Below are 137918 nucleotides of genomic sequence, written 5' to 3'. Positions count from 1 at the left end.
GGTGGACATTGGCACCGCTGTCTCCTCCACAGGTAGGTCTGTGCTCTAAATGGGGGAATTATGCTCATGCTGAGCTGGGCAGAAACTTGGGCCATTTGCCTCCAGGAGCCTTATGACCTTCAGGAGTTTTCTGCCTGGGGAGCGAGAGAGTCCAGTGCCTAAAAGACCAGCCCCGTTCACACAGGAGAGGCCGGCTGGGTGGTGTTTGGAATGTGGGAAAGTATTATGGAAACAAAGCTACGAAGCTACTGGGCACCTTAAAACCAAGAGCGATGCAGGGTCAGATCTGGTTAACACACCTCCGGCACGGTCACCAGGAAGGAGCGTTGTCTAAGTCCCATGTTCACGGTGATGTTTGGACCAGGAATTTGCTTTTTTAAGTCCCAGAGAAGTAGGATTCAAGTTGGATGTTCTCTCTCCTTGAAAAAGTTGGTTTATGGCGGAATTCAGAAATAACTGAATTTGGGGAGTGCATTCGAGAAGAAATGAGTCACAGGGCGGAGTTCTCCCCAGAGTGGTCCTTGAACTGCGTCAGGACCATCAGGGCTCAGGGCCCGGGAAGCTGCATTTCATTTTAAATGACTGTGCATCACGTGCGCGGCGAAGGGCACAGGCCTGACGTGTGTACGGTCCAGTGGGTTTTCACACGTGAAGAGAGCTGTGACTACCACTCCGATCAAGACGCAGACCACTTCCCAGCGCCCTGGAGGCCCCACCTACCTCTTCTCAGTAGAGGTAATTAACCCGCTTCTTCTTTCTGGCAGTCACCAACCACTGATGGGGTTTTTATCACTATCAGCGCATTTTCTCTGCTCCTGAACTTCACACAAATAGGACTGTACATTTTATACGTACCCTTTTGTGTCTTGTGAGAAACTGAGTGAAGGAATAAAATGGAGTCCCTCTAGTCAAGCAGCTGAATTACTAAAATCAAGTAGGTCGGGGTGTGAGGAAATGATTCTGTTCTTGTTAAAATTTTTATTAATCTATTCTTGTTCTAACTAGATTGGGAACTTAAATGTTCGAACTTTCCAGTCCAGGGTCGGTGCCCAGGATGGCCTGCCTCTCGTTATCCGGTCCACCGGTCGTCTAGAGGAAACACCGTGGACCATCCCAGAGGCTAAGCTAAGAATGCAGGGCCGGCTCCTCTTGAGAATGTCCTTTTACCTCTAAGGGCCCTCAGCTAGTCTGTCTTCCCTCCAGCGCTCTGGGCACTGCCTAGTTGCATTTCCGGTTGGCAACCCTAAAACCCCAAATCAGCCTTCATCGTTTCCTCCTGTCTAAAGCCTCTCGACATCTTCTGAGTACCTTCGGCACCTGATTTTTCCTGCTCAGCATCACGTCTGTGAAGTTAACTATGTCGTGTGTTCCGTTGGCCTGTCCCTTTTACTGTGGAGCAGTTTCCCACTGTATGAATATAGGACAATTTGTTTATCCATATACTTATCGGTGGCACTTGAGCTCTTGCTAGTTTTTGGCTCTTATGAATAAAGCTGCTGTGCGTGTGTACATCTCTCCTGGCGAACATATGCACTCATTTCTCTCGGAGACAAACCTGGGGCGGGGTTGCCTGATCGTAGGGTAGGTGTGGTTGCAGTCGTGTGCCAACCTGGCCGGGCTGGATTCCCTTTCTCGTGCGTTTCTGCTCAAGGTTGGCCACGTGGGAGAGTCTTGAGGGGATTCGGGGGCAGGAAGGAAGCGAGCAGCTAGTTGGTGGCTGGTGCACGTTGCAGCTGATCCGCTGACCACCGTGCTGGCAGGAAGCAGCAGCTGGTTGCCTCTTTCGCTTCTCCTCCTGCTGAGCCAGGCGTGTATTTGTTTGGCTCCGTGGCAGAAAGCCCTGGCTTCCACAGAACACCCACATTGTCAATGATAGAGGCGAAAAACCAAACGAAACAAAACAAAACAGAAAACCTGACATGAATTTCAGGGCTTTAGCTTATCTTAGCGGGGTTCCAGTGAGGGCTTTTGGGGTCCAGCCTGCTCTTGATGTCCCCCACATTCCGTCTACCTTCTGCTCGAACTGCCTGACCTGTGGGATTCAGTCTTCAACGTGAGATGCGAAGACAACAGCCCCGCGAGGTTGCTTGACCGGCTCCCACACTGAGTAAGGCCCGATCCCCGCGGCAAACCCGTGGGTACAGTGGCTCTGCTTCCCGGGCCGAACCTGGCTGATGCTGTAGGTGTTTGTTGAACTCAATCAGAAACCGTCCAGCACATTCCAAAGTGGCTATTCCTACTTACTGCCTCCAGGTGAACCGCATATTTGCAGAGACCTCCTTACTTTCATTCTTTAAAATTTCACCCATGGGGGTGGGGCAGGGGAGGCTGTATTTTTAAACAAGCTCTCCTTCGGATTTCTAGGAAGGATCCGGGATAAGGAACAGGTTCGGGGAAAGACCTTGGCACTTGACGGAAGCCCGTTTGACTTGGAATTATATCTCCACCACTTCCTGGCTGTGCGATCCCAGTTGACTTTTCATCTTCGTGGGCTTCGGTGTTTTCATCCATAGAATGAATTATTAATGATCGCTAACAAGTATTGAGTGCTTACCAGATGCCAGACACTGTTCTAAGCACTGTATGTGCATTAACGCCTTGAATTCTCTCGACCCATGATGAGGTGGGTGCTATTGTTATCTCCCATTTAGAGATAGGGACACGAGCTTACTGGGATTCACACCCAGACCATCTGGCTTCCCTGGTTTTCTCCATCTGCCACTCCTCCGTCGCGACTCAGCATGAGGACTAAAGGATATCATGGGAGGGACGGCTCTGCACAGGACAGGCAGGGACAGCTAGTACATATCGATTCTTCTTCAGTGGGTCTCAGCGGGAAATTGCCTTTTGGTCTTATCAAATATGCAGAAATTAATCTAAACAAACAAGCGAACAAAAAAGCCAGCCACCATCATGACAGATGCAGCCCGAAAGGTAGGATCTTTATAGGATCCAGAAAATCAAGCATTATCCGGAGAAGAGGGCACCTGTATGGCTCCCCACCTTGGATATTTTGGCCCATTGGCAGGTAGGAGGCTTTAGGCAGACGTGTCAGCCTTCACCTAAGTGTCAATCCATCAACTCCCTTCGCTCTGACTTTGTGATGAACAAAGAACCTTCTGGTATTGATTTCCTTTCCCAAAAGTCTATCCTTCCTGAAAGAGATTGTGCTGACCAGCCAACCTCAGGATTCCTGTCGCTGGGTGGTTTCGTTTCTCGGTGTAAATTAATAAATTGCATTTCAGGTTTAGCAATCAGTCTCTTGTGAGTTTGTTTAGTGTAGGTCATTTCCCTCACACCTAATCACAGCAACTAAGCTCTCACAGGGAGGCTGGGGAGGAAACACCACTGGGGTAGTATACGCGAGATGTCCGAAGAATGGTGTGAAAACGTATACTGTGAGACTGAAGCCAACGATCCTTATGACTTTGATTAAATTTAGCTTTAAGTCCTAGTCATCGAAATCACATTTCTCTATATACCCCATCAGAGACCTAGCCTTTCTTCTGATAATCAGCAAGCTCCGAGGCAGCAGAAGATAGCAGCCAGGACCTAACTAATGGTCCCATGGTCAGGTCCTCTGGCAGGCTAAAGATAACATCTCGACCTAAGATATGTTTCTGCTCCTGAGCTCTAAGGTGTAATGACCCCCCAGGCTACTTTTGTATGAAACCAGACAGAGGGACGCTGGACCAGACCTTAGAACTGTCCTCAAGGCCTAAAGAAAGGATTCATCACCCTCAACTCACCTCTGACCAGTTGCTCCCAGAACGACCCTGAATGCGTAACCCACGGTGTCTTGCGATTTTGCCCGGTAGAGTCTGTAACCTACGTGCCGTCGGGGAGTTCCAGCTTTTCAGCATTAGCTTCCCGTTCTCCCAGATGGCGCCACTCATAACGAAATAGCCAATACTCTCCACTGCAATTCTCGGTGTTGGCTTTGCTAGTGCCAGGTGGACAAACTTTCTGTTTGATAATGAAACCAAAGAGGACAGAGAGAGGACTTCTGTGCAGGGAAGGTGTGTGTGTGGGGAGGGCATCAAGGAAGGCTTCCTGGAGGAGAACGACATTGGCCCAGGAAGAGGAACTTTATAGCATAAAAGTGGTTAAAACACAGACTCTGGAGTCTGCCTACCTGGGTTGGGAGTCTCTCTCTTCCCACTCACCAGCTGTGTGACTTGGCCAAGTTGCTTCCGCTCTCCAGGCCTCCCAGTCCTCACTTTTAACGTGGGGCATAAAGACAGCAGCCACCTTAGGGGGCGGCCGTAAGGATGAAATGCTTCTCTGAGCACAGTGCTTGACCTACAAGCTACACTCCGTACGTGGCGCTTATTACTGCTCCGTTATTGATACCCAAATGATTTTCATTGAGGGGAATTCTAGGAGAAGGGGACACGTTCGGGGCAGTTTTGTCTCGAGGGAGTGAACGCCGAGCCTGTGTTTGCTTTAAGACTCAGAGGGCAGAAAGCTCTTTGCAGTCATAGGCTCGTTCCTCGAGGGTGGTCACAGCCCGTCTGTGGTTTTGCAGGCCCCGCGGAGAGCTGCCGGTACAATCTATGGGAACCCATCAGCCTCGGGAACTTCCGTGGTTTCTGAGTCACCCTCACGCCATTTCAGCTTCCAAGCAGCAGCTGTCGGGGCGGAGTCACCATCCAGTTCTCCTCGGATAGGGGAGGGCGCTGGCCCACAGCAGGCCCCTGCTCCCCAAAGGGAAAGGTGCTCAAGATCACCCAGCCAGGGCCTTCCAGACCCACCTCTGCTTCTCGGGCCAGTGTCCTGTCTGCAGATCCGGATGGGGCCTTCTCTAGTGTCACCATGAAGTCGATCAGGCCAGTGCAGAGAGGAAGGGTAGAGAGGGACAGGGAGGCGTGAGAGGGGTGCTGGGGCTTCAGTCATACGTGTGCTCTCCTGGCAGGTGGAGAGATTCCCTTTCTCCCCCGTTTCTCCCTCCTTCCAGGTAGGCCCTGACACCCTCACCCTTCCGGCTGTGGAAGCTGTTCCAGTTCTGCCCGGCTCCGCTTCGCCTTTCCCTATAGCAAGGAGGCCGTGCTCCATTGGCCCCAGCTTTTCCTCTTCTGTCTTGGGTTTGTTGTGTTCGCTCAGGAAGCCTGTCTCCCCCACCTGGATCCACTTCCTCTTTTCGTGAGCAGGAGTGTGGGTGGGGTGGGTGGTTAGAAAAGTCCGGCCAGAGACACAGCCCCATGGCTGAATGAGAGACAATGTTCCTCTCTTGTTTTAACCAATGACACCTCTGAAAGGGGTACCCACCCCCATTCCTATTCCTGATCATTGCTGCCCATATTAACCCAACTCAGAGGTCATGGCTGTCCAGAGCCTGGGGGGGCGGGGAGCTCAGGGAGGCTGGTGGGGTCCTGGTTAAGAACATGCAGGCTTATATCCCAGCTCTGCCACTGACTACCTCTGTGATCTTGGGGGAGTTGCTTAAGCCGTCTGGGCCTCAATTGGCCCAGATAATGGATGTTAATAACAACACCTGTCCGCACAGGATTGTTGTGAGAGTTAGTGAGAGTCAGCACAAAGCGCTTAGAATGGAGCCTGATAGGTGGTCAGCGCTCAGTGAATGTTAGGTCCTACTGTAGGTGTTATTATAGCTCTCAGGGTGGGGCATGCTGGGTGCTGACAGCATTTTTCAGCCTGGTCCTTAGCTTTGGGGGTTCAGCAGCTGTCAGTGCCCCCAGGGCACTCTGTTCCAGCAAAGTCTATGCGAGAAGTCAAGTTACCAATGAACGGTGTCTTGGTAAACGTGGACCTAGAGCTGGTGGAGGGCAATGAACAGCAGGAGGCTCATGGGGCCTCATTTCTATCACAGGAACTGGCCTGGAAGCTCCCTGTGGCTGGACCGGAGCCCTGCCCTCCCGAAAGCACATGAAAGGGAGGCTGGTCTGGTTGAAAACATCTACTGACTCCAACACCCCCAGGGCTGAGCTGGTTGACTTGACTGGCTGAAGCAGTCCCCTCTCCCCAATACCTTTAGGGTGTCCTTTTGGATTCACCCTTGGTTAGAGAAAAGTCTCCCCAGAGCAAGGAGGCCTCATCTTCATTCAGGGCTATGTAGAGACTCCCCAGCCCTGTCAGAACTGCTGAGTACAGCAGAAGATACCCTGAAGGGCCCAGCTGTCAGACTCCCTTCCTGTCCTGTCTGTCCTCTTAGGCTCTTGAAGAGACTTCCTTCCCACAGCTCACAGTTCAGACAAACAGGCCCCTGCTTTGGACAAACCTACTCATGTGGAGAGGTCACCCTGCTTACACTGCCGTTTGCTTGGGTGCTCCCTAGAGTTCAGTTCCCTGGGGTGTGATTCCTGATCCAGATGGCTGAGCTCATGCGTTATCGGGTGATATTTCCCCTCATTTGTTTCTTTTTTAGGTTAGGAGCATTTTACGACCCTCCTCAAATATGACTTCATGATTTCTGTTGTTTTTCAGTTATTAAATACTTTTTGTTAACAACAAAAACTGCATTTATTAATTACCTAGTGATTTTCTTGCATTATTTTAAATTCACACAGCAACCCAATTCCAATTTTATAGATGAGGAGACTGGAGTTTGGAGGGATCCGTAAAATCAGTAAATTGACCCAAAATCTGTGGGTGGTTTTTTTTGGCATCGCCTCAAGATGATGGGTATTTTTCTTCCCAGTTGAAATGAAAAAATATTTGCATTTCCCTTTTGTCTTCAAAACGAACTCTTGAAACCCCTTTGAAGACCAAAGCTGGAAAAACCAGATATTTTGATTTGCATGAGCCCAGATTTTGCAAGGACAAAAAGTTTGTTTTGTTTCATTTGTCTGTTTGCTTGGCATATCCGAAGTCCAAGTCCTTTATCAAATGGGAACCGTGGAAATCAACAGCAGAAAGCCGATGGTTCGGAAGCAGCTAATATCCCGGTGAGAGGTGCCGCCTGAACAGGGCAGTGGCCAAGGATGGGTAGGAGAGATATTAAGGGGTAGAATCAATAGACGTGATTGATTAACTGATATGGGCTGCCGCCCAAACGCCTTCACTTAGGCGCTCACCCCAGCCTCAGGTGTGGCCCGTCCCCTGGCCGCGTCTGCACCGGGGATTCCTGACGGTTGTCGCGCCCTTCAGTCCCCGTGTCCCAGAACGCGCTGTGCTGGCTTCTGTCCCGACAACCCTTCCGTCACTCCGGAAATCTTGGGTTGCTTTGTCTGTCTCCCCAGCTAGAGAACGAGCTCTTTGAAGGAAGGTGCTGAATCACTTTTCTCTCTCGGAATCCCTGGCACAGAGCCTCAGGCACCACGGGTGTTTGTTGAGCTGATCAATTTACTTAAAGGACCTCAGGGCGGAGAGGCAGAAAGGAAACAGGAGAGAAGGAATGAAGACATCGGGCGCCATCAGGCCCTATCACACTCACTCCTCTCTCTGATGTTACCTATTAAGTGAGGCATGGGGGTGATCCGAACAGCAGGTGCCTCTGCTGGCTGCCGGGACTCGAACCGGACCAAGCGGGGATGGTTCCGAGAATATCCCAACATTCTGTCCGAGTTTCCGTGAGACTGTCCCTTCCCTAAAGGCAGTGCCTTCTGCAGACATTGACGTGGGTGTGAGCTGGGGGGCACTGAGAGCTAAGAGACAGGTAGCAAGATGTGGCGGACAGAGCCCTGACGCCCTGTCCTGGGCCCTGAGCTCCAGTCCTGGATGCCCAGTTAGCCCCTGAGCTGGGCCTGTCTGGCGGCTTCTGCCAATTTACATTCTACAACCTCTCTGCTCGCTTTGACTTTTTCTGTTCCTTCCTGGCTTCTTCCACACTCACTGATCCCCCAGGTCCTCTGGAGACCAAAATGTAAGCCAGAGCAGGAGATAGGGCTTGAATTAATTTCAGTATCTTTGTGTCTTGCAGTAAAATAGAAAATCTTAAGTCCCGTTTGTCCTAGCCTGTTGTATTTTCTTATGGTCCTCCCGCCCCCACCTCCTCACTTGATTCTGAAAGAAAAGACTTGTTTTCTCCAATGTTCAAATATTCTAGGTTAAGTCTGGTGGAGTCAGCACATAGGCTGGGAGTCAGGCAGACACTGCCACTTTGTAGAGCGACCCGGCCAGTTCCTGTGAAGCCCTCTCCCAAAGCTGGCTCCCTCTTCATTCTCGAGAACTAGAAAGCCCAGTCCCATTGTCGGTCTGGCTGCTGCCCATTGTACCTGCAGCAACAAGCTCGCCTCATCTTTCTTTTGTGGCAGGTACTATAATTAGGACACCGCAGTTCTCATCTCACAGGTGGGTTAAGCAAAGAGCTTGCTCAGGGCTGTGTAACTGTGAGTACCTGGGGCACAGGACCAGAGCCACCTGCCCCTACTCCATGTGGTCAGTGGCCTGGGTAGCTGTGCTTCCTTTATCTTTTGTGTTTTGGTAGCGATCTGGAAAGTACTCCACTCCCAGGTTCTGGCCTTCCGCTGTCCTAACCTCTTATTTCTTCCCCATTAAAAAGAAGGGAGGGCTTGGAATAGCTTGAGTCCCTGGGATCCCTGAGGTGGGGGATCCAGGAGGCCGGGCATGGGGGTCTGCCCACAGCACTGAATATGCACGAAGCTCTCCCCCAATTCAGCTTTTGGGGAGGAAATGGCCAAGCTGGCAGTTCACTTGCTCTGGGCCAGAATGCCAGCAATGCAGCTGGTTCGGCTGGTGATCTCATGCTGATCACAGGCTCCGATGGGCAATTATACATGTCTTTGATTAATAAAAAATGGGGCGATAATGAATACTTAATCAACGCAGTCTGGCCGGAAGGCTGTTTCAGAACCTGGGCTGGGAGGTGAAGCGGTAGGGGATCCCCCAGGAGGTGGTCCTGGAAAGCTGTCTGGTCCCGGTCATTGGGTCTCTGATGGGTTCTTTGCTGGCAGATCTGCTGTGCTTTGGATTTGCTGGCCACCCTGGGCCCGTGAGATGAGGAGAGTTGAGCTGGTGGTCAAAAGGGGACAAATGTGTTCTGTGCCCACCCACATGGTAAGGAAAAGCACAAGGAATAGGGTGTGTGTGTCCGCGTGTACGCACGTGGCCGTGTGTCCTCTGTGTGTGTGCTGTGAGTCTGTGATGGGTTTGGTTTTCCGTCGGTCTGCCTGTGCCCACAGTGGTATTAAAATGAACGTGGTTGGGAGGGAGGAGAGGCCGGGGAGCTGGGAGGTCGAAAGAGCAGCTGCTGGGGTTAGAGGGAGAGACAGGAGAGAAGATCCAAGGGCACAATCCAAAAGGATGGGAGAGACTGCCAGCCCGGAGAAGGAAGTGATGGAGAGTGGGAGGCGTTCAACCTCCCGAGACTCGCCCCGCCTGTCCCGGCCCTTCCGGCCTCCAGCAGGGGCAAGGGCCAGGCAGGGAGGGGCTGCGAACGGAGAGGCGTGAATCCCCAACCTCCCACAGACAGACAGACAGACAGCGGGACTGCCAGCCGGCGCCAGGAGGAGGCGGGTAGGGTGCGAGGAGGGGCTGGCCGTGGCCACCGGGACAGGGGGAGAAGGGGATGGGATGGGGGGGCGATGGACGGTGAGGCTGCTGACTCCTGGGGCGCCTCTGCCGGTGGCGCTGCGGGTGGGGGTGAGGGCTGCGCCTCTGGGCGCGCTTTCTTTCGGGGCAGATGGTGATTAGTGGAGGGGCGGGGAGGGGACATGGGGAGTCCCAGCCAAGGGCTAGGGAGGAAGGACTGTTGGAGTTGGGATATTTTGGGCATTAGACCTGCCCATGTTGTGACTAGCTGACCCTTGTGACCTTGGACAGGTTGACAAAATACCCTCGAGACTTTGCTTCCCTATTAGTAAAGGGAAGCTAACAAAACATGAGGTCTGCCAGGCTGCAGCGAGGATTTGTGAGAACATACATAGAGTCCCTTCAGCCCCTGCAACTGGGGCAGAGTTGCTGCTGTCATTTCCATGGACAGTGTCCAGCATTTGGGCTCGGTTCCCACTTTGCCACCTGCTGCCAGCTGTGGTGGGACAGGGAGGCTTTTTGCAGCTGTTTCCAACAGCTGGCCTGGCTCTCCAGCCCACAGGAAAGATTCTGCTCACCTCTGCCTTTCCCTCCGACCCCCCCACCCCCACCAAGCAGCCTCCGCCTTCTTTTACAGCAGCCAGAGATACATCCACCGATGGTTTCCGCCCAAGCCCAAAACAGCCAGGACCTGAGTGCTCCTTGAACAGAAGGGCCTGCCAGAGGAATTTCCCGAGTGCTCCAGCGCCAGGCGTCGCAACTCCTGCGGTCAGCCCGGAGGCCACCAGTGCCAGTGGGCTCTGAGGATCTGCTGTTCCCCAGGCCATGCTGGGTCAGGGACTGCCCCTGCGCGTGGCCACCCTGCTGACTGGGCTGCTGGAATGCCTGGGCTTCGCAGGCGTCCTCTTTGGCTGGACGTCCCTAGTATTCGTCTTCAAAACAGAGCATTACTTTGAGGAGCTGTGTGAACCAGACCCCAGGCTGAAGGGCAATGCCACAGGCCCACATGGTAAGGGAGTGAGGGCGTCTCTAGGAAGCTGAGTCTGGTTTTAAGCGGTGGGAAGGGTTAGGAAGGACACCACCTCCTGCCCACCCTGCCAGCCTCTCTGTGGAGAAAGGAAGGGATTGTCGGCCCGCCTTCCTCCGTGTCCCAGTTTTAGTCTAAGGGGTGCCTAGGGAGGGAGGTACCAGCTTCTGAGGGGTAGTTACTCACCTACGGGAGAACTGTCCACCAGGCAAGCTGTCTGAGATGGCAGGGGCTGCCCTAGAGGGGAGCCAGGTTGGGTGCCCACCTGGCAGGAAAACCAGGGTGGCTGGAAGGTTGGCCCACCCACCCTGGGCTCCTGAGCTCTTCCTGTCTCTCCTCCAGACTGCAAGGCCCAGGACGAGAGGTTCTTACTGATCTTTACCCTGGCGTCCTTCATGAACAACTTCATGACCTTCCCCGCCGGCTACATCTTTGACCGTTTCAAGACCACCGTGGCCCGCCTCCTAGCCATGTGAGTCCTGAAGGCCCGGCCGGCCTGGGTACAAGGTGGGCAAGAGGGGAACCCGAGCCAGGCAACTGGGCAGCCCTGCCAGGCCCTGCCCCAGAGGCTCTGTCAGGAACGGCCCAGGGTGTGGACTCACCTTCTTCCCACACCCCTGCCTCCCTTTCCTCAGGCCCTGCTTCTGCTCCTTGGGAATGTGTTTGGCAGGATGCTCAGCTGAGCAGGAGCCCAGGCCTACTTCCTGTGAGGGCTGGCCTGACCAAATTAGCACTACCTGAAATTGTCACTCTGCTTCATCCCGGGGATCCTGGTCCACATCTCCTCACACCCAGGGGGCTCCGGCTTCATTCCCCTCCTCTTCTCCATCACCCCCCGAAGGCTTAGCTGGTCATGTCTCATGGGGATCCCCAGTGGTGGAACTTCCGCTCCCCTCTGACTCGAAGGGAGACAGTGGAGATTTCTCATGCACGAGAGCCAGGGAAGGTCGGGGGCTTGATCTTGTTCACACGGGGTGTCCCTGCAGCTGGCCAGGCTCAGCGATAGGCAGCGGCCTGCTGGGGAGCTGATAGGCCTGAAGCCAGCGCCTCCTGGCCGGCATGTGGGAGATTAGTTGTCAGGCAGACGGACGGGAGGGCGGGCTGGGCCAGGAGGTAGCCAGAGAGTGAAGTCAGTCCCTTGCTCTTTAGGAGTTTGGGTGCAGAATGACTTTATCTCAGTTTCTTGGTCTTTGTCACCCTATCCCCTTCTCTTCCCTCCCCCCCTCCTTTGCCCCTCCCCCTTCCCCAGCCTTAGCATGTTAAGAAAATCTCGGTTTACCTTTCTGTGTGTCTCCTTTACTTTCATACAGAACCCTTCACTCCTGACACTTTGGTCACCAAGTGTGTGGGTTTCCCACACACAGCAATCCTCCGACGCCAGCTGGGTGTCCTACGTTGTAACTCAATTCTGACACCCTCTGCCTGGAGCTAGCGTCAGAGCTTGCAGGCTAAGGGCTCGGTCCCATGAGACTAACCCCCATTTCAGATGCCTCAGGTGGCAGGTCCCTCGTGAGGGAAATTTCCCCTCTTTCTACTCTTAGTTCTTCTGGCTGGTCTAATAGTCAAATTGACAAGAGGCAGGTTAACAGGAGAAAATAACCGAGTTTAGCTACATCTGCGCATACAGGGGTTCCATAAGAATATGGGGCCCAGAAGCAGGCGGTTGAGGCTTATCTGTCATCTTGAGCTAAGGGGAAAGCAGGGGTGGGTGGGAGGAAGGCAATCCACACGGAGGTGGAAAAGCAGAAGTTTGGTAAACACACGTTTGCTGGACCATCTTGAACAATGGGAACAGAGGGGACTTTGATCAGACAAAGTTTCTCAGTTCCTCCCCCTCACACCCCAGTTCAGTTTAAAGTGTATTTATCTGTAGCTCCCTTCCTGGAGCGAGTCCCCCTCTAAATTGTTTTAGGCAGTTAGGGGAAAGGTCAAAGGGCCTTTGAGTGTTTTGTTTCTTAAAAACAACCAGCTTAAAAATAATCAATGCCCCAAAGAGGCCTGTTTTGTTTGGGGTGGCAAACTCTGCTTCCCTTCACCAGGCTCCCCTCAGCTTCTGGCCAACTTGGCTACGGATCAGAGGTTCCTGTGAGCTTGTTGTTCCCTTTGGGTTTATTTGATGGAGCTGCTTACAGAACTCAGGGAAGCACTTACTTAGCAGCTGATTAAAGGACACGCTACAGGGTACAGATAAACAGGCAGATGAAGGGACACATATTAGCCATTCTCACAAAACATCCAGGTGAAGGAAGTACAGCATCTCTGCATAGAGCCAGGAGGGTCCCGAGCACAGGAGCTTCTGTCCCCGCGGAGTTGGGGTGCTTCGCCCTGCTGGCATGTGGATGTGCTCGCCAAGCCGGAAGCTCTCTGAACCCCGTACTCTTGGGATCCTGTGGAGGCTTCCTCAAGTTGGCACGAGCAATTGTTAAGTCCAATTCTAGCCCCTCTGCCGTCTCCAGACCAGTGAATGGGGAACCAGGCTGAAAATTCCAAGCTCCTACTTCTGGCTGCGTCTTTCTGGTGAGCAGCCCCATCCAGGAGCCAGAAGAGAGAGTCACCAAATCAGAACAAGAGATGCTCCGAGTGCTCTCATCACTTGGGAATTTACGAGGGTTTTAGGAGCCCTGTGTCAGGGCCTGGGGACAAAGACCAAATATGTATTTATTATAAAATCGTAGTATCACGGCTCACCCCCTGGTGTGGGAGCATGGATCCCTGATAGCAAAGCGATCATAAAGTTCAAAAGATATGGCACATTACGAATCCCATCCAGCCATTAATAACTATCCAGTCCCTCTTCGTACCGTATGAAAATGTCTCCCAGGGCCACTCAGGTCTGCAGGCTTCTGTTCAAACCTGCCCAGTTCCAAAGGCAGGGGTGGTGTCAGCAATTTAGGACTTCACCCTTCTAGGCAGCTGGTGTCACTGAGCTAAGAGATCACATCATTTCTTGCTCGGTGCCTCTTTGGAGGTGCTAATGTAATATTGGACTCCCCTCCCTACATAATGCACTTACTCAGTCCCTTACCTTCAGTTCTCTCCATTTATACCCCGACATTTCCACTGTGCTGGTCTGGACTGCGGGCAGCAAGTGCCCTCCCCTGCCTCAGGGCACTTCTGTTCGGATCGGGCCAGGCTACCAGGCGCAGAGCTAGTGGGCTGTCTTGACCACGGGTGGGCAGTCTAGGTGCACTCACTGTTAGCCCCGAGTTTCGCCAGATGGGCTGAAGGCACATCCTGCCCCATCGGGCCCTTAGAAGTTGTAACATAAACGTCAACCACAGTTACCGTTTCTCGCTTAGGAATCCTCTCCGTTCCCATCCCTTGTAGTGGTCCTGTGCCCGCTGCATCGGGAGGAAAACAAAGGGGAGTTGATGTGGGGCCGAAAGAATGCCAGCAATGGTCCTTCCCTACCTCTTCTTCTCCAGATCCACTAGAAAAACAGGGACAGCCATCCAGTGGGGACACTCCTTTAAGCCCCCTGATGCCGAATATGAGCGCACAGTCGTGTAGCGCGTAGGCCAGCCCATGATGCCTTCATCGCCGCGCATTTTCCACAACCCGCGTTCCAACTGCCTGTTCCAATCCTCTGTCAAACCAGTACTCTGAGAGCATCTCTGTCCATTGTTGGACATTATGGGCTGTAAAGGGTGTTCCTTGGTCTGAGGAAATGATGGTCAGCCATCCAAATTGGTACAGTGTTGGCTCTTTTATAGCACACTGAGCATTGGCAGCTACCACCGGTCAACAAAGCCCAGTCCAGACTCAGAGTCTATTCCTGTCGGGACCGTTTGTAGCTGCCCAGGGCTTCCAGCAGCAGTTTCTCTGGCCAGCTCTGTTCAGGGCCTTCCCCCCAGGGGATCTGCCACATGGCCATCTGCGGTCTTTGTCTCTTTTGTTGGCAGGCAGAACAGCTCTTACTGGACTTTCGTGCCTCAGAGATTACAAGAGGACAATGCCTAGGTCCGGCCCATCTGTGCATTGCTGCAGCAGCCCCAGGTCCCCTCATTTTATGGACCCAGGTGACCACCTTGAGCGAGCACATCGGGACATATGCTTGTTGATTTCAGTCATTCTCTGAACCTGGGAAGGTGCTCTTTGGATGGACATCGAAGTGCCCTGCTTTAATGCACCACAGATGCCCTAGTGATTTCCAAGGGCTATCCCCCCCTACAGGCATCCCTTTAATAGGCCAAGTTTCATTTCCATTGCCCTCCGCCTGACCATATGGCCAGGTCATTGCCGCTGCCTGGAGTATCAGGCTCCGGCTGGTGGAGGGCGGCCAAAAATCGCGGCCTTTGTGCTCGATGACGGTTGTTTGAATTTTACTGGATTTGGTTGCAAAGGTCAATGTATTGGTTACATTCCTGGAGTCTGCTTTAAGGTTCTCAAAGGAGCCAGTGTCTCTTTGACCTTATACGAAGGCAGGGAGGAAAAGCCACAACCCTAAGTTTTGACGATGAAAACACGGTGCTTTACTCACCTTACTCCTTAAAAACCGCTTAAAATTTCTACCCTGCTGAGACCAGTCCCCGGATTCTCTCCTCTGCCTTCCCCCATTCTCTTGTTAATTAAGCTAATCTAGTTATTAACATCTGTGAGACCCAGGAGGGGAAGCAGAGACAGCAACCTCAATGAGCCTTCCAAAACGGTTTCTGGTTTGCGGCACTGAGGTTATGTGGGGTGCCCACGTGAAAGGGCCCCTTAACCGCAGCATTCACCACGACCTGGGGAGCGGGCATATTCAGGGGGTGACTATCCCGGTCATCGTTACAGCCACTCCCATGTGGCTTGCATACAAAGCATAGCAGCTGCTTCCTCGGGGGTGCTCCACTTGGCAGAGATGGGGGACGATGACCTTGTGGCAGCTTTTATCAAGAGCACCAGGCTGGCCACTCCCTCAGGAACAGCCTCCTGGGTCTGGATCACACACAGCCATCCGTGATCCACAGTGAGCTGTGGGTCCTATATCCACCCAACGTGCTCTTCTCTGCAGCGTTCAAGACCAAAGACAGCCCCAAATTACTCCCCCCCACTGTCCGTTCCAGTAAAGGTTCCTCGGGAAGCTGATGATAGCCTCACAATGAAACACCTCGGTCACACTGTGCCCCCTGGGTTCATTAGCATCCTGCTTTTCTCTCCTCCCTCACTGCCAGCCTTCGTGGTGCCCAGAGGTCTTGCTTTCTGCTGTCCCCGCATAATTTTTCCCTTGGCGGGGTGGCTTTGAGGCTAGTGGTGGCAGCTCGGGCTGGCACAACCCTGAACTCCGTCTCGCCTCCAGGTCTGACCCAGCACTCTCTTTTAATTCCATTTGAGCTAATACAGCGAACGGAGACCAGGAGATGCGTATTTCACCTTTTCCTTACAGTCTGCATTTTCTTATGCACGCAGCGAACCAAGTCCCCGACAGTGGGGTCCATCTCTAAATTCTTTCGGTAATTTTACCTCTAGTAACTGACTGTAACCCAGCTGCTGGTGCACACCCAGGGGGCCCACGTGGTTGCCCAGGAATCAGAGCTTCTTCATCCCACACCCTCTCATCTTTTCTCTTCCCAAGCCACGCATTTCCACGAGCCAGGGTGGGTCTGGCAAACCCTGCCTCACTGATACCAGCTGGTCAGAGACACCTGTAGCTCTCCGCTCTCCTTTACAAAACACTTCACTTTCCGTCACCAATATGTGGGCAGCTTTCCCACACCAAGCAAGTCTGTGACACTAGCTGGGTGTCCTCCAGTGTAACTCAATTCTGACACGATCTACCTGGAGATAGCATCACATCCCACGAGACTGCCCCGCCAGCGTGGCTCAGCGGTGGACTATCAACCTAGCACCCAGGAGATTGCAGTTAGATCCCGGGTTTTGGGCTCCATCCCCAGTCGGGGGAGTGCAGGAGGCAGCCAATCAATGACTCTCTCATCATTGATGTTTTTCTCTCTCTCTCTCTCCCTTCCTCTGTCTGAAATCAATAAAGATACGTTAAAAAAAAATCCCACGAGACTGCCCCCCAAGTTAGATGCCAACCAAATGGTAGGTCCCCAGGTTACCCACAACTTCTGTCCCACTGGCTACAGATTAGAGGTTCCATGACCCCCCCCCCCCCCGAACTTAATTATTTGCTAAAACATCTCACAGAACTCAAGGAAACACTAGTTTATATTTACCAGTTCATTAAGGACATGATAAAGGATACAGCCAGCCAGAGGAAGAGAAGCATGGGGTAAGGTCTGGGAGGGTCCCGAGCACAGGAGCTTCTGTCCCCGTGGAGTTGGGGTATGTCACCCTCCTGGCATGTGGATGTGCTCGCCAAGCCGGAAGCTCTCCGAACCCCTTACTATTGGGACTCTATGGAGGCTTCCTCACATAGGCATGATCAGTCACTAACTCCATTTCCAACCCCTTCCTCCTCTCTAGAGAAGCTGGGGGAGGAGGGGCAGGGGGTGAAAATTCCAAGCTTCTACTTCTGGCTGAGTCTTTCTGGTGACTGGCCCACCATCCAGGAGCCCACCCAGAGTCACCTCATCAGAACAGAAGATGCTCCCAGTGCTCCTATCACTTAGGAATTTACAAGGGTGTTAGGAGCCCTGTGTCAGGCAGGGGCTGGGGACAAACACCAAATATACATTTCTTATTATAAATCCCAATATCACACTTAGCACTACCTTTATTACCCCACGCTTTCAAGACCGTCCAACTGCTTAGAGATCCCCATAACCTTGGGGTTGTGGAACTGAAATTATAGTGCCCTAGAACTTTAAGCCTGGGGTTTAGTCAGTCCAAACATTTCCTTTTATAGAAAAGGCTACTGAGGCTCAGAGAAGGGCAGTGCCTGGCCCAAGGTCACACTGCCAGAGGAACAGGAGTCAGGTTCTGACTTGGAGACCAGGCACTAACCTGCTCCCCTAAGGGATCGGCCTGTTGGGAGGTCCCCTGCTCTGCCCCTCCCGGTTTCTCTTTTCTTGATAACACTCTCCCTTTCCCATTGTGTATTCCAGATTTCTCTACACTACTGCTACGCTCATCATAGCCTTCACCTCTGCAGGTGAGTGCTGTCAGGCGGGCGGGGGGCGCCTGGTGGACGGGGCAGGTGCAGAAGGTGACGGCGGGACACACCGACCCCCACAGTTATGCAGAGATCCACAGACTTTGAGCTCGAAAGAATCCCTGAAAGAATTACTCCTGGCCTATGGAAACAGTTTGGCCTACTGAGAAGTGTTTGGAGGCATCGCTTCAGGGAGTAGAATGTATTAGAACGATTGCATTCTCCCTCTGGTATGTGTTAAAATGCTCTGTCTCTTTTAGAAATGAAATGAGGATGTGAGTGACAGGTGCTTTTGAAAACAGCCTTACTTAGCAGGGCAAAAGCTGACCACCCTATGGTCGTCAAAAGTTGTCTTTTCAAAATTTTCTGGTCTACAAACATAGAAAATTCCCCCCAAGTCTGGGAATTCCAATCTGGTTCATTACCCCCTTCCCCCATTAGAGGAGAAAACTGAAGCCAGAGAGAGACCCCTGGCAAAGACTTGCCCTGGGCCCTTGACTGGCCAAGAGATTCCTTCCAGCATTACTCTCCGGTGTCAGATCACGCGGCTCCATTTTTGGGTTAGTAACGGCACATAACTCGTGTGTGTGTGTGTGTGTGTGTGTGGCACCTGTGCTGAAGCCAGAAGGCGACGTGGGGTCATCCCCATTTTGCCCAGTTCGGACAGGCTGGGTGTCTTTGTCCAAACAGATCTCATGCGATAGCCCGGCACCTGGAGCCAGTTATTTAAAACCACTTTCCTCATTCAACCGTTGGCTTCTTCTTTCCTAAAAGTCTGTAAAGGATTTTCAAGTGGCCAAATGTGGAGAGCTGGCTGGGGATGCTTGACTTGTTCACGAATCATTTGAGCAACAGTTCCTCCTTCCCCCATAACATAGAGCTTTTTTTTGGGGGGGGAGGGGGGAGGTATTGGGACCATACCCAGCCTATTGTGAAATAAATCACAACCAACCTTTTGTGCCTTAGGAGACCTGTACCTTTTAGAAAGACAGAAATTGAAAGGTAAACAGTTCAAACACTGGGCAATGGGCACTTTACCTGCTTCTCAAGGTGGAGAACAATCATTAATTACTCCAGAGGATATCAGGAAACAGCCAAGAGGAATTAGGACTCAAGGTTCTGACTTGGAGACCAGGCACTAACCTCTTTCTCCAAGGGATTGGCCTTGCTGCATTAACAAACACTGGGTCACCCACCTGGTGGAAAAGTTGTTCCCCTTTTATTTCCCTCTCGGTTCTCTGATTTCATGAACGGAGCTCTTGACGTGGGGCTGGTGTGATTTTAACATTCTGGCAGGAGCTGGTTTCTGGCTGTGAGCATTCCGAGGGCAAGTGCATTCATGCATCCAGTTGTAATTTAATAATATTGTTTTCCTTTCAGTGTATTTATTTTTGCAGTGACTTGCTATTTATGACACGCAGCACAGGTTTCTTTTCACGCACAATAGTGATATGAAGTTTCCTTTAAAAAATAATAGATTTCTTTTGGGTAAAAGTGAATCAACTTAAAAAAAAAAAAAATGTTAACAAATACTAGTGTTACCGGATGGGGACCAGGCCTGCAGCAGGTCTGCCTTGGGCTGGCCTGTAGTGTGTGGGTTCTTGTCTTCCTGCAGGAAAGATATCGCAATACAAGTCCAGGTGATTGTGAGAGTATGTTTATTAATGCTGGGGACAATGAAAAAAAAGGAAGGGCTTAGGATAGAAGCAACAGGAGATAGGCTAGGTGGGGCTGCTTTGGCTCTCTAGAAGCGTTATAGGAAAGAAGTGAGCCAAGGCGAGGATGCTGTTAGCTCACTGGGAAGTCAGAAAAAGGGGCCTTGGGAACAGGGTCAGAGGGTAAGCCCCAGACGAACTGCCCACTGCTCCCCTGGTGGCAAGTCTCTCGGGGACACTTAGAGTTTAGGAGAAAGAAAGTAAAAAGCTCATGCCTGAGAAGAGGCAGGGGCGTGCTCCAGAGAGAGCCCGCCCTGGCATCCTTTGTCTTGAGGGTTTTTTTCTCTCTTCTCCGGGCAAGAATCTTAGGGGAGGGTTTCAGCAGAATATTCATCAGCTTTCCATGTGCATTTTTAATATGCTGACGCATCAAAATGAGCGTATAGGGGAGTTTGGGATTATTCTTTGGTCAGCTTTACTGTTTTACTTTTATCTTGGATCTGTCTGGCTTGAGTCGTGTTTCTGTTATTTGTTCCCCTGACTTCATCCGTCCTTGGGTTTGGCTGGCAAAATTGGCATTAATTGGGTCTCTGTTCTCTCTCTCCCTGACCAGGATGATTTAAGCTGTTAATGCTCCAGTTTGTTCTCAGGTGTCCTTGGTTAGGGAAGATAAGGTCTTACAGTTCACTAGCTGTCTGTAAGTTGTTCAGATTGTTTGGCCTTGTTTAGTTATTTTATCTCAAAATTTTCCCATTCCCAGGAACTTTCCTAGCTTCTTACATCCTGCCTCACTGGGATGGGCATGGGTTATGGCCAAAATCATGAAGGTGGCCAGAAGTTCGTGGTTTGGGAAAGACTAATTATTAAGCCCCCTCCTCACCTTGGCATATTAGTAGTTTTGCTGTTATCCAACACTTTCCAGACCTATTGTAATGATTTTTTTTTTTTTTTTGGCATGTCAGTCTTTTCAAGGGCAAGGAGTGTTCCTTACCCAACCTGCATTTCCAATGCCGAGCACAGTGCTGGCTTGAAGGAAGCGCTCCAAGTTTAATGAACAAGGAAGGACACCCATGGCTATTTTCTCCCTGAGAGCTCACAGGACCCACTGAGGCAGGAGGAGCGGGGGACTGAGCCACAGAGTCAGAGTCCATTCAAGGTCCTGCAGTGAATGTGGGGCTGGCCCTGGGGCTGAGTCCAGGCTCCTCGCCCACAGTGTCAGGGATGAGTAGAGGGCTGGTCAGGGTCAGTGAAGGCAGGGAGCAGTGGCTTCACTTCGAGTCGTCTGTTTGTAGGGATCCAGGCCTGCCACAGGCCAAGGGCCGTCTTTGGTGAGGAAAAGGTGGCTCAGGAGAGGCCCCTCCGTGGGGACCTTTGGGGGAGCCCCCAACCAGTATTCTAAGATCCCAATTTCTAGAAGTCTGGCTAGAATTGGGGCCCTGCCTCCAGGGCTGTCGGGAATTTGGAGCAGGCGGGAGCCAGAGTTTGAGGCTCCATGTTTGGGCCGCACTGTGAAGCCACCCACCCCTGTCTCCGATTGTTCCAGGCTCGGCGCTGCTGCTTTTCCTGGCCATGCCCATGCTCACCGTCGGGGGAATCCTGTTTCTGATCACCAACCTGCAGGTAGAAGCCCACCCCGGTGCTCCCCGCATCCAGGGCACCTGGCGGGAGGCTGAGGCGGGATGAGGGGAGCAAATCGCTTTCCTGTGTCAGCTGCCTCAATGGGGGCTGACCAGCCAGGGTGGTGGCTGCTGGCGGAGGGCAGTCGGGGAGAATGATGACCTGGCACAGGCTTTCACGAAGAAGTGAGTGACTCAGGCTGGTCCTGTGCTCGCCAGGTTGGGAACCTATTTGGCAAACACCGCTCGACCATCATCACCCTCTACAATGGAGCGTTCGACTCTTCGTCAGCCGTGTTTCTTATCATTAAGGTAAAAATTAGCAACAGCTAAGCTTTATTGAACACTTGCATATGCCAGGCACCTATCTATGCACTTGGTGTGATTTATCTCAACAACCCTTCTGCAGCTACTAACGTGACATTTGAACTTGAAACCAGGCCTGTCTGGTTCTAGAGTCTGAGCTCATAACCCTTAAGCCCCTCCTCTAAACTTACATTGGATTTTGGGGAGAGGCTAAGGGAAGGCATGGCCATGATGCGCTTGGGCCAGTACTGGGCATGGGGTGGGGTCCCTTTGGAATGGGGCGTTTGCACTTGTGAGTTTCTTGTTTGGACAGGGAGGTGGCAGGTGGCTGGTGGGGACTGTGGGGACAGACAGAGGCCTCTCCAGCTCTCCTAAAGACCAGTGCTGGCGTTCAGGGGGGTGGGTTGTTGTCGGGCTGTTGGTGGACCATCCAAAAGCCACACTACCTTCTTCATTGCGCTAAGTTTCATCAGGGCAGTGATGTGCCAAGCCCAGGGGATGACTCTTGATTGATTTAAGCCAACTGGTAATCCCTTTCCCCCTTGTTAGTAGTGGGTAGAGGTGGTCATATTATCCAGTCTTTGTTCATGAGATGAAAGGGGTATATACTGGAAGACTTCAGGGGATATTTCCCTCTCTGATCGAAGATGAGAGCAGAACAAAAAGAAAGCCTTTCTCCTTGGTCCCGTTCCCACCCTTCCTCTTTGAATTTATTTGGTGGGATGGTGTGATAGCTAGAATTGTGGCAGCCATACTGTGATTATGAGGCAAGTAGCTGGGACAAAAGTTAGTGCACTAAGGATGGGTGAAAGGAACGAAAGAATGTGGGTCTTTGACACCCCAACCTGCCAAACCTGGGACTTCCTTTTGGGCTTTGTGTCAGGCCAGAGGCAGCTGGCATAGCCTGTGGGCCATGGGGGAGGACAAGAGGGTCCCTGGGGGTCACTGCCCAGACGCAAGGCTAGCTTAGTCCCATGAGCACCTTGGCTTGAAGGGTCACCCAAAGACTGAGCCTCTAGGGTACTTACTCAAGCCTCTCTACTCCTGGTACAAGAGCCGGTTTCTAGGTTGTCCCTCCTTCGCCTGGATGTACCCCCCCACCCCCACCCCCTCTTAGGGTTGGAAGAGTAGAGAGTACTAGAGCAAGAGCTGGCGTTCTCAGTGCAATCTGACCTTGCTGCCGCTTACCCTGACCTTGAGCAATGTGTTGTTCCTCTCTGGATCCCTCTTTTTTTTTTTACCTTCTGTAAAATGAGGAGGTTGGGCTAGATCAATGGTCTTCAAACTGGGTGTTGAGGAGCCCTGAAGGGTGCCCTTGGACGTTACGTCAATCACCAAGGAGAATGAGGGGAGGATGACTGGGACCCTCTCCACTGATGAATTGAATTTTTGTGTGAAATTTGTTTAGACAAAAAGACTTTGCTGCTATTGAAAAAAAAAGCCCTGGGTTAGAAAACCTCTGAGAAGTCACACTAGGAGGCTCTACAAGGCTATGGGAATGGTGGCATGCAGCCCAACCCCACCCCACCCCACCCGCTATCCCCTGAGGCTGACTGAGCCTTGGGGTGAGGGTGAGGCTATGTGTGTACCGGGTCCCCTTGATCAGCTTCCAGGATGGAGGGCGAGAAGGCTCATTCTTGGAAATGGGGGTTCCTGCCCTTGCTTCTTACACCGACATTTTTTTTGTGTATGATCAAATATGCATAACATAAAATTTACCATCTTAGCCATTTTTAAGTATGCAGTTCAGTGGCGTTAAGTTCATTCATACTGTTGGGCAACCATCACCACCATCCATCCCCAGAATCCTTTTCAATCTTGTAAAGCTGAGACTCTGTACCCATTAATCAGTAACTCCCTGCTCTCTCTCCACCAGCTCCTGGCAACTACCGTTCTATTTTCTGTTTCTGTGAATTTGTCTACATCAAGTACCCTATATAAGTGGAATCACATACTATTTGTCTTCTTTTTGACCGGTTTGTTTCACTTAGCATAGTGTCCTCAGGATTCACCCGTGTTGTAGCATGTGACAGAATTTCCTTCCTTTTTAAGGCTGAATAGTATTCCACTGTACACATGACCACACTTTGTTTATCCATCTGTGGATGGATACTTGGGCTGCTTCCACCTTTTGAATGTTGTAAATAATGCTGCTGTGAACACGGGTGTTGCACTGACTTTTCTCTCCTTTTTCTGCAGCTCCTTTATGAGCAAGGTATCAGCCTGAGGGCCTCCTTCATCTTCCTCTCTGTCTGCAGTGCTTGGCATGTTGCTCGTACCTTCCTCCTGATGCCCCGGGGGCACATCCCCTACCCACTGCCCCCCAACTACAGCTATGGGTAAGGACTGTGATCTGGTAATTTCGGGCCAGAGCCCCTCAGGTGACCTGAGGTGGAAGCAGGGGGCAGGACAGACATGGTTGTAGTGGGGCAGAGGAAACCTGTCACAGAAGAGGAGGACTGGAACAAAGTGTATCAATTAGCTATTGCTGCATAACAAACAACTCCAAAACTCAGTGGCCTGAAACATTAAGCATTTATTATTTTTCACAAGTCTGTAGGTAGCTGGCTAGCTCAACTGATCGGGGACAGACTTGGGTGATCTTGACAGGGCTCGCTCATGTCTCTGATCATCTATCTGGTGTCCTAGCTGGGGGCTGGCTGATCTGGATGGTGGTCATTTGAGGTGGCAGGAGGTCTGGGTCATTTGGCTCTCACCCTCCAGAAGGCTAGCTTGGACTTGTTCCCATGGTGGTTTCAGGGTTCGAGAGAGTGCAGAGGTGCCTAAGGTTTCTCAAAGCTGAGGGTTGGAATTGGTACAGCATCATGCCTGCTGCATCTCCTTGGCTGAAAGAGCTGACAAGGCTGCCCAGGTTCAGGGGGTGGGGAATAGTCAGGGCTGCAGAACCATTGCACAGGGTGGGGAACAGAGGCAGTGAAGGAATGTGACCATTTTGCAGTCCGTCGCCACCGGCAGCAGAGGGAGGGCAGGCGTTTGCTGCTCACTTACTATTTGCAGACCCACCTGCTCTCTGGTTTCACCTTGTGATCATCCTCTCAGTTAGAGCCTCATCTCCGTTGTCCAAACGGGAAAACGTAAGCTCAGAAGGGTTAAGTCTGAGCCACGTTGCCAGCTAGGAAGAGGCAGGGCTGGGACTTGAACCCAGGCCTGCCCTCTTCTTCCCACACTTCCCACACTTTGCTGCATAGGAGAATCACTAGGATCGCTTGGAGATCTTTGAAAAATACGGAAGCCTGGCTCCCACGCCCAGGCATCTGATTTCACCGGCCTGGGCTGTGACCTGAGCATCGGGGTTGGTAAAAGGTGACTCCACTGTGTCCTCTAGCCTGAGTGTCACGCTCCTCTCACTGTCCCTGGGCTGGGTTGATGGGGCTTCTGTTTCCACAGCCTGTGCCCTAGAACTAGTACCAGAGAGAAGAGGAAAGAAATGGCTGAGTCTGAAAAGCTGGATCTACAGACCAAGGGGTTCCTGTCACCAAAGAAAGGTGAGCCCCGCTGCGTAAACCGTCCCCCCTCAGAGCCTGGCCTTCCCCTGTGGCTGACCTGGCTCCTCACCTCCTGAGCTCCTCCCTCCCCCAGGGACTGGGACTCAGGAAAGGCCAGGTGGAGACAGGACCTGTAGGATCTTCTCAACTCCCTCATTTTGATCGAGGGTCCAGAGAGGGGCAAGACTTTTGTGCCTTCTCTGTTTTCTGCCCCTCTTTCCTCTCTCATATCATCTCTCCTACCCCCAGAGTCAGTCTTCCATCATTGTCTTCCTTTCCCCCCAACTTCTCAGCTCCAAGTCTGGCTTATTTGTCCCCATTTCTGCAGGCCCCCGGGGTCTGCCCTCTCTCACTGTCCCATCTCCATGGCCGCTTCCTTTCCCTCCTCTATCGGTTTCGGGTCTTTGGTGCAAACGTCACCAACTGGCTAAGGCAGAAACAAGAACAGGATTCTGGGAAGCTCATGAAATCAAGGGGAAATAAGCTTGCCAGGCGCCAGGAAGCCCAGAACCAGGGGTCCCAGTCCGAGGAAGAATGATCAATGGGTCCACGTGGGCTGAGGCACAGAACACTGGACTCACAGTCCCATTGGGACCATGGAGAGACGTCCAGAAGAAACCAGGATCCTGGGACCGAACCTAAGGGAGGGGATGCGGGGCAGCTGAAACAGCAGCTGTCCACCACTAACCCTCTGCTTGCCTCTCCCGTTCTCCTCTCCTTGCCTTTCTTTTCACCTTCCTGGCTGAGAAGGAACGGGATAAAGTGTTAGTGCAAGAAGTGGCGGTGAAGCCAAGCTGTGAAAGACAGATGAGCTTTCAGCAGACGGAGAACACAGGGAGGGTCATGCACCGTGGCAGGGCCTGACGACAGGGCGGAGAGGTGGGGATGTGCAAGTTGTAGGCAGCTCGGAGCGCTCGCCTGCTGAGTTCTGGGAGCCCAGAACAGAAAGTGAACTTGGACCTCAGGCTGTCCCACTAGGGCCTCCACATTCTTGCCCATCCCAGCCCTCCACTAGCCTTGTAATTCATGCCCAGACCCTCCTTTCCCCAACAGAGATCCCAGGACCAGAGCAGCAGGAGGAGCCCCGTTCTTTCAAGAGCTGTGTTCTCTCCTGGCGCTATGCCTGGCACCTGGTGTGGCTGTCGGTGATACAGTTGTGGCACTACCTCTTCATCAGCACCCTCAACTCTCTGCTCACCACCTTGGCCGGTGATGACAGGAAACTGGGTAGGTGGCAGGGCTGGGAGGCAGCCCATCTGCACATCCCACTGGGGACTTGGAACCTCTGTGCTCCAGAGGCAGGTCTGAGCAAGGGTATGGGGAGGAGGGTCAGGCTGGGGAAGGGCAGGGTGAGAAGAGTCCTCTCCTGTAAGGAAATCCTGGAAGTGTCTTAATACCCAACGTCCTCTGTCCCCCGCAGTCAGCAGCTACACAAATGCGTTTGCCATCACTCAGTTCTTTGGAGTGCTGTGTGCCCCCTGGAACGGCCTGCTCATGGACCGGCTTAAACAGAAGTACCAGAGGGAAGCGGCCAAAACAGGTGAGCCCTGGTCTCCAGAGGATCAGGGAATCAAGAGGGGAGAGGTCTTCATTTACCTCCAGGCCCATCTTCTCTTTTGTTCTTAATCCTTTTGTACTTGTATCCATCCATCCATCCATCCATCCATCCATCCATCCATCCATCCATCCATCCATCCACCCACTCTCCCATTGGTCATCGAGTGCCAATCACGTGCCAGCCACAGTTCCAGATTCAACAGTGGGCAAGACAGATATGACCTTGTTCTCAATCTAGAGGTTGGAGAAAGGTAGGGGCCAGCATCGCAGTCCATGAAGTAAACCCACAGGGGGCTCTGGGGACACGAAGAAGGGCACATAACGTGGTCCGAGAGGGGATGGGACTGGTGTCAGGGAAGGCTTCCTGGAGGAAGTGGCATCTGAGCCGAGACCTGAAGGATGGGTAAGAAGTGAGGAGATGAAGAGGAGGGCCGTGGGAGAGTAGTTCAAGAATGCAGTGGGGTCAAGACGGTGAAGGAGGGAGCAAAACATTGAAGAATCCGGGGAATTCCAGAAAGCGATTCAGACTTGCCAGGGCACAGAGCCCTGGGGAGTGGTGGGAAGGGCTGGAGAGAGAGAAGTAAGAAGGGCAGGCCGCGTGCCATGCCAAGGAGCTTGGACGGGATCCTTGGGCGTGTTGGAGGAAGAGAGGAGCGCTGAGGCATTTCAACCTGTGGGGGTGGAGGGTGGGGAGGGGCTAAACTGGGGAGCAGTGTTTCTCCTACAGTTTCACCCACAGCCCTCCCCCACTTCCCAGCACTGCTCCGCCTGCCCCGCCAGATGGAGTCTTTGAAAGCCAATCTCACACATCAAATAATTCCATCCGTAAACACTTCAGTTAGTATCGCTATCAAATAAGGCCTCTTTTTACTTACACATTACTATAAATCATCACCCCTAAAACAACCCCAATAGTTTCTTGCTATCATCTAATACGCGCTTCTGTTCAGATTTCCCTAGTTGTTTCAAATAGGTCTTTTTACAGTTGGTTTGTTCAAATTAGGGTCCACACAGTGTATTTTTGTTTGGTGTACCTTTTTGGTCTTTTAAAATTCGTGTCCCTCTCTCGCTCCCCCCACCCCTTGTTGTTTATTTGTTGGAGAAACTGGGTCATTTGGCCTGTCAGATTTCCCAGTTTGGGATTTGGCATCCTTTCCCTGTCGTTGAAAAAAAATGTCTCTTTGATTGGCTATTTCCTGTAAAGAGGCAGCATGGAGACTTGGTGTAATATTTTTTGGTGAGACTGAGTCAGCGGTGGAGCTGAGGGCTCACTCAGCGGGCCCCTGGTGCCTACCGGTGTCACTGTTTTATGAAGTTAAAATTGATCAGTGGGTTCAGACATCGTCCGTCCGATGGCCCATTATAACGTTTCCCATCAGCTGCCTGCCTAATGATTTTAGCAACCATGGGTGATCAATGCCGGGACCCATTATCGTATTAGGGTTACAAAATGGTGATTTTCTATTTCTATCTTCCCTTCCGCTTTTAATAGCTAGAATTCCTCTAGAAAGAGAAACTTTCCCTTATGATCTACTTGTTATCCTGAAATAAATGCTTGGTTTTTCCTCTGTTTACATTTCAAAATAGTGAAGTTGCCGTAGCAACCTCTTGGGCGACTACCCCTCATTTGTCTTTAAAAGTTTCATTTTAAATATATTTGAATGTGTTTCAATCCATGTCTATCAAAATTCTTCTTGATGCTTAAATTGTCCCATCTTCGGCCATTGAGAATTTTACCCACCCAGTACCAGTAACCTTTAGATTAATCCTATCAGCTTTAGAGGGTGTCCTTACTTTCTGGCATAATCAGGTGTTCAGGTCCATTTCATTGGGTGTGTTTCCTGCACCAGACCTGAAACCAGCCGTTTTCCAAGTAGCTCGGGCCCCTTTAATGGAAAATGATATTTAAAGACTGTAATCTGGATGCTACTGTTTTAGTTATCCTGGGTTGTTATTGCTTTTAGGCCTCGGATAGAGGTAAGATAGATAGAATATTCTGGACAAAAAAAATACATCATGCCTGGCCGGGCGTGGTTCAGCGGTTGAGCGTCGACCTAGGATCCTAGGCGATCGGGGTTCGATTCCTGGTCAGGGCACATGCCCGGGTTGTGGGCTCGATCAATGACTCTCTCATTGATGTTTCTATCTCTCTCTCCCCCTCTCCTTTCCTCTCTCTGAAATCAATAAAGATATATTAAAAAAAAGAAAAAAAAAAGAAAAAAAATACATCATGAATACCTAATTTTTAAATTATTATTGATTTTAGAGAGAGTAAAGGAGGGAAGGAGAGAGAGAGAGAGAAACATCAATGGGTTGCCTCCCTCACACACTCCGACCAGGGATTGAACCTGCAACCTGGGTATGTGCCTTGACCGGGAATTGAACCTACCACCTTTCGGTGTATGGGAAGACACGCCAACCAACTGAGCCACACTGGCCAGGGCATTAATACCTAATGTTGATATTTTAACTCAAATTTTACTTCCTTGATATTACATTTGTATATCTTTTCCCTTCCTCTGGAAATGATGATTTCTAACAATATTATCTATATACATATACTACATATACATACTATATACTATATATATATAGTATTTAAAAATATATTTTATATATAATTACTGGTTTACCAATATCAATAATTTTTTAATTGTGATTTTTCAATTACAGTCAATATTTAATGTTATATTAGTTTCAGGTGTACAGCATAATCAATATTACTAATAATACAATTGCTGCAGGCTGTTGCTCCCCCCTTCCCTCCTTCCTTCCTTCTGTTCTTACCCCTACGCCCTCTCCCATGAGAGATGTACAGACAAATGACTGGGTGTTACAGGCCACCAACCTGATACCAAGTTATGTTCCTCGGTTTCATTTTGCTTCTGATTTTTTGGGGATTGCTTTGCTTGCTTCCTTCCTATTATTTTTATTTAAAAAACCTTTACATATCACACACTGAGACAAGATCTATTCAAAGACATTTGGTTTCCCTCTTTTCCCTGTACTCCATTCCTTCCCTTTTTGGTGATTATTTTTATTGCTTTTTCCTTAAAGAAAGACTGTGGACATATAATTTTGCTCTTTCTTACGTAATAGGCAGCACACTGCACAACCTGTTCTGCAGTTTTCTTTTTTTAAAAAATATATCTTTATTGATTTCAGAGAGAGGAAAGGAGAGGGAGAGAGAGATAGAAACACCAATGATGAGAGAGTCACTGGAGATCGAGCCCTCAACCCGGGCATGTGCCCTGACCGGGAATCGAACCCCGATCTCCTGGATCCTAGGTCCATGATCAACCGCTGAGCCACGCCCGGCCAGGCCGCAGTTTTCTTTTTGTGTAACTGTCTGTCGACCGAGCGTAAGTGAATCAAGAGACTTTTAGAATTAAATGACAAAGTTGTATTCAGGGGTCTTTTTTTTTTTTTTTTAAATCCTCACCTAAGGATATGTTTTTATTGACTTTAGAGAGAGAGGAAGGAAAAGAGAGAGCGAGAGAAAAACATCGATGGGTTGCCTCCCACATGGGCCCCGGGCAGAGACCGAACCCGAAACGTAGGTATGTGCCCTGACCGGGAATAGGACCCGAGACCTTTTGGTGTACCGGACGCCGCTCCAACCGTGCCACTGGCCAGGGCCTCTCCAAGGGTCTTAAGTGAGTGAACTCCAATTCTGGAAGCACCAGGAGGCAATAGCCAAAGTGATCCAAAGAAGAAAAGGCTGAGCGTCTGTATGGCACAGGCCCATTCTTGAGAAGAGTCTGCCCTGCATTCCTCTTGGTCTGAGATGGTCTTCCAGACGTCGGGGGGTGCGGACACGTGAACATGCTTCCCTAAGTCCTGCAGAGGGTCGTCTGTAGGTTTACACGCACCCAGGCACTGATGCGCAAATGGAAAGTCCAGAAGTTTAAGTTCCCAGGCTAGCGTAAAATGAAATCGCTCTCCTCGCCTTTCAGCCGCTCTGCTTCTTGTCAGCTTGACTATAGTGACTCCATCGCGTCCTCCCTCCTGGCTCACCCCTGTCGCGCTCCGCAGGGACCTGCCCTCGCGCCCTGAGCCGCCGCCTGGTTCTCGGTGCGAGGCTGCAGCGGAGCTGAGGCGGCAATCCCCTCCTGGCGGCTGTTTGGATGGTTTCCAGTCTTTGGCTATTACCTGTAGCGCCACAGAGAATAACTGGCTTTGGGTTGGAGGGGCCGGAGCAGATGCCGAGCCCGGTCGGAGGCCATCGTAATAATCTGGAGCGAGTCTGTGGTGGCCTGCAACCAGCATGAGCCAGTGGGGAAGGGCAGGAGTGGGTACACTGGAATGGCATTTAAGAGGTGGGTTACCCACGTTTATTGATGGGCTGGAGATGGGGCACGTGGGAGGAGGTGGCTTCTGCCTAGGTGGCTGGGAGCTTGGTGGCTCCTCTTTTTCCCCCCACGTTCTTGCCCCCTCCCTGCCCGCCCCGGTGCCCCCTCCAGGCAGCCTCTCCTCTTCCCCCTTGGACCAGGTTCTTCGGCCTCAGTGGTGGCCCTTTCCTCAGCGGCGCCTTCCCTGGCCCTGACGTCTTTGCTGTGCCTGGGCTTTGCCCTCTGTGCCTCGGTCCCTGTGCTCCCCCTCCAGTACCTCACCTTCGTCCTGCAAGTGATCAGCCGCTCCTTCCTCTACGGGGGCAACGCTGCCTTCCTTACCATCGCGTAAGTGGGCTTGGGAAGCGTTACATAATGGGGGACACACTGGGGCAAAAAGAAGTGTGCTGGAGGTGAGAAGTCAGGAGGTGAGCACGGGCCTGGAGGTGGTCAGGGGAGGGAGACAGGGTCTGGGAGCAGGTGGAGGGGGTGATGCCTGGAGGTGGGGCTGGTGGGAGAAATAGAGTGTTCATGGACTTGACATCAGCTCTCCCCTCTGCCTCCTCTGTCATCAGTCCAGCAAACTCCTCTTCATCCTGCAGAGCCCACTTCTGTTCCAACTCTGCCAGGAAAGAAAGTGTTTCTTTCTTTGTGCCCTTGGCACTCAGCCTAGTCTTGCCTCCTTGGTGCATGCATCGCCTGGCATAGAGTGATCTGCTGATGTGTCTGTCTTTTCCTTGAGAGCTCCCCAGGGCACAGCTCATATCTGGGTCCCTGCTATTTTCCCAGGGCCCGGCACAATGCCTTCCCTGTGTTCCCTGGTTTGAAAGGCTGAGCCAAGGCAGAAGGGGAAGGACTGCATGGGGTAGGCGGGTGAAGGCAGGCCTAGGACAGGGGAGTTGGGAGCAAGTGGCTGACAAAGGCCTACCAAGGCCAGACCCCTACCTAGGGGAGGGGCCCCCAAGCTCACCACAACCCCCTCGTCTCTCCCCAGTTTCCCGTCGGAGCACTTTGGGAAGCTCTTTGGGCTGGTGATGGCCCTGTCAGCCATCGTGTCCCTGCTGCAGTTCCCCATCTTCACTCTCATCCAAGGCCCCCTCCAGAACGACCCCTTCTACGTGAGTACTTGGAGACATGGGGACAGGGGGTGGGGGTCCTGGCCTTAGACCAGCAAGGACATCCAGGCTGGGGCAACTCTGTGGGGCCCCAGCGGGGGCAACCCCAAACCTGGCAGCGGCCCGATCACTGCACAGCTCTGTGGTCCTCATTCAGAAGGATCAGCAAAGTGCAGGGCAGGAGTTCCAGTCTGTCACTGGGAGAAAAAAGGGCTGAACCCGCGACTGGGGAGAACTGCCAGGTTGACACCGGACACCCCTCACGTGACGGTCAGGGGACGTGTGTTCTAGCCGGGCCTCCACCCACCCTCCGCGTGACCTTGAGCAGATCACCGCAGGCTCTGGAGGCCTCTGTTTCTTCCCCCGTGAAATGGGTGTAAGATGCCCCCCCCCCAGGGCAGAAAGAAAAATAACCACTAGTCCTTCCTCGGGCACCCCGGGTCCGAGTGGAAAGCGGAAGATAAACCAGGCAGAATTCTGGTCCCTTGGCGGGCGATGGGTGCTGGGCGCCGGGGCTGCGCCGCTCCTCACCCCCCCCCCCCCGCAGGTGAACCTGGCGCTGGTGCTCCTCACTCTCCTGACCTTCGTCCACCCCTTCCTGGTGCACCGGGACTGCCGGCGGAGAGCAGCGGCCCCTGCGGCCACTTAGTTCAGAAGCCCCCCGTCCGGCCCTTCCCCTGCTGTCGCTCATCTTGCTTGGAGCACCCCGTGTCCGGGAAGAAGCTACCCGCCCAGGCTACTGGTATAAAGTAGCCATTGTAATCTCTTAAAAAGAAAAAAAAATGTGTGTAAGTGCCAGCCGAGGCTTGATCAGCAGGAAGAGCATCTCAGTTGCCAAGCTGATTGACGTGGAGGAGACCCGGGCGAAGGCGGGGGCAGGTTCCCTCTCCTCGGTCCCAAAGCAGGGAGCCCACGGGGGAGGTGATGTGGGGCCCGGCCCCGGAGCGCGGGCGCTGGGCTCTGCTGGCCCGTGGCTTTCAGGCCAAGAGCAAGGCCGTCGTGACCTCGGCTGTGCCACCTGCACCTAGAGGTGGCGCCCAGCTCGCCCACAGGCACAGCCTTGGTGAGAGGATGGCCGCGAGCCTGGGAGAAACAGCAGCCGACCAGAGAGGTGGGGGCCCTGGGCCTACGTCCCAGCTCGGCCACTCATGCTGGAGAACCTTGTGCAGACCCTTGTCTGGGCTGAGCACAGAGTCTTCCCATCTGGAGGCTCTTCCTGAGGTTCTGGAAGCTTTAAGAACAGTGACGGTCAGGCCACCAAGGAGCCTGGGGAGCCAAGGAGCCTGCTGGACCCAAGGATTTCAGGGCCTGTTTTTGCTTTCGAGAAGGGGGATGATTGTTTACTTTATTAAATAACAATTTTCTCTTGGGGGATAATTTTGAGATAAATAAAGCCATTTTGAGATAAATAAAGCGTCTCTGCCTAAGGCAGCTACTGCTCCAGCTCTCCGGGCTTTAGGGCCATGTGTGTGTGCATGTGTGTGCATGTGCATGCGTGCATGTGTGTTCCTGCCCCTTGCCCAGCCTGGGGCAGTGAGCGCCCACATGGAGGTAGAGGAATCTGACTGAAGCATCCTGGTGTGGCCGCTGGACCCACAGGTGGGACAGAAGCCCTCAGGCTGGGATCCACCTGCCTGGCCCTAGGACCTGGGCTTGAGACCCCCCCTACCCCAAGGAACCTTTTCCTGAACCTCCCCTTCCCCTCCACCCCACCCCCACCTCAACACTGCACACCCCCTGCTGGGAACACTAGGTGGGGTCCAACAGTCCCTTGTGTGTCTCACTTCTGCCACACAGCAGCCGGGCAAGTCCCTGTACCATTCTGAATCACGATTTCCTCACCTGCCAAGTGCAGTTAGTCATTTCTATCTCTGAGGGCGGTGGTGAAAGTTTTAAGTAATTGCTTAGCACGTGGTGGGAGCACATGAGTGTTTGTTCCTTTATTTGCACATGGCTGGAGAGGAGAGGGTAGCAAGCAGGGAGAGGGTGAGGGACCCAGGGCGAGAGATGGCAGGTGGGTGAGACGGGAGAATCTGCAACACATTAGGTGTTACATTCCACTTAGCCAGGAGAGGGGCCTGGAGAGGGCAGCGAAGGGGGGGGGGGCTGGCAGCCATCCATCCATCCATCCATCCATCCATCCATCCATCCATCCATCCATCCAACAACCTCTTATTGAGTCCCTGCTGCCTGGTTCTTGGGAGCCCTGTTCAAAATGCCATCTCCTCTAAAAAAATCTTTCTTTCCTTGGGCTCTCCAGCAGCTCTGAGTTCCCTGCGCTTGGTGACACCCTTTCTGGTGACAGGCATCTGGCTCCTTGAAAGACAGCCTCTCCTAACCCGGGCAGCCAGCTTCAGGTTGTGGCTCTGGGTCTCATTGGCTCAGTGACTAATGCTTGGTGCCAGTTAGGGCTTGTGGAAAACAACCGCCAGGGGAGCGGATTCTTTCTTGTTCTGGCCTCAGAGCCAACTGGAAGGAGAGAGCAGAGCACTGGGTGGTGGGGCAGGGCAGTGCAGAGGGAGAATGTGGAAGGGCCAGGACGACCTTTTTCATCCTAGCTCTGTCACTCGTGTGACCTTGGGTGGGCCACTTCACCTCTACATCTCAGTTTCTTTGTCGGTGGGATAGGAGAAATAGACCCGCCTCCCTGGACTGTTGTAAGGATTAGAAATTAGGTAAAGTGCCCACAGATGGTAGGTACTCAACAGGTCACAGTTTTCATTGCAGTTAATATATTAAATTCAAATAGGATGCCGGATGCCCACCAAGTGGTGAAAGGAGAAATGAAATTCGGTAGATCCGTGCCATGGAACATTCCTCAGCAATGCAAAGGAATGGAGAACTGATACAAGCCGTGACGTGGGCCGACCTTGAGAACCGCATGCCGAGCGGGAGAAGCCAGTCACGCATGACTGTGTGATTCCATTACAATACGATTCCATTTGGCCGTGAAACGTCCAGAATGGGCACATCTCCAGAGGCAGAAAGCAGAGTAGGGATTGCCGGGGCTGGGGGAGCAGGTGATGACAGCTGATGGGGTGGGGCTTCTTTCTAGGGTGGTGAAAACTTTCTAACATTGATAGTGTGTCTACAATTCTGAAATATGCTGGAAACTATTGAACCAAACACTTTAAATGGGTGAATTGCGTGGTATGGGCATTATATCTCAATAGAGACGTTATATATAAAGCAAAAAGATGCCTGGATTCCTCAGGAAGGCCAGAGGACATATATCCAGAGATGCTTTCTGGGCAAGAGGAGTAAGCAGGGAGGCAGCCCACGTGCACGGCGGCCTATTTTTGTCCGGAGAGCCTGCCTCCCGTAACCTCTTCCTCAAATGGGACCAACTGCTCTTTCAAAGGAGGAAGGAAGCGACCCAGGAGTTTCACAAGTTTTGATCTCACTGGGCACAGGCTCCCAGTGCAACCCTCCTCTCCCCTACCAGCCTGGGCAGAGAGAGAGAGGAGCAAATGTGTCCCCTCGCAGGCCGCCTGCCAGGCGGGGCCTTCTCTGGGCGCAGAGGACACTTCAGGAGCTGGAGAGCAACTGCCACTGAAAGGGCAGCAGAGTCCTGGCCGGTGTGGCTCAGCTGGTTGAACGCCATCCCACGCACTGAAAAGTCACTGTGCATCCCGGAGGCAGTTGATCAGTGTTTTTCTCTCACATTCATGTTTCTCTCTCTCTCTTTCCTTTTCCCTTCTTCTCTGTCTAAAATCAATCAAAAAACATATTTTTTTTTTTTAAAAAAAATAAAGGACAGCTGATAGCATGAGTGAGGGACTTTGTGTGACCATCTCTGTCATCAGCCCCAGTTTGCAGCTTGGGCTCTGCAGTTGGACTGGTCAAGACCAACTCCCAGCTCTTCTCTACGAAGGCTCTGGGATTTAGGTGCCTTGGTTTCTTCATCTGCACAATGGGAATAACAATAGGAGTCCATCATGGAGCTGTAAGGACTGAGTGAGTTCGTGGACCTAAGGCACTTCCAGTCTGACACGTGCCCCACCTGGCAGGCGGCAGGTACGTGAGTGTGGGTGTGGCGGCAGGTGTTGTACCAGCTGCCATTGCTGGGGGTGTGGGGGAGCAGAGTGAGGGATGCCCACATTTCCCCCCCGGTGGAATGTCATTGCCTTGGTTCTGCACAAAACCACCCTGTGAGCATTTGCCCCAGCTTGTTTCTGTTTAACAAAGCAATACAGATTCTCTGGTACTGTTTAGAACTGGAAAACATCAAAGGCAAAATTACCCAAAGTAGCCAAAACTGGTGAAACATGCCAACCTTCATACTCGGTTTTTGTGCCACTCTTTGTTTCCCCAGCAGTCCATGCAGACAGCCCGTGAGCACTGACCTGGCGGTCACCAGGGCTGGGACTGTGTGTTCCAGAGCCCGGGGCCAGGTGCAGAGGGGGCTGGGCACCTCTGTTCTCACCTCTCATGCTGTGTGTCCTTCATCGAGTCTGGCCTCTCAGTGCCATGTTCCCTCACCCGAAATGGGGGTTAGAGTACCTACCTCCTGCAGTGGTGAGGATAGATGGGTCCCCACATGAAAGGACTTGCTCCCGGCACACAGTAGGTCCTTAATTGATGGCAGCTATTAATAATTATAAAAAATGCAAATTCACGTTGAAGGCCAAGTGTGCTATTTAAAAGTGAACTGGTCTGCCCTAACCTGTTTTGCCCAGTGGTTAGAGCATCGGCCAGCAGACTGAAGGGTCCTGGGTTCGATTCCGGCCATTGGTTGCAGGCTCGATCCCCGGCCCTGGTTGGGGCTCGTGCAGGAGGTAGCCAATCGATGCATCTCTCACATTGATGTTTTTGTCTCTCTCCCTCCCTCCCTTCCACTCTCTTTGAAAAGCAAAGGAAAAAATATCTCTGAGTGAGAACTAAAAAAAAAAAAGTGAACTGGTTTTACTTTCTTAGCTGGGAATGCATCTCTCCCAACCACTGGTTAACTCCTACAGTTCCTTCTGCTTCCAGCTCAGATCTCCCTTCCTTTCTGGCCTCTTACCTAGTACAGGTTTTCAAAGCACCAGGTACCTCTCCCTCATAGAGCTTGTCACAGGGGCAGTTTACATATGATTTTAAAAGAAATTATTGTCTTCCATTAGGCTGAGAACTCCATGTGCACAGCAACTGTGTCTTTTATTACCCACGGTATCCCCAGAATTTGTCACCCTATCTGGCATAGAATGGAGGCTCAAGAAGTAACGGGCATATAAGAGAGAGGGGAGAGAGAGACAGAGAGAGAGGCAGAAAGGGAGGTAAGAAGGGAAGGAAGGAAGGAAGGAAGGAAGGAAGGAAGGAAGGAAGGAAGGAAGGAAGGAAGGAAGGAAGGAAGGAAGGAAGGAAGGAAGGGGGGAAGGAAAGGAGCTTCCTTAACCCTACCACCCTGAGATTTCTGGTCCCCACTCACAGGGACTTGCTTGCAGAAACTGCAGGGCAACTTGAGCCAGGAGGCCTTGCAGAAGGTTGGGTATTTTGGGGGTGTCACATTGGGGACGAGATGAAAGGATGGACGATTTGAGTGAGAATGCTGTTCCCCTATACCTGGCCAAGAGAGGATGGCCTACTGAGGAGGAAGCCCTGGGCTACCCAGCCCCTCCCCTATGGGTCCCCTCAGTCATCTCGGGAGCCTTCCTGTGGTCTGGCAGAAGCTGCCTAGGGATGCTGTGTGTGGCCAGCCTGGCGCTGAGACCAGCAGGCCTGAGAGTCCAGTCCATCAATAACCAATCCAGCCTGCCTTTCCTATTCATTTCCACCTGCCTCCTCCAAACGGGCCAGTCAGCTGAAATCCACAGGCCCTCACTGAGCAGACACAAACCTCCCTGTTGTGTCTGTGCGATCCCCATGCCTGGGTTCTTCCCACCAATTGAACCTCCAGCCCCATCTCTGAGCTTCCAGCTGGGGGAGCAGACTTGTAATTCCAGGTGCTCATGACTTGGCTCCTCTTGGGGGGGGGGGGCTGTGAATTGTCCCAGGCAGTGATGAGTATGTAGAATGTGCTCAGAAATCTCCCCTCGTGGATGAAGGGTGTTTCCAAACCTCACCACTTGCTAGTATGTGAAATTTGGAGCATCTCTCTCTCTCTCTCTCTTTTTTTTAAAAAACATATCTTTATTGATTTCAGAGAGAGGAAAGGAGGGGGAGAGAGAGATATAGAAACATCAATGATGAGAGAGTCATTGATCGGCTGCCTAGCCTGCAATCCGGGCATGTGCCCTGACCGGGAATCGAACCCTGATCTCCTGGATCCTAGGTCGATGCTCAACTGCTGAGACACGCCCGGCTGAGCACCTCTTAACCTTCCTAAGCCTTCCTCTCTCTGTTCCTAGAACGGGGATAGTACTTAGGAGAGTTCGTTGGGCCTACCACGTGTCAGGTCTTTGCACAACCAGCTTCTCAATTCATCTTCCCCAACCCTGTGTAACTTAACTCACACATGGGCAAAGGGAGCCTGGGCGGTGAGGGGCCTGCCTAGCCAGAGTCCTTCAAACTCCAGGAGGCGCGCTCTTCATGCTTTCCCCTCATCACCTGACCCCCTGACGTCCAGGGGCCCCATGAGTGTGCTGTCACCCATCCCCCACCCTGGGGAGTGGGGTGCGGACGGCAAGAATGCAGCTCTCCCCTCAAATCCTGCCTTTGCCGCTTACCTGGCAAGAACCTTAACCAGTCTGAGCCTTGGGCTTTGTGTCTGTCATTTACGGATGAAAGTCCTACTTGCCTCAGAGTTGTTGAGAAGATTAAATGATGTGGAGAACCAAAAACACTTAGCATATAAAAAGTGCTTCCGAAATATTAGCTGCTGCTGTAATTGTCATTAAAATTCCTGCCTGAGATCTCATTTCAGGGCGCATCTGCTCGGCATAGTCTGTGGCCATCTCGAACAAGAACTGCGCTCTTCCCTCACTCGCTCCCCCCGGGGTTCCAGGGCGTGCTCTTTGAACCGTGGGGATCCCTTGGTGGGAGCGTTGGCTGCCTCCAGGACATGACCGTGTGGGGATGGAGCACAGCGGGGAGCCAGGCAAGCTCCCTCACCCTTGGGTACATCTTGGGGCACAGGACTCCAGCCCAGCTGGAGATGAGGGATTCCCAATCCCAGGGGAGGAAGGAAGGCAGTAACTGTATCTTTTATTACCCACTGAATCCTCTAGGGAGATGGGCAGAAAGTCTGGGGTCAATGCCTAAGCCCTCTTCTTCAGGGACTTCTCAAATTCAGAGAATTGGAGACGGGACCAGGGTGTTAGAGGCAAATGAAGAACTTTAATTTTCTGAGTGTGGCCCATATCGGAGAAACTACTTGCTCAAGGCTGCACAGTAAGTTGGGAAAGAGATAGAAATCAAACAGGCTGCCCATAGCTGCCACAGCAAGCCGCTGGTTTCAGATGGTGGGGTTCTGAAACCAGAGCTGGGGTCCGCCCTGTGCTGGGTGGTGTGCAGGGCGAGGCTGAGTACAGCGGCCCCCTTGCCCTCAGGGACTTCATATCTTGGTGTGGGGAGGCATTGCTTCCCTTTATTCAAATATTCATAATAAAAAGCAATAAAAACTCCCATCTATCAAGCATTTACAGGGTGCCCGGCTCTGTGCTAAGTGGTGGGTGGACTTTGCCTTGTCCCTCATAAACCTACTGCTGCGGGGGGAAGGTGTTGTGACAGAAGTGTGACTTCCAGTCCGTAAGGATCCCCTTTGGGGCATTAATGTCAAAAGGGGGCACGGCCCTGGCCTGTGTGGCTCAGTTGGTTGGGAGTCGTTCCCTGCACCAAAAGGTTGCTGGTTCGATTCCGGGTCAGGGCACACGCCTGGGTGGCAGGCTTGGTTCCTGGTCAGAACACGTGCAGGAGGCAGCAGATAGATGATTTGCTCTCACATCGATGTTTCTCTCTCTCCCTTCTTCTCTCTCTAAAAATCAATTAAAAATCTAAAAGAAAAAGAAAGAAAGAGGCACGAAGGAGGCATCTGGGTAACATTCTGTGTCTCGATCTGGGCACGGTTATGTGGGTGCATTCATTCTGTAAAAATTCCCTGAGCAGCCCATCTACTTTACCGGATGCATATTATATGTCCACAAGAAAAGTTTAAAAAATGTAAAACTAATGAAATAAGGGGACCGGCCTTACATCCCTGAGTATGGGCTTTCCCCCTCTCCAACGAGGTGCTAAGTTCTGGAACTAAGCTCCATCTTCACAGCGGAATCCCTGGGGTTCCTGACGCCGGGCCAGCGCAGAGCGGGAGCGCGAGCGAACCCAGCGTTTATTTGTGGACCTGGGCCCCAGCTCCAGTCCTGGCTTCCTGACAGGGCCACCCCAGCCCCAGGTGCCAGGCACGGTCCTGAGAACGTCACTGGAGCCGATCAGAGGTAGGATCCGTCATTAGCCTCAGTTCACAGGCGAGAAAGCTGAGACTTGGAGGGGCTGGCTCTGGCACGAGCCATTCATTTGCGTCACGCTGCGCTGCTTCTCCTTCATTGCACCGCATCGCTGCTCAACGTGGGGCCGAGACAAGAGGCAGAGAGGGAAACCCCTAGGAACATAAAAGCAAACAGTGAGCCAGGCAGGTGGAGTTTCACAAATGCTGGAAACGTCGGCATCATTGGACAGACTGGGAGTCATGTAGTCTGTTTAGGGGTATCCAAGACTCAAGGACATGGGAGTCAGACGTGCCACTCCTTTCTAGTTGTATGAACTTGGGCAAGTCATTTACGCTCTCCGAGCTTCTGTGGTAGGCATGTAGACTAGAGGTGGCAATCCCCAATTCACAGGATGAGAGTAAAGATTAAGTGGGGTAATGGATGTCAGAGCCTTCATGTGGCCTAGAGTTTGGTCTGTGGTGGACTTTCAAAAATGTTATTTTCAGTTTTAAATCAGACATCACTGTGGTCATTGAAACCATTGGAATATGTTTGGCTGGGGTTTGGGTGCAAAGAAGATGGGGGAAGAGGCAGGCCATAGAGAAAGGGAGTGAGTGAAAGGAGGCAGAGGACAGGCCGCCATGGGCGGGGGGGGGCAAGAAGCTGGAAGACCTGCGTTTAGACCTGTCTCCGACTTGCTGTGTGACCTTGGGCACCTTGTTCAAGGTCTCTGAGGTACCATCTCCTCAACTGTAACACACAGCTTTTCTTTCTTTCTTTCTTTCTTTCTTTCTTTCTTTCTTTCTTTCTTTCTTTCTTTCTTTCTTTCTTTCTTTCTTCCTTCCTTCCTTCCTTCCTTCCTTCCTTCCTTCCTTCCTTCCTTCCTTCCTTCCTTTCTTTCAAACATATCTTTATTGATTTCAGAGAGAGGAAAGGAAGGGGAGAGAGAGAGAGATAGAAACATCAATGATGAGAGAGTCATTGATCGGCTGCCTAGCCTGCAACCCGGGCATGTGCCCTGACCGGGAATCGAACCCCGATCTCCTGGATCCTAGGTCGATGCTCAACTGCTGAGCCACGCCCGGCCGGGCGAACACAGGGCTTTTCAAACAAAAGTGTGTGTAAATCTCATTGTAGGGCTGGCTCTTGGGAGCAGCTGACCATCCCAACCAGCAAGTGATATGATGCCCCTGGCCTGGGCTCCAGGAGGGAGGACAATGCAGGAGGCATCTGTCCACCCCTCCCCCACCTGGCGGATCTCCAGCTTTAAACCCAAGACCAGGTTTTTGGGCCCCAAAATTGGCCAATCCCCCAACTATCACCACCCATGTCAGGTAGATAACCGGAGGGTCTGGTCCGTTGGAACAGGGAGATAACAGCCAAGACGGTTACTCTGCAATCAGGCGCAGAGATGACCTCTCAGAAACTTCTCTATTTGTAGGTCCCCTGAGAGAGGAGAGGAAGGGTAGGGATCCAGGCCTTTTCACCCTCTGGGCTACCTGTCCCTGGTGCCCTGAGCCCTGGAGGGCTGGGCTGGGGTCTGGGGGAGAAATATGACTGCCCAGTGAGAAGATCACAGAGTCTGTCACCCACCCTGCCAGGGCCACTAGCTCCTGCCAGGGATATCCAACAATGTCAAAGACTCAACACTTGCTGGCCTCTCTTTGGACTGCAGTGGATTTGGCTGGAGCTTGGTTGATTAAAGTTTTGACACGTTGTTTGTCACAGATGTTTTTGCATTTATTTTGATTTTCAAGAAAGATTGCATTAAAGTATTACTTATCTTGACTACTGAATTCTTTAGTGCCTCCCCCTTAACTTTTACACCTAAGGCGAGTGCCTCCCTCACTGCCCCTAGTCCTGACCCTGGTGGTGACAGAGGGTGATGGGAGGTGGGGAGTGGGGGTGGGGAGAGGAGGTTGGCCCACAGGGTGACTGAAGGATTCTGTATGAAGCTTTCCATTGCAGCTGTCACCTCTTTGCCCTAAGATATGCCTTGAGGTTGGACAAAATGGCATATTCTAGACCACTGATCCTCAATGGGGGCACCTTTGCTCCCCAGAGGACATTTGGAAACATGCGGAGACGTTTATGATAGTCTTTGGGGGACAATCAGGTAGACTGGTGCAGGTGCTCCTGACATCCAGTGGGTAGAGACCAGAGATGCTGCTAAACTTTCCACAATGCACAGGGCAGCCCCTCCTCCAACAGAGACTTATTTGACTCTAAATAGTAATAGTGAAAAGGTTGAGAACCTTGATCTAGATCCACAGTATAGAAGAAAGAGCATAAGTTTTCCCCACATTAAAGATGAAGAAAAGAAGAGGGGCAAGTAGAGAGAGAGAGGGAGGGAGGGAGGGTGCAGGGGGAGGGAGGGAGAGCGAGAAAGGGGAGGTTTGGGAGCCAAAAAGATTTAGAAATCCCAGGTCCCCCACTTCCTGTGCAAACTGGGCAAGTGGCTTGCCCTCTCTGAATCCCATTTTCCATGCCTGTGATGTGAGGGCCGTCATGCATTCTCATGGGGATGAGGTGGAGGTGAGGCGTCTGGAATGCGACGCACATAAAGTCCCTGGTCTAGACCAGCACTCAGGAGGTGAGGCCCCCTTCACCTCTCCCCCCTCTCCTCGTGGTCCCCCAACATCCTGGGACCCTCCATTTCACTGACTGGGACATTGGCCAGAGGAAGGCCCCTCCTGGGTTTAAGACGGGGGCACTTTAGGGGTGCTAATAGTAAGTATGTCTGGGCAGTAGACATCTGGCGTCCTCCCCAGCACTCCGGGGGTTGGAGACCATGTGTGTCAGTAGGCTCCAGGAGGCAGGTCCCTGCAGTCCCAGCAGGGAGCAGGTGAGAGAATTGAGCAAATGTCTGATTATCAGCTCCGCTGCCTGGCACCCCAGCCTGGGGCAATCATCCTGGTCTCTTCCCACTTCCCCAAAAGCCCAGTATAAGGGCTGCTTCTGGGGCCCAGCAGCCAGAACCACAGAGAGTGGAGGCCACAGACTCTTGGGAGGTGAGTGCTCCCCCAGATGCCCACGGTTGAGGGGTCCAAGGCTTGGGAGGAAGCCAACGCCTATATAGCAAACACCCGGGAGGCCTCTCTCTAGGACCATATTGCCGCTGTCCTTCCCCTCCTTCCCCTGTGTGAGTGAAATCGGTCCTGACCCTGAGCAGACCTGTTCCTGCAGGGACAAGGGTCTGGGCCAAGTGCTGTCCCAGGGGTCAGTGATGGAGTGCTCAGGTAAAAGGGACTTTTCCTGACTCTCCAGGTCAGGGTCTGTTCATCGAGGGAGAAGGCAGCTCTCTAGTTTGCCCTTTAATCAACTAGTTAAACAAACATTGCATCTCTGTTATGTGACAGGGCTTGCTCAGACACACAGGACACCCCCAAGGAGGAAAGGTGGAGCTGTGTCCCTGTCACAAGGCCAAGTGGATATGAAGCACTCCCTGCTTCTGCCCTTTCTCCTGCTGGGGACAGTTGCTGCTCTCCATCTGGGTAAGTCCCCCCTTCTCGTCTCATCCAGCTTTATCTTTTCCCCTCTTTCCTGCACCTCTTTGGCTCTCTTGGAGCCAGGGTCACAGCTTTCCTTCTTCAGTTGGCCCAGCTCTTCTTGGGGAAGATCTCCCCTGGACTCAGGACTGTGGCCTGAACGTTCTCTCAGGGCCCCTTCACAAGCAAACACCACCCGCCTTCTCAGAGGTGCTTCCCCCGGGCCCCGAAACACACACATCAGCCAGCGCCAGGGTCTCATCCCCGTGTGTGAATTTTCCCCTCACCCAACACCGACACCACGGAGATCCCTCGGGGTCTAGGCTCCAGACAGCTGCTCTAGGAAGGCTTGAGGGTGGTGTCAGCTGTCCATGGTCCTGGAAAAAGGGAGCGCCTGACCTGATAACAGGCTAACTCCTCTTTCCAGGGAACAATGCCCCCCATCTGGACAGCCAGGAGACACAAGCAGACCTGAGCCAAGATCTGGAAGGTTCAGGGGAGCAAGAGGGAGAGTCATTCCTGCCTGAGGAGGAGATTCAATCCGAAGAAGAGCAGATGGAGGAGTCCCTCTGTCAAAATGCCCTTGAGGATGAGAAGATCATGGAGTCGGACCCAAGTGCCCTAGACAAGAACTTTCAGTGCCCTAGGGCAGAGGACACGGTTGAAGTTCTGGGCAGCCCTGGGTGCAAGACCTGCCGCTACGTGTTGGTGAACAGCCCCAGAGTGTTTTGGTCCGCTAACGTAAGTGGCAGAGAGGCTGCTGTGAAAGCAGGACCAGGGGCAGGAGAAGGGAGTGGATTCAATCTCCTGTTCCCTCTTCATTTAGACTAGTGGTTCTCAAACCCTAGTGTGCAGCAGAGTCTCCTAGAAGTCTTGTTAAAACAGATTTCTGATTTTGCAAGTCTGGGGTGGGGCCCAAGAGTTTGCATTTATAACAAAGTGCCAGGTGGTGATGATGTTGGTCTGGAGACAGTCCTTTTAGAATCACTGACTTGAACAAAAGGCTTTGGTATTAGACACACCTGTGTCAAACCAGGGCTCCACCTGTCATTGGCTGTGTTACCTGGGCAAGTCACTCCGCATTTCAGAGCTTTGGGATCTTCACTTGTACAATGGAGATGCATAGTACCAGCCTCCTAGGGTTGCAATGACGGTTAAATGAGATAATACATAGAAAGCATTTGGAGTAGTCCCGGGGTCATTGTAAACTCTCAGTAAATGGTGGCTAAGATTATTCTGAGTGCTATTATTATTTCCTGCAAGAAGTTCCTGATGACAGATAAAGGAGCAAGAGATGGGATTAAGGGGGCAAGTAGATCCCTGATTTCTGACCTGACAAGGCTCAGGGACTTGAGAGAAAACTGACTTCTCTACCCGACCTCTTCCTTCTGCAGATAGTCTGCAGGTGGTGCTACAGAGGCAACCTCGTCTCCATCCACAACGCCCATATCAACAGTCAACTCCAGGTCTTGGCTAGTAGAATCAATCGGCCCCAGGTCTGGACCGGAGGCTTCCTCGGGCGCTGTGTAAGTGAGGGGCCAACTCCCAGGTACAGGAAGTTCTCGCTGATTCCCTCGAGGGAGCACCTGCTGGCGTCAGACCTTGTTCCAACCACCAAGCGACCTTAGTGTGGGAGGCAGCGGGGGAGCTGGCTCTTGCTGGCTAAAGAGAACCGGTGATTGTGTGCTTCTCTTCCCAACTCCATGTTCAGTGGCTTCATGTTTGTAGCATGAAATCTGCCATGGCTGGTGTATTTACACCAAGGAAATTGGCAATTGTTACAAATCAGGGTTCCTCCCACCTTCTGCCTTCTCGCCTTCCCCCAGAGCTGGTTGTTAAACATTTACCAGCAAACCACTGGAGTCAGGAGAGAGGTTCTGTGGGCGTTTTCTGGAACCTCTGAATCTGTCTGTCTTCCCGGACCTCAGCTTCTGACCCAACCTATCACTTCTCTTGTTCCAGGGCCGGAAATTACGCTGGACTGATGGGAGCTGCATAAATTTTAAAAACTGGGCCCGAGGGCACCCTTGGGCTGGGCGCGGCAGATGTGTGACCCTATGCACCAGAGGTGAGGGCGACTGGGCACCAGGGCAAAGGGAAGGGATGGCGAGGTAGACTCTTACAGACTGTCCCTTTGAGCTGCCTGAACACGCCTCCCCAAACTCACAGCCTCCCCTCAACTGGAGAACCAATGTCCTGTCTGTGGGGAGGGCTGAGATGTAGGGTGAGGGGGTGCCCTATGTGTGGGCTGGATGGGGGCTCTCCATCCTCACAGGCAAAGCTCAGCTGGGGGTCTGGGGGCTCCTTGCCTTCCTCTGCTGTGAGGAAGCGAGTGATGTGACAAATGAGAGGAGCCTATGTGAATGAAAGGTATTGGTGAGGGCTTGAGGAGAGATGTGGAATTAGGAGCGGCTCACAGCATGAGTGCAGCCGTGAGGGAGCTCGGGACTGTGGCTAAGGCCTTACGTGCTGGAGAAAGGCTGCCACAGTCTCACCCCGGCTCTGCCACTCGCCTGCTGACATACAGGCAGGCGCTTGCCCCCCGAGCCTCAGGCTCCTCATCTGTGCAATGGGGAGGTTGGCAGCCCCTCCCCCTGGGAGTCACTGTGAGGATTAACTAGGGGCCCACCGAAAGCACTCAGCACGCTGCCTTCCCGGGGTGAAAGCTCAACACCCACGAGCTGGTGGGGATGTGTGGCAAACATATCATGACAATTGGTGACAGGCAAAAGGAGACATATGAGGTGCCTGAGGAAGACAAGGGGGGGCACGGCCGCACTCTGACAGGCGGCTGACATCACTGTGCTCTCTGTGCTAGGGGGTAAATGGCGACGACGACCATGCAGAAAGCGTCTGCCCTTCATCTGCTCCGCCTGAGCCAGCGGCGGGGAGACCGCTTCGTTGCCTCCTCCCCACCCCCTCCTGGCCGCCCCTGCACTGGGCTGGACGCCCAGCCTCTCCTGGGAATAAAGCGATGCTTCCCGCTGCATCTCCTGACCCTGGTTCCTTCCTCGCTCATTGCAGGACTCGCCGGGGGTGGGGTGGGGAAATCCTGGACGCCCTCGCTCCTGCAGGGTGGGGCTCTGGGGAAAGTAAAGAGGGCCCAGCGCTCCTCGGGGTGGGTGGAGTGGGGGTGGGTGCTGGAGGGTTGGCCTGCGGCACCGTCTGGGGGCGGAGCCCGGACTAGGTGGCACTCCCAAGACCCCCCTCAGCCCTGGCTGGGGGATCCCACCCCTCCTCTCCATAGTGGGGGGGGGGAGTTCTCATTGGGTGGGGCGTGGGGAACTGGCCCTCCTGCTTTGTTTGGATTTAGTAGGGGTGCAGGGTGAGGTGGGAGCGGGGCAGCTTTCCAAAATGAGGGCGAGTCACTGATTCAAGAATTGGATGACTGTTAAGAACCAAAATTCAACTTGAGTACGTTTAAAGATGAAATTGGCTTTATTCAACCATTCATGAATCAGGCAGCATCCCATCCAGCGACTAGAAAGGAGCTGTGAGAAGCTGTACAAAACGGGAGGCGCTTATAGGCAAAAGGGGGCAGAAGGAAGGTTCTAGCAAAGAATGCATTGTTTTGGGTGAGGTCACCTTTCTTTGGAAGGGGTCTGTCAGGAGGATTACCTCACTAGTGCTGACCAGGTGATTTCAGATTGACTCCTTAAAGGCGACATTCCTGGGGGAGGCTGAGACTGCAGTTAGGTTAGGTATTAAGTCTTGGGTTGAGTGGCCTTAGCACAAGCGACTCTATTTGGGGCGTGTTGTTTCTTTTTTAACAGTAGTGAGATCCCACCTGTTGTAACCACATGGGAGGGAGGAGAGAGTAGCCTTGTCTAGCCTTGTGTCTTTTTGGTCTGATACTGGCCCTTACTTTCCATTCTCCCAGCTACCTGCGGGTGAGTTCAGAGGCCCCAACTTCCTCTGATACGTGTTCCCCATTCCTGGGAGGGTAACCCTACCCCCAATCCTTCTCCTCCCAAACCCCAAGCCTACCCTCCTGGAAGGGCCACATTCTCAGGGGCAGCTCCCTCCCACCAGGAGGGCCTTGGGGCCAAAGTCAGGGCACCTGGTAACACTGTGGGTCCCATCTCAGTTCTATAGCCCAGGCTTCCCCTCCTGTCCCTCACCCCACTTTCTCAGACCCTGGGGACATTGAGAGGGAACACTTGCTACTCTTTGTCCCAGGTGGGGTGCTGGGGTCCAGGAAGGCTCTGGAGTTGATGAAGCGGGAAGTTCAACCCGAGACAGGGTTTTCAGAGGGTAGGGAGCGCTGGGCTGTAGTTCTACGCGGGGCTCAGGGACGCCCTTGTGCATGTGTGAATATGTATCTTAGTGTGCACACAAGTCATTTTTGTATACCTGTGTATATGGGAATCTTTATTTGTAAATGTGCACAATCTGTGTGTCAGTGTGTATTTGTGTGTTGTTTAAGTGTGTGTACATTTTATGCATCTCTGGGTATTTATGGATAGGCCTATATGTCGATGTACACCTGTGAGTGTGTATGTCTGTGAGCTTTGCACCCTTACACACTTGAATCTCTGTTCGTGAATCTGTGTGTACCTGTATGTCTTTGGCTAGTATGTTTGGGAGTGGTATATGGGCCAGTGTGTGCCTGAGCACACCTGTGTACTGGTCTATGTCTGTACATGTCTGTGCACAAGTGTGTTTATCTGTACAGGCATCTGAGGGGATGCGGAGTTTCAGGAACAAACAGAACAAAGGACCAGAGCACCAGACGTGCTTTGTTTCTAAGGCTGCTGGAGTTGATGGAACAGGATGGGCTCGGAGCACCCCAGGGGAAGGGGTGGTGAAGCAGCAGCAGGGACGAGTCCCTTGTACATGAGTAGGCCTCTGTCAACAGGATAGTGGGTGTTGGCATTGCCACGAGCCTCACCAATGCTGGGCCCCAGCGGCTGCCTCCAGGTGGAGACCTGTCTTCTGTAGAAGGTCTGTCCATCTGTCTTGGATGGAGGTTGGGTCAGGAAGCTCCTAATCACAGCATGTCAGTCTCCTCAACAGCATGGGAGGAGAGCTGCCTGGGGGGGTGTGTGTCAGCCCCCACCCCCAGGCCCCTGCCACAAGCTAATCTCGATGTTCTGCTTCTAAAAGAACAGCAGAACCTGGCTGTGGGGGGTGGGAAGGATGAGCAGCTGGGGAAGCTCTGCATAGACAGCCCTGGGACTGGTATTTCAGCTGAATGGTAAACCCCCTTTTATCAGCTTCCGCGTATCTCCTTGATGGGAAGTGGGATCTAGCCATATCAGTAGCTCAGTATCCTGCCAGTCAAAACCAGAGATAGAGGGGGAGAGGGGAAAGGAGGCAGAGGTGGGGGGGGGGAGGGGAGGGTGCTCAGAGCCCTTCAGTCTGAAGCTTGCATGAGGCAAGCCAGGGTAGATAAAATGTCCCTCAAACATCTTATGCTATTATTGGTCCTCAACTTCAACCATTATATATTTATTCCTTTGGCTGTTTAAGGCCTTTCAGGATTGAATAGCCCTTGATTAAAAAGCAAATACTCTTAAAAGAAACTCCTGAGTGTGTTATTTATTAATACCTCTGGGAGATTGATTGGTAATTTGCCGAGAACAAGGTTTTGAGAGAAGGAACACAGAAGGGAAGGATGTTTGGGAACTGTCCGTGGGCATGGGGAGGCGGGTTGTGGAGCAGAAAAGCCATTAAAAAGGAGATAATGAAGCAGGGAGTGCTGTGTTCACCATTTCCTCTTCCTGAGGACTCAGGAAGACTATTATTTCCTGGAATTCCTTGTAGTAAAGTTGGGCTCTGCACCATGTGACTGCGTCTGGCCAGTGCCATGAGGTTCGAAGCGATGCAACCACTTCCAGGCCTGGCCTTTCGTGATCCCCTATGATCCACCCATTCGCACTTTCCTTGCCATGTGCCTCTGATGGCACAGCTACCCGATGGAGGGGGCCGCCTGACTTACTGTGTCATGTTAAACCTTGAGATTTTGCAGTTCACTTGTTACTGAGGCAAAACCTGGTTTAGCCTAACTAAACTCAGAGAAAAGACAGTGCCAACAAATGTCCTAATTTTTCCTAGGCAATGTAGCACAAAAGCCAAGATTGCATACTTGAGTCATAAAGCTCTGGGTTTGAGTCCCAGTTCTACCATATCAGTTTCTTAACCTTACTAAACCTTTGTTTCTTCTTCTGTAAAATGAGGGTTGAATTAGACAAATCCTATAGTGTATGGAGCCCATTGCTTGGCCATAGCAAGTTCTCACGAAATGTTAGCTTTTATGCTGAGTAATTAAAGAAGCAACGTAGTGTTAAGAATGAACATGGGTTCCGGTTCCAATTTTCACATATAGTAAGTTTCTTTTTCTATTAAACAGGATTAATGAAAGACCACAGCAGCCTCACCAGGGTGTGTGTGTGATTATGTTGGTGATTGAGCTGAGGACCCCATGAGGTGGCAACAATAGCGAGTTCGCTATTGTTGTTACTGCTGATATAGCCCTAAATCCAGCACACAGAAGAGGTCACTTCCTTCAGCTGTGGGGAAGACAACGCCAGGCTCACACTCATGAGTTCACACAGCGGCTGGCAGGCCCAGGACCACCTCAGCCTGGAGGAAAGGGAAGGGTTGGAGGAGAGGGTTCCTCCGGGACACAGCTGCCTGGGCCTCCGCCTCAGAGGACATCCCTGTGACCCCAGCCTCAGCCAAGCCTCCTGAGAGCTGGGTGCACGGGGGTGGGAGGTGCCTGTGGGTCTCTGGGATGGAGAGCACAGTGCTGCCTTCACTGAGGTCTGTTGGCCAGATCTCCAGACACTGCTGATTCCCAAGGCTGCCCCTGGGGAGGTGTCATCCCACCATCCTTAGGATGGGACTGGGAATGAGGCAGAGTGGGGGGAGGGGCCCCGTGTGGGGGAATCTTACCCCTTCGCCCCCTGGGGTGGGGGTGTCACTGGGGTGGATTCTTTGAAAGTGCCCACAGCCCTATCCTCCTAAACCGCTCCCAGAGCCCCCTCACTTCCCCGCACCACTGGGGAGGGGCCAGCCCTCCACCTACAGTTCAGCTCCTTTCTGCTCGGACCTCATGGTCCTGCCCACTCTCCAGTTCCTCCAGAGGCGGATTTGCCTGGAAGCTGGTGGAACATACTTCAGGCTGCTCCCTTGCACGAGCTCCTTCTAATACCTAATTTTACATTATTTTTTAAAAGATGCCCCAAGTTGTATATGCTCCAGGCTTCATAAAACCGAGACCTGCCCTCGAGCTCTGCCCAAGGGCAGGGGGAATGGAGGCTGGGTGGACCTGGTGCCCTCTCCACAGCCCCGCGGGCTTCCCGTCCTTGCCTCCTCCCTGAGCGCCAAGGCACAAACTACGAGACAGTCATTTTCTGGTTCTGGCCTCAGCTCACTCATCTGTAAATAGGAGAGTCAGACGAGATGGTTTCTAAGACCCTTTAGTTTCCAACATTGGAAGACTGGCCGCCTTATCAGGACCCTGTGGGGACAGGCCTGGCTGAGCAGCTGCTCGGAGGGCACCAAAGCTCACTGGGGCCTTTTCAGCAGGATTTTCAAGGAGGACAGCTGGCCTCCTGGAACAGGGCCTCAGGTCTGGAGGTCACACCCCACCCTGGGTGGCCAAATCCTGTTCCTGCGATGAGGTGGCCCAGATGTGGGCATGTGCGGGGTCCCGGAGAGAGAACAAGGATGGCCCCTGCCCTTGGGGACAGAGCTGTGGAGTGAGGTAAGGAAAATTCACTGACAGTCACACCTCCTGTTTCCTTCTGACCCGAGTCAGAGAAAGAGACCCCCTGCCACCGTCTCATTGGTCTCCCCTAGAGTGGGGCCTGAGTTCCTAGGGCCAGTGTGGGGCATAGTCTTTATTAAGCTGAACCTGATCACGGTCAGGGTGGAGGGGGCTGAAATGTGGGGTGTGGATGATGGAGACCTGGGTTCAAATCCCAGCTCTCTCACTGCCTGGCTGTGTGGTTTTGGGCAAACGACTCAGTCTCTCTGAGCTACAGTTTATCATCAAAACGGGAAACCTAATATCTACCTCCTAGAATTATTCTAAGGATTAAGTGAGATAGTGGTGGGAAGCGAGGTACTTGGGGGACACTCATTATTACTATTATTATCTCTACTCTCTGGAGAGGGGAAGACTCACATGCTGCTGCCCTGGGGGGTCCTGGGAGGCAGACAGGGGTGAGGCAAGGGGTGAAGGTGAGATTAAGGTCTCAACAGGGGGCACTGGGAAGCCCAGGCACCTTCTGGCTGTGGCCTCATGGGGTGAGCAGCAGAAATGGGAGCCCTTCCCCTCTCCCATCCCCCCTTGCTCTGGGGGGTGTGTGTGTGCCCTGTTGGGAGGCCCAGTGGTGAGCGTGGGGCCCTGGGCGGGGGCCCTAGTGGCCGATGGAGTAGGCCCCCGAATCTGTGGACTGCTTCTCCTCTGTGGTGTGGTCGCTGGGGTACATTGGGTTGGCAGAGGCTGTGACCTTAAGCGTCGTCTCGTTCACCTGCAGGCAGAAGGCTGGCATGACCCTGCTCTGACTATGGGCAGGACCCCAGTAGATAGACTCAGCAGTAGGGGCACACGGCCTGGTCTTTGGGGGGGGGGCTACAGCTAGTCTGTGTGATCCCAAAACTCCACCCATGTATCTCAAGGGCAGACAGAAACCAGAGCCAGCCCATAGTAGGATTTATCCCACCCAGAATAGAAAGGGGACGATCAGTGGTTGGGGATGGTGACAGCGGCCACCCACAGAGCCCCATGGCCAAACTCACAGAGCCCACTCTTGGCCAGACTCACTCTTGTCTGGACCCCCAATATGTACGGAGGCCCAGTGGACTTCCCTTCAGAAGCCCCTGGAAGGTGAGCCACTGAGAGTCCCTGGGGCCCAGTGGCCCTCCCTGCCCTGTCCCTGCTGCCTCTCCTGGGCCCCACTCACCTCCTCAAACTTCTTGGCTTTGTACTGGTCGGCCCCCTTGAGGAAGTTGAGCAGGATGATGTCGCAGAGGACAGTCCCCTAGAGGAGGAGAGGAGAGGCAGGACTGGCCTGGGGCACACAGCAGCTCAGGGTCAGGGACACACGCCTGACTGAGGCTTCCTCTTAGAAAAATGCCCAGGGGCTTTGTGGAATGCCTTCTCCACATGCCTCCTCAGCTCCTGGGGTGACCCCAGAGCAAAATGCTGGGGGAGGACTTGTGGGAAAAGCGGAGGGACTAAGGGTAGGTCCCTGGGGACAGGGCTCTGTCCTCGTGGAGGCACTGCAAGTCTCCGTCCACCTTCACAGTAAAGAGCAGGAACCTTGCAGGCAGGAGGCTGCCGTGGAGGCAGGGAGCTCCGGATGACCCGGAGGTGATCTACCAGGGGCCAACTAAGCAGGGAGGCGGTAGAGACCGAAGCAGCAGGCAAGAGGCTGGGCTTTTCATTCCAGGCTGAAGCAGGGCTTACCTGGGTCATTACCCTGGCTTACCTGGCTCAGTCCCCCCCCGCCCAGCCCTGCCAGCCGGGTCCCTACCCTGACTGGCCACCTGTCTGAGCCCGGAGGGGTGGAACTCACCACTCCCACGGAGGTGAAGGCTGCCACAGAGCTGATGATGGTGGGGATGATGTTGAACTTGCCAGCCTGTGTACACAAGACCGAGGCGGGTGGGCAGAGAGTCCAGCAGGGCAGGGGGGAGGCCAGAGGCTGAACTTGGACTCCCAGCTAGAGAGACCTTGGAGCAGTAGGCCCCACCCTTCGTGGCACAGCTGCGGAGACTGGGGGTGTGACCAGCTGAGGGCCTCAGAGCTGGTCAGCGGCAGGACCCTGCCCATCCCTCCAAGGAGCTTCCTCGGGCCCAGGGTGGGTCTGGGCTTCCTCCCCTGCCCACCCAGCTGCCAGGCCCGAGCACTCACGTTCCCATACACCAGCACATCGAAGCGGATGCCAAAAGCCTTCAGGAGAGTGCGGTATTCGCTGCCATTCTCCAGCTTGTAGTACTTGGCAAACCTGGGGCCAGAGGAAGAGGTGGGTCCCACTGTGGGCTCCTGCCTGACCCTACAGGGTCCTCTGGAGCCTGCGACTATCAGTTCCTGAGCAGCCCTCACAGATGGTTCGGTGGGACACCTGCCAGGGTCCTCCCTGTGTGACTGCAGACCCCCTGCACAGGCCACATCTTGGGGGCTGGTTAACAAGGCAGATTCCCAGGCCCCCCCTGAACCTATGGAACCAGCATCCCTATGGGTAGGGCCCAGGATTCTGCCTTTTAAATAATTTCCCTCAATAATCCTGATGGTTTCAAAAATTTGAGCCAGGCTGGACTCCATGCTTCTCCAGTTCTATCTGCTTGGGTGCCCTGGGGCCTGGCTCACTGCAGGTGCCCCCTGCTCCACAGGCTTCTCAGCCTGCTTGGGTTCAAAACCTGGCTCCGCCACTTACCAGCTACCCAATCTTAAGAAGCAAAGGCTTGGAGGAGAGGGGCTAAGCCATCCGCATGAACATGGTCAGGAGCGTCTGGGGGTGGTGGTGGTGGCAGAGAGTGCCCCAGGCCAAGGCAAATGGTCCAAATTCAAGTTGCACCAGCAGGAGAGGAGGGTGGAGCCCAGAAAGGAAGTCGCTTCTAGAAAGATGAGGCGACCCAAGAACACAATTCTCCAAGGAGGCCTCTCAGGAGAGCTTAAGGAAGTTTGCAAAACCAGCATTGGGCTCGGGCGGAAGGCTCCGGGAAGCCCTGCTGGCTTCAGGTTGACCTGAGGCCTGAGTATGACCATCACCACCTGCACACGCACCATGGACAGAGCACCCAAAACATGAGCATCTCAGTGAATATCAGGGAGAAGACACCTGTGACCCATTTTACAGGTGAGACAGGTGAGAGGTAACTGGCCTGAGCTGGGACTCTGATCCATGTCGGCAGCTCCAAAGTCCTTGCTTTTAACTCCTGACCGTCCTGCCTCTGAGCGCCCAGTGGCCACTAGGGACCTGGGCAGCCCTGGCGCCTGACCTCAGAGCCCTTCTACGTCCTGTGCTTTGGAGAATCCAGGCCTGGAGGAAGATCATGCATGGGCAAGAGTCACCCCTGTCTGAGATGTGGCAACAGATGCCCATGAGCACCAGGCAGGGGTGGGAGGGTGAGCCTCAGACGTCTGGGGGGAGGGGGGGCAGGGCAGAGGCCAGGACTGCACGCCTGAGGTCTGCGCTCCTGGCCACAGGCTGCAGCCACGGAAAATGCTCTGACACCTACCAGAGAACAGAAAGCCGGCATCCTGGGCACTGCCTCTCGGAGCGAGGGCTGGCTAAATTTATCTCGGGAAGCAATGTGGAGGGAATGGGAGGAGAACCGAAGCAGGCTTGGCTCTCCCCCAGCACCTGCCTTCCAAGAGGCAGTAAGCGTGATAAGATCATTATCTCACCCACCACCCACCCTCGGAGCAGGCTTGGCAGGGCCCCGCTCTCTTCTTGGCGGGATGGAGAGAAGGAACTTCCAGCAGGGAGGGAGGGGAGAGACAGGCTGCAGACAGAAGGACCCAGGAGCCCTGACTTTGGAACTCCAGGGTGGCCAGTGGGGGTGTGTGTGTCACAGAACATGACCTAACCTAAGGCAGAGAAGGGCTCAGGGATCACCGAGGCTGGGTCACCTTCCCTCGTTGGCTCACCGCCTGACCATGTTTTCCAGCCCCCTTGCATCCAGCTGGGTCCCCAGGATACTTCTTGCCAAAGGAATGTGAAGGCTGGGGCAGCCTGTGACCTCCAGGCAGGGCAGTGGACCTTCCTCACCCCCTTTTCCCCCCAGGGCTAGCTGCGAGAGCCAGGGGAGAAGTCAGGGCCATAGGGGCGAGGGAGTCAATAGGTGGCAGGGGCCCAGATTCCCGAGGACTGCGTGGAGCCCCCGCCCCCACTGGCCCGCCGTGCACTGTGCCAGGAGCAAGCTGCCAACCTCCGTTGGCCCCCAGGATGGGGTTGTTTGTTACGCAGCGAGCAGTATTTACCCTGTTGCAAACTCCCGTGATTCTGCAGCCAGGAAGCCTGCGCCCAAGAATGAGTTAAAACTGGGGAGTAATTAAAGATGAGAGAGGGAGAGAATCCCGATGACTCTACATCCCTGTAAACCCTCTAGGGAAGTCCTGGGGGCCTGGGTGCGGGTCTGCGCTGGCCTTCACTAGCTTTTGGCCCCACTCACGTCACTCAACTTCCCTGAGTTTTTCGTCTCAACTGAGAAGTGAGAGTGAGGAAGACCAGACAAGATAGTGCCCAGATAAAGTAATTAAAGCAAGATCTGGTAAGTGCTTAAAACGTGGTTTCTTTCTTACCCTAAGATCAAGATAGAGTGAACTAAAAATCACATTTTCCTTCACTACCGTCCCTGCCTCCTGGAGATAACAGCACTAGCAACAATAACAGACCGCAAACACTGGGTGCTTACCCTGTGCCCGGCATTGTGCTAAGTGCGTTGCGCATAGTAACTCAATTAATACTCACAGCAGCCCCAAGGAACTCAGCGCTGTTGTGATTCCCATGCTACAGATGGGTCATCAGGATCAGAGAGGTTAAGCAACTTGTCTAGGGTCACAAAACCAACAATCCAGTGAGCAAGGCTGGGATCCAAACTCAGGTGGTCCAGTTCGACAGCCCGGACTCTGGGCCACCATTTGAGATGGTTCTTTTCGTTGCCTGATTTCTGTTAGGTCCTGGCTCATTTCTTTCAGTTCTCTAGCTGGGGGTCCCCTTATGCATTTGAAGGGTGGGTCTCTCCACCCAGAGTCATTGCTTGGGGGCAGAACAGAAAAAGTAGGAGAGCCATGATGTGTCATAAGGGGGACCCCCAACCTCCTCATCTGAAAAGGGGAAAGGCTGAGCTACACCTGTCCAGGCTCCGATTTCTCCCAAATGCTCTGATTCCTACCCCTCTAGCTTTGCTTTTCTTGGTTGAGAGATGGGGTTGGTGAAAATGACACCACCATCCCACACCTTGGCTTGTACTACAAGGCCCCTGCCAACCTGGCCCAGTCCACCCTCCTAGCTCGTCTGCAGAACGCCCTCACTGCCATGCCCCTCAAGTGCCAGCCACACCACCTGCCTTACTGTATCTCCTGCACATACTTCCTAGATGTAGACTTCTGGGTCTTTGCCCATGCTGTTCCCCTCTTCCCCTCTTCCACCTTGCAAACTCCTATTCACCCGTCAGGGCCCTGCTCAGTGACTTCTCATTCTTTCAAGATTTAACAAATATTTAGAGCACAGTGACTGTATGCCAGGCACCGCATGGTAGGCACTGCTGATACACCGGCAAGCTCTGCTCTCATGAGAGGGGGAGAAATATTAACCTAACCACCCCATGAGTAGCTAAAATTGGACTTCAGGGCTGGGAAGGAGAGGAGCAACTTTCTCAGAGCACAGCTAAGGAAGACATTGACCTAGGCTGGTGGGTCAAGGAAGCCTTCATGTAGAGGGTGGAGAGTTAAAAGTCAGAAAGCCAGAGGTGGGGGCTGCTTTCCTACCTGAGGGATCCATAGGCCCTCTCAGAAGGGCATGGTGTTTCTGGGGAAGGGACAGCACACCGGTCCTGGAGGGCGCAGACTATGGAAGTGGCTGCGTCTGGTCGGCCTCAGCCCGGCTGGCAGAGCCACGTGTGTGTCTCTTCCCAATTCCATGTGCAGTGATTTTACACTTGCAGCTTAAAAATGTCCATGGTGGAGTATTTACACCACAGAAATTGGCAAACACTACAAGTTGGGATTTTGTTTTCTTTGTTCCTCCAGAGAACTGGTTTCCCAGAGCTGAGGCTGTGAAATTCCTCTGGCTTCCTTTCCTGTCTCTGTGAGGATCTGGCCTCTCCTGCAGTCCCTGCCACACCAGATTGCAGCTGATAACTCGGACTTTTGACTGCTAGCCAGCTCTCACTGTCTCTCTTTGCCCAAGGGCCCAGCACAGTGAAAGCTTGCGGGAGGAATAAATGAGTTTTCAGAGAATCCTGACGTCTCCCAGATTGGGTTGAGCAATGCTGGCCTCCAGGGTTCCTCTCCCTGACTCTGGCTGCTCCGATTTCACCCTGTGTCTCAGGTGGAGCTAATCTACAGGGGTAAATGACAGGCTGTTTGTCTCCCAAACAGAAAACATCTGGATCTGGCAGCTGGCTGTGTGGGAAAGTAGCTGCTATTGGTTCCTACCACGAGGAACCAGCCCCTCGGAAGGGAAATGGGGAAAAAGTAGGGACAGATGGATGTGGAGCCCTTACTCCTGCTGGGCCCCCAACAACTCAGCTGAGGCACTGGTGGCTGAGGGCTTTGCAATGGCCCAGTTCTGGGCTTGAATCCTGGTTTTGCAACTTGAATTCCTTTACTGACCTGGGGCAAATCACTTCACCCCTCTGTGAAAGGGAGAGGATGGCAGTAGCTGAAGGGCTGTTGAGTGGACTCAGTGAGTGGCTGGATATGAAGGCGGAGGAGCAAGTGCCAGGCACAGAGCTCTCAGTGTATCATCTAGTGATCATCAGGTAACATTGTCAGACTATAGGCTGAAGAGAAGCACAGCTGGGACTGGAACTCGGGCTACTTGAATTCCACCCCTGCTGCTTCCCTGCAGAGGAGCAGGGCAGGGCCTGTGGAGACACCTGAGCAGCTGAGGAAAGCACATGGCTGTGACTGCGATCAGGCCAGAACTATCAGAGAGAACAGAGCATATATATATATTTTGGTATGAACACACTTGTTATTTGGGTTCAGGTTTATCATTTGCGCTAGATTAAAACTTCCTTAGTCATAGGATTTGATCTTGGTCATCTCTATATTGGAAGAGCTCTTCAGAGCCCTCCTCACAATAGCCACAAGAGGTTTCCTGCCACTGCTTGATTACCTCCAGTGACAGGGAACTCACTACCTGTACGAGTGGCCCGGTTTCAGCTTTGGGCAGCTCCAACTGTTAGAAGAGCTTCCCCACGCTGAGCTGACATTTGCAGCAGGCGGCAGCCCTAAACGTTTGCTGAATGGAGGAGAGTTTTTATCACGATGTACAAATCCCTTGGAAGCTCTCAGACATCTGTTTAGAAACGATCCCATAGAGTGGTGGCAATTCCTTCCCAAAGCAGGGACACGTAACTGTTACAGCAGCAGGGAAAACAGCAACATGCTTGGGGGATCGGGTTGGACTTGCAAGGGAAAACTTGGGCCTGGAATTTGGGTTTCTCAGTAAAGGAGGTGGTGTTCTCAGCAAGCTTTTTGCCTGGTGGGGAATCATTCTGCCAGACGAAATATACTTTTACAGCTGATTTTCTACTGATAGGAAAATATCTCCTGGCAGACTCACTGAATGGGGGTTGGGCAGCATCCCTGAGCAAGCTGGGACTCCTCCGAGAGAGAAGGGCCCCAAGCCATATTTATTTACTCATAATCTAGGAACCGATCAACCTCAAAGACACACACTTCAAAAATGGTTTGTCGTTGATCTTTTTTTTTTTTCAATGTTTACTATTAATTTATCTTTAACGAGGCAGGGAAAGATCAATGGAAGCAGAGCTAGAAGATGTGCCTGAGAGTCAGATTACTAGCTGTCTACTCCACTGAGTCATCTTTTTGGCCTCAGTTTCCTCATCTGTGAAATGGGGGCAACCACACCCGTCCTAGCAGAATACTTGTGGTTGTGAGCACAGGCTCTGGAGCCAGGCCGCTAGGGTTTGGGTTCCAGCTCCAGCATTATTTGCTGTGTGGCCTTGGGCACATACATGAAGCCTCCGAACTTCCGATTTCCAGCTGTGAAATTCTCCCTCTCCATTCATTGAGATAATCCACACAGAGCATTAAGTCCCTGGCTCAATAATGTTGGTTGTTGTGAGGACTCGATAGCCATAAAAATGATGAAGGGCTGTATAAATTGAGGTTTGTTCTAATGGCCTCGCCCCCCACTGTAACCTAAAGGAAGCGAAGAGGAAAACAGATGATGGGGAAGGGAAGGGCCTTGGGGCGCTCCTGTGGGGTGGGGGGAGTGGCTGCTTTAACAGGCGCCAGGGCTCCTGGAAGGAGAGGAGCCCCGGCTGCAGCAGGAAGGCTCAAAGCTTCCGCTCCGCCTGTCGACTGGCCTAACATCTCGCTGATCGGCACTTTTCCGCGTGGAAGCTGCTCAGCTGCCAAATCTCGGTGCTTCGGGGAAGCTGCTGTGGGTACACTTCCAACGCGGAATGCTCACCACAAACCCGCACTGCGCGAGGAGCACCTAGCAGCTGAGCAGCTGGCAGGCGCCAGGGGAGGAAGGCCAGCCCGGCATAGCCTTTCAGGAGCCGAGCTGTCCCAGGAACTCTCGGGGTCACGGGAGTCAGACCAGGCTAGGTGCCCAGGGTGCTTCTCTCATCATTCCAGCAGGCGCTGCTGGCTTATCTCCTATAGCTGCCTCTTGTTTTGTTTTTTCTGCAAGTGATGTGATGGTGGAAGGTTTGCTAGAAGCAGGGGCTATAGATCAGGCTCCTGGGTCTGAGTCTTGATGAACCTCTTAATTGGGCTGTGTAACCTTGGGCAAGTCGCAAAATCTTCCTCAGCCTATTGGGGCCTCAGGACGGGGTCAGAAGTGAGCTGTCAATCCTGCCAAAAATAGGCACGAAGGGGCTCTAGGGGCTCCAGGGGCTCCTAACCAGAGGTCCAGGGATAGGCTTTCAGAGGTCTTCAAAGTCTTGGGATTTTAGGCCGCATAAATAGAAATGCAGAGAAGGAAACTGACCACACTGTCCTGGATGCTAATTTCCTGCAAGGGAGCAGCCAGAAATGAAAAGAGTTTCCATGTCATTACTCTATATTTACCTGTTTTTCTTGAAGTTATTACTCTGAGGATGTATTTATATCTTATTTGTAGAAATAAAGTATCCTTTAACAAAAGAAATTGCCTGCGGCATTGCTCATGGCTGTGAATACCTGCATTTTTCTTGGGCCCTCAGTGGCGCCTGCTTCTGTCAGGGGTGTAACGAGTGGGAGACCTCCAAGAGTTAACGAGGGGCTGTGATTTCAGGAATGAAGGTTTTGGGGGCTGGTACTGGACATTGGTGCTCCTCCCTTCCTTCCACACTCTGCAAGGGCTGCTTCCGCCTGCTGCCTGGATTCTGGCTGCTGATGGGGTCCGACTGGGTCACAGTTTTTGACAGCCTGTCCTGTCCTGTCTCTGTCTCTGTCTCCGGGTCCCAGTAACTGCTTCCTCTCCTCACCCCTTCAGACCTGAGCAGTCACCAGGGTCCTGCTACGGGCCCCAGGCACTGCAGGATCCTTTCATGGTCTCCCTGCACCCTGCCCACACTTCAGCAACACTCCCTGTATTAAACTCTCCTCAAATTACCCAATTTGCATGTGCCATCTGTTTCCTGCTGGGACCCTGGCTGATACAGTATTTTTAATTTGTCTTCTTACCATTTCTGCCTGAATACTCACCCCCCCCCATCTATTCCCTGACACACACACACACACACACACACACACACACACACACACACGCATTCACCTGCTCACACAATGGACACTCACAGCCACTCACAAACACATTCCCACACATTCCCACAATACTCACAACAGTGCCTGCTCCCAGCTCTGGGAATGGAGCACTCTGGTCAAACTCCTGTTTTGGTGAACTGAGACCCACCTGCGATGCAGGACCCGACCCCTGCGGGGATGCCTTTACTGGGGTGCCCGTCACCTGCCTACCATTGAACTGGTGGCTTTCGCCAGTTCTTATTTATAGAAATGCTGCACTTTGCCCACTACTAACCCAGGCAAACACACCAACTGCACACTCTCAGGGTACTTGGAAAGAGGCTTCATAAAAATACCAAGTTTTTAAAAAACTCACAAGTTAAAGCAGCCCCAGGCATCGTTAACCATGCAGAACAGACTTAGGAGTAAAATAAAACGTTTCCAGCAAATTTTAGGTGGGTAGGGATGATGGAAACCTTCAGATCACACAAACAAAGGTCAGTCAGATGGAATGGCACCAGGTCCTTTGGGTGGGGGTTGGAGGGAGACATATTTTGGCTCAATACAAGTCATCTTTCCGATAATTGGGAGCCATCCGATGATGTACAGGCTGTCTTGTGAAGCAGCCCCTAGTCTAGGGCTGCGTTACAGAGAGATGGATGGAGGAGTTGGGAGCAAATGACCCCTAAGGCAACTCTAAGATGCACTGTGACCTTGGGCACTTCACTTCCCCTTTGAAGTTCCCGCTTCCTCATCTGTAGAATGACCGCCTCCCTCTAGGTGTCTCCAAGGGGCTTTCTCCAGCTATAGCTTCTCTAAATCTCTGATTCTGCAGGCACAGAGCCTGGAAAATGGGGGTGGGGTTGGAAGGGAGCTGCAGAAGTAATTAGCGATGGAAATGCGAATCTCTAGCTGCCTCTGGATGTCTGAGTTTGCATATTAAAACAAGGCTGAATCTTGGCTGAAGGATTCCAGTCCCTCCAGAGCAAAAGGCAACGAAAGGAAGGTAGGACGTTAATAAACCCTGGCCTCTGTTGGAGAGGCAGATGCATTTGTTTGGGAAACAAAGGGCCAGGCTGTGACCTGTGCCTCCAGCAGAAGCTAGCCATTTAATCAACAGTCTGAAGCACACAGGCCTGTTTCTGAGGACCAACAAGTGCCAACGTCCCTAGCCTTCCTGGTTGGGGTGAAGATCGTTTGAGAAAATTTGTCTGCATGCAGGCTCCCACGCTTACTGGCTCTGTGACCTTGGGCAGCTTATCTAAGTCTGCAAGCCTCAGTTTTCTCACCTGTGAAGTGGGGGATTGCAGCACCTCCCTTGCGGGGTAGGGTGGGAAACAATGAACCAAAGAACACAGACACATGGCACTAGGTCCCAGTATCCTGCCTGCTAGCAGGGAGCGTGTGGGATTCTCAGGAGCAGCACACACTGTACCCCGTCATGGGAACTGCCCGTGGCCCACACTGACCCTGGCTGCGGCCCTTTCCCTCTCATTCCAGGATCAGAAAGGTGGCCCCACGTGGGCTCTTAGCTTAGCCTCAAGTGTCCATGTGGAGCCAGTAGCTTGAAAGCAAGGTGAAGGTGGGTGGGTGGGCACCCAAGGGAGGGACTTCCAGGATCCTGGGCAGAGCCCTCTGCTTGCCAAGGCCGTCAGATGCTCCCCACACCAGCGCTATTCCTCTGCAAAGTCTTTTAAACCCCGAGAATCAAATTGAGCAGCTCTGCCCCCTCATATCTGGCCTGGGGGCCTTTGGTTGAGGGGGTCACTGATGTGGGGCCCACACCTCTCAGATGGTTTCCGGAGGCCCCCGGGGAACTATGCTCCCAGGATCCTTAGAGATCCTCTGATCTGTCTCCCCAAAGACAAGCTTACTTAGCACCAGGTCTACCGCATGTCCTGCTGTGCCCAGGCGAGGTGTGCATGTGCGTGCGTGGGTGTGCCATAGCACACCAAACTGGAGACAAAGAACTCCAAACCGATTCTTTACATGAAAGACGTTGCTCTAAAACTGTATGACACTGCTAGCCGGGGTCTTCCTAACAGTTACATTCTTCATAAGCTTTCCTGCCAAGTAAGTTATTTGGAGGATTGGAGAATTCCCAGTGGCCAGAGGGAAGTTATGAAGATGAAAACTTGCAGTTTAGATCATGAGGATTTTATTAATATGTTTCTATTTTAAGCCGTCATACAAAATCCTTTGTATTGATTTCAGTGTGATGTACCCGACTGAATAAATATGCCAATTTCTGCCAGGGAGCCAAACAGTATTTTTAAACTACTTTAAAATACGTGTTGTTTCCTATGATTTTTTAGAGTTTGGAGTTGATTATGAAAGCACTTTCAACTTTTAAAAAATCCTTCTTTCCAGAGATTATACATGCATGTTTTTTTAAACTATTAAATATAAAGCTTAATGGGGTGGGTAATTACCTTCTCAAGCTACAAAGAAAGGTAAAGAAAACAAAGAGGTGACAGGATTTTTTTGGCTCATGTGTGTCGTTATATTGGGAAATACCACTACAACAAAGGAAATTTGAGTAGTGGTTCTTTGAACATATAACTGAAACATATTCTTACACGGGTTTTTTCCCTGATCACTGCCTAGTTAGTTAATTAGCCTGTTTAGTGTATAACACTGTGTCCTTAGGGCCCTGCCAAAAACGTCAGGATCTTCAAAAATTAAGGGGAAAAAACAGAACAGAGCGCTAGAGCTTTTCAGATGTTGACTGATAGGATCCTGGAGATGATAGCAACACCCTTGCCCTTTCTCCGTGGGAATGTGGGGAGGAGGAGGTCCTGGGCTTGCTCAAGGGCTCTCAGCTGGTTCCAAAGAGCTTATCCCAGATTCTTCTCTTTCCCTTTCTTCAAAGTGGGAGGGGGGAGGGGGGCCATCCCTTGAGTCTCAAGGCCATTGGGGATATCACTGAGATGGTGTTAGAGACTGGCTTGAGATCTTGTTTGGAAAGGCACTGAAGAGCCAATGACTGCTGTAATTGCTATTTGTGGCTCCTGTGAAACTTCCTAGTTCTGGACAGAAATACAAAGTTCCGTCTCAGAAGACCATCGCAGCTATTGCCCTCGCTCTGCCAAAGCCCTTAGAAGATGCAGGCGCAGAAGGGATGCGGCTGCCTGGGAGTGGCTGAGGCACATTACAGCCTCAGAGCCGGAGGGGCAAACGGGCTCAGAACCACAGAACCCGGCACCTCCGGAGACCTTGGCCGCCTGGCCTCACTGCAGACCGCCCGCCAGCATGAACCCTTGGCGTGGTCCCTCCCTGTGACCGGAGCCACGGTCTCACAGGATGCCGGGCCCGGCTCCGAGAAGCTGCCTGCTGGAAAGTCCTTCCTAATTTCGAGCAGAAACCTGATGGGGGAACGTGGGACCTTTTCTCCCCAATACGCATTGCTGCTTCAGGTGTAGCTCTTTAGAACAGCCCTGGCCTCCTTTCCCCGGTGCCCCAGCATTACCTGAAGTTGTAGCCTGGGGAGACGCTGCTCTTCTCGGAAACACCGTCGAGTCGGGTGAAGGAGTACTTGGGGATGCACTGGTCCCAGGCCTTGTCCAAGTCGCACACCCAGCCGATCTTAATGCCTAGGACTCCGCCCTGGAGAGAGGGGCCAGGTTTGAGCTCTGCCACAGCCCCCCAAGTCCCTGTCTTCACCCAGGGGCGGGGAGTGGGGGACGTGGCAAATAGACAAGTGATTTCTTTGCATCCTCGAGGAGCAGGACACAGGTGGGAGAATGAAGAGTGATTTGTCATCACATGTTGCTTAGTAAAGAAGTCCTGTAGCTCAGGGTGAGCGCCCTCGAGCCACTAAATCCTGGTATCTCCAGTCCCTTACTGACAAGTCGGGAGAAAGTGGCCACAGATCCAGTGCTCAGCGCCCCATCTGGAGGCCTCTCTGTCTGCTGGTGGAGTGTGAAGACCCGAACGGGGCTCGGGGGGGAACCGTGAGGAGCCAACACCCCTCAGGACAGGTGGGTTCGGGAGCCAAGCCCGTGGCAGGACTGGGATGCTTCCACCAGGTGGCGCTGCCTCCTGCCGCTCCGCTTCCCCGGCATCCCCACCGCCCGCTAGAGGGTCCCCAAGTCCCTGGAAGGGTGTCTAGGTCCTCACCGTGCTGGCCAGTTTGGCAAAATCCTGCCCCGCAAACTTGACCACATCCCCCACCCGCAAGATGGGGCAGAAGGGGGCCTTGTCGGGGTGGAAGCGACAGGTCTTCATGTCCGCAGCGGTCAGATTGGGAAGGAGGTTTCCCCTGGGGGGAGAAAGAGAGAGGCGAGGCCCAGGGCTGAGGGGAGACACTCCTGCTCAGGTTCTCTCCAGCCTTCCGGGGCCCAGGGCCCTTCCACGCCAGGCGGGGGATCTGAGACCTGGTCTCCTGGACGCTCACCACCTCCCTCTCCTCTGTTCCTGCATCATTCTTGTAGCTCCCGTCACCCTCTGTCCTATCTCAGTGTCATGAGTGCTCATGTCTAATGTCCCTCAGCTCCCAAGCTGGGGCTGGGGGGGGGGGGGAGCTGGCAGAGAAACTGCCCCCGGAGTCCACCTGATCCTCGGGGGTCAGGGCTGGCTGGGAGATCGGGTCGGGAGAAGGGAAGCAGGAGCCCCAGGGAGACGGAGGCGGTGGGAACCCTGCGACCAGGCACCTCTGCTCCTGAACACGCGGCCCCTCGCCCTGCTTCTTGGCTTCAGGGAGGAGCGACCACTCACTTCTCAAAGTCGAAGAGGGGGAAACGGATGCTGTTCTTGATGAATATGGTGAAGTTCTCGGCTTCCCTCATGATAGGCCTGCGGGGGACACAGAGGAGGAAGGGGCCAGGGAGCTTTCACCCTGGGGCCGCCCTTCCTGGTGGACAGCTCCCAGTGGGCATGTGGCCAGGAGGGTGGGTCTCAGGGTCAGAGGACAGGAGGGCGGCAGGTGAGATGAGCTGGGGAAGAGGCTATCCCGAGGCCACTCCCCGCCCCTGGTGGACACGACTGGGGTGCCCGCAAGACCCCCTGCAGGCTCAGAGGTGCAGAGCTCCCCGGGGTGGGGCCTCTCTCTCCCTGGCGGGCTCAGGTGCTCACATTTCCACCGTGTCCACCTCAGCCGGGCACCAGCCCTGGATCTCACAGGTCCGGATCTCAGAGCTGTAATTCACGCAGCGGCCGGTGAGGATCCCTGCGAGGGTGGGGACACACTGCTGGGTGCTTGGCTGGCCCTTTGCCACGTGCTTCCCCCACCCCACCCCTGCTCATCAGAGACACCCCCAAACATACACGCAGGGATCCGACAGCTGGACAGAAAGGAAGGCAGGGCAAGGGAGGCCCAGCGGTGGCACTTTAGCTTGGCAGAGCTCTCCGCCATCATCCCCGGCCCCGGGCAAGCCCAGGGAGGTGACAGCCCTCCTCTCACAGGTCTCCACGTGTCCCAGTCACAGCATGCTCTTCCCGGCCTCAGCCTTTGCTGCCTCTGTTCCTTCTGCCTAGAATGCCCCCTTTTAAAGCCCCTCTATCCTGCTAAACCCTACCCATCCCTCAGGGCCCATCTTAAATGTCACCGCCTCTAGGAAGCCATTTGAGACCAATCTCTCTCCTCCTGGCTCCCACAGTACCTCCCAGACATCACTCACCACCTCATTGCATGGCTGTCTGTCACCCCCATCCCTGGACTGGGCACCCCTCCGGGGGTCCCACTACCACTTTGGGGTTGTGAGGGGTGGGGACGGGGCGCCACTCACCCCCACCTGGGAAGCGCTCGGGCCCACACTGGCTGTCTGACACACAGCGGTACTTGTCCTCGCTCTGTGGGGAGACAGGTCCACGGGTGGGTGAAGGACCCAGGGCTGGCGCTGGGTGAGCCCCTCAGAGCCCACCGCCACCCCACAGCCGGGGAGGGTGGGAGTCGGTCCTGGGACACAGCTCCAAGGCCAGACTTTGCACCTCTGCTCCCCCCCCCCCGCCCCCGCCCCCTCCCCCCTCCAGTGTCTTCTTCCTTGACCTGCTCCACCCAACCTCCCATTCTCCCCCCCTCCCCTCACCTCTGGGCAGAACCCTTGCATCTGATTTTCAGTAACGATCATCTTGGTGATGATGACAAAAACAGAGGTGCCCTTGGGAAAAGAATGGAGAGAAAGATGCCCCACAGTGAGGTGGGGACTCCTGTTACCCCCACTCTGCGTAGGAGGAAACGGAGGTTCCGGTTAAGAGATCTGGCCAAGGTCACAGGGCTAAACGGGGCGGTCGTGGGGTCCAAACCAGAGTCTCCCAACTACCCACCTGGCCCCTGTGCTCCCCCCTGTCGTACTCGATTACAGGACAGGTTGTGGCAGGACAAGAAAGGACGCCCAGTGCTGACTCAGGAGGGCGGGCCCGAGCCCCCATCCCGCACCCCGGCCACCCAGGAAGGGCTGCGCTGGGTCTGTCCCTGATGCCCAGGCTCTGGCTTGGGGATTCCCACCAGCACTCTCCCCAACAACCTGCCCAGGATCTGGGCATCTACACGGCCGCCTGCCATAGGGGGACCATACCTGGGGTGGCGTCACATAATCAGACACATCCATGACTCTGTTGGCATAGCGTCCAAAGCCCTTCACCTTGGTCACCACGGAGGACTCAATGGCTGTGTCCCGCACCTGGTATGCCTTCTCGTGCAGGAAAACCCACCTGGGCAGGAGAGCGGGATGGAGAGCGAGAGAAGGGGGTGGGCCCATCAGACAGAGGCCCAGAGGAGTTGCTTTCCTTCGGTCATGGGCCACAGGGGCCTGGTGGGGGAGGCCTGTGCTGGGGGGGTGGGACTCCACAGTGAGCCCTGGCTTGGCGGAGATACTACGTCTCCATCCTTCCCCCCAATTCCTGGCTAGAAGCGTTCTTAGGCTTTTTGCCTAATTGTCCCCCCTCCATGAAATTTTAATACTATACACACCAGTTTTTGCACTGTATGTATACTTGTGCTTTCCACATAGAGTGAGATATTTGTTATTCTTCAGGAACCGATTTTCACCCCTTGAGGGCGACATCACCCGTTGAGGACGCATTATGGTTCCTGCTGATGACAGAGGCCACCTCTCCGGCAGGAATCCAGAGACGGAAGGGGCCGAGGCTCCTCGACTCTGTGCACCCCAGGCTTTGTTCAGGGCTGTATCCTAAGTGCCCGCGCACAGTAGGTGTTCGATAAACAAGTCAGTGAAGATGCTTGGGAACTGGGCACCTGGCAGAGTGCCCGTCTGTGCCAGCCGCGGTGAGAAGGCCGTGGGAGGGAGGGGCAGCCGCTGAGCCCGCACCTGGCAAGTGGAGGGAATCTGGCTGCGAGGGAGGCGCCGCCAACTTTATTCCTTGGATTGTGCTGCCACCTAGTGGAAGCGCCATTCACCTGTATTGGCTTCTTCCCGCTGCTTCCAGCCGTTAGGGGGTCTCTGGGATCAGGGAGGGGCGGGTCTCCCCAGACTCTTGCAGCCTTCCCAGCAGCAAGAAGGGCCTGCAGACGACTCTTCCCTCGGCCTTTCTGGGAGGTGCCCACCTTTCCATTAGAAACCACCCATCACAGCCCTCAAGGCTCAAGCCACTGGGCCTCACTATGATGCTTCCAGCAGGAGGCGCAGTCCCGTTTGTCCCTGACAGCACAGTGGGAGGCCGAAGCTGTTCCTGTGTCCATTGTACAGATGAGAAAACCTCATCTGATATGCTTGGAAATGCTGCGAAGTCTCAGTTCTGGAGAAACACTGGTGGCGTCTCGTGGAACCCAGGAGCGTGCTTTGGGGAATGCTAGGTTAGGGTCATTTTCTGCATGTTAGCCAGGGTGGTCCAAGGCGAAGATGCGGGAGATGCTGGAGGTGGTGTAGGGCAAAGAAGACAAAGCTGGGGGCCAGAAATCTGCTGAGGGCAACACGTGGGCTGACCTGAGGACTTTATAAGGAGGGGTCAGGACTTCAAGCCCAAGAGCTTTCTCACCCCGAGAGTGGGCTGAGCGGGCCGCGGGCTGCTGTGGGCGGTGGTGAGCGCCACAGGCTGGGAAGCCTCAAGGAGAAGCTTGCCCTAGTTGGTTTGCCCAGTGGTTAGAGCGTCAGCCCTCGGACTGAAGGGTCCAGGGTTTGATTCTAGCCAAGGACATGTATCTCGGTTGCAGGCTCGATCCCTCACCCCGGTCAGTGTGGGAACAGGAGGCAGCCAATCGATGTGTGTCTCCCCCACATCAATGTTTCTCTCTCTCTCTCTCTCTCTCTCTCTCTCTCCCCCCCCCCCCCACTCTCTCTGAAAAGCAATGGAAAAAATATCCTGGTTTGAGGATTAAAAAAAAAAAAAAAGAAGCTTGATGCCCATCTTCCGGGGGAGGTTGGACTGGATGACCTCTGGGGTCCCTCAATGTTGGAAGATGCCAGGGTGGGGGGGGTGGAGAGCAGCTCTGGGGCTATGCTCGGGGTCAGTCGCTTGTGGGATGGCACCTGCCCATCAAGCTTATTTGAACACAGGATGACATTTGCAAGCGGCTACCTGTTCAGTTCTTGGGGAGAGGGTTCAGGGTTGCCCCACACCAGGCCCCCCTCATGGGCCTGAATCCTGCCTCTCTCTCTCCGCCTCCCTTGGGGGAGGAAGGGTGAGTTCCCAGCCAGCGCTGGCAGATGGCTCCCCGCCTGTCACCTTTTTATTGTTGCGGCCTTACAGCAGGCCGCATCCTGATTAATGCCAGTTGAGAGCTATTCGCAGCTTGCGAAATGCTCTTACGAACGCCACGCCTCTGTGCAAGTCCAAGGAGCTGTGAGCTCTGCTTCCTCAGCAGTTTCTTCTTTTCCTTCTGGAAGGAAAGGGGGTGTTCATCAAGGTCCGGCGAGGGAGCGTGGCTCACGCCGAAATCCCACCTGCCGGCGTGTGCCCCAGCGGAAGGGAGGGGGCACCCTGTTCCAGAAAGCTACCAAACGAGCTTTCCTCGCTCCTGGCCTGGGCCCCGCGGGGCGGAGTGAGGGAGGTCTCAGCCCAGCTCTCCACTCCCAGCTGGGACAGCTGCTGTCACTGCTGTCCCGTCACCCGAGGGGACGTCACAGCCACAACACACCCTCGGGAACCCCAGTGTGCCTGCCTGGCCACGGCGTGGAGACATCCCTGAGCGTTGATCTAATGAAATGGTTTCCTGAGCCCCCACCCCCGTCTTTAAAGTACGGGAACATTTGCTGATGGGAAGCAGGGTTCACGTTATTAATATCACACAATCAACACGGCACGCTAAGTGCTGTGTGTGTGAAGGACTCACCAAATCCTTACTGCAGCCCAAAGACACAGCTTTGTTACCACCATCACGCCAGCAAGAAGGAAACCGAGGCACAGAGTGGTGTCTGGGTTCTGCAAGCTGGCACGTGGGTTCCGACCAGGACAGGCTGCTCACAACAGCCTCTCCACAGGGTCGCCAGCTGTGTCCCAGGTCAGGGCCCAGCCACGCTGGCCCCCTGAACTGGACCCTGGTCATTGTCTTGCTGGTCCCTGCCTGTCCCCAGGGGAAGCATCTCCTAGCTCAGGAGCGTCTCAGGAGGAAGGACCCAGGGCTCGAGGGCTCTGGGGAGCAATTAACCGATGTCTCTCCCCCTCCACCTCCTTCAGGGCTCCCTCTTGTGCCCAGTGGGGAGGCGAGGCCACATCAGACTTTTCTCTATGCGTTAAATAACAAGCGGAAGAATTCTAGTGGCCCTGTGGGGCCCAGGATGTCATCAGGGCAGCTAGAAATAAGGGTTGCTTCATTTCCAGAACGGAGGCCTGAGTCCGTCCCTGGGGGCCAGGGCTGAGGCGATGGGGCAGGACAGAGCCTTTAATTCTTGGCTTTGATTCTGCTGCTCTGACTTATTTTTTCTCGTGTTCCTGGTTTATTATTTATAGAGCAGAAGGCGGTGGCATCCTTGGCAGGTGGGGTGTGCAGGGAGGAGGCCGGAGTGGCGTCCCAGCACCCTCCTGTCCACCCCCAGGGAGTCGGGGGAGGCCAGGGGGTGGGTGTGAGGAGGGTGAGCTGTGTGTGCCAGTGTGTGGGGGGGCCGGGGTCTCTCAGGAGGGTGTGAGCTGGGCAGAGGGAGATGGGGAGGCGTGATGGGGAGTCTTTGCAATAATAACAGTTACCATCTATTACTGAGTCACCCAGCTTGGGCAAGGAACCAACATAGGTTACCTCCCCTCTCCATAACTCCCTGGGAGAGGCATTCCTGGACCCGTTTTCCAGATACAGCGACTGAGATTTAGAGACATGAGGCGACCTGTCCGGGCCCCACTCCTTGCTGGTGTCAGACGAGGCTTCTAACCAGGTCCCTGTCCCACGGCCTCCCCATCACGGGGCTGCAGTGAGGGGAGACAGAACAAAAGCCACTCCTCTCTCTAAGCCCAGGGTGGGTTCCAGCAGGATTCCCCAGCATACGGTCAGCTGGTGTGCCGACCAGGTGCCTCAGGCTGCTACCTTGGGCTGAGAGGGTGGGGTGGGGGCCAAGAATATGGAAATCCTTTTCTTTAAACTGGAGTGGCTCCCCATTTTAACAGCTCTATGTGTTGTGCTTGTACATAAGATTAGACAGGAGGCTGAATATTATGAACCAGAGAGGGTGGCTGTGCAAATGGTGAGTGTGTGGCTCGGGCCTCGCAGGGGGCGGAGGGCGTGGAGAGCAGGGCTGTGACCCGTGAGAGGCACCATCAGCCACCGCAGGTCCTTCCAATGGCTGGAGCATCAAAGGGCTGGGACCGCCCACACCATGAATTTGGGGAAACCAAACTCAGGCCTTGCACCTGTCAGTGTTTCTGGGGACTCAGGCCCCAGGGATGTCCTTCTATTTCCTCCTCAGGTCCCCACAGGATCCAGAAAAGAGATTGGCTCTTAGGAAGTCCCGCCCCATAGAGGAGACTGGATTACCATCCGGGCCCAGGAAAGACAATGGGAGAGACAGCAGGTAAGTCCCGGCCCCTCTGTGCACCTGGGTGGGTGAAGAAGCTGGCGCTGAAGTGGTGCCAACCACAGACAGGCAGCCGAGGCTGGAGGCGGGGCGAGAGCACGTGTGGGGACGGCTAGGCGGTGTGTTGCTGTGAGCACACAAGAGGAGCAGCAGGCTCCTGTCACCCCCGGCCTAGGTAAGGCTGTGCATCTGGTCTACCCCCAGGCACACCACGGGAGAGATTCAACCAGTAGTGTTAGTTAAGTATTAACGCCACAGCTTTACAAATCCTTTCACGTTCTGTTGAGCCCAAGCCACAGTTGTCGCTCTCCATTGCCCACCTGTTAACACATTTTGCTGCGTCCACTCCACCTATTCCAATCCCTTGGCGGATCAGCCGCCAGAGCCGTCTTCCCAGCACGTATCTCATCCTGTCTGTGTGTCTCTCTCAATCTCTCTCGCTCCCCATCAGTCGCCCTCAATCACTCACACACACACACACACACACACACACACACACACACACGTATGCTAAAACGTTTCAGCAGTTTCCCATCCATTCCTCTTCTATAACAAGGAAAGATCTGAGGTCTGGCGTCTACCCGGGACCCCGCCCCATCTTATACCAGTGCCCCTTGCTCCCTCTGCTCCAGCCATGGAGACCTTCTTTTCTCCGCCCCATCGGCCAGGCCCTTTCCCTTTGCAGAGCTGGGCTTCTCTGACTTGAACTCTCTCCCTTCCCTGGGTTGCTCCTACTTGTCCTTCAGACCTTGGCTTGAACACATCTGCAGAAAACCTTCCTCAGTTCCCCGACCAGGTTGACTATCTGTGTGCTTGCTGCCTTCCTCGCACCGAGTGCCTCTTCTCCAAACCCTGACCCCCAGCTGGAATTTTACATTTGTTTGCAGAGATTATTTGATTAATGCCCATGTCTTGCACGCACGCTCCATGGGAGGGAGGCCCCCGTCTGCTTTGCCCACCGTTCTTGCCTCGGTGCACAAGCCTGGCACGAAGAGGCGCTCAGTCACGTTTTGCTAAATTAATGGACCCACGAAGACCTAATGGCGCCCTCACGGCTCAGGTGCACAGAGCTGGGGCGCAGGCCGGGGGCTGGGGGGGCGCCCAGCGCACTGATGCAAACGGAAGGAGCTGCTCTGGGGGGAGCTGTCAGGCCGGGAGATGGATGGGGTTGGGTACCAGGACGCCATCTCACGCTGGCTCCACAGGCCAGGCTCCAGCACCGAGGGTCGGCGCATCAGACTGGATGGTGATGCGGGACAGACAAGGGCAGTGGGTTCGAGCAGGCTGGTCCAGGAGCCGGCTGTCTGGACCCTCCCTCCATCCATCTCCTGCCTGGAGCCAGCAGAGCCCGGCCAGGCTGGGAATGTGCTGAGGCAGCTTCTGGCACCCACCTGGACCAACATACTGTCTCGTGGCTACGAGTAAACAATCACAGCGTCACACGTGCCCGCGAACGCGGACCTTTAAGAACCAGCTCTGAGCCAGGCTCCGGAGATGCGGACGTGGAACATTTGCAAACATCTCACCAAACCTCAAACTTGGAAGGTTACGCCAAGGCCCTTCAATCCTACCCCAAAGCTTGAGCCCCGTCTCTGGTGTCCCCCGGGCAGCACTGGATGTGCAGCCTTCTCCACAACATCCGTGTGACCGGAGCGCCTGGCTCTCACCAGGCACGCGGAGCCCAAATCCCTTAATCCAGGCCGGCCCATGCACACCCTCCTCCCGCTGCAGCGACCCTGGGCAGGGAGGCCCCTCATGTGCAGCTCCAGCCGCGCCGCGCAGGATGTCTCCTTCGACTTGCTTGAATGAACTCACGACGGCCGTCAGTGGCCTTCTGTCTCTCACACTCAGACCCATTGTCTCAAAGAACAGCGTGAACTAGACACCCGCACACCAGGAAAGAAAACCCTCGAGGTTTCCGCCTGTGTTTCCTGGTGCCCGCCAGTGTGTGTGAAGGACCATGAGAAAGACAGGACCTGTGTGTCTTCCCCAGTTGTTGTGTGTTCTGTGGCCTTTTGTGCATGTGTGTGTGCGCATATGTGTGTGGGTGTGTCTATGTGTGTGTATGTCTGTGTATGTGAGTATGCATGTCTCTGTGTGTGTGTATGTCTGTGTCTGTGTATGTCTCTGTGTGTCTGTGTGTCTGTCCGTGTAGGTGTTAGTTGGGGGTGCCTTAAAGAGGTGGGGGCCGAGAGGGGTGTTCAGACCTCTCTGGCTCTGAAGTATCTCCCTGGGTGGGTTACATGGTACAAAGTCAGGTAGAAGTAGGGAATTGACAGCTTCTGACAAGGGGTGTATTTCTCACTTCGTGGTGAGGGACACCACACCATGCGCAGAACAGCCACTTTGCTCCTCAACAACTCTTCCTTGAGTGTTATTGGTGTCCGTATTGCTCCCCTCCAAGGGAAAGATACCCCTGCTTTGTCTGACCCTCCAGGAGCAAGGGTTTCCCCCCTTTCCACGTTCTCTCCCCCCCACCCCAGGAGGTGATCCCTCATTCTAAAGCCGGTACAGTTCTCTCCTTCCCTCCCCCACCTGCCCTCCTTCCCATCCTGCAACCAGCCTGTCACCATCTCCCTTGTTTCAGTGACTTCTATCCCCTTCTGTCCCCCTTGTCTTCTTGAGACCCCGAAGAGTTGATCAAGGTCAATGGGCAGATGTGTGCTTGGGGGGCCTGTTTTCTGGTTGAGGGTGGGGATGAGAGAAGGGAGAGGGGAGGCGGTCCCCTGGGTCCTCTCCTGGCGTAGGGTAGTGCCCGGGCAAGGACTCCCCTTGGAGTGTGCGCCTAGAGATCACTCTCCAACTCTGGGGGATTTACTGGGGGGGTGTAACTCATCTCAGGACCAGATCCTTGATGAGGGCGGCAGGGGCCAGTCCTTGGGACACGGCTCCACCGGAAAGACCGTTTCCCCAAGAGAGGAGAAGCTTAGGAAGCTGGACAGCAACACGGAGGGGAGAGGGGGGCCAGGACGGGGCAGCCCTCCCCTCCTGGGACCTGAAGGGCCGCAGACTCACCCCACAAAGTAGGAGATGATGAGAAGCTGAACTGCCCGGTTGATGATCCCGATGGTCCAGCTCTTCACAACCACAGACTTGGTGGTCTCGTAGGTGAAGAAATCTGACACGCAATTCATGCTGAAAGTGTCACGGGCTGCTCAGAGGGACCCAGTGGTGGCTCACAAGGCAGAGGTCCCCAGACAGGGAGATGGGGCTCAAGGGGGCCTGGAGTGGGCAGCTTAGAGAGGCTTGTAGAATGGGGAGCTTGTTCCTTTAAGTCGGGCAACCCTAGCCTAGTGCCCAGGCTCCCTTTGCTCTTGACACTCTGGGCTGCCAAGAGTCCAAGACCAGGGCGGGGGACCCCTTTTTGTTCGTCTCCACCCTACTCCCCTGTGATGTCACTGCAGGGGTGGGGTCTCCAATCCCAGGCTCCTGATTGCCTGGGATCCAGCTGGCGAGGGCCCTCTGGGACTCATGCTTTATCTGCACTCTGTCTACCGTTTCTGTTCCGTTCTCTTATGCTGCATCTTCAGCCCAGCTCACCAGCTGCTTTATGCTCTCCTAAAAGCCCCTCACAATGCCCCACCCCCAGCCACCTAATAGCCTGCCTGGTCTGATTACCCCCTTCACTCCCGTCTTCCTCAAGCCACTCAGTTCTGCAGCCACCCTCTCCCTTCCCAAGTTGCCTCCAATAGGATGGGTCAGGGGAGGGGTCTCAGTGCTCTTGGTCTCCCGGGAGGGGGTGAGTAAGGAATCCCAGTTCATATGTCTTAATCGAGTTGGTAGTGTCTGAAGCTCTACCTGTGGCATAGCACCATCACATTGCGGGGGTGGGGGGTGGGGGGGGGTGTATGGTCTTTTTTTGGTTGTGTGTGTGTTTTTTTGTTTTTACTGTCAGCTTACTTATCTGAATCATTTGTTAAGAGTGTACGCTCCTGGAAGGCTGGGGCTGCTTCCATCTTACTCACTAGTTTCCTTAAATCCTAGAACTCTGTTGTTGCTCAGTGTGTATTTAGTGAATCCCGTTGAACAGGTGTAGCTAGCGCTGCAGAGGCCATTACCCAGAGGGGAAAGCCAGGCCAGTCCCGGGAGCAGCCGTGCGTGCAGGCCGCCTCTCCCCCCGGTTCAGTCGACAAGCTGGCCTGGCTGCTTTAAGTCGGATTGTCAGAGAAATCTTGAGTTTGAATATTCTGTCCCCACGTCTTCAAATGGACACATTATCAATCACCCTGGACGGACAGTCACTGTGCTTAGGACAGAAGAGAACTGGACTGGGGTTTGGGTTCTAGGCTCTGGCTTTAGGGCCAATTCACTGAGACCCCGGGCAATGCCTCTTTGGGCCTCAGTTTCCCCACCTGCACAAGGAGGTTGGAGTCGACAAAAGGAAATGTGTTTTCCAGGTCTGGCCTCCTTTAATGTTCAAGACGCACCCCAGGACTATGGGGGGGGGGCATGGCTTCAGCGGTGCCAGGCTGATGCGGTTTCAAATCAGTGTTGGCTCCAAGGTGCGTCTGGTGCCTCAGACGCCAGCACTTGAACTTGACACCGGCTCCTCCAGGGGCCCCCACGTTGCGGTTGGAGAAGGAGGGCTGGGTGCAGACGGTGGACTCATTTCCAAAAGGGCCAGGCCCACGTGACCAGGGGGCGGGGCGGGCAGAGACTCCAGCACCTGCGTGCACCTCGCAGCCGGTGGGTGGCAGGGGCCCTTTCCCGCCGCGATCCTAAGTGTTTCTCCCGGTCCCAGGGACCCCTTCCCACTCCGCAGAAGCCACTACTGTGCAGGAGAGGGGCCCACATCCATCTAACACACGTACGCGCGCATCTGCGCAAAGTCCGCTAAAAGAAAACCACACGACTTCTCTTTAGACCCTCGTCCTCCAGGGAACAAGTGTGTAATTTTTAAAGAGCCCCACGCGTTCCCATTTCCTTGTCCGATGCCACGCGGGTGGGACGTCCTCGCCGGCCCGCTGCCCTCAGGTCCTCCAGAGCCGCCGACGCTCTACGCGACCGCCTCGCAGCCAGCTCGCGTCTCTCTAGCCAGCTCGTCCTCTCTATGGTTCGAGCACAGCTTCCGGTGGCGGGACCCTGGGCGGCGCACGCGGGAAAAGCTTCCCCAGTGTTCCCCCCTCATCCCCTGTGTCCCCGCCCCCCCTCCCCCGCGTCCCTCTGTGCGCCCACCGCCCGCACCCGGGCCGTCGCGAGGCTGCAGCTTGAGGAGGTGGGTGGTCACCGTCCCCGTGCCCAAGGAGGACCGAGTCCCGCTCCCCCCGCGGGACGCTCCAGATGGGCCGTTCCGCGTTCGAATCCGCGGGCAGCGGGCGAATCCATTTTAGGGGGAGGGGGGAACCCGGGTCTGGGGTCGCGACGCGCGGGGAAGCGCTGGGAGGGGAACTCTGCGCTCTGAGCTGGGCTTGGGCGCGGGCGAAGTGCGGGGTCCGGGCAGGCCCTGGGGTGCCGCTGCTCGTTGCCATGGCGCCCGGCGGAGCGCCCAGGGTCTGCGCTTGGTTGGGGTGTAAGCGCTGCTCCGGGCCCGGCCCTCTCGCAGGGGCTGGGCCCGCCCTCGGGGTCGGCAGCGCCCGCCCGCAGGCGCCCGGGCGGCGGCGATCCCGGGCGGCCCGGCGGACCCGGGGCGGCCGCCCGCCCCATCCGCGGGCAGAGCGCGCTGTTGTCTTTCGTGCTCACGTGTCTCCCTCTTGAATTCAGATCCCCAGCCTGCCGAGTATCTGCACACCCATCCAGGAGTTGGGGCCCAGCTCCCAGGTGAGGCCAAAAGGGGCAGGTCAGCATGGCAGAAACGCTGGAGTTCAACGACATCTACCAGGAGGTGAAAGGCTCCATGGTAAGCAGGGCTTGGGCTTTGGACGCGGGTGGAGGGAGGGAAGGGGAGGGGAGGGGAGGGGAGGGGAGTAGACTCTCTGAGGGTGTTGCTACTTTGGAAGAGGAGTCAGAGTATCCCATGTATTTGGTGTTTCCCCAACAAAAGGCAACAGTGAGAAGAGTACAAGAGTTACAGGCTCTCAGGGTTTGAAGGGACCCTATCTGCTGCTCAGTCCTGAATCGTGAAACTGAGGCCCTGCAAGGGTTCTGGATGCCAGAGGCAGGATTAGAATCCAGGCTTCCTGGCTACTTGTCCCGTTTCACTGGCCCCCGCCACTTCAGCTGTTGTTTCTGGATTGATATCTGGCCAGCCTAGAATACGGTGGGTGCTGGGCGGCACCATACCCCATATGGACTGTGTGCCTTCCTTGTGCATTTGGTCCTATTTTTCCAATAGAATGATGGTCGGCTGCGGTTGAGCCGCCAGGGCATCATCTTCAAGAACAGTAAGACGGGCAAAGTGGACAACATCCAGGCTGGGGAGCTGACCGAAGGCATCTGGCGCCGCGTGGCTCTGGGCCATGGACTTAAACTGCTCACAAAGAACGGCCATGTCTACAAGTATGACGGCTTCCGAGAATCGGTGAGGTGTCCTGTTGCCATAAACTCCCTTTTAATGGTGCCATCTTGTTTAATTTTAATCTTCCAGAGAGAGTTGGGCCTCCTTCCTCTGATAACCGTGCGGTTACTTGTTTGGGCTTCGTAGAGCAGAGCCATTGAGGCCATTAAGCAGTCGGCGGTGTTCAGCTTTGGGTGTCAGTCTCGGAGTGTCTTTGTGCCTTGACTTCCAGAAGATTTTCTGCCATTTTGGTTTTTGGGTGGTTTCTGCTTGTTGCCTTTAACCAAGTGCAGAGTCTTAGCTTGATGCTTTAGTTTGGGTTTTGCTTTTCCATTTTGAACTGCTTGAGTTAAAGACTTTACTTAATTTTAATGTCCACTTCATTTTAATGTTCACTTTCATTAAAGCAATACCTACACAAAGACAGCACTGTGAGGCCCATAACCACAAGCTGTCAGTTCCTCCCAGAGATCCAGTCCCCAGAAACAACCTCTTTCAACATCCTTTTAAACAGTTTTATAGCTGAGACCCTAAGTCAGCATGGATTTCTGATAAAAGGTATATTGGGGCAATTTCTCAGAAATAGATAATCCCAGAATGTTCAAGTTTGTGTTAAAACCACCAGGGTTACTGGGATTGCTCTCTCCACTCCACCCGCAGGAGTTTGAGAAACTCTCTGATTTCTTCAAAACTCACTATCGCCTTGAGCTAATGGAGAAGGACCTGTGTGTGAAGGGCTGGAACTGGGGAACGGTGAAGTTTGGTGGTGAGTCCTGGGTCAGGTTGAGGTTTGGGGAGAAGGTAGGATAAAGGGTGTCAGCCTTTAACTTCTTTTGTTTTCTGTCACTTGTCTCTAATTTACTCTGTTTGTAATTCATCATGTATTTATTGAGGACCACTGTGCCTGGTCTTGGGGGTACAGTGTGAACAATGTGCCCCGTCCTCAGGGCACCTACGTCTGGTGGGAACGTGGTTTATGCAGACTCAAGGGGAGGAGCTGTGGCTTGATAGTCCTTTCCCCACAGGGCAGCTGCTTTCCTTTGACATTGGTGACCAGCCGGTCTTCGAGATACCCCTCAGCAATGTGTCCCAGTGCACCACAGGCAAGAACGAGGTGACACTGGAGTTCCACCAGAATGATGACGCAGAGGTATCGCTCATGGAGGTGCGCTTCTATGTGCCTCCCACCCAGGAGGATGGCGTGGACCCTGTTGAGGTGAGGCCTCCCCGGTCAGTTTGGGGGCAGATGGTGCCGAACAGGGCTGGCTGGCCCGGAAGTAGGACCTTCCGCTCCATTTCCGGTGTGTGCTTTTGCAGGCCTTTGCCCAGAATGTGCTGTCTAAGGCGGATGTGATCCAGGCCACTGGAGACGCCATCTGTATCTTCCGGGAGCTGCAGTGTCTGACTCCCCGAGGTCGGTACGACATTCGGATCTACCCCACCTTTCTGCACCTGCACGGCAAGACCTTCGACTACAAGATCCCCTACACCACGGTGCTGCGCCTTTTTCTGCTGCCCCACAAGGACCAGCGCCAGATGTTCTTTGTGGTGAGCAGACACCACCGGGGGTGGGTTTACCTGGATTCTGCCTGAGTCTTTGGCAGATGGATTTCACTGGAGTTTAGTTAAGCAGCAGGTTCCCGTGGGGCACCCCCCGGTGCTCAGGCTTGTCGGCCCTCCCTTCCCAGATCAGCCTGGATCCCCCCATCAAGCAGGGCCAGACGCGTTACCACTTCCTGATCCTCCTGTTCTCCAAGGACGAGGACATTGCCCTGACCCTCAACATGAACGAGTGAGTGCTCCTTGGACTCGTGCCCCCTCTGTCCCCAGGAGAAGGCGGCTGTGCTTGTTACCGCCTCTTTCTGTTTGTAGGGAAGAGGTGGAGAAGCGCTTTGAAGGGCGCCTCACCAAGAACATGTCGGGGTCCCTCTATGAGATGGTCAGCCGGGTCATGAAGGCGCTGGTGAACCGCAAGATCACGGTCCCGGGCAACTTCCAAGGGTGAGCGTGCAGCCCCGGTCCTGGGCTGTGGGGGTGGGGCGTGCCACGTCTCCTTGGCAAATCCCTCTGGGACGGGAGCGCAGCCCCTTACGGGCCTGGTCGAGTTGTATCTTGATGGGGTCAAGTCACCCGCGTCGGAGCAGCATTAGTGAGGTTCACTCGCTTGAGGGCCTGAGCATACGTGTTCCTCCCGAGAGATATACCCTGCGGCTCCATGACACCTGCTGCTAGGCAGGCACTGACTGGGCTTCCTGCGCCCTCCTCCAGGCACTCCGGGGCCCAGTGCATCACCTGCTCCTACAAGGCAAGCTCTGGATTGTTGTACCCGCTGGAGCGGGGCTTCATCTACGTCCACAAGCCACCCGTGCACATCCGCTTCGATGAGATCTCCTTCGTCAACTTTGCCCGTGGCACCACCACCACGCGTTCCTTTGACTTTGAAATCGAGACCAAGCAGGGCACTCAGTATACCTTCAGTAGCATCGAGAGGTGAGAGCCTCTGCCAGTCACTTCCTGGGCATCCTGGTCTGATCCAGCCATGACTGGGAGGCCCAGGCCCCCTCCTGGCCTGTGACTTGTCCCTGACTTCAAGCCTTGAGCAGAATTTGTCTCTTGCTTCCCTGGGATTTGGTTCTTCTCCTTGAGCTGCTCAGCCTTTGGAAGCCTCTGTGTTGCTTTCTCTCTGTACTTAAAAAAGAGTTGTTTTCCTTATTACTAAAGTTCTGTGTTCAGTACTAACCCTCTCCACTCCCCCCATGATGGAAATGCTATCTCTCTCTTTCCTGGAATGAGCTCGGTGCCTGAGAACACAGCAGCTGATGTTTATCGAGTGCTCACTGTGGGCTAAGCATTTCACAAACATCTTCACTCTAAGTCCTCATAACAACTGTGAAATGTGAAATGGACCAGTAAAAAGATGAAAAGTCCCCTCCTCTGGCATCCTCCCCTGCTTGGTGCATGTTTGGTAACTAGGTACACACCCCTCCCCACTTTTTCTTCTCAGACCTCTTGAGAGCTGTACAGGTTCCTCTTTGAAGAGTAGTGTCAGACTCTACCGCTGTCTTCCTAGGGTCTCTGAGCTCTTGGGTTGGATAATGTGGTCAAGAGCTTCAAGCCCCACAGTCTATCCCGGCCCATGGTGTCAGAACAGCGTGCAGTCCCCTCTCGTTGGCCCTTTCCGTCTGGTAACTCTGCATCTCCCCTCACAGGGAGGAGTATGGGAAGCTGTTTGATTTTGTCAATGCAAAAAAACTCAACATCAAAAACCGAGGATTGAAAGAGGTACCGCTGTGTGTGGAAAGGAGGAGCCTCTCCTGTTCTTTCTGTGGTGGGGAAAGGGGCAGGGATTCTTCCGGCTTCTTTTTCACTCTCTCTTCTTTTCTTGCCCTTATAGAAGAAAGAGGTGCGTGTGACCCTTCCCCCTCCTGGTGCAGGTTTCCTCAGCATGACCTTAGATCAGTCTCTGCAGCCCCTCAGGAGCCCCCAGTGGCATTGGGAGAGGGAGGGGCTTGGGCTAACCCAGTTGGCAGGAAGTCTTCGGGGCGTTGGCCCTGCACGCTGGCTGTGTGTGGACAATTCAGCCCCAGAGTCTTCTGGGAGCTGCTGCTCTGATCTTACTCACAGGCATGGGGGAGCGCTTTTGAGTGTGCAGGGGCTCTCGCACCAGGGTGAGTTGGCCCTTACTCCCATCTCTCCTCTGGGTAGGGCATGAACCCAAGCTATGACGACTATGCCGACTCTGATGAAGATCAGCACGATGCCTACTTGGAGCGGATGAAGGAGGAGGGCAAGATCCGGGAAGAGAATGCCAACGACAGCAGCGATGACTCAGGAGAAGAAACCGGTGGGCTAGCCTGGCAGTGCCGGGGTGTGGGGGTGGTCAGACTTCCCGGTGTCCAGAGCCGGTGTCTGGGTAAGCGGGCGGGATTTCCACGGGTAAAGCTGATGAATCCTGTGTTCTTTTTCAGATGAGTCATTCAACCCAGGTGAAGAGGAGGAAGACGTGGCAGAGGAGTGAGTTTTGGTTCCACCTCTTAGGGGTGAGGTGGTGGCATGTGAGCTTAAACGAACCACAGATTTCTGCACATTGCTTGTGTCCCAGCATAAGCTACTGACCTTCAGTGAGGTGATAGGTGGAAATGCTTCAAAAATGGTCAAGGGCTCTGTAAGTGCAAGGCATGTCCTGAAGCCAGAAAGTGTAGTGGGAGAGGCTGGGCTGAGACTTACCAGTGGGAGTTCCTGGGCTATCATTGAATTTTAGCTTTTTCACCTGTGAAACAGCAGTAGTGCCCCTGTATGGATTGAGACTTTTGATTGCCAGTGTCAGAAATATGACTCAAATTGACTATAGCATAAAAGGGAATTTTGTGAGTTCATGTAATGGCAGTCCAGGGATAAGATTGACTTTAGGCATCTGTATTGAGGTGCTCAGCAGCTGTGGGGAATCTGTTTCTGTTCCTTTGGATTTCCTTATTTTTAGGTAGGTTTGCCCCATGCAGTGCCAAGTTACCCTCAGGAGCTCTGGGCAGGCTTAATCCAATTGGTTTGACACCAGGAGTGCCTCTCCTTTCAGGGCAGTAGTAAGCAGCCTGGTTACACAGCCCTTCCGAGTCTGAGTTACGAGCATGTGCTCTCATGGGCCAGATTTAGGCCATGTATCCACCCTTAGTGCCTACGGTTGGGTGAGCCTGTCCTGAATGGTGGCACAGTGGTTTCCAACAGAAAATTGGGACTCTTTTAATCCAGAAGAATCAGAATAAATGTTGGGGAGAAACAGAAAAAATCTAGAGGAGTCCACTATCTCTCCTTGCGACATGCTTGTTCGTAGTGAGTCAGTAACGGCTTATGAAAATGCCTTGAAAACTGTTCAGCACCATGCAGGTCTAGGTAGTCCTACTTTCTGCGGAGTTCTGTATGTATCAGATAGGACTGTTAATTACATGGTTATGTACTGGGTTAGGCTGGAGCTCTTTCCCCCTACGTTTTTTTAATAACTATCTTTTTACCAGAAACACTATAGGGTAGACTAAGATGGGTAACTCAAAGGAAATGGTGAAGTAGACTTGGAGCATGTTGATGAGACAGAATTTCTGTCCCCAGATGCTTGGGGATGGAGTGGGACCTGGGTTAGACTGTGACTAAGGAGAGCAGCTGAAGCCCGTTTGCTTTTCTTTGATGCATCAGAGAGCCCATTGCTGTGGCTGGGTCTGGAGAAGGGATGGTGGAAGCCACCTCCGTGAAGGGGAGGAAGCAGAGTTGGGGATGGTGGTGGAGGCTGTGTGGTCCTCCTCCCACTTCCCTTTCTCAGGAGGTGTCTTTGGACTCATTTTCTACCCGTTCTGGAGCCATGGGGTGCCATCCTCCCTCCCTGAGTCTCAGGCCCACTCCCCTTGGCAGGTTTGACAGCAATGCCTCTGCCAGTTCCTCCAGCAACGAGGGTGACAGTGACCGGGATGAGAAGAAACGGAAACAGCTTAAGAAGGCCAAGATGGCCAAGGATCGCAAGAGCCGGAAGAAGCCTATGGAGGTGCGGCCTCTCTTCTGAATGGGAGGTTGCTGGGTGGCCATTCTCGGCCTTCTGCTTACCACCAGTGGGGCCTGTCGATTGGTCCTCCTGGGGCTGCTTTTTGTAGCCAGTGATTTTGGAGTATCTGCTTGGAATTGCTCCTCTCTGGTGCTTGACATAATTAGCTTCTGGGAGGTCTGAATTAGGGGACAGGCTTCATTTGTTCCAGGAAACCAAAGAAAGGGGCCCCTAATGAGCTGGGCACTGGGGTGCAGAGGGGGGGGAAGACATGGGTCCTCGCCCTTAGGGAGCTCTCAGTCTAGCTTGATGCTGTTTAGTCCTTTCTCCATTTCTTCACCAGGTAGGTGATCCAAATAATTCCTTTGGGAGAACGTAGGGGTCTGTGGGATATAGATGGCTGAAGGCATTTGGGTGGTTACGCAGGTGAAGAAAGGCAAAGACCCCAATGCCCCCAAGAGGCCCATGTCTGCTTACATGCTGTGGCTCAATGCTAGCCGAGAGAAGATCAAGTCAGACCATCCCGGCATCAGTATCACAGATCTTTCCAAGAAGGCAGGTGAAATCTGGAAGGGGATGTCCAAGGAGAAGAAAGAGGTGAGTAGCAGCAGAGAGGAGAGGTGGCAAATCTTGTAGCTAATAGAGGGGGTAGGGGGCCATTGGTAGAACTTTTCTGTATAGGTTTTGCCTGCATCAGGGAAGAAATCTCATTCTCTTCTCTCTCTCTCTCTGTCTCTGTGTGTGTGTGTGTGTGTGTGTGTGTGTGTGTGTGTGTGTGTGTGTGAGACAGGAGTGGGATCGAAAGGCTGAGGATGCCAGGAGGGAATACGAAAAAGCCATGAAAGAATATGAAGGGGGCAGGGGTGAATCTTCTAAGAGGTGAGTGTTGGGAACAGAATGGCCTAGTAACTGCTTTTTTGGCAGATATTTTTACAGGTCCAAGTTGAGAATTGAGGTGTTAAAGATAATAGAGATGCCTCCTCTGACTGCAGGAGAGCAGTGCTTCCCAAATCTGGCAGGCAGTTGCCTAAGTATGGGTAACATGCTAGGGAATTCCTGGTCACTGGATAAATATGGCCCATTTTCCTAGAGGGTCAATTTTATTTGAAGGTATGGGATAATTAAATATATATATTACTATTGATCATCCTTCATATAAATTTTTAAAGGTAAAGTAAGAGATGTCAAATATAAATGTTTTGCACATGACTAGGACATGACCCGAGTCTTCTGGTGGTTCATTATGATGCTTTTCTTTGGAGCACTTGGGGTTGGCATGACTTGCTGTTGACATTTATAGTGCAGGGGGCAGTGTGCCTGGGACCTAGAGAGGCCCTGTTGAAGCTGGGGGGAGGTTTGGCCTTGATGATGGGAGCCTGAAGGCCCAGCCCCTGGGCCCTCTTGCTAATGTAGGGACAAATCGAAGAAGAAGAAGAAAGGAAAGGTGAAGATGGAAAAGAAGCCCACACCCTCTAGGGGCTCGACATCCAAGTCATCGTCCAGGCAGCTCAGTGAGAGCTTCAAGAGCAAAGAGTTTGTGTCCAGTGACGAGAGCTCTTCAGGAGAGAACAAGAGCAAAAAGAAGAGAAGGCGGAGCGAGGTACAGCAGGTGTTTGGGGGCTGTGGGCCTGGAAGGGTGAGGGGCATCTGAGTTCAGGGTGGGAGGTGGCAGGTATTTCTGGGTCGAGGTTTGTGGCTGGTCCGTAAGTTATGGGATGGAGCAGATAGGCGGAATTCTGGGTTCTGAAGGCTAGTGTTGGTTTAGGGATGGGGATAGGGAACTGGGGGTCCTTCACCACTGAAAAGCACTGGGAGGGCAACCGGGACTATACCTTTCCCCTTAAGAGACACTTGGTTTTCAGGACTCTGAAGAAGAGGAACTAGCCAGCACTCCCCCCAGCTCAGAAGACTCAGCATCGGGATCTGATGAATAGACCGGAGGAAAATGCTCTCTCCTTGGGCTTGTCCTGTCACACCCCCAGTCTCCTCACCCATGTTTTTGTACCAGTTTCTCATACGAAATGTAGCCTTTGGATTCTGTGCCATCTGAACAAGCTCTCCTGGGGGTATGCACTTTGCTGGGACAGTAGGGGAAGTGTCTCGCTCCACTGCTGCTTCACAAGGATGGCTCTTTATAGTTTGTGGAGAGATGGGGTGGGAATCAGGGCAGTGGGGATTCAAATCCTTGTCCTTTCCCGACCCTTAGGGATATGGCTGCTGCTTGTCCTGTTCAAGTTGCTGCAGCAGGGGTCATGTGAGGTCAGGCCTGTAGCTCCTAACTGGGGCCTATTTCTACTTTTATTTTGTATTTCTGGTCTGTGGAAAAAAAAAAAATCAACATTTAATAAAGGGAACTGACTTTGGAAACCATGTCCTTATGCCTTCTCTCTAGCCCTGTTGTATTGCCTTCACTGCTCTTGGTGGTGTTTACCACACCACTCTGGGCGGGGCCCTGCTGGCCAGCCAGGAATCAAGTCTTCAGGTACATCCTGTTCTGTTCCCGGCTGGACAAGCATTGGTTTTCACCCTCTTCTGCCTGGATGGGCCACCTGAGAGTCTAGAAATGGGAGCTGATCTGATTAGGAAGTCTCTCTCACAGTTTCACTCCATTAGCCAAGCTAAGGGGAGGCAGCTGCTGGCTCCATCCTTAATCACCTATGAATCAAGGGTCTTCCAAGGCTTTAGATAATAGAATCAGGATTGACTGGCCTCTGCAACCAGGAGAAGGGAAACCTGAGCCTGGAGAGCGGGGAGGATGAGCGGGGTGGGGGTGGGGGTAGTCTGATGGGGGGCAGGAAAGGTGTGGAGTAGGGGTGAAGCTTGGGAGGAAAAGGGGTGCACCAAATTTTGAGGTCAGGGAGAATTTGTATCTGGGAAGAGGGCATAACGGGAGGTAAGGAGGATTAGTGAGGAAAGTAGAGCTTCCAGTCTTTCTCATGGTGGCTCTAAATCCGAGTTTACACACGTGGGACGGCCACGTTGCATAGGCTCCCAGGTGTCGGCCACAGGAAGTCTCTCCAGTCCGCCGGTGGTTACCTTCTTTCTCGCCTTGACTCTATGGTGCTGCAATCAGTTCGGGCCGCTGCGCCTGAGTGTTGGGCCGTCCGCCTTAAGTTTCCTCTCTAGGCAGTCGTCTCGGTGGCCATTTTGCCCCAACGCTATTAGCGGCTGAATTGCGTCAGTTTCACCGGGTCGGATCCTGGGGCGGGCCCCTTATTTGCGAGGCTCATGAATAATTGAGTACCTGGGCTGAGCCTATTTGCATACGGTCAGGCGAGTTCGGCACGGGCTTCGCACTCCGGGTTTCCATTGGCTCATGGATATTCATGAGGCGCTCCGGGGGCGTGGTCCCGGGCGGGGCCGGGGGCGGGCCCCCCCGCGGCTCGTACTGGCTCGGTCCGCGGTGACGGCGGCTGCAGCGGCGGCCGTGGCGGAGACGAGCGTCGGGGCGCCGAGCCCGAGGGGAGCGGAGCCGGATCCCGGGGGAGCGCGTGAGTGCGCGGGAGCAGGCGGGAGGGCGAAGGAGGGGGCGGGGTCCAGGGTTGGGGGCGGGGGAGAGGCAGGGAGGGAGTGGGCGCTTTCCAGGCGGATCTCGGGTTGAGGTGGGGGGGCGGTGAGCAGAAAGTTTGCAGGGGCCAGGGGCGCGGAGGAAGCGAAGGGCACGCGGGAGCTGGCGCTGGTGCGCGGGGGCGGAGGGCGCACGGCCCGTGGCTCGTGCTGGCTGAGCCAGAAGAAAGGGGGGAAGGGGCGAGGGCTTGAGGCGGGGCCGGGCGGCGGGCGGAGCTGCCGGGGGGACTCCTGCCTCCCCCTCCTCCTGGGTCCGCGCGAGCCCCCTCCCCCGGATCCCTTGGCACGCCCCCAGCCGCCCCAGCCCGCCCCCGCCGGTCAGCGTCCTCAGTCCCGGGTCTCCTCGCCCGCTGCCTCGCATCCCGCGCCCCGGTCTTCCGCTCCTGCCCCCGCCCCCTCTCCTCCTCCTCCTCCTCCTCCTCCTCCTCTCCTCCTCCTCCTCGGCTGCCGCCGTCCCTTCTGTGTCCCGAGCTGCCCACTGGGCCCCTCCTGACGGCCCCCAGCCGGGCTGTTCCGCCTTCCCGCTGGCCCGCCCTCCTCCAGCAATGCCGTCCCCGCCGATCTCTCCGGGTCTGGATCCGGCGGGGGATCCTCGGGTCCTCGGAGGCGACCCCGCCCGCGCCGGCGTCTCTTGGGGCCCCTGCCCCGGTTTGCAGCCACCCCACCTCTCCCCAGCCCTTGTGGCAGCCTTTGCTCCCGGGGGTCAGCTAGTCTCCCCCTGATTCCTGGGGTGGGGAGCGCTCAGAGCCGCTGTGATTCTGCAGCTTTTGGCTTCGGCCTCGGGCACCTGGGTTTCCTGGCTGGGGCCCTGGAGCTGCTGGGGCACCTCCTCAGTCGGGGAAGCCAGGACCCCACCTCATTGCTGAGCCCTCTCCCGCTGCAGAGGCGTCCGTCAGGCCCCACGGTGAAAGAGCTTTCCGGTTCTGGGCCAGCTCGCTTCCATTTCTAACCACACCGTGTTCCTTGTAATAATGTTCAAGGACAAGGAAACGGTCGTGTGTTTTAATTTTGTTTTTCCTGTCGCGCCCCTCCCCCACGCACACTTGGACTGGCTCTGCACAGTTATTCACCCACCCACAGAGAGCCGTGCTCCGTGGAAGTGGGCAGACCAGGGGACTGAGGGTCCTGGGTTTCTCTCTACCCTCTTCTCTTGACTGTCTCTCACCTTTGAAACAAGCTGGGGCGGGGTCAAAGGTGGGAAGTGGGTGGGAAGGTTTTGCAAAGGTTGGGCATCCGAGGGCCCTTCGTGGGACTTGGCCCTGCCTTCCCAGGCCAGCTGGAGCGGGTGACTGAGGAAGGCAGTACCCATTGCAGGATGGAGGGGGTTAGATTGTCCTCAGGGGCTCTGCATGCCATGTGATAGGAAACGTCCCCCTTCCTTTGGAACTAGAGGGACCAGCACTCTGTCCCCCAGGCTGGTGGGCCTGGGGGTTCGGGGGTGTTGTGGGTGGGATGGTGCTTCGGGAGCCAGGATGAGAACTGAGGAGGTGGTGGAGTGTCTGAAGAACAGGTGACTTGACCGGGCCCTGTGGGAGTGGAGGAATGGTCTGGGGAGAGGAGGTGGTTACCAAGGAAGGTGGCTCATTGGTGACACTGAGTGGAATTGTATTAATAATGGCCAACATTTATTGGGCACTTGGTATGTGCTAGGCATTATGCTAAATAGTTTGCAGGCATCTTCTCCCGTAAGCCTCCCAACAATCTTGGTAACTCTACTTTTCACATAGGGAAACCGAGGCTTAGAGAAGTAAGCATGGTGCCTAAGGGCACACAGCTAAACAGTGGTAGACCCAGCAGGCATTGAATCAGACCCCGGGCTTGCTCCTGGTACAGGCTTAGAGGAGGGACACCCATTGGCTTCTACTGTAGGGCTGTGTCACTTGGTTTAAAATTTTCTTCTGCCCCTCAAAACCCCTCAGGCCACTCCTAGGCCGGTGCCGGCTGCCCAAGCATCCCCAGTTCATAGGCTGTGGCTGTCTTACCCTGACTGTCTGAGGAGGGGGAACCCCAGGGAGTCCCCCCCAGGCCACCCCACCCCCTGGATGTTCTGGGGCCCTGTCCCATTCTCCCAGCCCAGGCCTGGGCCCTCCTCCTTTCTCTTGGCGAGGCTCTGGAAATCCAGTGGGAGGCCATTGCTATGGCAACAGGACTAGGCCCTGGCTTTTACCTCATCAAATTCCGAGCTGAAGCCAAAGCAATTGAGAAATTAAAGAAAAAAAATGTATTCCAGATGTTTACTTCTTATTCCTTATTTTTCCGTGTTTGGATGAGACAGCTCTGAGGGAGGCGGGAGCGGAGCAGGGATGTGGAAGGAGGGGGGAAGGGGGAGACGGAACCACTCCCAGCTGCCAGAGGGAGGGAGGGAAGGAGGGTGCGCGGGAAAGGGAAGGCTGGCAGCGGGGTGGAGCCCCAGGTTGGGGAGGAGCGGGTTTTTCCCGTCTCCCATGAGGTGATTCACGAAGAGGCTTCAGACTTTGGGCCCTCTTGCTTTGCCCTTGAGTAGATACCTCGAGCTGGCTGCTGCACCCAAGGGGTGCCCTGGGAACAGTAAGTGGGGTGTCTGGGAGAGCTCAGCAGGGGAGGGAAGAGTAGGCAGCTCCCTGAAGCTCCAGGACTTTGGAGTTAGGAGACAAGAGTTGGAGAATGATCTGGGAAGAGCTGAGGATAGGCTGCTGGGGACCTCCCTTGACCGCCCCACCCCCTCTGGAGTTACCTCTTCCTGTCCCACACTCTGCCTCTGCTGGAAGTAGCAGATTTCCCTTGGCCAAGCCTCCTGCCAACGCCCAACCCTCTTGCCTTCTCCTCTCTCTCATTTCCTGGGTCTTTGGCTGCCCGGGCTCACACCCCTCTGCTTCCAATTCCCACGCAGGTTCTGCCGCATGTGATGAAAGTGTCTGCTCTCAGGGAAGGCACAGCCATGGCTTCCCCACCACCCCTGGAGATGGAGGAGGAGCTGGTATCTGCTGGCTCTGAGCCAGGTAGGTGCCTATGGGTGGAGTGGGGTGGCTGGGAGGACAGTGAGAGGAGCAGAGGCTGAACCCCCATTCTGTCTGGGAAGGAGTGGGCGAGGGATGATTCTGTTGGGGTGGAATGAGGGAGGGAGGAGTACAGGGTGAGTATGAAAGGGTCTCAGTTCCTGGTGAAACTCTTTAGAACTGTTTGAGGTCTTAGATCTACAGCCTAACCTTCGAAACGCTGTGGATAAAGCCGAGTGTTTTAAGAGGAGACTGGGGCCTGGGTGAGACATGACGTGCACCTTGGGGGTTTGAACCCAGGCCTCCTGGCTCCTGCCTACATTCCTTTCTTAGGCTGAGCTGAATGAGTGAGTGATAGAGGTTTCTATTAGAAGGACCATGGCAATGAGTAATTCTAAGGTCTTTTATTTGGCTTTGGAATGCCTTACATAGAAGGCAGGTTCCTGGTTTTTTTTTTTTTCCTGTAGCAGATTTACTTCTGTGTGGGTTAGGTCAATAGTAAGTTTGCATTCCTCATCACACACCGGATGACAGTGGGGAGGTGGCCTGGGTGTGTACTGGGGGAGGGGCAGCCAGGAGGCAGAGTGGGGAGGCTCAGCTGGGATAAAAGGTTTACTGTGGGATGGTAGGATGGTAGAGTGTCCTGTCAAAGGACAGGACCAGACTAGGGAAATGGTGGGCTGACTGCTTGATGTGGGTAGGTAGGCATTCATTTATTGGCTCATTTGCTCATTCATTCATTTATTTGATAAGAACATGTATTAGATGCAAAGTAGGGTACAGGGAGAAATAAGGTGCCAGCTGGGCCCTCAAATAGCTTTAGCTTATAGGAGGGATTGACTAAACATTTTGGGAATTTGGAGACAGAAGGTGCTTCTGGGATATGTATGGAAAATCAAGGAAGGCTTTGTGGAAGAGGTGACATTTGGCTTGTACCTAGAATGTTGTCAACATTTTGAGTTAATAGGGTGGTAGATGAAGTTCTGCTTCCTGGTTCTTCTGACAGCCACCCCAACCAACCCTTTCCTTTTGGTAGGTGACCCTCGGGCCAAACCTCCTGTCAAGCCAAAACCACGGGCCCTGCCCACCAAGCCAGCCCTGCCTGCCAAGCCCAGCCTGCTGGTGTCTGTTGGGCCTCGGCCCCCCCGGGGTCCCCTGGCCGAGCTGCCTTCTGCCCGGAAGATGAACATGCTGGCAGGACCCCAGCCCTATGGTGGCAGCAGGCGTCCCCTTCCCTTTGCACCAAGACCAACAGCTGAGACCGCTGCTGGAGGAGAAGCCACCCAAGAGCCTGGAAAAGAGGAGGCTGGGAAAGAAGAGATGCCTCCCTTGACACCCCCAGCTCGATGTGCTGCCCCAGGAGGTGTGCGGAAGGCCCCTGCCCCCTTCCGTCCAGCCTCCGAGCGCTTTGCGGCCACCACGGTGGAAGAGATCCTGGCCAAGATGGAGCAGCCGCGGAAGGAGGTCCCCACCAGCTCTGACCGCCTCTGGGGCTCCCGCCTCACTTTTAACCATGATGGCAGCTCGAGATACGGCCCCAGGACCTATGGCGTGGCTGCTGGTCCCATGGATGAGGGTGGTGGGACCCTCTCCAGGGGATGGTCCCAGGAGGGACCTGTGAAGTGTCCCACAGAGCGCCAGTCCCCCGGGGAGAGGTGAGGGCTGGGAGGCATCTGTTTTGTTGCGTTCTAGAGGACTACGTGGGTGGCCCCATCTGGGACTGTGACCTTCACTCTTAGGTTAGGTGCGTGCTGTGAGTGCAGTCAGACCCGGTCTAAGACAAAGCTTTCCGCCAGCAGACAGCGTTGCGACTGTATTCTCTTCACAATTACAATTTTCTTTACAGAGCTGATGCACGTTTATGATAGAGTACAAATGCACAGTATGGAAGTTTATTATTATTTTTATACCAAGAGCTGAATTTGCCTCATTTAATCCACAGCCATTCTGTTTAGTGAACGGAATATTAGGTCTATTTTAGAAAGGAGGGAACTGAGATTCAGAAGTGACTTACCATGGTTCCTCGGCAACTAAGACAGAGCTGGGGTTTGAATTCAGGTCTGTTTGATTCCAGAGCGTGTGCTCTTAACTTCTGGCTCCTACTGTGTGCGGAGCAGTGTGCCAGGTGCTCGTGAGTGATGGGAAGGGCATAGTCTGCCCGCAGGAGACCGATGAGAGAGATAAGATGTGAACACACCTTGATGCCAGGCCAGCTAGTGTCACCGAGCAGAGATTACGGCGAGGCTGGAGACACTTCTCCAGAGCTGGTGCCAGTGTAAACGAAGGCTGGCTAGGAGGTGCCTCTTGGTGTGGTAGGCACAGGGCCTTGGAGGCAGAGGCTGAGGGATCTCAGGTGCTATCAGCTGCATAGAGGTCATCCCCAGGGCAGGGAGAGCCCTCTTGAGGCGCAGTTGGCCCCCTGGGCCCTTGGGGGCCCTGCTGGGCCCAGAGGCCCCCCTCCCCTTCCTGCTGCTGTGGAGGGCTGGGCTGCTGTGGTCTGGGCTGAGCCCAAAGCTGAAGGCCTCTGCCCTACCTGGCCCTCCAGCCTTGCCCTTTTCTCACCTGAAAGTACCTGGAGGGTAGGGCTCCCAATTAACCCTTCTTTGTCCCAGGCCCGGGCTCCTAGGCTGGGTTCAGCCCTCTGTCTTCCCTTCTTGTGGCTCCAAGCAGAGTTTAAGAGGAGGAACAACTTGAGCCTTGGAAATTCACTCTTTCCCCCTTTCCCTCCCCCTGTGAGCCTTCAAGAAGTATTGGCAGAGCCGTCCAGCCAGCTGTACTCCCTGGCTGGAGGAGAACATTAACCCCTTGGGGGCTAGAGGAAGGAGGGATTATCTTTGAGGGAATCATTGAGGGAATGCTTTTTCTAAAGGGGTGGGGGAATTTAACCCTTGGTGTGCAGGTAGGGAATAGGCACTATCTCCTGGGCCATTTTCTCCATGGAAACTACAGCTTCTCTGTCTCCAGTGGCCCCAGGTCGGGCTCAGTCAGAAATGCCTGGGGGTGGTGGTGGTAGTTATTCATCTGTCATAATTCTGTGCCTCCATTTCCTGTCTGTCTCCCTCTCAGGAGCCCCCCTTTGGACCGGGCCTTCAATGGGGACCTGGCTCAGCCGGCCAGCTCTGAGCCACCTACTGACGTGAGTTATCCTCCTGTTATGATTTGGAATCAGAGTGTTGTAGAGCTGGAAGGGTCATCTGAGATCATCTGTTCTATCTCTTTGTAGTTCTGATGGGGACATTGAGGGTCATGGAGGAGGTCACTTGCCCAAGGGCTGGCCCTGGGACTCAGATTTCTCAGACTCCCAGGCCAGTGCTCTTGATCAAGTGTGGTTCAGGCCATGAAACTGCTTATTTTAAAGAGTAATTATCCGTGACAACTGCTGTTGTCACGTACCTACTGTGTGCTGGGCATGTTCGAGGAATGCTAACTAGCTCGGTCCTTGGGATCACTCTAGCTAGTAGGCCTGTTGTTCCCACATGAGAGGCTCACCGAGGTTAAGTAACTTACCCAGGGGCTGAGGCGGGATCTGCATTGTCTGACTCTAGTGCTCTCCTGGCTGGGCTGCCTTCTCAGGGTTCCAAGGAAAAGTCCTTCCTTGGGGATTTCCTGTTAATCCCCATCTCTCCCCACAGTGTGCTGGGAGACAGTCAGCCTGCTTTCCTGAGTATATGAGCCCTTCTTGCTCATAGAAGCTGTCCTGTCTGTTCACTGATGGAGACCTGACTCCATTCATCTGTCTAACAAATATTTGTTGAGCACCTACTATGAGCAGGGTGCTGGGGAAATAGCAGGGAGCGGAACAGGCACCGTCCCTATTCTCTGGGAGCTCATCTTCCAGTGCAAGAGGCCAGCATGAACCCAGACAACCCTGTGAGCTAGCAGCTATGTAGTCAGACAGGCGCTAAGGAGACTGAGAAGGTAGCGAGATCTGGGATGACGGTAGTTGGGAAGGCCTTGCTGTGAAGAAGGTGAGGGAGTGAGCTGTGTGGATGTTTGGAGAACAACATTCTTGGCAGAAGCAGCTACAAGGACAAAGGACTCAGGGCCTTCTTGGCAAGGAAGCCAGGCTGTCCGGATCACTGAGAGGGGAGGAGCTGGGTGGTAGTGAGGATGGAGAGGCGATGAGGGATCCTGTGGAGCCTTGTGGGCCACTGGGAGGACCTTGGCTTGAGAGAGGGGCAGAGCCGTTGAGGGGTTTGGAGGAGAGGTATAAAGAGGCTTCTTGCCCTCTTGGTTGCAGGGAGCTAAGAGCAGCAGCAGGGGCCAGATGAGGGGCTGTTGGAATAATCCAGGGGTGAGGTGGTGGACCCTGGAGGTAGCCTGTGGTGGGATGGTGAGAAGTAGTCCCTCTGGGTGGAATTTGAAGGTGAATTTGGGGACAGGATTTGCAGATAGATTGATGGCAGAGAGAGAGAGAATGCATGCACAGAGTCAAGGATGACACCAGGGCTTTTGGCCTGAGCAACCGGAAGGATGAGGTTACCGTTTAGTGAGATGGGGACTTCTCGGGGTAAAGCAGGATGGGAGGAGATGTGAGGAGCTTGCTTCTGGATTAGTTGAATTTGAGATGCCTTTTAGACATCCATATGGAAATGTCAAGTGGGCAGCTGGCTTTTTGAGTTTGGAGTTCCAGGGACTCATTGGAGTACAGATGTAGTTAAGACCAGTTAAGACCAGCTGAGATCGCTGGATTGGGTGAGGCACTGGAGGGGAGATGACTGGGGCCCAGCCCAGCGTCCAGGTGGGAGGGAGGCTGGCGAGGGTGGAGTCCTAGGCCCGGGAAGTCAACCTCCCTTACCGGGAGGAGGGCCTGTCAGCCAGGGGGCGCGTCCGCTGTCACACGCTGCACAGGTCAGGGAAGGTGAGCCCTCAGAGTGGGACTTAGCTACAGGGGGACATCGTCACCTTTTCAAGAGCAATTAGGTGGTGAGGTGCGGGAAGAAGCTGTTTGGGACAGGTGTGGGAGAGAATGGGACAAAGTATGGGGAGAGATAGTAAATGCAGACATGTTCAAGAAAATGGGTGGTAGAGACATAGGGGAGGGTAAGAGTGCTCTTTTTTTGGGCGGCGGAAGAACTGAGAGCAGTTTGTGTGCTGATGGAAATGATCCAGGAGAGGAGGAAAAGTCAATGACACAGAGGCCAGGGGTGGGGTTGGCCTTAGCTCTGAGCAAGGACAGGTCACTGTCTGGGATCACTTCAGGTAGCAGGGTGTGGGTGGTCTCTGCCTTAGCTTCTGTGTTCTCAGGGAAGCAAAGTCCGCAGCTGAGAAGCCAAGTGACCACCACATGGGAGATCCTGCAGTTTATGAGAGGCAGTGCTGGGTGACTCCATGCCAGGGCCTTTCACGTCCCCCAGTGCCTTTGCCTGAAGCCCGAGGCCTAACCACTTCCTTGGGCAGCACTGGGACCTGTGGGTGCACCGAGCAGGGTGGGCAGCTCCACACCCCACTGAGCTGCTCCTGGGAGCTGGTCTGGAGCTGCGCTGGGCTTGGAGTTCTGCTGTGAGGCAGAATCCCCACATGCCCAGAGAGTTAGATTCCCAAATTTCCTTTTCCCTTTGTAAAGCAAGTGTTCTTGACTGTGAACCATGGACTCTTAGGAAACCCTTCGATGAGCTTTGGGGTGGGTGGGTGGGAGGGTTTGAACCTCCTGAAGTGATGTGGGTCATACTACCTGAATAGGGCTATGTGTGTTTTCTAAAGGAGGGGGCCGAGAACCCTGAGAAGCTTAAGGAACCCTAACTAATACTTGGGGCCTTTCCCAACTGTCCTGAGAGGCATCCCAGTTTTCTCCTCCTGTCTGTGGAGTGACAGGTGTAGAAGCACCTGACCTGTGGTCCATGTGGGGTTGGCAGGGGCTTCCCCCACCCACCTGAAGGCGAGTGATGGCTCTCAACATTTCTCTTGCAGGTTTCCAAGCCCTGGGTCCCCTCAAGTCCAGGCCCCACCGCAGAGAATGGAGGGATCACCAGCCCAGGCCTCCCTGCTGAAGTCTCGGGCCCAGCCCCTGGGTCTCCCCGACTTCACTCACCCGACGAGAGCCCTCTCCGCCGCTCTTATCTTTCAGAAGTCCAGAGTCCTGCAGCTTCCGGGCCTCCTCCCTGCCTCCCTGCGACTCCAGCATCCCCAGCTGTGGCCCTCCCTGATGAGGGCTCCTGCCATGCCCCTAGCCCAGGGATCCCTACTTTGGAAGCCCCAGATGCCCCCAGACCCAGCAGCCCTCCCATGGAAAAGGTCTCAGGGCGCCACAGCCCAGAGCAGCATCCAGCCATCTCGCCCCGTCCCCTGATGGAGGGGGGTGAGTTGCTTGATCCTGATCGGACGTTGCCATCTGGCGAGGAGATGGCCAGGGGTGAAGCAGAACTCCGCCCCACTGGCCTGGCTCAGCGCCGATTTTCTGAAGGTGTACTCCGGCTCCCTGACCAAGACCAGAAGCTGGGGGGCTCACTGGCTGACCTGCCCCAAACCCAGGGGAGCCAGTCAGCCCTGGATCGTCCCTTTGGAACTGGGACAGAGTCCAACTGGAGCTTGTCACAGTCCTTTGAGTGGACCTTCCCCACTCGGCCTTCAGGTCTAGGGGTGTGGCGGCTGGACTCCCCGCCTCCCTCTCCCATCACTGAGGCCGCAGAGGCTGAGGCCGCAGAGGCTGAGGCCGCCGCGAAGGCTGAAGCCGCGGAGGCTGCTGCTGCAGAGGCTGAGGCTGTGACTGCGGAGGCTGGGGCCACTGAGGCTGGCGACTGGGCTGTATCCAAACAGGAGGGAGTGTTCCAACAGGGGCGAGGGGCCTGGTCAGCTCCAGAGGGACCAGGAAGGCCTGGTTCTTGGGTGCAGTCAGATGATTTGGGCATCTCCCCAACCCAAGAGGGTGATGGGGAGAGTCTGCCTCCGTCCCCAGCTGTGCCCCTCAAGCCTCCGCCAGCAACAGGAGACCCACCTGAACTGGCCTTGCTACAGGCAGAGGAGAGGTATGAGGAGCGGGAGCCCTTGACCAGACAGGAGTCCCTACTTCCTCTGGCCACCAGGGAGGCTGCCCTGCCCGTCCTGGAGCCGATCCTGGGGCAGCGGCAGCCAGCACCCGCTGACCAGCCCTGTGTCCTCTTTGCTGACACCCCTGACCCTGGGCAGGCACTACCTGCTGAGGAGGAGGCCATGACCCTGGCCCGGGCTGAGACTACTCAAGCTAGGACAGAGGCTCAGGATCCCTGTAGGGTGTCCCCCGAGCCTGCAGGCCCTGAAAGCAGCTCCCGCTGGCTGGATGACCTCCTGGCTTCGCCACCACCCAGTGCTGGCAGTGCACGGCGGGGAGCGGGATCTGAGCTGAGGGACACACAGGCCCCCAGTGCCTGTTCCGAGGTGAGGACAGGCAGAGGGAGGGCGGGGCCTCGGGGTGGAAGCCGGGGCTTCGGTGGGCTTCAGTCTTTCAGCATGGACTTTATGTGCCAAGAGTTTGGGGTATGGCTGTGAGCGAGGCACCTATGGGTGTGCCCCTCACGGCTGCACAGTCTGGCAGAGCTGACAGCAGGGGCTACGGGATGGTGCGAGACCTTGTATCTGATTCCAGCATCCGCTAGCTGAGTGGTTTTGGGAGTGTGCCCTAAGCTTAACCTCTAAGTTTCAGAGTCCTTTCATAACAACACCTGCCTCGTAGGGTTGTGCTGCAGGTAAAGTGAGATGTGGAACTCACTCAGTGCTTGACATAGACTGAGTGTTGAGGCCATTATTAGGGCCAGTGTTGTGAAAGGCAGTGGAGTGAGGCCACTTAGAGCGTGGGTGCTGGAGCCTGACGGTCTGGGTTCACCTGCTCTTTGCCCAGGTGTGACCTTGAGCAAGTTACTTTACTGCCTGTGCCTCAGTTTCTGCATCTGTAAAACGGGGACAAAGTGATGAACTCTACCTCATAGGGTGACTGCAAAGACTAAATGAGCGATGATACCTGTAAAGTACTGACAATAGCACCTGGTTCGTGCGTGCTTAGTAAGTGTTGGCTTTTATGAACATTATTGCTGTTGAGCTCAAGACCTGCCTTGTAGACAGAGCTGGCGAGCCTTGTGCAAAATGACCTAGTGAGTTGGTGGCTGGGCTTGGGCCCTTTCTCCTGCCACACTTCCTCTGATTTTAAGGGCTGGGGTCCAGGTGGCTTTTGAAATGTATTTTTCAGGCCCAGCCTGGGCTGGTTGGGGCTGGGCTGGGAGGAAGGAGGAGCTAGGGGCCTCTGGGGGGGGGGGGGGAAGAGGAGGAGCCGGAAGGACTTAAGACCCAGCTCGTTCCTGCAGTAGGTGTGTCTGTCCCGGGATGTGGGTGACTCAACTGGCTTCTGGGCGGGGCCACGAGAGCTGCAGCTGCTCTAGAGGGAGCAGGGCCAGGGTGAGCCCAGAGCCAGAGCTGTCGGACAGGTCCAGGCGAAGGGGAGCAGCGCCCCAGCCCTGCCCAGGGGCTCCTGCCGTCCCAGCTGCCCGGGGTGGGTGTAGGGGGCAGGGGCCATGGCCCAGCTGGGGGACGGGGAGCACTGCATGTCCGTCTTGGAGAGGCTGCTGGCCAACGCGGCGCTGCGGGATGAAGCCGGCCGGCTCCACAGCCCTGAGGCCGGGGCTCACCCGCCCCCAGGAGTGAGTCAGGGAGTGTGGGGTGTGGAGCCCTGGCTGGGAGCTTCGCTAGCCTGAGCCAGAGGCTGTCCCTCCTGTCTCCCTCAGGGGCTGAGGGATGGCTGTGAGGTCTTGCTGGGAAGGGCTGGGCAGAGGGTGCTTTCCTTAGGGAGGGAGGGGCTGGGAACTCATGGGGACTAGATGGGCTGGGGTGGTGGTGGGGTCTAGCAGTGGAAAGGAGGTTGTGGGGGGGCTTTGAGTCTTGTCCTGTCCCAAGGAAAGTGTGCTTTACACCACTGTGAGACCACTGCCCCAGGCCAGGCCACCTATCTCCAGGCAGGTAGCCACATATTGCCCAAGGGCTGTAAACATGACCTCAGGGTCATCTATTGAGAACCCATTGCTGTGGCTGAGTGCTCTGTGTGCCTGGCACTATGCTGAGTGCTTGGCTTAAGTGATCTTGCTTAACCCTCTCTTAACCGCCCTTGCAGTAGGAGTTATCCCTGTTTAAGGATGAGGACCCTGAGGCCCAGAGTGGTTAAGTGATTTGCTCAGGGTCTCACAGCTGGGACATAGACTCAAGCTTTCTGGTACCAGAGTGCGCTCTTGGGCACCAGACGTGCTGACTCTCATTCTGGAGCGACTCTAAGCATTGTTTCTTTGTCTCTCTCTTTCTGGTTCCCAGGGACTTCTTGGCTGGGCCCAGAAGGATCTGCAGAGTGAATTTGGGATCGCAGCAGACACACAGGCCAGCAGATTTAGCCCTTCCAGCTGGTCCCAGGACACTTCCCGGGACTACGGCCTTGGGGGTGCGAGCCCTAGAGGGGACCCTGGCCTTGGAGAGAGGGACTGGTCCAGCAAGTGTGGGCAAGGAGTGGGGGAAGGGAGCACCAGGGAGTGGGTCAGCAGGTGTGGCATCCTCGGCCATGAAGAGGTGGAGGTCAGCAGCCCGAAGGGGAGCGGAGTGTCTGCCCCAGGGGGGCTCATAGCCCATGACCGGGTGATTGGAAAGCCAACCCCGCTCGGCACTCAGCAGAGTCAAGAGCCGGATGTTCAGGACTGGGAGTTCAGGAAAAGGGATTCCCAGGGCACCTATTCCAGCCGGGATGCGGAACTCCAGGACCAGGAATTTGGGAAGAGAGATTCGTTGGGTTCCTACAGCAGTCAGGAGGCCAGCCTTCGGGACTGGGATTTTGGGAAGAGAGATTCTTTGGGGACTTATGCTGGCCAGGAGGCGGACAACCCAAGCCAGGAAGTGGGGAAGAAGGACCACCTGGGCAGGTACAGCAGCCAGGATGCTGACGAGCAGGACCAGGAGTTCGGGAAGAGAGATTCGTCGCTTGGCATCTTCAGCAGCCAGGGTGCTGAGCAGCCGGACCAGGATTTCGGGAAGAGTGCCTGGATGAGGGACTACAGCAGCCGGGGCAGCTCCACGGCCCTCGGCTCGCAGGACCGAGGCTTCGGGACGAGAGCCCTGAGCGCTGGGTTCGGCCCCGAGGAGGCCCACCAGCAAGATGAGGAATTTGAGAAGATTCTGAGTGGGGGAGATGGCCTGAGCGAGGACAGCGGAGACGCAGGCCAGCCAGAGAAGAGAGAGTCTGGGGGCTTGTTCAGCCCCAGCACCCCTCAGTCCCAGGATGGAGCACTTGGACAGAGAGACCAGAGCAGCTGGCAGGACAGCAGTGCCAGCCAGGAGGTTGGAGGGCTGCATGGGAGACAGCGGGCAGGGAGCCAGAGCCCAGGCGATGCTGACCCGGAGGACAGGGAGCAGCGAGGCTGGGCTGGAGACTTCAGCCTTGGTCTTGTCCCCCAGCCAGAGGTGGCCTTCAGCCCAGAGCAGCGAGACTGGAGTGGTGACCTCTGCATGGAGGCTTCTGAGAGGAGCCATCATTTTGGCGTCATTGGCAATGACCGAGTGGGCAGTGCTGGCCTGAGCCCTTCCAGCAAGATGGGAGGTGGCCACTTCGTGTCTCCCGAGAAGACCTTGCCTGGGCCTGTGGACTGGACTGACCAGCTGGGCCTCAGGAACTTGGAAGTGTCCAGTTGTGTGGATTCTGGGGGCTCAAGGGAGGCCAGGGAGGATGCCCTGGGACAGATAGGATGGTCAGATAACCTGGGCTTGAGAGACGTGGACCTGGCCAGCCATTTGGAGACTGGGGCTTCTGAGGAGCCCAGGGGCATGGGAGTTGGGGAGAAGGACTGGACTTCCGATATTGGGGTGAGGGCCAGAGATTTGGCTGGGGTGGGGGAGGCAGGAGGCCACAGCCAGGCCAGAGAGAGTGGTGTGGGGCAGACCGACTGGTCAGGTGTGGAGGCTGGAGACTTCCTCACATCAAGGGAGCGTGGAGTGGGACAGGCAGACTGGACACCGGACCTGGGCCTGAGGAACATGGCTGTGGGGGCAGGTAGCAGCTCCAGGGAGCTGGGGGTGGGCCAGGTGGACTGGGGTGATAGTCTGGGCCTGAGGAATTTGGAGGTGCCATGTGATCTAGAGACTGGAAGTTCTCGGGAGCCACGAGGATGTGGAGTGGGGCAGATGGACTGGACCCCAGACTTGGGGGTCCGGAATGTGGAGCTCTCTGGGGCCCGGAGTGAAGCCAGGGAGCGTGGGGTGGGGGAAGTCAGCCAGTGCCCAGAGCTAGGTCCTAGGGACTCTGGCATCTTGTGCCCTGGTCTGGAGGCCAGAGACCCCATGGAGGCCAGGGAGCTGGGGGTTGGTGAGACGAGTGGACCAGAGACCCAGGGTGAAGATGACTCCTCGCTTTCCTTGGAAACCCGCCCTGAAGACCCCGGAATGGAGATAGGAGAAGCCCCCGGCTTTGGAGCCAGGTAAGGGGACAGCCATCCCATCGTGGGAGGGGAGGTGTGCCAGCTGTCTGGGAAATTGCAACCTGTCTGAGGAGGGGAGAAACGGCTCTCCCCAGGATTTTTACTCTTTGGAAAATTGTGTCAGTCTGGATTGTGAATTTTGACTTTTTAAAAAAGTTGAACCATCACCAGCATACAGGTTGAGTTCCTTTACTGAATGGTGAGCGTGATGTGTGAGGTGTTACTGTCTTGCGGCCCATGCTTTAAGCTTCCTTGGTGAGGTTACATTGTGACTGCTGGAGGAAATGTCCCATCTCTGGATGGTTTCTGGTGGCTTCCGCTCGAGCACAGCGGCTGTTCCCCAGGCCTCGGCTCTGAAGCCACAGGTGCTCCTGGGCCAGGGACTATGGATGCTTTCCTGGGTGTAGAAAGGAGGGCTCTGTCTTCTTGGCCGTGGCCACTCTGGTCTGGAGTGGAGTGGATAGTGGCACTTGTCTCTTAAGAGGATAGGAATGTGGTGCTTCTTGCGTGCCCCGTTTTAAGGCCCAGGAGAAGCAATAGGTTAGGAACCCTATTGGGACATTGGTACCTGGCCTCTAGCCCGATGACATTGGCTTCCATGCACAGAGTGGCTGAAAAAAGAACTTTCCAAAGGAGCACACTGGCAGTTTCACGAGCCACCCAGTTTGTCTTGGGGATTTTATGTTCTAAAGCCAACTGACGTGATCTCACACCTGGAAAGGGTGCAAAAAGGCATCGCATCTCTTTTTTAATTTTTATTTTATTGTTCACACTGTTACAGATGTTCTCCACCCCCCCCCCCCTTTGCCCACCTCCACCCAGCCCCCACCACCCCTCCCCTGGCCTTCACCACTCTGTTGTCTGTGTCCATGGCTGTGTATATATGTTTTTTGGCTACTCTCTTCACCTTTTATACAGTCATCCTTTCCCCCCACCCCAACGCATTGCATTTCTTGTTAACATTTCCATCCACTGAGATTTGGTTTCATTGTCTTGACTGAGTAGAAAGGTTGACCTTTTCCAACCCTGGAGCTTCTCACCAGCCAAGGGAGTAAGGGAAGGGAGGTGTGGGGTGGGGCTGTGTTCTAGGTGGAGGGGTTGATGGTAGTGGGAGGGCACAGGAGGGACCAGGAAGGGTATAGAGGGAGTGGGGGTGGTGTTGGAGGGTTGGGAAGGCATTTGGGACTTGGGGTGGGCGGGGGGTGGTGGTGGTGTAGAAAGAGAGAGTATGGGGCCAGGAAGATGTCCAGGGGGCTGAGGAGGGAGCCTTCTGGACTCAGGCTGTAGAGGGGGGGATGAAAGAACATGAGGAGGGGGTGAAGATTGCAGGGATGGGAATGGGTACACGGGACTGGGAGTCCAGAGGCTCCTGGACCTCCCCGAGCCTCACTCTCTAACAGACTCAGGAAGCTTTAGTGTTCCTGGTGCCCGTTCCTGGTGCCAGAGGAATGTGGGCGCTCTGGTTTCTCCTCCTGGGACTCAGAACTCTGCAGTCCCCAGTGCTCCGCTGCGTATCTGACCTCATTGATCTTCACAGCTGCAGGTGAAGCAGGAAGGGAAGGGGTGTTAAGGTCAGAGAGTCAACGGTGTGTTTTTCTTCTCTATTTTAAATGATTTTGGGTGGTCACTGTGTCAATACTCTGACTACCGAGCAGTGGGGCCCACCACCCTCCATCTTTCCCCTCCAGATCGGATGGCTCTTAAGAAAGGGAGTATCTTTCCCTTTGTTTAGGATGGAGGGAGAGGCTGGCCAGTGGGAGACTGTGGGAGAGGTGAGGGGACTGGGTTGGGGAACAGGAGGTTAGTGGCAGAGGAGCAGAGTCCTCAGCTGCCTGAGCTTTGGTCTCCATCACAGGTTTTCTGGCTGTTACAAGTTTGGAAAGTGCTGGGTACTCTGTGGCCATCCTGGAGACTTAGAGTACATGTGTGTTAGCATGTATCAACCCTTTAAAGCAGAATAAGGAAACATGTTTACCTTTCTCCAGCAAAAAATGCAACACCTGACTCTTTAGTCAGGGGTACTGACCTTTCTCCCCTTGAGATCGTCAGATAAAAAAATGACAATGGCCAACGCAACACTAGCTGTCCAGTGTGAATGAATCAGGATTATACCTATTTTTGCGTGGCTGGCCCAGCTCAGTGGTTGAGTGTTGACCCATGCACCCATAGGTCCCTGGTTCGAATCCCACGATGCGGGCTGTCCCCAGTAGGGGGAGTGCAGGAAGCAGTTGGTCAATGATGTTTCTCTCTCATTGATGTTTCTATCTCCCTCTCCCTCTCCCTTCCACTCTCTCTAAACTCAGTTTTCAAAAAGTGGATTCTTTCTTTAAAAAAGAAGTATACTTTTTTTTTTTTGGTCAAATTGGCAAAAAATATATGTTTTGATGTGCCATGAGATGGAAAAGGTTGAAAATCACTGTTCTAACAGTGTTTTCCAAACGTCAGTAGTATCCAAGGAGCTCGAGTTCTGAGCAATTGGTTTAAAGAAATTCTACGTTCTGAAAAGTTCCTCTTTAAAGGAAACTTTAGAGGTTCCCATGGTAATGAGAAGTTCTTGAGGGCTGTTCAGAGCAGGTTTGGGCCTGTCTGGCAGGTTTGGGTCTTGATTCCTGCACCATCTCTGTGACCTTGGACAAGTTTCTTCTCAGGGTCCCCGATTCCTCGCCTGGAACTTGGGAGTAATTTACTCCCAGTACTCAATGGGTTGTGGGAGTTAACACGTGGGAAGTGATAGAGATCTATCTGGCACCTGGTAAGCACGGAAAAAATGCCTGCTACTTGTAGTTGTACCTGTTTTGCAGATTTGGATGGATGTGTTCATAAAGTGAAGCCGTTGGGGACATTTTTTGTCACCGTTCCTGTGTGGGACAAGGGTTCCCCCACAGTGGTCATTGGCTGGAATGCTATCTAGCATAGCTGTGACAAGACCCAAATGGGGATGGGGTGAGGGAGAATGTTGGGAGAGCTGAGCCCCCCTCTGTGTCTAGGCCCACACTGTCTGGTGGGAGTGGCGCTCTTGGGGCCCCCAAGAGCTGGTGCATTGCCCCCTCCCCTCTCTGGCCTCCTGGTCATCTTTTGCCCCTCCCCCTGGGCCTGTAGAAACTTGCAGTCATTTGGGGCTCTTACAGAATCTGAGGACCCTCAGAGATCACTGAGGCAAGCTCCCTCCTTCCATGAGTGGGTAAACTGAGGCCCAGGGAGGCAGTGAGACTTGCACATGACCCATGGCCTGTGACAATGAGCTCTTTCATGTTCCCTTGGGCCCCAGACTTGGGGTCATCTCCCTGCATGCTCTTTCTGTCTCTGGGTCAAGACCAGCTGCTTCCACTTTAGACACAACATTCCAGCTCCAGCCCTGATCTCCTCAGGACTGGAGCCTAAAACACTGGGAAGCCACTTTTTGCAGATCTACTATATACCATACCCTAGGTTTGCACCTGGAGTCAGGGTGGGCGATTGTACAGAGTCCAGCCCTCAGGAGACTCAGAGTCCAGATGGGGTGAGGGGTGCAGATGGTTTAAGATGAGACAGGTCCTCAGGCCAGGACCTGTGTTGAGGATGTTGATGATTATCTTAAAAATTTATCAAGTGTTAGCTATGTGCTGTGCACACATTGTTGCCAACAAACCCAGCAAAGTCTAGGTACTTCTGTTATCCATCCCCATTTTACAGACAAAGACACTGAGGCCCAGAGTGGCTCCACAGGCATAGGAGGGGATGGAGCCCAAATGTGCCCTGGAGTGCCAGCGCTCAGCACAGGTTCCTGGCTACTCCTGTCTCCCTTTCCTGCCAGGGAGGGGCTCAGGTTATCGGTGTTCTGGGTGCTCAAGAGGCAGGAAAGCTGCTCTGGCGATGAAGAGAGGGGTGAGTAGGGTTTAGACAGGCCAGCAGGGATGATCACACTGTATGCCTGGCGTCCCAGCTCTCCACTCCCCATCGCCTTCCGCCGGGCCAACACAGCCTCGACTGCCCTCTGCCCACCAGGTGTGGGCCAGGTCTCGCTCTGGATGTCGGTCTTTCTTTTTTTTCTAATTATTGGTTTTTAGAGAGAGAGGAAGGGAAAGAGAAATGCTGATGTGAGAGCAAAACGTCTGTTGGCTGCCTTCTGCCCGCCCCCTAGCGGGGATCGAGCCCGCAACCTGCCCTGGGCATGTGCCTTGACCGAGAATTGAACTGGCAACCTCAGTGCACTGGATGACGCCCAACCAACCGATCCACACCGGCCAGGGCTGGATGTGGCCCTTCCACCCACCCATTGCTGTTTCACATCCCCTCAGCCCTTCCTCAGTCTGCTCTCAGCCCCACCCTGGGGAGAGGCTTGGAGCAGGGCCTCCTTGGGCTGGGAGGGGTGCCGTTGGCACTCCCTCCCACCCAGGCCTCCCTGCTTGAAGCAGCAGGGTGAGCTGGCTTTGGCCCCCATCCAGGGCTGCTGCACTTCTGCTGCTTCCTCCGCTGCCTCCCTCCCTCCCTCCCCAGGCTGCTTTAATTTCCATCTGTCAGCAGCTTGTGGAAGGACAGACTGACACGTGTCCTCTCCAGCCCTCCCCCTCCGGCCCTGGTACTGCCTCACCTGCCTCACTCTTCTCTCCCTCCAGGGAGGTGGGAAACTCAAGGCCTGGCTCCTGTGCCCCACCAGGCCTTCCCATGCCCACCCGTGTGCATGGCGTGAGTGGGGGGTGCACATGCTTGTTGGGGTGTGGCTCTGCTTGTGGGAGTGGCAGGTGAACAGTGCACACCGTCCCGCATGAGGTGTGCGGAGAGTGTGTTGGTGTGTTATGCGTGTGCGGCGTGTAAGTTAGAGTACATGTGTGTTTGTGTTGTGTTTTGAGGGAGCAGCAGGCAGAAGATGCCTGAGCTGCACTGAGATGCGAGGTGACTCAGCTTCTCATTCACCTGGCAAACATTCGCTTAGTCCTGCTCCTGGCCAGGCCCTGGGCCAGGTGCTGGGGGCACAGAGGCAAAAGGGGCTGTGTCTTTGCCCTTGAGTTGCTCACAGACTAGCAGAGGGGACAAAGAACCTCAGCTTCTGAGGCGGGGTGGGGGGTGGAGGGGGCTGGCACCAGTGTTGGCACCAGTGTCGCCTGGGCTTGCAGGGCTGAGGAGGGCGGGGGCTGGGGGAGGGAGCAGGCCAGCTTCAGCAGAGGCATTAAGCTTCAAGGAGAGAGAGTGGAGGGGCAGCGGGGAAGCTTTCCCGTGGAGGGCGAGGGAACAGCGTGTCCAGATACACAGCAGTCTGCAGGGCTGGCGTGTTCTGTGAGACGGGCGTAGGGAAAGATGACCTGGGCGGGGAGCGGGGACTGAAGAGGGTGCACGGCTCGTCCCAAGGTGAGTGTGCGCCCAAGCAGGCGCCCCTGGAGGGACACAGGACAGCATCAGCAGCATGGGTGGCAGTAGTGACAATAGCTGCTGTTCGTAGGGCACATGCTGAGTGCCAGGCATGGCGACTCGTGCTCCTAACAACACTGTAAAGTTAGAAGCTTTCGTAGGTGAAGGAACTCACCCAAAGTTTTATAAGTAGAGGACCCAGGATTTGCACCTGCCAGGCTGGCCCAGCTCGTCCCCTCTGCCTTGTTGTGTGTGGCCTTGGCCATGTCCTCCCTGAAGGAGTCTGGGAAAAGCATGGGAATGAGGGAGAGGCTGGGGAGAAGGGAGACAGACCTGTGAAGGGGGCTTTGGAGGAGGGAGATGTGGCCCCACGATGACCTTGTCCTCTGGTCCGTCTCCTTTGCAGCCCCGGCGGCGGGTGCCTGGCCCGCTCGCCGCCCTCTGCCTCCCAGGGCCTGCTGGAGGAGATGCTGGCTGTCAGCAGCTCAAAGGCAGTGGCCCGGCGGGAGTCAGCAGCTTCAGCTTCGGGCCTGCGGACTCTGTCGGAAGAGGAAGGAACCACAGCAGGTGCTGATCAAGGGGAGCCCCTGGAGCCCAGCAGGGACCGTCTGCCCTCCTGGAGGCCCCAGCCTGATGGTGAAGCCAGCCGGACAGAAGAGGTGGATGGCAGCTGGGGCCCTGCAGGGGCTGGGCGGGGCGAGCAGGGCCCGATGAGGCCCCCTCGGCGACCCCCACCCGGCCCTTCCCCCAGTTCCCCGAGTCAGGACTTCTCCTTCATTGAGGTCAGTGGAGGGTGAGCCCAGGGCAGGGGCAGTTGATGGGCTTTGTGGGGGGCTGGTGGGGGTAGATCCAGAGCCTGGTCCCTGGGGCTCCCTTGGCTGCTCAGAGCCCTGGGTGGTCTCACTCCAGGAAGCAGAGAGTGGTTGGTAGGCAAAGGGTGGTGGGCAAGTTATATGAATAAGGGGCCCGGAGCTGCAGGAGGCTTCTGCTCTTAGCCAGCTGCTTTTGAAGAGCTCACGTGGGATGGGGCAGGACCACAGGACAGTGATGGCAGTGGTGTTGCTGTTGTCCCAAGCAGGACACTGAGGTCCTCGACAGTGCCGTGTATCGGAGCCGTGCAAACCTGGGGCGCAAGCGTGGGCACCGGGCACCGGCCATCCGGCCCGGCGGTACCCTGGGCCTGTCGGAGGCGGCAGACTCGGATGCACACCTGTTCCAGGACTCTACAGGTAGGACCAGTGTGTTTGATGTGTGGACCGATGTGTGGGGGTGTGCCGGGTGGCAGATGTCTGGTCTGGGGTTGCTGTCTGTGCTGAGCCCTCTCTGGTCCCTTGCAGAGCCACGAGCTTCTCGGGTGCCATCTTCAGATGAGGAGGTGGTGGAGGAGCCTCAGAACCGCAGGACACGGATGTCCTTGGGCACCAAGGGCCTGAAAGTCAACCTCTTTCCTGGCTTGAGCCCATCAGCCCTGAAGGTACCATCTGATTGTTTAGCAAACACATCCAGCCACCTGGCCAGCTGGCCCCTTGCATACAGCTCTCTCTCCATTCTCTCTATTCATCTCCCCACCCCCTTCCTCCCATTCCTCCTCTCATTCTGCCCCAGTGAGGGCCCGAGTGGGCCCTGCGCTGTGTGCTAAATGATGGAAGGAGGAGCAAAGCTGTGCTATGTCCCGGAACCTCAGGGGATAGTGGGGGACATAGCCATGTCCATAGTTAGTGCTGGGGAAAGGAGAAGGTTAGGGGTCATGGGGAGTTCAGATAAGGGCTGGGCCTGTTCAGAGAGAGAAGTTATTTCATAACAGGTGCTGCGGGGTGGGAGGCTAGATTGGGAAGGCCTCATGTAACATTTGCCCTTAGCTTTGAGGCATGCATAGGAGTTGGTTATAGAGGGTGGGGTGCTCGGAGGCCTTCCAGGCAGAGGCAACTGAATGACCAGAGGCATAGGGCTGGAAGTCACCACTTTGTCCAGCTGAGTTAGCCTGAGTTCAACAGTATCTCTAAGGGGCTACTGTGGAAGGCAGTGCTTCTCCGGGAAATTTGTCATTAGGTGACTTCCTGTCCATCTGGGTGAAAGGACTGCAGAGGGGTTTGAGCCTGACTCTGGGGACTGTCTGCTCTTCTCTCAGTTCTCTCACCTGTCCCACTGACATCTGTCTGCACCCGGACTTGTCTTTTAGGCCAAGCTGCGCCCCCGGAACCGCTCAGCTGAGGAGGGGGAGCTGGTGGACAGCAAGTCGAGCCAGAAGGAGTCTGCGTTCCAGCGCTCCAAGTCCTGCAAGGTCCCGGGGCTGGGGAAGCCCCTCGTGTTACCTCCGAAGCCAGAGAAATCCTCAGGGTGGGTGACCTGAACTCAGGGCATTGACGGACCTCACTGTCTTGGGCTGAAAGGGGAAACCCCACTTCCTGTGGAGGGAAACCGAAGCTTGGGGAGGAGGCTGATGTGCCCCAGGTTCACCGTAGGAAGTTGATGGCAGAGTCCTCGTCTCTGCAGCCGGGCCCTGGGCTGCCTCTTCTGGTTGGAGAAGGGGGTTCCTGTTCCTACTGCTCCTCATTTAGCTCGGCTTCTCTTGGGCTCACTTTGTAACCTTTGCCCTGTGCCTTCTAGGTCAGAAGGGTCGTCGCCCAGTTGGCTACAAGCCCTGAAGCTGAAGAAGAAGAAAGTCTGAGAAGTTGCTGAGGTGAGGGCATGTCCTTGGGGCTCAGGGCTGGGGTTCAGGGGTGGGCAGGGTGTGCCCTGCGGGACGCAGGAGGCCGGCCGCCCACCCCCGCCTTTGCTCCCCATCTCCTTCTCTGCTGGGCTGGAAGCAGGCAGATGGAGCCAAGTTCCAGAGACTTGGTGGGTCCCTCGGCTTCCCCTCCGTTTTGCCCACTGAATAGGGTGTTGTCATCTGGCCTTTGATGGAGGAGGAGGAGGGCTTCTATCCCAGCCTTCCTCCCTGGGCTCAGGGATGGTCCCTGGGCCCTGTGGCTGTCCTGAGTGTGCTCCACCAGCCTTCTGGTGTGGGACCCTGGGGACATGTGCCAGGGACCTTACAACGAGGCTGAGTAGGGGAGACAGGATAGGCATGGGAAGGAAGCCGAAGCCTCTCTACCTCCACGGTCGGCTCCCCTGAGCTCTCCTCTTCCTTCCTGGTGCAGGTCCTTCCATCCAGCAGTCTCAGGCAGTGCCCGTTCCTGTGGGGTCCCCGGCGAGGAGATGGCTGGAACCCCAACCCCATGTCCCAGGCTACAGCCTCTGTCCCCCTCCACCTCTGAGGAGCGTCTGGGGAGGCACATTTATGCACTTTGTATCACCGTCCCAACTTTTTCCCACACCTTCTCTCCTGGCCTGGTTTCCAGCCTGGATTCCATCATTAGTGGTCCAAGGTTCTGGTCCTCCCTCCATGTGCTCTCTGCCCGCCTCCCTCTCTGCTTCCTCCTCCAGCCTCCCTTGGGTTTTCTTTTGATACCAATTTATAGCATTTTTTATAAAAGCCTTTGATTTTTGTAATGGATGGAACCCAGCCCCACCCCAGGTCTCCCTCTGCTCTGCCAGGTGTCCCACAGAGACCAATAACATTTTGCCACTTGAAACAATAAAGTTTTTTGGGAATTGGTGCTGTCCAGTTGTGGTGTGTGGTCATGGTGCCCCATCCCCCTGTCCAAGGTTATGGCTGGGAAATGCTTGTTCTAGCCCTGACCCACCAGGAGCTCACTCTGCTGTTGAACGTGCCACTACCCTTGTACTCCTTGACTTGGTGTACCTGAGGAAGGTGTATGGGTTCTGAAAGGTTGATTGCTGATTCATACAACCCCCAAATCTCAGTAGCTTAACATATAAAGGTTTATTTTCCATAAACAAACTTGCTCAGTCCGGGTGGGTTGGTGGTGGGGACACTTTGTTCCTCAGAGATCCCAGGCACCTTCCCTGTTGTGGCTCAGCCAGGTATCTACAGAGGCCTTGGAGTCCTCCACAGCATTCAGTGGAGAGAGGAGCATGCTGTGGGAAACTCACATTCCACTGGCCAGAATTCAATTCATGGCCCATGCTAACTGCAGGGGTGACTAGAAAATGTTTAGCTGTGTGGCCAGAAAGAGAACTGGATATTGGTGACAATTCACCCTTCTCACCAGTGGGTTGGTTTCTGTAAAGGATCCTTTTAGCCTTTCAGCCCATGCATTCTGGGATTTCCCTTGGATTCTGGCCTTCTCCACCCAAGCCCCTGCCCTTGTCATTCTACTGTCCCTGAGTATAGCTCTCTGTAATCCTGGATTTCCCCAGACTTGCCCTGAGGTTTGGTAAAAGGAGAGGCTCCTGTGGACTCACCTTGATGGGACCTGAACAGAGTCACTGAATTCAGACTACAGCTGCATTTTGAGAAGTCACCCCACTGATTAGAGCTTCTTAGCCTTCTTTTTTAAAAAATGAGGTATGGTAGCTATTGACTTAATTTGAGGATTTGACCAAACCTGTGGACTTGCTAGAAAAATGCATGTATACAGAATTTCACAAAGCAACTGGAAATTCCCATCATTGACTTCCTAGAGCAGTGGTTAACCTGCACTGTGCATCACAATCCTGGGTACTTATTAAACATGCACATCCCTGAGCCTGCATTCTGGGAACCCCCCTGAAGTGGAGGGGAAAGGCAGGGGACTTCAAATGGGTGCCTGGCTGCGCCCCTGGGTGGGTCTTTGCCACTCAGCCCTTGTGGCAGCCCTCTCACAGCCCAGCAGCGTCAAGCTGGCGTGAGCTTTGTTCCATTCTCTCCCACCACCCTCCCCCGTAGGGGTAGGACTGGCAGGAACCCAAGCCAAACACTTAAGACTCATTAGTGGGGCAAATGGAGCCTGGGCTGGTCCCAGTGCCTGGGCTCTGCTGGAGGGAGAAAAGATGGGCCCACTTCCAGGGAAGGCAGAGCCAGATCTGGTGCGTGGGTGGGGGTGTCCCACACTCCCTCTGTCAGGAATGGGAGGCGGGGGGAGAGGAGAGAACACATGGGAGCTTCGGCCATAAAGGCAGGTGGATGTCAGCAAACGCAACTGGGAATGTGAACGTGATTCTTACCACGCAGCCGTTTCTCAGCCTGTGCCTGGGTTCTTGGGAGTGACCTCAGAGGGGCAGGTTTTGGTCTTTTGAACCTGGATTTGGATTTTGGAAACAGTGGAAAGTCCCTTGGATGACTGTTTGGGGAATACTTGGGGCAGTCAAGCAGGCTGGTCAATTTTGGTCAAAGGTGGCTCTGAAAGCCATTTCTGAAGAGGAATGCACCCAGGAAGAGAGGTTAGAGTAAGGGCAGCAACTCAACGTGTTTATAAAGGAATCAAGCCCTTTCCCACGTGTTAGAAAGCTGAATGGTCCCTTCCCAGGGTATTTGTTGATAACTTTCAGGGATCTGGTCCCAATCCCATTACAGTTAGAAATGACTTCACATGGTCTCTCCCTTATCCATTGCTTCTGATGCCCTCACCAAGGGCCTGTCCATGTATGAATTGGATACCAGACAATGGAGGAAGCCTCAGAAACAATAGGAGGGGGCCCGGGGAGCAGGCCACATTTCCTTCGATCCCAAGTGGGAATTGCTGTTTGGGGTGGTTGAGCCTGACAACAAGCTGGCCCTTGCCCATGGCCCTTGGTATTTGGGTGGTAGTGGTGGGGTATTGTGGAAAGTCTCGTGGTTTGCTGTCCACCATTAGCACTTCCTTCCTCCAGCATCCTGTCCCCCAAAGGTGGTCCAGCTATCTGCCAAGGTCACAGCCCATCCCTGAAAGGATTAGAGGCAGGCAGTTCTGGTGTAGGAGTGAGCAGATCAGTTTATATTCTGCTGCTGACCTTCAGGGACCCCCTCTGAACCTCAGCTTTAAAGGGCGTAGTAATAACAGTAGTCTCCACTTGTCCAAAGGGGATATGTTCCAAGGCCCCCAATAAATGCCTGAAACCACAGATAGTACCAACCCCATATGTATATATAAGCTATGTTTTTTTCCTATACGTACATACCTGTGAAAAAGTTTATAAACTAGGCACAGTAAGAGATTAGCAACAATAACAACGAAATAAAGCAACTATAAAAATTGTAATACAAGTTGTGTGCACGTGACTGGTCTCAAAAAATTTTGCTGGCCCAGCCGGGGTAGCTCAGTGGTTGAGTGTCGACCTACGAACCGAGAGGTCACTAGTTCGATTCCGTCAGGGCACATGCCCGGGTTGCGGGCTCGATCCCCAGTAGGGGGCGTGTAGAAGGCAGCCGATAGATGTTTCTCTCATCATTGATGTTTCTCTTTCTCCTCTCTCTAAAATCAATAAAAACATACGTTTAAAAAAATATCTTGCTGTACTGTACTCACCTTCTCATGTACAGGAAGCACTCTGTGGCCTCTCTCTGGCAAACCCCAATCCCCAGCATCACTACTGTTGCACTTTGGGGCCATTGTTACATAAAATAAGGGTGACTTGAGCACAAGCACTGTGGTACCGTGACACTCCCTGTGACCAAGGAGATGTCAGCTAAGTGGCTAACGTGTGGGGGGCACACACCGTGTGGGGGCTCGGGACAATGGGATGCATGCACGTTGCGTGTGAGATGAAGCAGGGTGGCGCGAGATGTCACCACGCGGCTCAGAATGGGTGTAGCTGAAAGCTTATACATTGTTTACTTCTGGAATTTTCCACTTATTATTTTCAGATTGTGGTTGCCATGGAAAGTGAAACTGCCGCTGAGGGGTGACTACAGTATCTGCTTTATAGACTGTTTGAGGTCTAAATGATGCTGAACGACCTTACCTGGGACAAAGCAGGTGGTCCTGGCTGATCTTGTCTTTCTTTTGTATGTATGGTGGGAACAGAGGACTTTATTTGGTTTTCTTGATTCCTAGGCCAGTGGCCTGATGCAGGCTGACAGTGGCCTGGAAGCTGGGGAACAGGATTTTCTAGGGGCTGGTTGGCCTCAGGGACTCTCTGAATCAGCAGTATCTCCTCACCTGGGACAAGCCCTTTGGCCCTGCAGCAGCCGCCCTGGCTCCTGCCCCTGCCCTGCCAGCCAGGGAGAGCCCAGCATTGACAGGAAGAGTGCTGGCAGGTTCCAGCACACCGCCCACCCCTGGGACAGTGCCAGGCCCTGGTGGCAGAGCCTCCTGCGAGCAGCATGCTAAAGAGGGTTTTAATCGCTGCTCAAGGAACGGCCCTAATTATACTTATATTTATATAGCACTCTGTCTCCAAATGGCCAGACACCCATTCATTCATTTTTTAAAAACCAAGTTTGTTGAATTTTTTTCTGATGACAAAAGCAAAACATATTCATCACAGACCACCTAGAAAACACAGGGAAGTAAAATTAAGAAAATAAATTGCGTGTAACCTCACCATTCAGATATAATGTAACAGTTTTTAGAAGAATACTTTTTATTTTAGAAGAGATTTAGATTTACAGAAGAGTTGTAAAAATTAAGCTCACATCCATGAATGTTATTATTTAACATAGTATGTATGGTACCTTGTCACAACTCATGAAGCAATATTGATACATTAACATTAATTACAGTCCATATTTTATCACATTCCATAGTTTGTTTTTTAAAATTTTTTTACCTAATATCCTTTCTCTTCTAGGATCCCATCCAGGATCCCATGTTACATTTCATCATCACGTCTCCTTAGGCTCCTCCAGACTGTGACAGTTTCTCAGGCCTTCCTTGTTCTGGTGGCTTCGATAGTTTCGAGACGTACTGATCTGGTGTTTTGTAGAATGTCCTTCAATGGGAGCTGGATGTTTTTCTTGTGACTAGACAGGGGTTATGGTTTTCAGGAGGTAGAAGTACCATTCTTTTATCAAAGGGACATGCTATCAGTATGACTTCTCACTGTTCGTTTGACCTTGATCAGCTGGCCAAGGTCGTGTCGGTCAGGTGACTCCTCTGTTGCATTACTCTCCCCTTTCCACACTGTCCTCCTTGGAAGGAAGTCACTAACTCTGCCATTGTCATAGATTTGCTTCCAGTTTTAGCCTTTCCCCTTCTTCCCCAACACGAAAGCAAAATTCCACGGGCACTTGTTAATTCTTGGCACCTATCGATCTTGCCAGGAACTGGGATCTGGCTTTTAGCCTTTTACTTTATTCATTTCTGAAGATTTTAGCACATAGGTGCTCATGACCATTTTAAATGGGTCTGTGCCTTGGTTTCATCAATTGGAACAAAATTACCGAGCAGTTGCTCGGTGCCAACACTGCGCTTAGAGCTTCCCACGCCTTATTCACCCACATAGACCAAGGATGGAGATGCTACTGCTCTCCTCCTGATGTGCGTGAAAAAACTGTGATGTGTGGAAGAAGAGAGCATTGCCCAGAGTCACACAGCTTGCGAGCGGCAGAGCTGGAGTTCAAACCTTGGCCTGTGACTCCAGAGCTCAGCACGAAACCATGCTCACCCGGACTGGTTAGGAGCAGTCAGAGAGGGGGGTTCAGCATGCAGGCTCGGGGGTTTGAGTCAGCTCTTCCACTTATGAGCTGTGTGACCTTGGGGAAGTCACTTCACATCTCTGCGCCTTAGCTTTCTTACCTGTTTAACGGGGACAGTAACATTATCTTCCTCGTGGGGCTGTTGTGAAGATTAAATTATGTAGAACACTGCTTGGCTCAAGGTAGGCAGCCAATGGGGGTTATCACTATTGTTATTGCTGTGCTATTTTTCATGTTCGCATCTATCCACCCACCCAGGGAAAGCACTGCCTGCTCTGGGCTGCAGTGTCCCCAGCTGCAGTGGGTGTTGAACCAGAATAGGAATTTTTAACCCTTTTTGTGTCATGGACCCTTTGGGCAGGCTGGTAAAAGAAAATGCATAGGATAACTTATCCAAGTATAAAAGACACAGATCTGAGACATAGGAATATGTGCATTTATTTACTAATGCATTAAACGAGAGGCAGTGGCAGGTCTCACCAACCCCCGCATTTGGAGGTAGGCGTATTAATTGTGTTTTGAGAATTCTGCTATGGTCATTACTCTTAGTGACAAAGTCTTAGGGACTCCTAGTTCCACTGTGGTTTGATGTCTGTGTTCATAACAGAAAGAAATGCTAAATTCCAGCTACAGACTAGTGAACATTTTTTCCCCCCTCAAAGTTCACAGATGGCTGAATTCCTAACATGGATCTCAGACTAAGAACTGAGTGGGAGGAAGCCCGGGTCCCTTCCAGCTCTAACACTGCAACTGGAGTCAGGTCCCAGGGGTACGGGGGTAGGGGAGGGAGCCCTGTGCTAGGGGGAGGTTGACCCCAGGATACACATGCCGCAGGGCCTTTCCGCCTCAGCCTGGCCTTCCCGGATGGCCCTGCTCTGATGTTTCAGAGAAACTGGCTGGCAGCTCCCACAGAGCCTTCGCCCCGGCTGATCAATGGCTGCCTCTGTAGAGCTATCGATCCAGCCTTGTGCTTTTCAGAAACAACCAGCCTTTCTCTTGTTAACCCCTGCCAACCGGGCCCTAAAGAGGATGCCTTCTCTGCTCCAGGCCCCGTGTGGGGGCAGGACAGACATGAGGAGAAGGGCAGCACCCATGGGTGCAGGGCACCTACCAGAGGCCAGGAGCCGTGCGGGGGCCTCTTGCCTAAGCGTCCAGCTCATTTAACTGGCAGTGGAGGAGCTGCCCCTCAGACCCCAAACCCCGGGTCTGTCTGAGCTTCGAACACTGTGCTGTCCTCAGGGTACCAGAGCCCCTACACCTGCTTCCCCACACAGGGGAGTGTGGGGTGTTTTTCACCCCTAGGTGCACGCATAACACCCCTGCCCCAACGCACACACACACGCACACACACACTCGCACACACACACTCACACACACATACACTCACACACACTCACACACACTCACACTCGCACACACACACTCACACGCACACACACTCGCACACACACTCACACACTCGCACACACACATGCACACACTCGCACACACGCACACACTCACACACTCACACACACACACTCACACACACACACACACACTCACACACACACACACACACACACACACCCTCGCTTCACAGGTCTGGGCGGGCTTCACCAGCACTAGAAGGAGCCATTTCGGCCCCTGGCAACCTCAATGTCATCCGTCACCACCCATATATTGGGGGTGCGCATTGCCTTCCCCGGGCTTCTGTTTTAGGACACACAGTCTCTCAAGCGGTGCTAATTCTTCTGACCTTAAAGCCTTCTTAGCTTTTCCGTGTGGAGCAGGACAGAGGCCCTGAAGGAGAAGCCGTGGGTCTGAGGGCTGGGCACCCGGACGGGGCTACGCTGAGGCGCTCAGCAAACTCCTCGATGCACCGCAGTCGGTCGAGCAGACATTTTATCAGGCCATCTGTTACTTGTGCTGGGGATGCAGAGATGAGTCAGGCGCAGCCTCCGGGTCAAAGTCTGGCGAGGGAGGCAGTCACAGGACCTAAACCAAAGTATGGCGTCACAGAGCTTGGAGTGGTGACACAGGTGACACGAGAGTGTTAGAGCAGTTAGCTGACTCAGGACTGAAGGGACGTGCCCTCGGCCAGCAGCAAGGCCGGGAGGTGGAGCTCTCAGAGGGCAGGAGGAGGAGGGAAGGAACGGTACCCGGATGCCATGAGGGGTCAGCCTGGGCAAAGGCCAGGTGTGAAAATGGGGGGCATTCTAATGATGGGAGTTGTCTAGTCTGCTCCAGCTGCCACAACAAATTCCACGGCCGGGGGGCTTAAATAATAGGTTTTATTTTCCCGCCGGCCTGGAAGCTGGCAGTCTAAGGTCCGGTGCCAGCAGGGTGGGTTTCCCCTGAGGCCTCTCCCCGGGCTTGTGATGGTCGCCCTCTCCTGCGTCTTCACAGGGCCTTCCTCTGCTTAACTCTGTCTGATCTCTAATCTCCTCTTTATTCAGACACCTGTTCTATTGGATGAGGGCCCGCTCATATGACCTCATTTTAGCGTGATTACCTCCTTGAAGGCCCTACCTCCAAACAGACTTGGGGGTTGGGTGTTGGGGTTAGGACTTCAACATGCAAATTCAGGGGTGTCGCACAATTCGGCTATAACAGGGATTGACTGTGGAAGAGGGGAGACATGGGCCTGGGTGGGACAGTGGGGGGTGGGGTGGCGGGGTGGATGAATCAGGAAAGGCCTTCACTGGGACTTTCTGGGTTAGGACTTACAGGGTTTAAACAATAGTTTTATTTGCTCATTCGTCTGGCCTCAGGAGGCTAATGGAAAATGAAAGGTCTCTTTCTGCCCCCAGGGCTCTGGGAGTGTGTGACCTCTCAGGTCTACGGCTCTCAGGGCTGGCCATGGGTGAGCCCCAAAGAGGAGCCAGCCTGGGCCTTCTGCACCAACTCTGGGAGCCCCGCCTAGCTGGGTGGGCCCCAGACACTTATCAAGTAGGAAACGTTCGTGCTGTCCAGAATCCTCCATCTGGATGGGCCTGATTGTACAGAGGCCTCACTAAGCATAAACGGCTCAGCTGCAGGGGGAGGGAAAGGGGCCCTTTCTGCTGTTGAGGCTTTTGCCCTGACTGGGTGTCAGAGGAACCGGGTCCCCGAGGTGGTGCCCATGTCCTTCACTGGGAGTCAGGGGTCCCTCCACCTCTCTGCTTCCTGCTTTCCTGCTCCACAAAGTGAGGGGTCAGAATAAAATCGCTAAGGTCCTGGCCCTTCTGGCACTGACTTTAGGGCCCTGAAACTGAGAAGGAAGTGGGGGTGGAAGGGCCAGAAAAGGGGGTGGAACCGTATCCTCTACTTCCACCCACTGGCCAGCTTGGGGAGGCCTGGGATTTGCTTTTCCAGGGCATGGCCAGCTGGCTGGGGCAGGGATGGGGGTGGGCAGCTCGGCTGGAAAACTCTTTTAAAAATTCTTTATTGACCAGGGCGTGGACTTTAAGTGCAGAGCCTGATGGACTTCTAAGTATGATGCATCTGTGTAACCACCGCTGGGATCCAGGTATAGAACGGAGTGGAGCCGGGGATGCTCCCTTCCTGGCACGCCGTGCGCCCCCCTTCCCCCGGGTAGCCGCCACCCTGACCGTCCATTAGTCTTGTGTGGCCTTGACCGTCAGGTAAACGGAATCGTGCAACACGCACTGCTTTGTGTCTGGCTCCTCTCGCCCCTTGCTGTGCCTGAGAGACCCTCTCAGAGAATTCTGCGGGAACAGGGAAGCTCTTCCTGAGGCAGGCTCTTCCGCATGTGCCCCTGAGCGTATTGAGAGCATCATCAGTCCCCTGTCACTGCAGGTGTCCTCTCTGTGGCCTCTGGATGGGGACACCACTCGGAGCAGGACTCTGGCACCTGGCTCCTGGGACTCTTTTCCAAGGACCCAGCTCCTGGTCAGGTTCTGTATCTACATTATGAAATGTCATCCTCGCTGTGTGGATGGAGTATAGCACAGCACCTAAAATGGTAGTTCTGGCATAGTGGCTCCACCACCTGCTGGCTGTGTGACAGTAAAGAAGTGGTCTGACCTCTCTGAGCCGTAGTCCCCAGTTTTGTAAAAAGGGCATAATACTAAAAAGTCCTGGCTTTGTCCAGGGCTGCAGTGAAGACTAGAAAATACGATAATCCATAGACAGCATTTGCTTAGGACATAGTAAGCCTTCAAGAAATGTTAGCCAAACAAAACAAAACAAATGGGAGGAGGGGAGCTTATGAGAGAGGCATTATTATTGAATTTTTTTACAGATGAAGGAAAGGGCTGAGGTCATGGAGCTAATAGGCGGAAGAGACCTGGTGCCAATTTGGGTCTGTCTGCTGCCAAAGCTCATGCTCCTTCCTCTCTGTCTCTTTGTCTTTAGATCAGGTGCCTGTGGGTCTGGAGCCCATGCGTGACCTTGCAGAGCTCCGCGCCCTGCCCAGGCTCGTAGCCACGTCCGAGGCTAGGAGAGTGGGTTAGTTTCCTTGTGCACGATGGCAGCCTCTGGCCTCAGTGAGCCTGGCTGTGCTGGCTGCTGCCAGTGAGCTGTGGTAGCCACTGAAGGACCCTCTGGGCTTGGGGTTTGCAGTAAAACTGCCCCGCCTTCCAGGAGGCTCCCCCCCTCCCCCAGCCCCGTGAGCTAGACGATGCGTGGGCTTAGAAACTGCCCTCGTCTCAAGCAGGTGTCCAAGGAAGAATCTGATTTATTTTATTACTTTAACAGCTTTATTGAGATATGATTCACATACCATACAAATCACCCATTTAAGCATGCAGTTCCGTGGCTTTAGTAATAGTCACAGAGTTGTGTAACTCTCACCACGATCAATATTAGAACATTTTGTTCACCGTCCAGATACCTTGCACCCCCTTGGCCATAATTTCCCCCCTCCCCCCACCCTCAGTACCAGGCAACCACTAATCTCCATTCTGTCTCTATAGCTTTGCCTGTTCTGGACATTTCCCGTCAATGGAATCATATAATACGTGGCCTGTGGCCTTCTTGTCTGGCTTCTTTTACTTAGTATGTTTTCAAGGTTCACCCATGTTGTAGTGTATATTTTTATTACCAGACACTATTCCTTGCATGGCTAGACCACATTGTATTGATAGGCACTTGGGTGGTTTTTACTTTTTGGCTGTTATGAATAACATTTTGAACATTTGTGTACATGCTTTTGTGTGGACATAGATTTTTATTTCTGTTGCATATATAACGAGCGGTGGAATTGCTGGGTTGTAGGTTAACTTTATTTTTTATTTTATTTTTTAAAAAGAGTTCATTGATTTTTAGGGAGAGAGAGAGAAACATCCATGTGAGAGCCACACGTTGATTGGCTGTGTCCCGCACACCCCCTACCAGGGATCGAGCCCGAAACCTGGGCATGTGCCCCAACTGGGAGTTGAACTGGCCACCTCCTGGTTCATGGGGTGACGCCCAACCAACTGAGCCACACCAGCCAGGGCTCTAGGGTACCTTTATGTCTAACCTTCTGAGAAATTGCCAGGCTGTTTTCCGAGCAGCTGCACCAGTTTTCGTTCCCACCAGCAGTGTGTGTGGGCTCTGACTTCTCCACAGCCTCCCCGCACCTGGCTTTTTGATTCCAGCCATCTGGTGGGTACGATGTGCTGTGTCTTCGCTTTTGCTTCGGATCCCCCTGATGGCTAATGAATGTCGGCCATCCTTCCCTTTGTGTGCCAGTCTTTGTATATCTTCTTCGGAGAAATGCCTGTTCTGACCCTTTTCTGATTTGTCTTTTTGTTATTGAGTTGTAAGAGGACTTTACGTATTCTCCATACAGCCCCTGAGCCTGGTTTATTTTTAAGAAGCCAGGAAAGGCCGTTTCATCACTCCCCTGTTCCCGTGTTTACTGGCTAGAGAACTGCACCAGAAACAAAACATTGGTTCATCCGTGAGGCAGAGCTGACCCCCCCTTGGAAGCAACAGCTCACACGCATCCCTGGCGCTGGTGAAAACGGACAGGATCCTTCTGGTTCCTTGTTTCTGTCATTTTTGTTTTCTTGAGCTTTGCCTAAGTCAGTGGGCGTGAAGCGGCATGAAGTGGAGTCACACATGGGAGCATGGCTGGCCGTGCAAGATCCTGATTCCAGTTCCTTTGGCCACAGGCCCAAATGGGTTGCTGCGCCACACAGGACTTCTATTACTATCTTTGTCTGGGGATGGCCCTGCTGCCCTCTAGGAGCCATTTCATGCCATGCCAAGATGTGGAAGCAACCTGAGTGTCTATCGGCAGATGGATTGATCAAGAAAATGTGGTTAGCCCTGGCCAGTGTGGCTCAGTTGGCTGGGCGTTGTTCTGTGCACCAAAAGGTTGCTGGTTCGGTTCCCAGTCAGGGTTGTGGACTCGATCGCCTGATGTTTCTCTCTCTCACCCTCTCCTTTCCTCTCTCTCTCTCTCTAAAAAAAAAGGTCAATTAAAAAGAAAGAAAATGAGCTTACACATACAATGGAATATTATTCGGCCTTAAAAAAGGAAACTCTGCTATTTGGAACAACATGGGTGGACCTGGAGGACATTATGCTAAGTGAAATAAGCCAGACACAGAAGCACAAACAAATATAGTACCGCATGGTCTCGCTTACGTGTGGAATCTAAATAGTCAACCGTATGGAAGCAGAGGGATGGTGGTTGCCAGGGGCCGGGGGAGGGAGAAATGGAGAGGTCTTTGTCAAGGGCACAGGGTTGGCTTAGAGAAGGTAACTAGTTCTGGAGATCTACTCTATGGCATAATGCCTGTAGTTAACAATAGTATTGCAAACTCGAAACTTTGCTTAGAGGGTAGACCTTGTGTGAAGTGTTGTTATCGCACACACAGAAATAATGAGGTCAGGAGGAAGCTTTTGGAGGTGGTGGATATATTTATGGCATAGCGGAGCCTGTGATGATGGTCTCAGGGAGACACACTTATCTCCAAGCTCCTCAGGTTGCATACATTAAATACACCCAGCATTTCGTCCTATGTCAATCACACCTCAACAAGATAGTTTTAAGAAAAAAAAGGAAGAAAGAATGCTCCTTTATTGCAGCAGCAGCATGTGAAGCTGGGGGAGGGGGGCAGATTGTCCTCCGGCTGAAGCCAAGAGGGTGAATGTAGTGCCCCACGATCGTGCCCTGGGGAGGAAGGAAGGGACGGTGGCATCGTCTCGTCTCCAGGAAGGATCTGGGCAGCATCGTTGAATGTTTATTAAGCTCTAATGTTGAGCCAAACACTGAGCTAAACATTTCATATTTCCTTTCTCATTAAGCCCTCACCGTGGCCTTCTGGGTTGGACACAGGTCGGGTAGATTCGCTTGCCAACCATCGCCCAGCTAGCAGGCGGCAGAGCTGGGATTCCAACCCCCGCGCCTGCCTGCAGCACCTGCCCTTTGAAATTCCTCCTTCTCGATGCCCAGGACACCGAGCTCCTGAATCCAAACCACTCTGACGTTCATTTCCACAGACATTTCCGTGGGAGGCGCTGAGGGTGGAAGAAGGAGCTCTGAGTGCGGATTCAGGAAACGGGCGCTGAGCACGCAGAGATTTTGTGTGACTTTGGCCCATTACATCATCTTTCTCTAAATTTCCTCACCACACAATGGAGATAAAACACCTACGTCACAGGGTTATTGTGAGGGGTATGAGATTATGGCTGTGGGAATGATTCGTAAACTCTCAAGTTTGAGAAGTCAGGGACTGTTATTCTTATTACACTGTTTACTTGATTCAGGTCAAATCCTGTAATTAGCAGCCCCAAACCCAGATAACAAGAGCTCTGAGTCTTGGCCAAGAAGGTCGGTGTTGGCTCAGTTCTTCTGAGCAATATTTAAGACAATAGAAACGGGGCACCCCCCTGCCTGCCCCGTGCTGGGGTTTGGAGTTTGCACGCTTGGTTAATCCCAGAATCCTAGCCGGGCCTCCCCACTTCCCAGCCACCAGCCTGCACGTTGGGCCTTTTGCCTTCCCCCCACCCCCTCCCTCTGCACTGGGTGGCTGAGCCGGCTGAGTGTTTACCTGTCAGGGAGACGGAATGTATTCGCCCAAGGTCCACACACTCATTGGCTGGGTCAACAAAACGCAAGCAGCAATGACGTGTGTTTCTTCTAGACTGAGGTAGTTAAGAGCCAACTTTCCGCATTGCACCTCTCCCTTCCCCTGTGGGTGGCCACCCACAGGATGGAGGAAGGCCACTTGATTCAGTCTGTGACATGAACAAGAAAGAAATCTTTGTTGTGACAAGCCACTGAGATTTGGGGGTTCATTTGTTAAACAATGAAGCCTAGAGTTGCCCAGACAAAGGTATTTCCTGCTCTCAGTCTACATAGAGGGAAAGGAGAAAGACTCCCTTCTAGGCACAGTGGCGTGAGTAAGGAAAGATATGGCACGTGACAGGGAGAGCCAGAAAATTGGTGTGGATGGACCTGAGGTTCCTGGCTCACAGGCCCTATAACAGCGGTGAAGGTCATAGCTCTGAGTCTTGGCTCTGCCATCGACTGGCTGTGTGCCTTGGACAAATTGCTATCTCTGAGCTTCGGTTTCCTTAACTGTAAATCGCAGATAATAACAGCGCCCAGACCCTGGTGTTGTTGTGAAGACTGAACAAGGGCTTAGCTCAGTGCCTAAAACAGGGTGAGTGCCTGATAAAAGTTAGCCATGTTACATATCAGTCATGGCTATGATAAGCGAAGACTGATTTCAGGACAAATAAAATGTGCTTTCTATTTTTATAGTAATCTGGAGTCCAAGATGGTAAATAGGAGGAAACAAGGAGATAGGGTTTTCTGAGGGAAGCTGGAACTAATTCATCCACCTTGCATTTCATCTCTCCATCTGTCCGTCCATCCATCCATCCATCCATCCATCCATCCATCCATCCATCCATCTGTTCATCCATTCATCCATCTGTCCAACAGACTAAAACATTCTAAAAAATTAATATCATTCTCTAAAGCTGTGAGGGAGTCTCTAACCAACAGGGAGATAGAGCCTGAAACACTGGTATTATTGGAGAAGCCCTTTTATGGTCCTGCAGCCTCCTTACTAGGAACTGGAAAAAATAGAAGTCAGGAAAGGAGTCAAGGCCAATGACGTCTTGGTGGGAAGGGCAGGGCAGGAAAGCAGCATCAAGGCTAAGTGCCTCTCCATGGGGTGGGTCCTCCCCGGTGTGAGGGGCTTGGTGGGGAGGGGAGGGACCCTCCATCCCAGAGGACCTTTGTTCGGGGCTCTCTGGTTTGCACTCTACTGAGTCTGGCCTGGTGTGGGGAGAGCAGGATGGTGGAAAGCCAGGCTCTGGTTCATTAAAGTTGAATCTCTGTGACTGGTTCAGGAGTGGGTATGTGACCAAATTGGTCCAATGGGATTTGGTTTGTAAACTTTTGTTTGAACTATTGGGGAATAGAATTTCTCTTTTCACTGGACCCCCATCTGGGAGATATGGGCCTGGAGCGTTTGGAAGCTAGTGAGTTCAGGGAGCAAGTCTAAGAGCGAAGCTGACACAGCAGAACACAGTCCTAAGAGGAAGACACAGGACACATCCTGAGGCCATTGTGTGTGAACCCCTGGATCCAGCCATTCCTGAAAGCTGACTGAACTTTCCAGTGATGTGAGAGTCCTGGTTCTTCCCAAAGGCGTCTTGGGCTCTCTGAACAACCATCAGATGGAGAACTCTTACCACTAGGGTGCATTTCCACTCTCTGGCCTTCCTCTCAGTCCACTGTGGATGACTTACTCTGTACTACCTTGTGAGCTGGGCTTCTGGATACAGACATGTCAGAGGGAAGACCATGTGAAGACATGGGGGAGGAGGCCTCCAAAGGAACCAGCCCTGCTGACACCTTGATCATGGACTTCTTGCCTCCAGAACTGTTACAAAGTAAATTTCTGTTGTTTAAGCCATCCAGCCTGTTGTATTTGTTATGGCGGCTCTAGTAAAGGAATACAGGGTGATAGTGAGAGAAACAGAAAGGCTCCTAGATGCTTTACCTCCCCCCTCCCTCCTGCAGTGCCCTGAGGCTGGGAGAAGAGCCTGTACTCTCCTCTCCTTGGACACAGGTGATAAAAGAAGACAGAGGGAGAGAAAAACAGAGGCCTTGGGAACAAAGGGACTTTGTCTCCCTCCTGCTTCCTTCACCTGTATTGGGATGTGGGTGAGGGAAGTGTGAGATCTCTCAAACCAGGTTGGGGTCAGAATTCCTGGGTTCCCGTGTCTTGACTCCAACACTTCCTGGCTGTGTGACTTACCCTCTCTGTGTTTCACCTTCCTCATGGCTAAAATGGAAATCATAAGTGTACCTACTCCATTGGGTCGTTGTTTAATTGAGATTAAATGAATGTTTAGAACAGTGCCTGGCGCGGAGTAAACGCTGTGGAAGTGCTAGTGAGCATTAGGATTGCTTTCCTCTCAGAGCCCCACTCTGACACTATTGCAGATGTCCCTTATTCCCCCCTTTGTCCACCTGAACCTCACTCTTAACATGGGAGGAAGGTTCCTGGCCTTGTGAGGTTAGGCTAAGGCCAAAGTAGGACATTTCATGACGTTTCAAGACATTGGACATGAAAGAATCCAGAAATGTTGGTTGAATTATTAAGTTAGTTCCAATCCCAGTCTCACCGCTCATTCGGGAAATCACATGACTTCTGGGTCTTGGTTTGTCTTTCTATGAAATGGCTCAGCTGACTTCATGTCCCTGCCTGCCCCATGGAGTCATGGTGAAACGCAAATGAGACAGCAATTGTGACATCGCCTTGTAACATGCAAGCCTCCTGTCAGTGTGAATCCACACCCCAAAGACGCAATCTGGGCTAGTGTTTGAGAGCTCACCATTACTTGGCACTCTTCTAAGTGTCATACGCATATTTCTCACTTAGTCTTTACAACTGTGTGAGCTGGGCCTGTAATTCCCTTTTTATAGATGAGAACACTGAGGATAGAGGGATTAAGTACCTTGCCTGAGGTGACCAGTAAACTGTGGTGCTGGGATTTGCATCCACAAGTGGGCGATGGGTGCTCCTACCCTTAGTCACAGGGCGGTGCTGGTCAGTAGAATTTCCCATGCTGAGGGGCCTGTTCGATAGCTGCCCTGCCCCACACAGTAGCTCTGCTGAGCACTCAAAATGTGGCCCTGTGAGGGAGGCACTGCATTTTAAATCTAATTTTAATTAATTAAAAAGTGTAATTTAATTTTTATATGTTTTTATTGATTTTTTTGAGAGAGGAAGGGAGGAGGGGAGAGAGAGAGAGAAAGAGAGAGAGAAACATTGATCAGTTGACTTAGGGGGATGGAGCTCGAAACCTGGGCATGTGCCTTGACCAGAACTGGTGCTCTTCAGTGCATGGGAGGACTCTCATCTAACTGAGCTACACTTGCCAGGGATTAAAATTTGAATTTAAACAGCTATGTTCAGGTTGTAGCTACTGCATTGGATGGCAGAGCAGCAGGCTATGTGCCTCCTGAGTTTTGTGCTGACGCTGCCTTTTAGCACAGGTGAGAAAACCGGGTTGGGGGAGTGCTCGCCAGCCCTCGCAGCCTCTGAGCCAGGCTGCCAAAGAGGCTGCCAAGACTCCAGCTCACTGCTCCGACGTTAACCCCAGGTTCACGCCAGTCCTGCCTCCTCCCTGCTGGCCCTGTAGAGGAAGGCTGTCCGTTCCTGAGAGGTGACAAAGGTTGGGGGTGTTCCCACGGAAGGGACCAGATCTCTCCCATTTCCCCGTTTCCCCGTGGGAGGCGGCCGTGGAGGTTGAGCTCCCTTCCTTGCCTCTTCTCCCCCCTCGCAAGCCCCCCAGTCCTTACAAGCTGCCAGCTCTGAGCTCAGCTTCCCCAGCAAGACGGAGCTACTGCATTCCCCGTCTGAGATGCAAGCCGAGCTGGCCAGCACTCAAGGCTTAATTAGCTGAAATAACTGAATAATAATCTTTAAAATGATAGTGGTTAACGCTCAGGCCCTGCTCCTTCTGATTATGCAGCGGCCTGGCATGAGCATGCCCCTGCCAGCTCGGCTGTGCCAAGTTGGCCAGCCTGGGAGTGGGGGGCTGGAGCATGCTCCGTGGAAGCCTCTGCCTGCCCTGCCATCCTCGGGTGACGGGAAAGGTGAGGCTCAGCATCTTCGTGGCGGGCTCTGCACCTGCACGGTGGAGCCCTGACCCACAGAGCAGGCTGGCTCGGAGTCATCCAGAAGCTCTGCCAACCACCAAACACTCCCAAAGAACTGCGGTTAGCGGGCTGCATGGCTGTCACACCTAGGGGACACGCGCTCGCTGCCCAGTGGTCTCAAGCATGGCACTTCTGGTCTCTAAGCAGTTCCTTCTCTGGGAAACGGGGAGCACTCGCCTCCTGAGGTTGCCCTGGAGGATCACGTGAGCGTGTGCGTGCCACTCCTGGCCCAAGGCTGGCACCGCGGATGCTCAGCAAATACTTGTTGGTGTTTTTCATTTTCTGCTGGATCTTCAAAAATGTTCGCAGTGAAGGATGAGAGGGAAGGACTTGGCCAAAAGGTTGGAAGGAGCTGGTGTTCCAGAAACAATGTTTTCCCTTAATACCGACCAGCACTTTCCCTGAGGGGTGTGGAATGCAGGGGCGAGGGGACTTTTGAGGTTTAGGACGAGAGCAGGAGAGGCAGTGAGCGGGACACTTGCAAGCCGGGTCTGTCGTGTTCTCCCCTAAAATCCCAAGCGATGGAGAGGCCTCCAAAGCCAGCAGGTTACTGTTCATAGGAGAGCAATTAGGTCCAATCATAGGGAGTTGCCATTTTTTTAGGTCAAAAGTTGGTTGAATGTGGACAAGCCTTGTAAGATTAAAAAGGCCACTTCGCTTGACTTTAATTAAGTCTGTGTTAAGCAATGTGCTGCTTCTATGCATCTATCTAAGGACATTAGAAAAAAGTATAAATGTTCTAATAATGAGATTTAAGTAGCCCTTCAAAACACAGCAGGAGAGAGGCTGTCGGCAGGATATAACTCATTGCCAAGTAATTTGTGAGAAAGTGATGGGTGTAGGTGTTGGGAGGAGCCGGAGCACCTGGGGGGCGGGCAGGTTAGCAGAAAGAGGGGCTAAGTAGAGCCTGGAGGGATGGCTCGCAGCTTAAATTGGCAGAGAGGGGTCAGAATGATGCTCTTGGCAGAGAGAAATGACATGATCAAGGTGTGGGGGCTCTGAGAGTCACCAGGGCAGGGAGACCATGTCCCGTAAACATGTCCGAGCCTCACACCACCCCCAGGACAGGGTAGGCACCAGGATACGCTGGATAAAAGAATGGATGAATGGAAGGAGGAACCGCGATGGCAGCGCAGGTAAACGCGGACTCGCCTCCTCCCACAGCCACATCAAAATTGCCACTAAACTACAGAGCAGCCATCAGTCAGGGCCGCCTGAAATCTGGCTGAATGGAAGCCCTCCAAGGAGAGAACTGAAGAAGCCGCGTCGATGAGACTGGCAGGAGGGCCGGAGGCGTGCAAAGGGCTGGCCTAACACCCACGTGTGACTTTTTTAAATCGGGTGGGATGTCTTGGCTGGGGAGGTCCCCCCATGAGGAGCAAGGGGTTCAATCCCACACCAGCACTGTCAGCCCAGGCTGTAAAAACCAGGGGGACTGTGGCTGAGTGACAGGAGGCTGCTGGCCCCAAGCAGTTCCTCTTAAAGGGCCTCCGGGAGGGCTTACTCAACTCCAGTGTTGGGGCAGAGGCTAGAAAGGATCCAGGGACTTGGGGAGGGGGGTGGGGAACTAAATTGTCTGGCATCAGGGCAAGAACTGGGGGGCAGTTTTCTCCCAGACAAAAGTGCTGGCAGGGGTCGTTGTTCCTCTGCTGAGACCTCCCTGCCACAGGGCCGGGGGCAGTCTCCGTATCTGAGTCTCCATCAACCCCGCTCTCCCTGAGACCCCCCCGCCCCTCTGCAGCCCCACCCCAGCTGGGAGCTTCGGGGAGAGGGAAGCCCGTTTTCTTAACCACACGTGCTCAGGTCAGAGCTCCGCTGTCTTGCTGAGAAGTGGGGGGCGGAAGGGACCATGTCACAGCTCAGATTTCCCTGACTCTTGCTGTTCTCCCTGAGATTTAGTTCTTGAATAAGTGTTTCTCCATTTGCTCTGCTCCCTTGGGACGATTTTCGGAGCCTTTGCATGGTGGATTTCATAATTTTCAGCGGCCCCGTTTGTTTCTTGGCGGGGGGAGGTCTTGGGAACTCACCCGCCATCCCTGAAGTTCCCATTCCCCTTTAGACGAGCTCGCCTTTGCCACCATAAAGTATCCTGTTTAGCTCTAGCTCCTTTAGCTGGTACTGTGCAAGTTCTAGTAAAAGTTCTGTGTTTTCTCCAGCCTTCTCCATCACCCTAAAGAGGGTTCCAAGCCATCCGCAGTTTTCTCGCTATATCTGAACTGTCAGCAGCAGCCCTACACAGACGACTGTCCCCTCCTGGATCCTGCGACGTTAGTCATGGCACAGGCTAGGATAAGAGACACGTGGGTGGCCCAGCTGTCCGTCAGAGTCGTCTTCATCCGCAGGGACACCCAGCAGGGTTGCCTCGCATACCTACCCCTGCTGGTCCTTCGCCTCCATTGCAGGCTTGTCTTCCGCCAGCTAATGAAGGGGACAGATCCTCGAGGCTCTGGCACGGGCTCTGTCTTAGTTATCAATCGATTGCTGGCGAACGAATTACCCCCACACTTAGCAGCTTAGAAAAAGAAGCATTTATTCGCTCAGTTTCTCTGAATCAGGAATCTGGCTGTGGCTTGGCGGGGTGTGTCTGGGTGGCTGTGTCACAGGCTGCAGTTTAGATACTGGCTGGGGCTGAATAGTCATCTGAAGGCTCGACCAGGACCATCGAATCTGCCTTGGACCTTCCTCCTGTTGTTGTTGGTGGGACTGAGTTCTTCGCAGGATGTTGCACGAAGGGCCTCAGTCTCTCACTGGTTGCTGGCCAGATGCCTTCTTCAGGCCTTTGCCACGTTAGTCTGTCCACCGGGCAGCTTACAGCCTGGCGGTTGACTTCCCTGAGAGTGAGTGATGGAGGGACAGGGCACCCAAGATGGAAGCTGGTCTTTTTGCAACCTCATCTTGGACGTGACATGCCATCACTTTACCATATTCTAATTTTCAGAATCAAGAAACGAGGTCCAGCCACATTCAAGGGGAGCTGCACCAGGGTGTAAATACCGGAGGTGGGGAATCACTGGGCCATCTTAGAAGCGGCCCACCACAGGCTCCCTCTCCTCTCACTATCTACCCTCTCCCTGGGCTACTGCCAACACAATTATTTTTATTTTTAAAAATTTATCTTTATTGTTGAAAGTGTACAAGTATCCCATTTCCCCCCCCCATTAACCCCTCCACCTCGCTCCCACCCCCTCCCCAGGCCTTCACCCCATTCTTGTCTGTGTCCATGGCTTACGCATATACGCATATAACTTTTTTATTTTTAAGTTTCTTTATCTTTATTGTTGAAAATATTACAGATGTCCCCTTTTTATCCCCATTGAATTGATCCCCTCCACCTCACATCCATCCCACCCCCAGGTTTTCCCCAAACCAATGCCTGCGTCCATGGGTTATGCTTATAAACATATAAGTTCTTTGATTAATCTCTCCCCACACACTCCCCCTCCCCACCTTCCCTCTGAGATCCCTCAATCTGCTTCTATGTCTCTGGATCCATTTTGTTTATCAGTTTATTTTGTTTCTGTTTTTGAGAATGTCCCGTGTGCACTTGAGAAGAATGTATATTCTGCAGCTTTAGGGTAGAACGTTCTGTAAATGTCAATTAAATCCATCTGATCTAGTGTGTCATCTAGGGTCACTGTTTCCTTGTTGATTTTTTGTCTGGAAGGCCTATCCAGTGAAGTCAGTGGGGTGTTAAAGTCCCCTAGTATGACCGTATTGCTGTCGATCCCTCCCTTAAAGCCCTCTAGAAGTTTTTTTTATAGATTTAGGCGTTCCTATGTTGGGTACATATGTTTATCAGGGTTATATCCTCTTGTTGGATTGATCCCTTTAGTATTACATAGTGACCTTTCTTGTCTTTCGTTAAGTCCTTCATTTTGAAGTCTATTTTGTGTGATATGAGTATTGCTACCCCAGCTTTTTTTTCATTTCCATTTGTATGCAAAGTTTTTTCCATCCCTTCACTCTCATCCTGTGTGAGTCTTTTGTTCTGAGGTGGGTCTCTTGTAGACAGCATATATTTGGGTCGTGTTTTCTTATCCATTCAGTCACCCTGTATCTTTTTATTGGGGCATTTAATCCATTTACATTAAGGTTATTATTGAAAGATACTTATCTACTGCCGTTTTGTTTCTTTATGCCTATGTTTGTCATTTTCTTTATTTCTACTTTAACATTTCCTGTAATGCTGGTTTTGTAGTGATAAAGTCTTTTAGCCTTTTTTTTTTTGTCTGGGAAGCTCTTTATTTCACCATCTATCTTGATTGATAATCTCGCTGGATAGAGTAGTCTTGGTTTCAGATCCTTGTTTTGCATGGCCTTGAATACTTCATGCCATTCCCTTCTGGCCTGTAGAGTTTCTGATGAGAAGTCAGCTGACAGCCTTATGGGGGCTCCTTTGTAGGTAACAGATTGCTTTTCTCTTGCTGCCTTTAATATTCTCTCTTTGTCTTGAATTCTTGGCATTTTAATTATGATGTGTCTGGGCGTGGGTCTTTTTGGATTCTTCTTGCTTGGGACTCTTTGTGCCTCCTGAACTTGTATGACTTTTTCCTTGACCAGGTTAGGGAAGTTTTCTGCCATTATTTCATCAAACAGGTTCTCTAACCCCTGCTTACTTTTGACATCCTCTGGCACTCCTATAATACGAATATTGTTATGTTTCATGCTGTCCCACAGCTCCCTTAGACTGTCCTCCTGTTTATTAATTTTTTGTTTTGTTTTTGGGTCTCTGATTGATTTTTTCTACCCTGTCTTCTAATTCACTGATCTGATCCTCAGCTTCCTCTAATCTGCTCTTTTCTAAGGCCCGGGTCCCAAAGCAGATCAGGCAAAGACTGAAAGCACCCTGAGGTCTGCTCTGCCTGCAGACTGATTAATCTGATTCTCTTAATGAGCCTCAGGCTGTAGAAGCTCCTCTGGGCAGCGTGAGAGGCTTTTCAGCAGGGTGGGGCAATTGCTTCCCTCCCTCAGGCAAAAGCCGAAAATTGTTTGCCTGAGAAAGATATTCTCCACAGTCTGGGAGAATGACTCAGCATAGGAGTCCAGATGGGGGCCCTCTGATCTCACTCTCCAGAGCCTGCAACCCCAGACTCTCCCCACACAGCTCCAGTTCACTCTGCCTACCCTCCGCTGGAGCCCAAGGTGAGTGGCTGCACGTGAAACTTTGTGCGTTGGCCTGCATGTCCAGCCACAGACAGAAACCCAGCTGCTTTTCACAGCCAGATGCTATGTGGGCACCTTCCTCAGTTCTGGTGCTTTTGGCTGGGAAGCTCAGCCTGGTGTTTAGGTCCCAGAGTCCTCAATGGGAACCCTCCACAGCTGAGAGCTCCCTCTGGACGTTCATCTGCTGCCTGCGGGAGCCCAGTCAGCCCTCTCACGTCTGCACTTCCTACCAGTCTGTGTGGTCTCCACTTTTCCTCCTTGGTTATGACAATGCTCTCCAGCTAGTCTTCAGTTGGTTTTCAGGATGGTTTTTCTATGTTTTAGTTGTAAATTCAGATTGGTCCTGGGAGAGTGTCAGTGTAGCTTCCACTCAGTCTGCCACCATTTTGGATCTCTCCTGTGCATATAACTTCTTTGGTTAATCTCTTCCCACCCCACCCCCATTCCCTCTTCCCTCTGAGATATGACAGTCTGTTGCATGCTTCAATGTCTCTGGGTCTATTTTGTTTGTAAGTTTCTTTTGTTCATTAACGTCTTAAAGAAGACCTTTCAACATTCCATGTCATACTGGTTTGGTGGTGATGAACTCTTAGCTTTTCCTTGTCTGAGGAGATCTTTATGTGACCTTCAGTTCTAAATGATACTTTTGCTGGGTAGAGCAATCTTGGTTGTAGGTTCTTGCTTTTCACCACTTTGAATATTTCTTGCCACTCCCTTCTGGCCTGCAAAGTTTCTGTGGAGAAATCAGCTGACAGTCGTATGGGTGCTCCCTTTAGGTAACTAACTGCTTTTCTCTTGCTCCTTTTAAGATTCTTTGTCTTTAACCTTTCGAATTTTAATTATGATGTGTCTTGCTGTGGGCCTCTTTGGGTTCCTCTTGTTTAGGACCCTCTGTGCTTCCTGGACTTGTAAGTCTATTTCTTTCACTAGGTAGGGGAAGTTTTCTGTAATTATTTTTTTCAAATAGGTTTTCAATTTCTTACTCTCTTTCTTCTCCTTCTAGCACCTCAATAATATGAATGTTGGGCTGCTTGAAGTTGTCCCAGAGACTCCTTATGCTATCTTCGTATTTCTTGATTCTTTTTTGTTTTTGCTCTTCTGGTTGGGTGTTTTTTGTTTCCTCATGTTCCAAATTGCTGATTTGATTCTCAGCATCCTCTACTCTACTGTTGATTCCCTGTAAATTATTCCTCATTTCTGATTGGTACTTTATTATGTCATTGATGATTTCACTAGTTTCCTTAATAGTCTTACTAAGATCCTTGAGCATCCTTATAATCATTATTCTGAACTCTGTATCTGTTAGCTTGCTTGGCTCTATTTCATTTAGTTCTTTTCTAGAGATTTTTCTGTTCTTTCCTTTGTGACATGCTTCTTTGTCTCCACATTTTGGCTGCTCCCAGGTGTTTGTTTCAATGTATTAGGTAGAACTGCTATGTGTCCTGGAATTTGTAGAGTGGCTTTGTGTAGTAGGTGTCCTGTAGGGTCCAGTGACTCAGCCTCCCCAGTCACCTGGGCTGGGCCTTCTAGGTGCCCCCCTGTGTGCGCTGTGTAGCCTTCATTTCTGATTGGCACTGTCCTGTTGTAGTTGAGCCTTGGTTGCTGTTGGCATCACTGGGAGGAAGTGACCCCCAGGCCAGTTGGTTGTGAGGACCAGTTGTAACTATAGCCAAAGAGCTGCTGTGCTGCAGACACCCCTATGGATCAGGATTTACTTCAGTGGAGCTTTGGTGTTCACCGAGTCTGCCCCTTGAGTGTCTCACTCATGGATGTGGGAGAGTTGTAATCCAATGTGGTCGAGTCTGACCACCAGGTGCACTGTCTCTGGGGCCTCTCAGGAGGTGCAAAGTCAGCCTGTGCCTGTGCCTTGCCCAGGGTCATCCAGCATGAGCTACGCAGCAAACCGTAGTTGGCTGCTGCTTGTGCTGGGCTTGGAGGTGCCCAGGAGAGGCCAAGCTATGAGCCAATGTAGCTGCCGCTAGTGCCAGGCCTGGGGCCACTTATCAAGCCGTATGGGGCAGCTGCTGCTTGTTTGAGAGATTTTAGGAAAGTCCTAAGCATGAGGCTCGAGAGGCCACTTGCACAGAAAAGCCCCTGGAAATGGCCCGGATGAGTTGCAGGTGGGGAGGGGCGGGGCCTCCGGGAATCACGGGGCGGGGCCAAAGGTGAGAGTCAGGTGCTGGCGATTCAAACATGGCGCCTGTCTGCCGGCTGTGCGGGGAGGACTCGCCACAGGAGCCATGGCCTCCGCCAGCCCTTCTGCCTGGGAGGAAGCTGCCCCTCCAGCTCTCGCCCGGATCTCAGGCAGGTTAGTTCCTCCCGAGTGTCCCGGGTCCTTTCAGGCCGCTGCCCGGTGCTGGGCTCAGAGGGAGCGTCCGAGTGAGTCCGTGCCGGGCCCTTTAAGAGGAGCTGCTGGGCTCCCGCAGCCTCTGCGACCCTCAGGGACAGTCCCAGCTGGTTTCACAGCCCGGAGTGGTGGGGACATTTCTTCCTGGCCCTGAAGCCCTGGGCTGGGGGCCTGCTGTGGGGCTGGGACTCCTCACTCCTCTGGGAAACCTCCACCACCGAGATGCCATCCCGGGTTTACCCCGCGGCATCGGGTGTGGGCCCACGGCCACGTCTCCGCAATCCAGCTCCCATCCGCCCGCGTCTCCGCCCCTCCTACTGGACTCTGTGCTTCTTCAGCTCCCTGGTTGTGGGGCTTCTGTTCAGCCAGATTTCAGGAGGCTCTCAGTGATGGTGGTTCTGTGTTTTAGTTGTAATTTTGATGTGGTTGTGGGAGGCGACTGGTACCTGGTTACCTAGGCTTGTTGTCTGGTGTTTTTTTTTTCTGCCAACACATTTAGCCTTTAATTATACCAGCCCCACAGGAGAGCTAGATGATTCACAAACTCATATTTGAGTCCAGACCCCCTCTCTGACTTCTAGGCTCATATCCACTGGATCAGTCGCCATTTCACTTGGATTTCTCAAAGGGTGCTCAAATATAAAATGTCTAAAACTGGACTCACAGGTTTTCCTCAGACCTGGTCTTGTTCCACTGTTCCCTAGATGTGAGTTATGGCACAAGCTAGGATGAAAGACACATGGGTGGCCCGGCTCTCCTTCAGGGGTCATCTTCATCTGCATGGTCAGTGCTGGCCCCGTGCTCATGGTCCAGCCCAAGGGGAGGGAGAAAAAGGGAGTGAAGGGTAAGCCATTTCCTTTCTAAAGTACATGACCTAGAGAAAGCGCATATCGCTTCCAGTCATAGCCTGTGGACCGGGCCCACGGCTGCAGTGAGGGAGTGAGCTGTGGCGAGGGCAGTCCAGGCTCTAGTTCAGTATCTACGCCCCCAGGTAAAATGTGGGGGGTTATGTTACTGATAGACTGGGTTCCCCTCAGAGAAAATCTCAGCAGAGGGCTTACGTGCTCTTGTTTTATTAGGGACTAAGATCCTGGGGAAGGGGAGTAACTAACAAGGGGAGTGAGGCAAGGAGGCAGGGCAGGTAACCGAGGGGGCAACTCTGAACTGCCCGGCCCGTGGATGACTACTTGAAGTCGCGTGAACTTCCCCTGAGGACCAGCCCTTTGGGAGAGAATCCAGGAAGAATTTCTCATCTTGGTTAAAAGTTTGTCTGCTGGGGCACTAACTCTTTTGTTTTTCCACATTTTCATGCAAGGATTTGGGTCCCAGTGATATCAGGGGAATGCCAGAGAGGAAGGAGAACAGGCTGGTCTGGGCCAGAGGTCAGACTGTGCCTGCTCAGGCCCATTGGAGCCCTTCCAGGGCTGGAACAAAAGGTAGACGAGCCTGCGAGGATCTCAGTGGCCCATAAGAGAAGTCTGATGCCATCACTAAAAGCAGAAGCAGAAAATAGATACTGGGGTTCACTTACCACTTTCTGCCACACCCTGTTCCCATGAATGACACCCCTATTCATTCAGTTCCAGCAAGCAAGAAACCTAAGAGACACCCTGACATCTCCTTTTTCCTGGTACCTGCATCCAATCTAAAATATCTCTGAAATCGACTCACCTGCCTCTCTTTTGACCACCACCCTCTCAATCAAAGTTCCTATCGCTTCTCATGGGGACTAATGTCTCCTAATTGAACTCGTCTGCTCCTTCGTGTCTATTCTCCACACAGCCCGCTCGGCTTTTCTGTGACACTACCTGGATCTTGTCACCACGCCCGGTTAATTAAAACCCTTGGACAGTTTTCCATTGCTCAGAGGATAAAGGCAAAACTCCTCGAGGTGGCCCACAAAATGCTGTGTGGCCCGGCCCCCAGGCCTCTTCTACTAACACAGTCCCCATTGTCCTCTGTTCCAGCCTTATCTGCTTCCTTCCGGCCTTGGCCTCCCCAAGCTCCAGGCTGCCTCAGGACCTTTACACATGCTCTGCCCAGTGCTCACTTCACTTCGTTGTCACCCTTTCCCCCTACCCGCCTTCTCATCTTAAAACTCTCAGAGCAGTTCCCATTTTCTCAGGGAAGTCTTTCTTGATTTTCCTGACTAGGTCAAACCCTTATCATATATATGTATCCAGAGCTGGATTCACTAACAGACAGACTAAGTATGTATGTTGTATGTCAGGCATTATTGAAACAGAGTCGCTCCGAATTTTTCATAATGTTATTTGAGTTTTTTAATATAAAATAATTTCAAAGAAGTCATTATGGAAAAGAGAAGGCTTTTTGGGAATTTTATTACTTTTATTTTAAGTTGGTGATGGAGGGGGCCGTAACCTTTTCAGTACTTAAAGCCTCTAAGAGTTCAGGCTCTAAAACTGTGGCTGTGGGTGTGACTCTCCTTGTAATATTTCACGGTTGCAGCTTTACTTTTGCTGTGTCACTAGTTGGCACATGTCATTTTTATGCCGTTAGCAATGGCCTCACAGGGTTCTCAGTCCTTCGAAGGCAGAGGCCTAGGTAGTGGTTGGTCTCACCACTGAACTTAGCACAGGGTCCCCCACAGAGGAGAAATGCAATAAACATTCCCTAAGTGGGGGAGTCACAGGAGCCTGGGGCTCCGGGCCTGGCTGGGCCACAAATGAGCTTGGTTCTCTGGCCCCTACCTGAAGTTTACCTGTTTAATCAGAGCACCTGGTGCCTGAGAACAGAAAGATGTCTTACCAGAGTGAGGAGGAAAAGAGAAAAAGCATAATTAGTGAAGTCTCTATGTGGGCTTCAGGCTCCCAGGGCCGAGATGGGAATATCTTGGAGGGGTTATGAATGGGGAATATGTCCGTATTCACTTTTCTCACTTGGGCCC

The 137918-nt window shown here is 53.6% G+C and overlaps 5 protein-coding genes across 14 annotated transcripts; 4 read left to right on the top strand and 1 right to left on the bottom strand.

Moving 5' to 3' along the window:
- The first annotated feature begins 6855 nt into the window (after positions 1-6855).
- Positions 6856-33041, top strand: SLC43A3 (solute carrier family 43 member 3). Of its 5 annotated transcripts, XM_081155304.1 has the most exons (14): positions 6856-6905; positions 8874-8976; positions 10088-10459; positions 10820-10949; positions 17467-17513; positions 20712-20788; positions 21004-21096; positions 23290-23429; positions 24499-24596; positions 25650-25823; positions 26017-26136; positions 30646-30832; positions 31479-31602; positions 32147-33041. In XM_081155304.1, exons 3-14 carry the CDS (start codon positions 10276-10278, stop codon positions 32246-32248), a joined length of 1476 nt encoding a protein of 491 aa, XP_081011430.1. In that variant the 5' UTR covers positions 6856-6905; positions 8874-8976; positions 10088-10275; the 3' UTR covers positions 32249-33041. The 5 variants fall into 5 exon arrangements, with proteins under 5 accessions (XP_081011430.1, XP_081011432.1, XP_081011429.1 ...); XM_081155306.1 differs by lacking the exon at positions 8874-8976 and having other exon boundaries at positions 6887-6905; XM_081155303.1 differs by lacking the exons at positions 6856-6905; positions 8874-8976 and adding an exon at positions 9094-9435.
- A 9860-nt stretch (positions 33042-42901) lies between these two features.
- LOC308565794 (proteoglycan 3-like) lies at positions 42902-46418 on the top strand. 2 transcript variants are annotated; one of them, XM_081155399.1, is made up of 6 exons: positions 42902-42952; positions 43301-43435; positions 43857-44174; positions 44828-44955; positions 45392-45497; positions 46248-46418. In XM_081155399.1, exons 2-6 carry the CDS (start codon positions 43375-43377, stop codon positions 46304-46306), a joined length of 672 nt encoding a protein of 223 aa, XP_081011525.1. In that variant the 5' UTR covers positions 42902-42952; positions 43301-43374; the 3' UTR covers positions 46307-46418. The 2 variants fall into 2 exon arrangements, with proteins under 2 accessions (XP_081011525.1, XP_081011526.1); XM_081155400.1 differs by lacking the exon at positions 42902-42952 and adding an exon at positions 42967-43083.
- Positions 46419-51798: 5380 nt separating this feature from the next.
- Positions 51799-74853, bottom strand: P2RX3 (purinergic receptor P2X 3; the record flags this gene model as incomplete). Its single annotated transcript, XM_081155316.1, has 12 exons — positions 51799-51912; positions 52345-52422; positions 52960-53025; positions 53298-53391; positions 64291-64427; positions 64941-65082; positions 65538-65615; positions 65895-65988; positions 66548-66611; positions 66848-66919; positions 67337-67472; positions 74735-74853. The coding sequence occupies 12 exons, from the start codon at positions 74851-74853 to the stop codon at positions 51799-51801; spliced, it is 1194 nt and encodes a 397-aa protein (XP_081011442.1).
- A 1923-nt stretch (positions 74854-76776) lies between these two features.
- Positions 76777-86046, top strand: SSRP1 (structure specific recognition protein 1). Its single transcript, XM_081155288.1, has 17 exons — positions 76777-76934; positions 77420-77555; positions 77991-78176; positions 78813-78918; positions 79178-79368; positions 79470-79700; positions 79841-79944; positions 80025-80153; positions 80421-80642; positions 81362-81434; positions 81858-81996; positions 82121-82166; positions 83550-83679; positions 84103-84273; positions 84467-84555; positions 85090-85276; positions 85539-86046. The coding sequence occupies exons 2-17, from the start codon at positions 77502-77504 to the stop codon at positions 85608-85610; spliced, it is 2130 nt and encodes a 709-aa protein (XP_081011414.1). The 5' UTR covers positions 76777-76934; positions 77420-77501; the 3' UTR covers positions 85611-86046.
- A 1027-nt stretch (positions 86047-87073) lies between these two features.
- On the top strand, positions 87074-110555 carry TNKS1BP1 (tankyrase 1 binding protein 1). 5 transcript variants are annotated; one of them, XM_081155270.1, is made up of 12 exons: positions 87074-87167; positions 90113-90221; positions 91255-91873; positions 93285-93354; positions 96129-97571; positions 99486-101629; positions 107361-107736; positions 108033-108183; positions 108292-108428; positions 109134-109291; positions 109562-109634; positions 110095-110555. In XM_081155270.1, exons 2-11 carry the CDS (start codon positions 90128-90130, stop codon positions 109620-109622), a joined length of 5253 nt encoding a protein of 1750 aa, XP_081011396.1. In that variant the 5' UTR covers positions 87074-87167; positions 90113-90127; the 3' UTR covers positions 109623-109634; positions 110095-110555. The 5 variants fall into 5 exon arrangements, with proteins under 5 accessions (XP_081011396.1, XP_081011392.1, XP_081011395.1 ...); XM_081155266.1 differs by having other exon boundaries at positions 108030-108183; XM_081155269.1 differs by lacking the exon at positions 87074-87167 and adding an exon at positions 88420-88437 and having other exon boundaries at positions 108030-108183.
- Positions 110556-137918: the final 27363 nt, after the last annotated feature.

Source organism: Miniopterus schreibersii, assembly GCF_964146895.1.
Source record: "Miniopterus schreibersii genome assembly, chromosome: 12".
NCBI classification, from domain to species: domain Eukaryota; kingdom Metazoa; phylum Chordata; class Mammalia; order Chiroptera; family Miniopteridae; genus Miniopterus; species Miniopterus schreibersii.
Note: the sequence above shows the minus strand (reverse complement) of the source record. Positions and strands in the feature narration are given on the sequence as shown.

Excerpts from the sequence above, each read along its gene's own strand:
- SLC43A3 (XM_081155304.1), top strand. The coding sequence starts at position 10,276 with ATGCTGGGTCAGGGACTGCCCCTGCGCGTGGCCACCCTGCTGACTGGG. Across the intron at positions 10,460-10,819 it reads CAATGCCACAGGCCCACATG|ACTGCAAGGCCCAGGACGAG; the intron begins GTAAGGGAGTGA and ends TCTCTCCTCCAG. Across the intron at positions 31,603-32,146 it reads TCCAGAACGACCCCTTCTAC|GTGAACCTGGCGCTGGTGCT; the intron begins GTGAGTACTTGG and ends CCCCCCCCGCAG.
- LOC308565794 (XM_081155399.1), top strand. The coding sequence starts at position 43,375 with ATGAAGCACTCCCTGCTTCTGCCCTTTCTCCTGCTGGGGACAGTTGCT. Across the intron at positions 44,175-44,827 it reads GTTTTGGTCCGCTAACGTAA|TCTGCAGGTGGTGCTACAGA; the intron begins GTGGCAGAGAGG and ends TTCTGCAGATAG. Across the intron at positions 44,956-45,391 it reads GAGGCTTCCTCGGGCGCTGT|GGCCGGAAATTACGCTGGAC; the intron begins GTAAGTGAGGGG and ends CTCTTGTTCCAG.
- SSRP1 (XM_081155288.1), top strand. The coding sequence starts at position 77,502 with ATGGCAGAAACGCTGGAGTTCAACGACATCTACCAGGAGGTGAAAGGC. Across the intron at positions 80,154-80,420 it reads GTCCCGGGCAACTTCCAAGG|GCACTCCGGGGCCCAGTGCA; the intron begins GTGAGCGTGCAG and ends GCCCTCCTCCAG. Across the intron at positions 82,167-83,549 it reads GAGGAAGACGTGGCAGAGGA|GTTTGACAGCAATGCCTCTG; the intron begins GTGAGTTTTGGT and ends TCCCCTTGGCAG.
- TNKS1BP1 (XM_081155266.1), top strand. The coding sequence starts at position 90,128 with ATGAAAGTGTCTGCTCTCAGGGAAGGCACAGCCATGGCTTCCCCACCA. Across the intron at positions 90,222-91,254 it reads ATCTGCTGGCTCTGAGCCAG|GTGACCCTCGGGCCAAACCT; the intron begins GTAGGTGCCTAT and ends TCCTTTTGGTAG. Across the intron at positions 93,355-96,128 it reads GCTCTGAGCCACCTACTGAC|GTTTCCAAGCCCTGGGTCCC; the intron begins GTGAGTTATCCT and ends TTTCTCTTGCAG.